Source organism: Lepisosteus platostomus, chromosome 3, assembly GCF_059453375.1.
Source record: "Lepisosteus platostomus isolate fLepPlt1 chromosome 3, fLepPlt1.hap1, whole genome shotgun sequence".
NCBI classification, from domain to species: domain Eukaryota; kingdom Metazoa; phylum Chordata; class Actinopteri; order Semionotiformes; family Lepisosteidae; genus Lepisosteus; species Lepisosteus platostomus.
In genome coordinates, this window is record NC_142613.1 from 42,655,757 (window position 1) to 42,799,935 (window position 144,179).

At 35.7% G+C, this 144,179-nt stretch overlaps 7 protein-coding genes across 22 annotated transcripts; 4 read left to right on the plus strand and 3 right to left on the minus strand.

Annotated features, from left to right (window-relative positions):
- Positions 1 to 2,005: 2,005 nt before the first annotated feature.
- sf3b6 (splicing factor 3b, subunit 6) lies at positions 2,006 to 7,407 on the minus strand. Its single transcript, XM_088625638.1, has 4 exons — positions 7,248 to 7,407; positions 6,672 to 6,790; positions 4,578 to 4,716; positions 2,006 to 2,682 (listed from the first exon to the last, which is right to left on the minus strand). Exons 1-4 carry the CDS (start codon positions 7,275 to 7,277, stop codon positions 2,593 to 2,595), a joined length of 378 nt encoding a protein of 125 aa, XP_088481764.1. The 5' UTR covers positions 7,278 to 7,407; the 3' UTR covers positions 2,006 to 2,592.
- A 4,680-nt stretch (positions 7,408 to 12,087) lies between these two features.
- On the plus strand, positions 12,088 to 31,144 carry tdrd6a (tudor domain containing 6a). The gene is made up of 8 exons (XM_088625656.1): positions 12,088 to 12,393; positions 16,226 to 22,517; positions 23,628 to 23,743; positions 24,290 to 24,379; positions 25,191 to 25,251; positions 25,646 to 25,735; positions 26,008 to 26,061; positions 29,567 to 31,144. The coding sequence occupies exons 2-8, from the start codon at positions 16,292 to 16,294 to the stop codon at positions 29,746 to 29,748; spliced, it is 6,819 nt and encodes a 2,272-aa protein (XP_088481782.1). The 5' UTR covers positions 12,088 to 12,393; positions 16,226 to 16,291; the 3' UTR covers positions 29,749 to 31,144.
- A 175-nt stretch (positions 31,145 to 31,319) lies between these two features.
- Positions 31,320 to 53,712, minus strand: pla2g7 (phospholipase A2, group VII (platelet-activating factor acetylhydrolase, plasma)). 2 transcript variants are annotated; one of them, XM_088625640.1, is made up of 11 exons: positions 53,562 to 53,712; positions 51,937 to 52,061; positions 47,993 to 48,143; positions 46,742 to 46,835; positions 46,068 to 46,136; positions 37,608 to 37,761; positions 36,367 to 36,480; positions 35,663 to 35,754; positions 35,098 to 35,268; positions 34,467 to 34,615; positions 31,320 to 34,300 (listed from the first exon to the last, which is right to left on the minus strand). In XM_088625640.1, exons 2-11 carry the CDS (start codon positions 52,030 to 52,032, stop codon positions 34,185 to 34,187), a joined length of 1,206 nt encoding a protein of 401 aa, XP_088481766.1. In that variant the 5' UTR covers positions 52,033 to 52,061; positions 53,562 to 53,712; the 3' UTR covers positions 31,320 to 34,184. The 2 variants fall into 2 exon arrangements, with proteins under 2 accessions (XP_088481766.1, XP_088481767.1); XM_088625641.1 differs by lacking the exon at positions 46,068 to 46,136.
- A 65-nt stretch (positions 53,713 to 53,777) lies between these two features.
- Positions 53,778 to 62,413, plus strand: ankrd66 (ankyrin repeat domain 66). 13 transcript variants are annotated; one of them, XM_088625647.1, is made up of 6 exons: positions 53,778 to 54,661; positions 55,053 to 55,139; positions 56,020 to 56,184; positions 57,075 to 57,303; positions 57,694 to 57,765; positions 58,474 to 62,413. In XM_088625647.1, exons 3-6 carry the CDS (start codon positions 56,046 to 56,048, stop codon positions 58,727 to 58,729), a joined length of 696 nt encoding a protein of 231 aa, XP_088481773.1. In that variant the 5' UTR covers positions 53,778 to 54,661; positions 55,053 to 55,139; positions 56,020 to 56,045; the 3' UTR covers positions 58,730 to 62,413. The 13 variants fall into 13 exon arrangements, with proteins under 13 accessions (XP_088481773.1, XP_088481776.1, XP_088481772.1 ...); XM_088625650.1 differs by having other exon boundaries at positions 53,778 to 54,100; positions 55,044 to 55,139; XM_088625646.1 differs by having other exon boundaries at positions 53,778 to 54,096; positions 55,044 to 55,139.
- Positions 62,414 to 65,547: 3,134 nt separating this feature from the next.
- On the plus strand, positions 65,548 to 77,941 carry mep1a.1 (meprin A, alpha (PABA peptide hydrolase), tandem duplicate 1). Its single transcript, XM_088625657.1, has 14 exons — positions 65,548 to 65,680; positions 65,771 to 65,795; positions 66,069 to 66,122; positions 66,529 to 66,569; positions 70,429 to 70,504; positions 71,180 to 71,297; positions 71,897 to 72,072; positions 72,650 to 72,871; positions 73,226 to 73,372; positions 73,527 to 73,742; positions 74,101 to 74,562; positions 74,824 to 74,997; positions 75,227 to 75,330; positions 75,992 to 77,941. Exons 1-13 carry the CDS (start codon positions 65,603 to 65,605, stop codon positions 75,295 to 75,297), a joined length of 1,860 nt encoding a protein of 619 aa, XP_088481783.1. The 5' UTR covers positions 65,548 to 65,602; the 3' UTR covers positions 75,298 to 75,330; positions 75,992 to 77,941.
- Positions 77,942 to 83,147: 5,206 nt separating this feature from the next.
- mep1a.2 (meprin A, alpha (PABA peptide hydrolase), tandem duplicate 2) lies at positions 83,148 to 93,044 on the plus strand. 2 transcript variants are annotated; one of them, XM_088625659.1, is made up of 14 exons: positions 83,148 to 83,277; positions 83,371 to 83,395; positions 83,638 to 83,691; positions 84,195 to 84,235; positions 84,327 to 84,402; positions 85,050 to 85,167; positions 85,812 to 85,987; positions 86,100 to 86,321; positions 86,437 to 86,583; positions 87,785 to 88,000; positions 88,478 to 88,927; positions 89,737 to 89,904; positions 91,323 to 91,524; positions 92,056 to 93,044. In XM_088625659.1, the coding sequence occupies exons 1-14, from the start codon at positions 83,191 to 83,193 to the stop codon at positions 92,207 to 92,209; spliced, it is 2,136 nt and encodes a 711-aa protein (XP_088481785.1). In that variant the 5' UTR covers positions 83,148 to 83,190; the 3' UTR covers positions 92,210 to 93,044. The 2 variants fall into 2 exon arrangements, with proteins under 2 accessions (XP_088481785.1, XP_088481786.1); XM_088625660.1 differs by having other exon boundaries at positions 83,190 to 83,277; positions 83,354 to 83,395.
- A 4,571-nt stretch (positions 93,045 to 97,615) lies between these two features.
- On the minus strand, positions 97,616 to 138,426 carry LOC148674905 (adhesion G protein-coupled receptor F3-like). Of its 2 annotated transcripts, XM_088625661.1 has the most exons (19): positions 138,244 to 138,426; positions 132,860 to 132,902; positions 128,260 to 128,320; positions 126,827 to 126,839; positions 125,650 to 125,790; positions 123,066 to 123,221; positions 121,658 to 121,761; positions 120,800 to 120,858; positions 120,564 to 120,688; positions 115,384 to 115,599; positions 113,630 to 113,875; positions 110,694 to 110,828; positions 109,470 to 109,657; positions 103,658 to 103,846; positions 100,686 to 102,029; positions 100,548 to 100,589; positions 100,244 to 100,279; positions 100,071 to 100,154; positions 97,616 to 99,136 (listed from the first exon to the last, which is right to left on the minus strand). In XM_088625661.1, exons 3-18 carry the CDS (start codon positions 128,311 to 128,313, stop codon positions 100,092 to 100,094), a joined length of 3,111 nt encoding a protein of 1,036 aa, XP_088481787.1. In that variant the 5' UTR covers positions 128,314 to 128,320; positions 132,860 to 132,902; positions 138,244 to 138,426; the 3' UTR covers positions 97,616 to 99,136; positions 100,071 to 100,091. The 2 variants fall into 2 exon arrangements, with proteins under 2 accessions (XP_088481787.1, XP_088481788.1); XM_088625662.1 differs by lacking the exon at positions 132,860 to 132,902.
- Positions 138,427 to 144,179: the final 5,753 nt, after the last annotated feature.

The window sequence follows — 144,179 nt, forward strand, 5'->3', positions numbered from 1 at the left end:
CTTTTGTTAGGAGATCTCTTAACTTGTGAATTTAGAATTTGTTTCCATATTGCTGTCTAAACAACTGTTAATAGATGAACAATTTATAATGAACAGAAACATTAAAACTGTGTACTAATGGAATTGGTATTTCATGTCCGAGGATTAATATGAGGCAAAAGTAAAGGTAGTTTGCTTTTAATTTCTTCATATTTTTGTGCAAACTGTACATTTAGCTATATTAAAACAAAGTTATGTAATGTGTTTCATCTACATCTGATGTAGGGTTGAGGACATCTTAAAGGAGGGAAGAACAGTGAGTAAATATTGTGGCACACAGTGGAATCAGCAGGCCTCTCCAATTCTGTTGAAGCCTTTAAAATAGTGAAAAATAGTGAAATCAGTTCCCATAAATGTATGAGCATGTTAAATTAACAAGAGATTTATTCCTGGGTAGGATTTTACCATTTATTTTTTAGAATGCAGGTTCTCACTATATGGCCTGTTTTGTCCATTAAAGATAGGGTTCTGAAACTCACTAAATTGCAAGTACCTCTGCATAGTGTACATTGTGTAATGCTATGTGTTGTATAGTTGTGTAATTTACCATAAATAGTTAATTGTCTAAGTTTTGGCTTGATTATTACTCTACTCTCAAACTGTGCTGGAAAATGAAACCCTTGATTTCTGGAGGTGAAAATGTTATTTTTTTACAATTTGCTTGCATAGCAAATTTGCACTTTAATTAACTTCACATTTGATGCAACCTGCAGTTTGGATATTTTCAGCTTTATGTACTACTCGGCAGCACTGATCTCCTTTTACCTGTCAATCCCTTTTTATTTAACTTCACCCCTACACACTACACTAACCTGTTTTACCCTACAATTCCAGACCCTTTGGGATACCCTCTTAGCATTTTAAATTTAGACCTGCCACCCTATCAACCTGCATTTTTTTACTTCGTTTATCATAGCGTGATCCAAAACAATAATTACTAGTCCTGAAGTATTTTAATTTACATTCATCTGGATCAGTATCTGGCTCATTAACAGTACCATTTCAAATGGAAGTACTAACATTCTATACTGTGAACTACATTCAAAAATCATCTTTATTGCAAGGTTACAATGCCTGCTTCCCCACTCCTTATTCTCCCTGTAAATATTTGTATATTCTATATAGAATAAATAGGGGAAATGGAGGCAAAAAGTTTGAAAACATACTTAAATTAGTCCATTCAAAAGTACATTTTCACGTTAATTTCTCATTGCTTGCATCTAGTATTTCATTAAACATGCTAATGGGAATTACAGAATACAGGCATTTCATCTTCAGGATACATTTTTATGTCTTTAAGGGAGTAATATTCAAAATATGGTCTTTACTATAGTCAGTGCATCATTCTCCACTGAAAACTGATGTATGGTGAGCGTACTGGCACACTTTGGCTGGCGTCACATCATCCAGGTGGGTGCTGCACAGTGTTAGTGGAAAAGGGAAGTCCCCATTCCCTGTAAAATACTTTGATTGGTCAACTATAAAAGCATAAGGATTATTATCTATAATGCAAATGACCACTTATATGTCAACACACTATCAAAATAAAAACTTACCGATGCATGTTTTTTTAAACAAGTTTACATGTTTTTAATACTGATTAAATGTGTTTTTGGCAAAAATTTAGCCGATCATGATTGTAGGACTCCAAAGATTTTAACTGCTACATGCAACATTTTACTGGGCACAGGTAATAAGGCAACTTGCTGAAACTCAAGACTGGTGAAAAACAAGAATTGCCGATTGTTTATCTACCCAATTTGTACATTTTATTACATGTCATCTTACATGTCACAGATATGAAATCCACAATCACACATGCCAAGAACAAAGAAGCGTATACAGACTCCTTTGAGTTGCCCACCTTTAAGCCATCAGTCTTGTAACAGGTCATAGATTACAAATGCCCACAGCCACTCCCCACTACTGGTTATCTTGCAAGAAGCTTTTGAAAATACCACTAGAAGGACAGAACATTTTATCAAAAAAATGGTGGGCAAAGTGGGGATACAAATGAGGACAGAGACAATTGTTGACCCTTTAATTTCTGGTTCCGTGAGGTGGATTGCTAGGAAATATTCAGGCCGTCCCTACAACAGAAGACTACTGACAGAAAACATTTTTAAAAAAAAGGAGATTTTTTTACCTCAAATGGTTATGTAAATGTGGCAATCATATATTCTTTAAAAAGTGAAAAGTTTCATTCATAAAACTTTCAAAATGTTAACAAAAAGGTACTGCTAAATTTCTACAACACTGCTATCATTAAACAAGGATGAGATTTGGGCATATAAAATACATTTACAGTCAAAAAGTAAGATAATTACCAATTGAATAAGGAGGTGGTATATCTATAACTGCTTAACAGAAGATATTAAAAATGTGTTCCCATTTTCCCCCATCAATGTTTACAAACCAAAAATATGCAAGACAGAAAAAATATTTCTAAACGTCCTAATAATCATGAATAAAAGACCTTCAAATATAATACAACAACTAAACTGAATTGAGAAAACAGCACTTCAAAGCAAGCAAAAGTCCAATTATGTCAAATTATTTTGGTGGATCTGTGTTGATGCCGTATTTTTCCTTGAGAAGTTTTAGTTGTTCCTCTTTTTTCTTTGTATCCATTTTCTGGAAAGCCTGAAAAAAAAAAGTTTGACAGATCATAAAAACAGCCAATATGTACAAATTGCCCATTTATGCAAATTTGTATATGAAACTAAACATAGATAACCTAAAAAACATCCGGAAATACTGCAACACTCAATAATTTTTCATATACATACAGTGCCTTGCGAAAGTATTCGGCCCCCTTGAACTTTTCAACCTTTTGCCACATTTCAGGCTTCAAACATAAAGATATAAATTTTTTATTTTATGTGAAGAATCACCAACAAGTGGGACACAATTGTGAAGTGGAACGAAATCTATTGGATTTTTGAAACTTTTTTAACTAATAAAAAAATGAAAAGTGGGGCGTGCAAAATTATTCGGCCCCTTTACTTTCAGTGCAGCAAACTCACTCCAGAAGTTCAGCGAGGATCTCTGAATGATCCAATGTTGTCCTAAATGACTGATGGTGATAAATAGAATCCACCTGTGTGTAATCAAGCCTCTGTATAAATGCACCTGCTCTGTGATAGTCTCAAGGTTCTGTTGAAAGCGCAGAGAGCATCATGAAGACCAAGGAACACACCAGGCAGGTCCGTAATACTGTTGTGGAGAAGTTTAAAGCCGGATTTGGATACAAAAAGATTTCCCAAGCTTCAAACATCCCAAGGAGCACTGTGCAAGCGATCATCTTGAAATGGAAGGAGTATCAGACCACTGCAAATCTACCAAGACCTGGCCGTCCCTCTAAACTTTCAGCTCAGACAAGGAGAAGACTGATCAGAGATGCAGCCAAGAGGCCCATGATCACTCTGGATGAACTGCAGAGAACTACAGCTGAGGTGGGAGAGTCTGTCCATAGGACAACAATCAGTCTTACACTGCACAAATCTGGCCTTTATGGAAGAGTGGCAAGAAGAAAGCCATTTCTCAAAGATATCCATAAAAAGTCTCGTCTAAAGTTTGCCACAAGCCACCTGGGAGACACCCCAAACATGTGGAAGAAGGTGCTCTGGTCAGATGAAACCAAAATCGAACTTTTTGGCCACAATGCAAAACGATATGTTTGGCGTAAAAGCAACACAGCTCATCACCCTCAACACACCATCCCCACTGTCAAACATGGTGGTGGCAGCATCATGGTTTGGGCCTGCTTTTCTTCAGCAGGGACAGGGAAGATGGTTAAAATTGAGGGGAAGATGGATGCAGCCAAATACAGGACCATTCTGGATGAAAACCTGTTGGAGTCTGCAAAAGACCTGAAACTGGGACGGAGATTTATCTTCCAACAAGACAATGATCCCAAACATACAGCAAAATCTACAAAGGAATGGTTCACAAATAAACGTATCCAGGTGTTTGAATGGCCAAGTCAAAGTCCAGACCTGAATCCAATCGAGAATCTGTGGAAAGAGCTGAAAACTGCTGTTCACAAACGCTCTCCATCCAACCTCACTGAGCTCGAGCTGTTTTGCAAGGAAGAATGGGCAAGAATTTCAGTCTCTCGATGTGCAAAACTGATAGAGACATACCCCAAGCGACTTGCAGCTGTAATCGCAGCAAAAGGTGGCTCTACAAAGTATTAACGCAAGGGGGCCGAATAATTTTGCACGCCCCACTTTTCATTTTTTTATTAGTTAAAAAAGTTTCAAAAATCCAATAGATTTCGTTCCACTTCACAATTCTGTCCCACTTGTTGGTGATTCTTCACATAAAATAAAAAATTTATATCTTTATGTTTGAAGCCTGAAATGTGGCAAAAGGTTGAAAAGTTCAAGGGGGCCGAATACTTTCGCAAGGCACTGTATATCATTTTTTGTGAACTATATCTCTTCCATCTGAAGATCTAAATCTTCAAATAAAATGGACTTATTTGCTTTTATACTAAAAACAATAATTGAAAAGCAATGTTTTAATATGCATACCCTGTTAGCATTGTAGTACAAGACAACAAGATATCTGTTGCAGACATTAAATCCAGATAAGTGATCACAGGCATTCTTGGCATCAAAGATGTCTTCATAGACAACATATGCTGTTCCTCTTGTCTCTGGTGTGTTCCCACTAGGAAAAAAATATGTCCGGTTAATGAAATGTAAATAAAGTTAATGCAAAAATAATATGAAAACATACAAAATATAAAAGCACCTGACTTAAAACTATAAAAGCCCTTGAAGAAATTGAAAGGTTAAGTTTGTATTTGTTATTATTATCATTTTGAAGTCTCTAGCACCAGCACAAGAATGACAATATCACAACAATTCTATTTGGCACTTAGAATTAAACAGGACAAATGTAAAAAAAAGTTTAACAGAAAAAACAATCACAAAATAGACTATTGTCACTGCTATATTTTGCATACTGCTATATTTTTAAGAATTTGACAAATCACAATTTCAGCCATTTTCAATAATCTTGTGCATGACCTTCACCTTGATTCTTCTGGTAGGTTGCAATCTCTGTGAATATTCTATTTTTGCAATTGTGAGAATACATACAGGCGTGTAGGTTTCTTCAGCTATTCAATTTATTGTATTATAAATTTAATCAAAAAATAAAAATACATATTTATACATTTTAAACTCTCTACATTCTTATAGGTTTTCAATTTGTATGCTTATATCTGAAATCTAACATGCTACAAACATTGAGCTTTCTCATGAGGGAAGTAATCTATGTATGCATAGTAAATCTAAGGGTCAGATAACCCCAAGATCCAAATTTCACTACAATTGGAAATGAAAGAAATATGCAGTAAAAGAGACTCTATACAAAAGTAACATTAGACCTTAACTTGATGGTGTGTGTTAACAGTGGGAGTGTTGCAAAACACACCAAGCAAAAGCCATTTATAACAATGATTTTGTTTGTAACAAAGGAAACAATGCTAGACTGAAACTAAGTTCATCCACAGCAAATGTAAATTGTGTTGGAGAAAGTGATCTATAGCAGCATTAGCCCAATTCTGCCATTGAACATGAACGGAAGTTCTACAGAATTTGGGAAAAATCACACCCAAGAAAAAATAATAAATTAATGGGAATAATTGTAATTGAGGTAGGAAGTGATATGACTGGTAAACACAAGCTGTAACACGTTTTGCTCTTTTGGAGTCCCCAGTCTTTACTCTTGTCCAATCTTTTCATTCCCAAAAATCATTTGTAATAAATTGAGTTTTCAAGCAATATACATTAGTAGCTGCAGCTCCACACATTACTAGGCAATATAACAGAACTTTAGGTAGTGATTAAGTAAAACAATAATAAAATAGGGGCAACCAAATCTGCTGCAAAGCTAGAAACCCTGACATCAATGCTCATATGGCACTCCATCCATCTTCCTAACATGAAGAAAATACAGGTAGTAGTCTAGAGGAGGGTTCCCAATCCTGGTCCTGGAGGTCCTGCTGGTTTTCATTCCAGCCAAGGGTAATAACCTCAAATTGAAAATGGAAGCTTTAATTGAACTAGCATGTTGCTTGATTGTAACGTGTGCAAACTTTTTATTTTGTACTTAAGACATTTGGGATTTTATATTACTTTTAAAACTCAAAGAGCAAAGAGGTGATCTCCGATATGATTAAGAGAGTAAACAATCAAACAGCTCAAACTCATACTATTATTAAGTCAATCAAGGGTTCAAATGTGTAACCTGTGCTTGGCTTGAGCAAAAAACGACTGATAAAGCAGTATAGCCCTCCAGGACCAGGAGTGGAAACCCATTGTCTAGATCACTTGTAAAAGTGCGAAAAGAGTAATAGGTGGTCTTGTTTTTAGCCTCTGCTCCCAAACCCAGATGCTAAAGTGTGATTCTTGTTGACATATCACTCTGCACTACCTCTACGTTATACAAATAAAATATCCATTAAACTTTTTTTGAATATTTTATTTTGTCCAAAGCCATAATTATAATGTGCATTAAGAATGGCAGTTACATGAATTGTGGTAGTTTTTAAAATGTATCCATTTACGCCCTCTTAAGTTAAAGGCCTATTAAAAAAAGCACCTTATAACACTTACACTCGGATTTGCCGTATTGGTCCATACTTTCCAAATATATCATACATTTCTTCCGCTGTGATTTTGTAAGGAAGATTACGAATATAGAGGATTCTGTTTACTTCTGGCGGCAATCGAATCTGACAAAAGGAAACATCAAAATAATTTTTAAATAATTCAAACTTGACACTTCATATAATCACTTTAAACTAGTTAAGAAATCCTAAAGAAGATATCCATTTATAAATTGACTAAAGAGCGTCAAAATACCATTTTATCAAAAGCACCTTTTGCTAATTAGTACATTATTGTTGTATATTAGAGAAAGAGGGAAATCAAACATTTGTATTACAAGTTTGATACAAGTTGAATGCATGTTTGGAAAAAATAGTCTTTTTGTACTTCCATCGAAGTACAAACCCCATTCTTTATAAATTATGTGATTGTGCTCTTATTTAAATAAACATTTACCGAACAAATAAGTTACTGAAACAACCAAGATTTTAGCAAAACGGGCCCAGTTAGCTCAGTAACACAAATAACTATAACTCAAATACACGATTGAAAAAGATTTAAAAAATAATTAAAACAACTTACATTAGCTCTTTTAGCTGCCTGCATAGCCATGATTGCGATTTATTTCCACAATCCTACTAACAAAAATAAAGACGCCACGAACAGTGGTTACAATCCTGATTCCTCGTTGCCTCACAGGAAGAGTGATCAAGAAAATGGACGCATAGTGATGACGTCTCTCCTATCGTAAATCTAAAGGGTAATGTTCACTAGGCAGACTCTTGTCGTCTTCTCCCTTTGGTGTATTCTTCGACGTTCAATAAAATCCGGTCTGCGTGAACTCCACCGGAAAAACAAACAAACAAACAAATAAACGTATTATTATTATTATTATTATTATTATTATTATTATTATTTACAACACTATAACAATTTTAAAAATCGAATGAATCAATAGAACAAGAAATCAGATTGGAAATTTCAACATTACATTGTATGCCACATAAAATAAGCATACTGTATATGAAGGAATTGCGAAAAACAGTTTTCATATTTTTATATTTTACACTATCCAAAAATTGCATACTAATGGCATTTATAAACTATTTGAAGCACACAGAAGTTTTAAGTACTCTGTGTAAATTGTGCTACTATTAATATAACATTTAACATTATACTGTATTAACAGTAGATGTATTAACATTATACTGTATTTACTCATAAGAGCAGGAACAATGCCCTTATAAGTTAAATTTATAAGGATAGTTCTGCTTTTTAATCAAGAAAAAACATAACAATACCAAAAGCCTGTTGTATAATGACTTGAAAAAAATAAGTTCAATAGCTTTAATACCAGACTCAGAAAAATACAGATGTTACAGTCCAAGTTAAACCTTCTTGGAAATTCCTTAGAATTATATCTTTTGTTAATAACTTTAACATAAATGTGTTTAGTTTTTAAAGGGGTGGGAAGAATTATGTATTCAGTTCTTGCTCTAACACGATTCTCGTTATCCATAATCAAAATGTACTTTTCTCCTGGTAAACGGGGAGATACTCTCAGCCAATGTCCTCTTTTTTAGGAAAGGATCATGATAACATGATACTTCAGTTCAGCATTAGCCTCTTCATAAACTATTATTTTAAAGCAATATACTGTATATACGACATATATACAGTGCTTACAATTATATAAGTTTTGCTTGTATAAAAATTGCCAATTAAAAAAACCTGTAGATGAAAAGCAGAGTCGATTGAGAATTCAAAGTCTCACTCAAACGAAACATCTCGCCCAAGCTGAAAAGTCTTTACATCCACACAGCTCCACAAGTCGATAAGCATTAGAGCAGCCAAAACAACCATAGAGCGTCATGACAAAGAAATTTGTATTTTGAAGTTTGTAAACTGTTTTAATCCTCCTTGCATCTTCTAGCGCCATCTAGCCAGGAGGTGTGGAACGTCTGTGAGTTGAGTTGCTCGTGTGTGAATTCCTTGAAATTGCAAAAATAATTTCCATGTATTAAAGTAGTAGATAATGTTATTTACAGAGACATAATCACCGGTGTTATTATAATTGTACGTACGTGTATTAATGTAGATAGGTAATCTATGAAAATATATTCTATTATATCCTGCTTTGTAGGTTCATGATTGTGTAAATTCCTCCAGTCCATTTTTACATTGCAGCCCTAGGAGGTATACTCTCCAGCATAGGGGAGCTGTTCCCGGACTTGGGAAGTTTGTGCTTTAAATGTCTCGGGAAAACTTTGTTGATCTATCTGCAGTTTTATCTGAGCTGCAGTATTTCTTCATTTTCTTTTTCAATAAGGAATCAGTATTGCAATTCTGGTTGTAGCTATTGTTTTAAAAGTCACAACGTTCACAATTCCACATTAATCGCTAGTGTAACGAATATGCCCCTGAGCTCGGTCGGCAAGTTGGAGTGTTGGAGTGACGCCGGAGTCTCGGGTTCCTGCCCAGGCATTGACGAACTGACAGGGCAGGAGCGGCAAAGGAGGAAACCCAAAGAACCGTTACAGTAGCCTGTATCAGACAGAAGGAAGATAGGATAAAACCATTTTCTAAGTTCTGACAAAGGGACACAAGAGGGTGAACTATTAGTTTTAAGATAAAAAAAGCTCATACCTCTATGGAGGAGGACAAAAGGAAAGGACAGCAGCTTTCCAAAATGTTCACTAGAGCAGTGCTAAGCTTTTGATGGCATTGTGAGCTATATGTGACTCCAAAAGGAACTTTGGCAACTGGGGAGACTCTGAGAGTTGGTGAGGGAGAAAGCTACCAATTCAGCAAGAAAAATTAAAACCAATTTCTGCTTACAACAGACAACATCAATACTTTATTGTACATGTAACAGTTCTTGGGGTTTCCTTCCTTGCCGCTCCTGCCCTGCCAGTTCGTCCCTCAGTGGGCATGAATCCGGGTCTCCAGTGTCACGCAACAGGGAACTTGCCAGCTGAGCTAAAGGAGAACTCCCCCAGCCAGGGCGGCTGAGATCCCTGTTATACGCAGGGGTATATTCGTTACATACAGCTTACGTATCAACGAACAGCAAAAGCACTGCCAGCAGAAACAAAGCAACTTAAATGTGTCTTGGATCATTTGTTGCAGATGCTATCTGACTGGACAGAACCAGAGATCTATGTCTAAAGAACCTATGTCACTCAGTCATCCCCAGTGAGCTTTTCAGCCTGGCCCTGGATATCCTTGGAGGATCCTGTATGGCTGTCACCAAGGAGGACAGCAGAGAATGAAGACTCTTTTGACTGTGCACAAACCATAAACCTAAATAACAGAAGTTACATGACCATTTTTCTGGGGTTGTGGCAATAAAGGACACCTGCAGCAACAGTACAAGCACCAGAAAAAAAAGCCTCAGAGAATCAGAGAAATTATAATAATGAAAACATATTTTAGACTGTTGACTCTATCACAGTGGAGACCATAAAACAGGGCCCTGATCAGCAGTGGGAACAATCTTTGTATCCCATAAGTCATTGAGGAACTGTGGGTTCTCATTGACACTGGTCATTTCCTCTATTGACACCTGCTCACAGCACTAAGGACACAATACCGAGTGTTGCAGCAAAAGCATAATGTGCCAGGGTCAGCTGAAAGTGTAAGTTTGAATGTTGGCCTCTTAAAAACCATGAGTTCTGGGAGCCTGCTTACTTTGCTTAGGAGAAGGCACTGTCCCTTCATTGGTTAGTGGGAGAAGGAAGGTCAACATGGAATGATGGACTGGTTGGAAAGATGATTTATTCCATTGAGTGTTAAGCCTAGTGCAAATCAGGGAGCAAACACAGAAAAGAAGCAATATATCCCGTTTTTAAAGAAATCAATGCCTTTTATGCCAAATGTTCATTGGAGGATGAACTATGTTACCTCAGTGATGTAATTTGTTCTGTCATTTTGTATGTCAATGTTATGTCATTTGGCATGTAAGGAAAGCATGGAATTAAGTATTTCACTCTACTTAGGTACATATGACAAAAAACTTGAAGTTGAACTTCAGACGCCATGTGGCAAAGACCAATTAACAGGCACATCCTTGTCCAGGCTTCAGGAGAGGAATGGGACAGAATCAGAAAAGACAGTATCTGCAACCTGGAGCAAACCTTGCCTTGTAGATGTACAGTATAGCTTATACCTGTATTTATTCCAACTGTGGCCTTACATATTACTGTCTTGTGTCTTTCATAGTAGAGTAGACCATCTATTGATAAACCTTTAACAAAAAATGTTCATCAGCATAATTTATTTACTTACATCATGTCTGTTCAAGGGTGTCACAGTGGCTAGCATTGCTGCCTTATAACACTGAAATCCTTGGTTTAATTCCAGACCTAGGGTGCCATTGGCATAGAGTTTGTATGTTCTCCCCATGTTCATGTGTTTTTCCTCTGGGTTCTCCAGTTTCATCACATAGTCGAAGGACATACTGGTCGGTTATTTGGCTTCTGGGAAAACTGGCCCTGGTGTGAGTGTGTGTGTCTCTGTTTGTGTCTGTATGTGCCTTGTGATGGACTGGTGTTCCCTCCAGTGTGTACCCTGGCCTTGTGCTTTTGCCTGTAGGTACACACTCCTGCTTCCACTTGACCCTGAATTGGAAAAAGTAGTTAGAAAATAGATTGATGGATAAATGATAATATTCTTTTGGTGCCAAAACAGTATCAAAGTAATCTAGAGATTAGTCCAAGAATGTAAAAAAGTACAATAAATTGGACAACGTTTTAATTCTCAATGCTTCATGTATTCAGAATTACAAAAACGTTGTAGTTTTGATTAAATGTTATTTAATTTACATGTTTCCCACAAATCGTGTATTTCTAATAATGGCAAAAGATACAAAACTTGATCATGGGTAACTGAGCTTCAGCAATAATGTTGTAAGTTTAAGATGACAAGGGCTACCATATCTGAACATTGAAAACAGAGGACAGTCGATTGAAGGGAGGTTGGCTGGTGATATTTGTACCACTGTATTGATCTCTTCAGAACGAAAACTGAACGGGGCTAGACAAGTCTACGACTGTAATAAATCAACAAACAGACGCTCCCTCGAACGTTCATCTCTCTTTATCCCCAATAACCATTTCGAATCGATAACCTCTGAGGCAAAAGAATAAGGAAAAATCCCGGACCGTTTAAGACTAAAAATGAGGATATGTTACGTATGGTAACAGTATATAAACATCATAATACGTGTTTTACATTTATAAAACGTTTAGGCAATAAACAAATCATGATATTTGTTCTTGCGTCCAAACGTACCAGTTTGTAAAACCCACCCTTTCCATTTTCACTGATGTAAGTTTTTTTGTACAGTCCTCTCCAATAACATTAGTATATCTTATATCACCAGTAGAGTTTCTAAAAACTAAAAAAAATCACAAAGAATCCCCCTCGCGCGCTACAATTAGATCAGTCCAAACTTGTAAAAATAACTGTTTCTAGGAGTTGTCTTTTATTGAGTAATGGCGGCTTTTTGACGTTCGAAGTGCTCGTGCACGGTGAATTTACTACTTTGAACTTTAAAACAATTACATAAAGAAAACAAGTAAACCGGCGTATTTTTACGTGGGTTTGTATTAGTGATTTCGAATGCATTTTCTAGGTCACGTGTTAGGGCTTGGATAGATAATAAGAGGAGACCACTTTAGATGTTGGCGGGCTGTGAGGTCAGTCCATTTGACAGTGCACGGAAACGGTGAGTATGTGTGGTTTATATTCACATTTTAACAACACAACTTAAAGTCCTAGCGACTGCACACTGATAGACAAAATCAGTTTAAGAAAAGGAGAAATATACTGAGGTAGGTGCAGTTTTGGCTACAAATCCAGACGTTGAATTTCTAATTTTAATCAGACGCTGTGGATTTTGTATGCCGAAAAGGTAATCCGCGTTGATGCATCTTTGATAATCAAAGCTCACTGCACCCTGACCGTTAGTTTGTGGAGTTTCCGTGGCTTTAACTTTTTAATGTGCACTTATCGCTGGCGTGAACCACTCCCAGCTAATCCTCTTTCGCTCTAGACCTCAACATCCGTAGGAAACAAGAACATTAATTTTAAAATATTGAATGTTTGAAGATACAACGAAGAAACGCCCGAATGAAACTGAAATATATTTGTGAAAACAGTGGTAAATGAGAATGAGACAAGGTATGAGGCATAAATTACAAGGACTAAAAGGAAATGCGTTGTGTGTAGAAATGTTGAGTGTATTTTACTGATTTACATATTAAAGGCCAAGATATTATCACATTAAAGTTTACATGATCCGCGTATTTACTCTTGCGATATCTGGGCCAATTGCAACGAACTGATCCAGCGTATTTACTGTAGATGAGCTGATTGTTAATACGCAGCTCCGTACACTAAATTAATCCCAATTACAACACATTGTCAGTTTCCCAGCTCCGTACTAAAAAAAAATCCTTAATTAAAATGAGCCATAAGTAGCAGCTGCTGTCCTCTACAAGATATTTAAATGCAGGGCCAAATTAGTACAATTGCTGTAGGCCAAGTAGTACCGTACTAAAGAGAACACTGGCTCGCATGGGTAAGCTACGAATGTAGGAATGGCAGCAGAAACTTAAGCTGTTTGTTTCTGAAATATGATATTACCGTGAGACGGACACAGTAATTTTGTGAAATTTATTATAATATTCAACTAAAATTGCCTTCAACTGCAATACATTTACATTTCATGTTTTCCTCATGAAGTAAGATGTCATCAGTATTAGATGTTCTAATGCACTTAGAGCCTGCAGTTCGCAACAGAGAGATCTGGGCGATATAGAGAGAAATGTTGTGCGAAAGAGGCAAGCTGCAATCTAGGCAAATGCATATACGTAAACTGAATGTGACTGATTAAGCGTGTTCTGTCGCATCTTGGACTCATTTGAGTATTTACTGTGAAGGAACTCCATACACGTGGTTCTTATAGGGCATCATGGGTATTGAGGAACAGATATACAGTGGTTTCAATATGTTGTTTTGTGGTAAACTGAAAGAATATATAAAAGAGAGATCCCTTGGATCTCAGCTGAGGCTTCATCACTTAATCTTTGGCAAAAGTTTGGGTCATTATCAAATCTGTGGAGACCCAGCTACTCCGAATGGTAAAGATCCACAGACCTAAACTGGAAGATACTCAGATTAAGGGCAACAAATATAGCACATGAAAGTGCCTGAGGTTTACTTTTACAGTGTTTATACACATAACTGTAGCCTAAGTCTAACATAAAAACACTACATGTGTTCTCTTAAGCATCTCAAGTGTCTCATTATGTTCTCTGTCATTTTTCAGTGGAGTCAAAGCCACTATGATATGTCACATGATCAGATTCAGTCCCAAAAGCAGCTGTGCTTGGTTCCTGGCACCTTAAAATTGGTAGGATAGGTTGAGTAGGTTGTGTGTCCTCATCTGGAGTATTTTAGTTTACATTTATTTTAGGTTAATTTTAATTAAAGCTGAAAGTTTATGATTTGTATATATATATGACAGAGTAATAAATGTTAATCACTGCCCATATAGTAGCTTGCTAGTACCAATTTTTTTTAAAATTGTCAGTTTCTTTTCTTTATGCTTTTATTTGGCTGACCCTTTTGTCCAAAGTGATTTATAATGAGGTGAAAAGTTACACCTCCTTAAGATTTTATGGTTAACATTTGATCTTTACCCAGTCCTCAAGAAGTGCAAATAGTAGATAAAACAAACCACATTGGAGTGTATACAAATTCTTCGTTATTTAGAACAAAAGGTCTGTGTGGAAAAACTGCATGCTTATTTCTACCATCTCAGTTAAGATTCTACACATCGTCAGGTTCATCAAAATGTGCAAATGGTTAGTTGATACTCAGGAAGTGATTCCACATATATATTAAATCTGAAAGTCTCAATTTGATCTTAAATACTCAGGTTTGTGGTAAAATCGTGTCCAGAACAAAAGAAATGTGACCCTTTGGAGAGTGGTAAGCAGCTACAGTTCTCCCCTGGGAAGGGTTTAAAGCAATTTCCAAACAATATGAAGTCCATCATACCATGGTAAGAAAGATAATCTACAAATGGACGTAATTCAAGACCATTGCCTGTCTACCCAGGAGTGGCTGTCCTACCACATTCTTTTCAAGATCTGACTGTTTAGTGCTCCTAGAAGTCTTAGAAAACTCCGAGTATTTGAGTCCATGATCAGGAAAAGATTGAATAAGAATGACTAATAAAAACTAGAAGGAAAACCTTCCTCTCTAAGAAGAACATTTCTACACCATTTAAGTTTTCAAAGCAGCACATTGGAACAAGACTTCTGGAACATTGTTCTCTGGACAAACAAGTCAAAAGTGGAGTTTAGTGAAAACCAAATGCTGCCTTTGACCAGAGGAACCTGGGGGGTGATGGTTTGTCTGCTTTCCTGTCACAGGACCAGGACACCTTTATCAGTGAATCTACCATGAGTTCCATACTATACCAGAATAGCCTAGAGGAAAATGTAAGGCTCTCTGTCCGACAGCTACAACTAAACCGAAAGTGGATCATGTGAAAGGGCCACACAGGAAATGTTTATTATGGGTTATTGCTGCTAAATGGGGTGCCACAATTTCTGTATGTTTCTGTATGTATATTTCTGTATTCAATTTCTTGAATGCTGGTGAGCACTTTTTCCACACAAAGATGGAGTGCTGTCTGTTTTTTAAAAAACATAATACATACATAACAAAGTACAATTTTTGTGTTTTGTCCAGTAAGTTTATTTTTTCTACTATTGGGACTAATTGAAGGTTAAATGTCTAAATATGTTACATCCACTTCAGATTTTATGGTTTATTTTTTCACCACAATGTACCTTGTACCCATTTATATACTTTTGTACTGAAGTAACTTGGGTAAATAACTTTGCTCAAGGGTACCACAGCAGTGTGTGACCTGGGATATGAATCTTTGGCTAATAACCTAATGATTGCTGATATGATAGCGTGGGATGCCTGCAGGCATTTTTGGGATTATCAAAACTCTAAGCAAGCAGCATATAAGGAGCATGTGTAGGTCAGTTTACAGGTTTGTGGTTAACAAGAGAAACCTGTTTTTACATAATAACAATGTCAAACTAGTGTGAGACCTTTCTTTGTAATATAGAAAACATGAACTGCTTGTACATGTGTTCTAATTCTGGACCTTTTATATCAAGATGTTGATTATTAATGATATAATGAAAGTACTTATTTTCTACTCGCTGTCTGTAGTGTGGTTTGTAAATCATCAGAAAATCTAAAACTATTAGAGTACTTTTTTATACATGAGTGAGTATTTTAAGCTTGCAGGTTTTTAGTTGAATGCTATAGTGATCCATTGGTAAATGTTCTAAACCTTCATCCTAAGTATTTTTTTAATTTTGAGGTTATTTAATTGCTGATTAAAGTGTAAACGCCAGCGAGTAATATTATACTTGAAGATGAAGCATATTTTGTGTGATGTGTTTTTGTTTAGAATTGCATGTGATGTTAACTTTTGACAAAATGTTTGTTTTTGTTTTTTACAGAGATGCAGAAGCACAAATATCTTCTGTAAAATCCTTTGGCTGTGTGGATTCTGCATTTTCTTCACAATGTATTCAATTCCTGGACTTCCAGCACCTGGCTCAAACATTACTGTTCATATTACAAGGGTCAATCTAAACCCACTTTGTGTTTTGGTGGAGCTATGGGGTAGCTTTGATCAAGAAAGTAAGTTAGAATATCAGCGAATGAGAGCAGACATTCAGTTTCCGAAGGAAAGGTTTAGTGGAGTAGAAGGAAATCCAGGAGATCTGTGTCTGGTACAAATACTTGAAACATGGTACAGAGCTAGAATAGTCACCAGACATGGGAAAGATTATGATGTGTTCCTTATTGATGAAGGAAAGACACTTGCTGTTAATTTTTATAATTTGGCCTGGGGTCAAAAAGACTTATTTCTCTTGCCACCTGAGGTGGAATTCTGTGTTCTTGCAAATATTTTACCTCTTTCACCAGAGAATAAATGGTCTCCAGTGGCTTTAGAGTTTCTTAGCTCTCTGCGTGGTAGAAGATTTGAAGGATATGTCCAAGATGTGCTGATACCCCATAGAACTTTCCTCCTTGACATCCCTAGTATATCCAAACAGATGTATGAAATGGGATTTGCCAAGAAGTTGTCCAGTGAAATGTTTAAATTCTTTGTTGAAAGATCATTGAAGTCGCTTACTGGGGCAGTCGCCATCCCAGAAAATAAGCTGTTTTCATCTGATAAAGGAAAAGACCAAACAGAGAGCACTGCTCCCCACAGAGCAGAGCTTATTCAAAGCACACAGGTTTACTTCTATCCACAAATCCAAGCAGAAACAGTGGAGACTGTTATCATTACAGAGTTAGTGCATCCTTCACGTTTGTTTTGCCAGTTGAGAGTTTTTTCTCAAGAGTTAAAGAGAATGACGGAGCAGATAACACAGCATTATGAAGGGAGGTCAGGTATAGAGAAGATCAAATCTGAAGCATTAGGCTCTGCTTGTGCTGCAAGAGGCAGCGATGGCAAATGGTATCGGTCAGTATTGCAGCAAGTCTTTCCGTGCAAGAATGTTGTGGAGGTGTTGCATGTAGATTATGGGATTAAAGAATGTGTTCCTATTGGTAGCCTTAGGTCATTAGCCCCCGAGTTCTTCAGAATGCCTGTTGTTACTTATGCGTGTTCAATGCTGGGCATAAGTGATCAAGGTGCTGGATGGTCAACTTCTCAGGTTAAATATCTGAAATCCTTACTTCTCAACCAGGTTGTCATTGCAAAATTTGAATATCAGAACTATTCAGAAGGTGTCTATTATGTGACCCTCTATGGAGATGAAAACATGAATATAAATAACTTGTTTGGAATGAGAGAGAAGTGTTTGTTAGAAGTGCAGAAATCACCTGGTGAATATGCCATTTGTAAAACAGTATCTCCAAAATCTCTAGCATCACTGGGAAAAAGAGGTCAAGGTGATTGTCTAGTCCCCAAAACTCTTGTAGAAGGAAGACAGGCAAAGTCAGCAGCAGGAAAATTGAAACTAAATGCTTCTTGTGAAGCAGTTGTAGAATTTGTAGTTGACCCCTCTGAATTCTGGATTCGTAAACATGAGTATAGTGTTGAATTTGACCAACTGATGAACAGCATTAGTAACCTTTATGACAATGCACCCGAAATGGAAGGGATTGTCAGAACTCCTACAGTTGGACTTTACTGTGTTGCCAAGTCAAAGGACAGTTCATTTTATAGGGCTGTTGTTAATGAAGTCCTTGGACAGCAGGTGAAGGTGTATTTTGTGGATTATGGAAACACAGAAATTGTGGATTGGCACAACCTTAAAGTTCTTCCTTCAAAATACCAGGAGCTACCTGCTTTAGCACTGAAGTGTTGCCTGTCTGGCATTTATCCTAAGGACGATAATTGGAGTCGAAATGCAATTATTTTCTTTACAAAAGCAGTTGCAGATAAGGTACTTGAAGTCTGTGTGTCAGCAAAACTCCCAGACAGATATGCTGTCCATTTAACATCTGCATTAGCTGATGGAGAGCAAAGTATAAATAAATTACTGTGCAGTGCTGGTTATGCTGAGTGTCGGGATTTTAAGAAACCTGTCTCCAAACAAGGAAGGGTGCCTCTTCCTGGACCCAAAGTGCAATGTTCAACAGAGAAGAATTCACATTTGGATGCAGCAAAAGACTATTCTTGTCCTTTGTCCAGCAGCATTCCTGCAGTAGGTTCTGAAACTAAGCCCGTCTTCAAAGAACACCTTTTTCCAATTGGAAGTTCTGTAGGGGTAAAAGTATCACATATTGAAAGTCCAAATGATTTTTGGTGCCAGATCTACAAAAACCTATCAAGTCTTAATTTAATGATGCGAGACATTCAGAGTCACTGTTCTACTTCTCCTGAACTTTACCAGCCATCTGAAACTGCCTGTATAGCTCGGTGCCCTGAAAATGGATTATGGTACAGAGCATTAGTAATCAAAAAACATTCTTCACTAGAAGTTGATGTTTTGTACATAGATTATGGCAAAATGGAGAGGGTTTTCATAAAAGACCTACGAGCTATAAATCCATTGTTTCTTCAGATGGAAGGTCAGGCTTTTCGATGCAGTTTATACAACTTGATTCAAGCTTTTGGCCATGATCCTTTGAACTGGAGTGATGCTGCAAAATCTGAGTTTCAGGACTTTGTAGATATTGCAGACTCTACTGGTTTGGATTTGAAATGTACCATTTATGCAGTTATGTATGATTCCAGCAAAGTGGTATTCAACGTGGTAGATCTTGAAACACCATTTCAGAGTGTTTGCAGCTTGCTAGTTCAGAAGGGTTTAGCCCAGCGTGCACCTCTGAAAAAAGCCCCCCAGCCACCATTCCATCTAGATACCTATTACTATTCTTCACACAATATTAAAATTGGAGGCGAAGAGGAAGTCTTTGTTACATATGTGAAAACTGTTGGCAATTTTTACTGTCATCTTGGAAAAAATTTTGACATAGTGGAGCAGCTGGCGGAAAAAGTAAACTATCTATGTCAACAGTTGGAGTGCACAGGTTGTCCCCAAACATTTGGTACAGTGTGCTTTGCAAAGTACAGTGATGGAAAATGGTACAGAGGACAGATTAAATCTTACATCCCAACAATACAGGTGTACTTTGTTGATTACGGTGATACACAAGAAGTAGACAAATCTGACCTACTTCCAATTCCTATTGAAGCTAGTGAACTTATGTCTGTCCCAGTCCAAGCTGTTGCATGTGGCCTTTCAGATATTGCAGCAGATGTACCAGATTATGTTAATGTCTGGTTTGAGAATGTTGTCATCGGCAATAGTTTCAGAGCTGTAGTAGTGTCAAAAGAGCCATGTGGAAAACTCATGGTTGACCTCTATGATGGAAAAATGCAACTGAATTCAAAGCTTAAAGAAACATTTCCTGGAGAGACTTCCACTAAAGAAAACATTTCTTTGGAAGCACATGGTACCAGTTTAAGAAAGAGAGCGGATTCATTCTCCAAGAATTCAAGAACCATCAAGACTAGGGATACCTGTGAAGTTAGATCAATGCAACAGATGAGCAGTGATAATAGTGGAAGTGCAAAAGTTATACGTTCTCAGTCCCGTGATGAGGGCATCCAGCAAGAGCAGCAAAATAAAGTGAAACAGTTCTGTAGTGTTGCAGTTCAGTGGGCACCTGAAATAAATGATGGAACATCTGAAAACAAATATAAGGACCAGATTTGTCCATTGACATTGGAGTGCAGTAATGCCCCTCCTGTGGAATCTGTGGAAAGTAAAGGTAAACATGGAAAGGACTCTCATGCACCTTTTGGTTCAAGAGAAAATGTTGTACAAAAGATTAAATCTTTGCCTCTACCTAAGTTTCAGGACCTTCCTTCAAAATGTATAAAACCTGGCCTGGTATGTGAAGTATATGTGTCACATTCCAATAGCCCTTCTAGCTTCTTTGTCCAGTTGACAAAAGAGGAAGAGGAAATATATTTGATTGTAGAAAAACTAAACCGAGATCTGCCAGCCATTTCATGTGTTGATATTGACAAACTGCAACCAGATGATTTAGTGTGCGCAGAATTTCCTGATGATAATTCTTGGTATCGTGCAGTTGTAAAAAATACATATGGAAATGGCACACTGGATGTAGAATTTATAGATTTTGGCAACACGGCAACCATTTCTTCTTCAAATATCCGTTGGCTTGATAAATCCTTCTTGAAAGTCCCTAGGCTCAGTGTTCACTGCTTGCTAAGTGGAGTGCAAAGTGCTATTTCCAAACCAGAGTGGCCACAGATCGCTTTGATGCACTTCAAAGAAGCTATTGGTGAAAGTGAAGGAGGTAAAAAATTAACTTGCAATTTCATAAAGCAGTCAGGATCACTTTGGGAAGTCTCTCTTCAGGACCAGAGTACCTTGTTAGCAGATTATTTAATAGAGCATGGTTCTGCAGTGAGTTGGGATAGTGGTGTTTTAAAGGATCCTGATAGCCAACCAAAGCCTTCAGGAGGGACCATTTCAGGAAAGTCTTTTCTTCCCAGAAAGCCAGCAGATGATCCCAGCACAGAAATATTGCCATCACGGTATAAAAGTTGTGACATTTCAGAGGGGCAGACATTAGAGGTCTTTGCATCTTCTCTGGTAAGCCCTGAATACTTCTGGTGTCAGTTTGCAGATTCAGATAGCCTTCAAATTATCGCTGAATTAGCTGATGAAACGGGAAACTCTGTGGACGCAAGTGCTAAATTTATAGAGGATCTCTTTCCTGGAAGCCCATGTCTGGCACTGTTTAAAGACGATGAGCATTGGTATCGTGCTGAAGTGAAATCGAAAACCCAAGATGTCCTCTCTATACGGTTTGTGGATTATGGAAATGAAGTTGAAGTAGACCATGATTCAGTGAGACCAGTACCTTCTGAGCTGCTGGAAATTCCTACACAAGCGTTTTTATGCTTGTTGGAAGGCTTTGATCATTCTTGTGGTTCTTGGGATATTGGTGCCATAGATAAATTCTATGAGCTTCTTGCAGATCAGCCTCTGGAAGTCACCATTTTGAATTGTGAAAAGCCTGAAATTGACAAACCTTCTTTATTTAATGTTAAAGTTCAGTGCAATGGGCAATTAATAACTGATGTGATGAGGAATTACTGGAAAGGCTTTGTTGCTGGTAGTGATGATGAAATGGTGGACTTGGAACAGGAGCTCCCACAATTGGAGTCAACTGAAATACTTCAACATGAAGATGTCATTGAACTCAAGTTAGCAGTCCAGAGAACTGTAACAGATTTTTTAAGTCTTCAGGGAGAGGTTGAAATGAATGCTGAGCAGAGTATAAGTCCTACTAATATTCCTGATGAATGCTATTTAAAATATAAAACACAAGTCATAACTGAATTGCAAGAAGTGGAAGAAATCACTGAAGGAGCCTTGCAACAACCAAACGTTCAGCTTAATTTTCAGTATGAACAAAATCTTGAAAGTGGTGAACAAAAATGTGTTGAACTTGCATGTCAAATTTCTGCATCGGGACACCAAGAGACTGTTTTTGATGAAGTGCTTGAATCCAGAACACCGACTTCAACAAATGGTGAACCTGAAAGAGGTCAATGTCTGCTTAAAGAAAGTAATGAAAAAAATGAAGTATTAACAAACATGGTGGAGGATGCAACTGATAACGCGTGTTTGAAAATGGAGCAGATGATGTACGATGTGGATGCAGATGCAGACCTTAAGCTTGTTGCCTCGTGTGACCCAACTGTAGAATTGTCTGAAAATGGAACCATCATTGTAAACAAACCTCTGCAAGATCTTCCATATAACTGTCCACTAGAAAACAATCCAGATAACCTTACGGAAGGCTTGGATCAACATAATGCAGGAGTACCATCTTCACAAGAAGAAAATGGACGGGAAAATGCAGCTAAATTAGGTCTTGGAGATTTTAAAGATTTGGCAATGGCTGCTTGTAGCATAGAACTTGTAGAAGATGTTAAAACATTCTATGCAAAAAATCAAAATCGCAAGCCCTTGGAAACCTTGAGCGCATCCTCCCTTACAGAATGCCCCAGTTATAAGATGGGTGAACCAGCTGATGAAAGCTTTGATGAGCTTTTGGATTCCCAAGAAGATCTTTGCTTTGATGAACAGGTAGAGGGCAGTGACATCTATGAGGAGGTTTTCAAACAATGTCTAACAGACCCCTTGTCTGCAAACCCTACTGATTTGAAAGAGGCAGAAGATTTCCCCACTGAGATGGAGGTCCACAGGGCGCAAAATGTGGAGCCAAAAACTGAACCAGGTTAGTCAAAAGGTTCCACTAAAAGCTTAATGTGAATCTGCTTTTGGAAAAACGCATAACTGCAGAAGGTTTATACATCATCCTTTAAGCCAATATAAAAATGTCTCATTATTAACAGGGGTTTATGTTGATCATTAAAGGGGACAAATACGGTCATTTAATTCCTTCAGAAGAGGGGCTGTTTATTAGCCAACCATCTTAGATTTTACTGGGGAAAAAAGAGGTGTTGGGTCCAGTGAATTATTATTTTCAAAGAAACAAGTAGAGGTTATTTCCATGTTGAACATTTAGAAAGCATTTCTGCTATGCAGCCTTCTTTACCAGAAATCAGCTCTCCATTTTCTCCTTGCAGCAGGTGTCTTTGCAAAATCTGTCAACGCTTAATAGCAGACATTTGTGGTAAATGATAGAAATGAGAGTACCTTGTGATGTAGTTGGAAAAATAAATACTCGGCTGCATCTCTGGTAGGGTCGAAAAGAAATCGGCAACCTGAGATTCAACTGAAGAAATCACTCAAAAAAATGAGCTTTCAAGAAAAGAAATACTAGGAATACCTAACTCCTCTGAAAACTTAACATATTAACACTATTTTGATTTTTTTTTTCTGACTTCATCTCAGCCTAACCCTTTATGTCGTGGTTAAGAATGATAAATGTGAAATTTATGGACTAAGTTATAAATTTTGCAAAACATGTTTTAAGTCTCCCCTATAGGAGTCTGCAAAAATCCAGCAAGATTTTTTGAGGGATTGAATTCTTATGTGTTTTAGTCATGATTTTTGTAATGGCGTCTGTGAGGAAAAAAGACTAGTGCTTTCCTACCTAGTGTCCTGCAGTGAGGTGTAGTCCTTCCAGTGCCACTTGATTGGAGCAGAACACAGTTATGATTTTACATTTGGGTATTTTGTTCATTTGTTAAGATGACATTTAAGACTACCAGAACTTAACTAAGTTGCATTTTCCATAAATTTGTTGTTTATGAAATGCAACATTGATTACACTTTTCAACTTAGTATATTGTTCTTAAAAGCAAAAGTGGTTGTGCAGAACAACTCTAAGCACTTTGTTTCCTGTACTTAATTTGAAGTGGTTTTAATCATTCATTTCTAGGTTTTACTCAACTGGAAGGAGAACTTTCTATTGGCTCAAACTGTGTTGTGTGGTCCTATGTGTATAACACTTGGTGCAAAGCAATAATTCTGAAGATCTATGTTGACAGGATAAAGGTATGTAACACCAAACACTAAATCTAATGAAGCACTTTAAAAGGTCTATGCATGTTTGAAGTAGATAAGTGTTTTGTTTCCTAATCTCATTTTACAGTGGGAAAATTTAGAAACTGGAATAATGACGTTTCTGGGAGTCATATTTGAAACAAGGAGGATGTTTTAGACTTTTGCTACTCTATGAAATGGTTATCTGATTTCTGCTTGCTACTAAATGCTGGCTCTTCCCTATTAAAAGTTTTTTGTCTTGCCACGTTAATTTTAATCTGCAACTTGACTTGGCGTTTCATGATATTTCAGAAAAGCATTTAAGCATTATTCAATTATAAATTCTATTTTTTATTAATGTCTAATTACTACATGATGTGGAAGAATGTACTAGAAATAAGATTTTTGGATTTAAGCAAAGATGTGGGATTAAAAGAAACCTATACAAATAAATGAGAGCTCTTCATTATCAGGCTTAAGAATTGAAATATTTAGCTGCTTTTTATTTTTAAGAGATTATATATTTTCTTAAATGTAAAACTATTGTTTATCATACAGGTGTTGCTTTTGGAATCTAATGCAGAAGCTATAGTGGACTTGCAAAATATCTGGAAAAACATTCCTGAAGGAATAGTTCATCATGCTGAGGTTGGTAGAAAGCTTATGATCTTTAATGTTAAAAGTTGTATTTGTTTTTACATGAGGTGTACTCAATTCCTGAGAGGTTATAAAAGAAATTAAGGGCGTTTAAAAGCTTTCCACTGACATGGGGAGAATGCAGTTGTTCATCTAGTTGTACTTAAATCCACATCCACAGGGGAACAGATCTAGTGGGATTATATGAAAAACTATTTGCAATAACTTCTCAAAAGGATCTCAACCTGGTTCTTGATGGACCTATAGGCGGCACTCTTCTGCAGATGAATTTCCATATCAGTTAGCATAACTTTGGTGTAAGAAATGCCATCTTTCAGATGAAACATTAAACCAAAGTTCTGCCTACTTGCTCATTAAAGATCTTGTAAATATTGTTGAATGAGTAGGAGTGCTAACCTGGATGTCCTAGCCTAATTCCAGTCTGGGCTTAGACAATGTGGTTTCCTAAATTTCTCTCAATTACTGAAGGGATGTCTCGCTGGAATGTAGTTGGGGCTGGTGGTGCATATTGGCTGCCAGGCATCACCCAGGCGGGTACTGTACTGTGGCATATGAAATGATTGCACTTCTATATGTGATGCATCTTATGATAGATGCTATTTAAATGCACACATATGTTGTTGGGGAAGGTGCATATGTAAAAGTTTATCCTGTGAAGCTGCAATGATTTGGGTCATATTTATTCCGTAAAGAGTATTTATTGAAAATGTGTAGGCCGCTTAGTCTAATTTATAATCTACCATTAACTTGTTTCTGCATGTGATCAAGTAGGGTGTTGCTTTTTTGTTTTTTAAATATACAGCCAGTAAAGGTTTCAAGTGCTGAAGTGGATCTCGTTTCTTCAGAATATGCTGCCAAACAAGGTAAGCTTGTGACGGGATGGACGGGATCAAACAACTACGGTGCTTGATTGCCGAGTTTTTTTTTCACTCCATTTCAGACCTTAATGTTTTAATTGAACCAGTTAAGTGTGCAAGCATAATCGGCTGTTTTAAAGGTTGTAAGCATGTGACAATTGAAAGGTGACCCTTTTTTACCCCCCTGACCTAGGATTTCCATTTAAGTAGATGGTTTTTCTCTTGTTGTAAAGGCTTATCAATTGTGTGAAAGTAGGACACAGAATCTAAACTCTTATTATTCTTCTATTTTTATTTATGAATAGAATTACATCTGAAGGTGAGCACATTACTGTTTGTGGGTCAGAAGGCTGAAGATTGTATGCATTCCTATAACTTGGCCATTTTCTTTGTATTTTAGATGTGTCTTTACAAGATGATGAAAAGATTGACAGTGGAATTGATGCTACTACAACAATACCTTCTTTCTGCATTGAAGAACAACAATTGGTAGCCTTTTAAACTTGCAAATGGCTAAATTAGTTTACGTCACAAATATTTAATCTGCTTTTATTAAATATTTTTAGCAATTATTTTCTTGAAATTTTCCTTTCCTTCAGGTTTTCTGACCGAAGAGTAAAGTTGTAATTATATAAGTACCTTATGTACGCCTTTCCTTACAAAGTACTTGTTACCTGAATATTGGAGTTATATTCTGTAGTCTTGAGCTATTATTATACTGAATGTTATGCTGGCAACAAGTGATGGACTAAAATGTTTCCATCCAGGCTGACTCTCAGGCAGTCACTGCCGGTGTTGAATCGGGGAAAGTGCCTGGTAAGTGCTTGTATAGATATTATGTTGTTGTCTTGTACCCTATGCGTGTCCTTTGCAACTTATGGTCAATGGAGTAAATTATTATTTTTGTGGGCTTTCCCCACAAAGATGGAGTGGTACCTCTCTCAGGCAGTATACAGTAAATACTTTTGAAGCTCATCTGAATTTAGAAAACTATAGTAATGCTTTAAACTTTTACTTTCTCTTGAACATGTGAGTGTGCAGCTCAGCTTTTATGTTTTGATTTTCAATTAAATTCTTTCATAATTTGAAGTATAATCATGTGAAATATCTCCGTATTGAGCACTGGAATTACTGATCCGTTATTATGAATAAAGAGTGCCGATACAAAATGTAGGTCCTTTGGTCATAATCCAACAGATGGTAGCTCTGCACCCTAGGCTTCGCCGCTAAGTACATACTGTACATCAAATATCTGAGCCCGTGGTTCCTGTTGTACTGAGCAGGATTACTACTGTAACAATGCATCACCAGTAGGACTTTTCCCTGTGGACATATTCAGAATCGTCAGAGGACACAAGTCGAAACCATGGGGAAGTAGATTTTAAACTGAAAAAATTAGGTGCCAGAGGTATGTGAGAATTGTTGCAAGCTATGTAGCCATTTTAAATCTGTTACTTTGGCATTCTTCGAGAAACAATTGAATGAGATCCTTGGATCAGTTAACTGCTGACAAAATAGACTATATTGGCTAAATGACCTTCTCACCTTTGTAACAGATCTTGGGTCTGTAACCTGGTGCAAAATGTGCATTGCAAATGTAAAGTAAAGCATATTAATTCCAGTGGTGGCTACACAGGTGGAGTCCTATGACTGATGTTAAAGATCCTGCAATCTGCATAATCAGTAATTAGCCACAACCTGTCCTATAATACAAATTATTTACAGAAGGGCATACATTTTTCTTTTTTTTTTTTTGCTTATTGGAAGATTACAGTGTAATCAGTAAGATAAACCTAAAGTGAGATAGTCCTGTTATTTAAGTTGGGAATTTTGTGACTTTCATTTAAAATGTTAAAAAATTAACTGTAAACTCATTCTCAGTTCTCATTATGTAATGAGAGGATGTTCTTCACTATTAGCTGCTTCCATAATTCCTGCTTTGGAAAAATCTTTGCTTGGGGATTCTAGCTGTCACCTTGTCAATTTGTTTGCCTGCTCAACAATGTGCTCCACCTACCAAAATAGGAGATTGAAATCTTTTTGTTTTTGGAGAACCATTTTACTTCATCATTGAGGTAAAATGTCATCTCTGAAAATGTAAATAGACATGGAGGGTGCCAGTCTGCTGCTGCTCCCTATGTAACAGTTAAAACGTTTGCTTGCACCAAGCCTTTGTTTGCATGAAAGGGGGAGCCAAACCTTGTCCCGGAAAGCTACAGTCTTGCAGCTTTAAAACCCAATTCCTAAACAATTGGAACAATCTCATTTTGGTCACTGAAATGGTTGATTGATCCCTAGGTGATTTAATCAATAAACTCCTCAAAGTTCATGTTCAAAATCATTACAAAAGGGTTTTAGTCATTTATTTAAAAAAGCCTAGCATGGGTCTCGACAATCTTAACAACTTTCAGCCCATCTCCAACTTACCCTTTCTCTCTAAAATTCTAGAACGTGCTGTCATACTTCAGTTACGTAACCACCTCATGACAAACAACCTTTTCGAATCCTTCCGTCAACTTCACAGCACAGAAACTGCCCTGGTCAAAGTCACCACTGCCCTCAAATGGTTTAAATCTTACCTCACTGATCTCTGTCACTTTGTTTCTCTCAATGGGTACAGGTCTGAAATTGGTCTTGTCAAGTCTGGTGTCCCCCAGGGCTCAATACTGGGCCCCTTGCTCTTCAGCATTTACGTGTTCCCACTTGGTCAGCTTTTAAGATCACATGGCCTCAGCTTTCATTTTTACGCTGACGATACTCAAATATACATCCATACCAAACCTGACACTGATGTGGCTGTCTCTACTCTATCTAATTGCATCTCTGACATAAAAATGTGGATGACTCAAAACTTCCTTCATCTTAACTGCGACAAGACTGAAGTCATGCTTATTGGTACCCCCCATCAACTTCGTAAAGCCAGTCCTGTAACCCTATCTGTAGATAGCTCTGTACTTGAGCTTCAATCTAAATTGAAAAACCTTGGGGTCATATTCGATTCTGGCTTAACATTTGACCCACATGTGCAGCATACTGTCAAAACATATTTTTTTCACCTTAGAAATATCGCAAGACTACGCCCTATGCTATCATTAACTGTGGCTGAAAAGCTAATCAACATATTTGTATTGTCTCGAATTGACTATTGCAATGCTCTACTCGCTGGGGTATCTAAATCTACCCCGAACAAACCGCAGTATGTCCAAAATTCAGCAGCCAGAATCCTGACCAGGTCTAGTGCAAGTGAGCACATTACTCCTGTCCTGGAGTCCTTGCACTGGCTTCCGGTCAAATTCCGCGTGGACTTTAAAATCCTCATGCTCACCTATAAGGCTCTATGTGGCTTGGCACCTCAATACCGGTCTGAACTATTATTGCCCTACCCCCCACCTCGCAACCTCCGCTCTTCAAATTCTGCCATCCTTACTGTCCCCCAAGCCCGTCTACATTGTATGGGTGACAGGGCCTTCTCCTGTTATGCCCCCCAAGCTCTGGAACTCTTTGCCCAAGGATATCAGAGAGTCACCTTCTCTAAACTCCTTCAAATCCAGACTCAAAACCTTCAGAAAAGCCTTTTCTTAACTGGTTCCATTCTTCACCCCTCTACTCTTCTTAGTACCACCTTCCACGGTCTCCTATATTGTTATTGTTGTAATTGTCTTATCTTGTGTATTCTTCTTATTTATTGTTATTGTCATCCTGTAAAGCGCTTTGAGAAGCCACATTAAAGGCGCTATATAAAATAGTTGATTATTATTATTCCTTAAGTATTATTATCCATGAAGCTAAAGGACACAGCTCTTAGGTAATCGGCTGTATACATTGTCATGTTTTGCTCTCATCATTTGGTTTCTCATTCTTCCTACAACTATGGGGCACCAACATTAGCTCTTTTGCTGAACCTGACAAACAGCACTGCTAGTGTTAGCAAGCGTCGGAAAACTACTACAATGTGGTATAAGTGCTCAGTGCTATTTTAATTGTATGTGCACGTGCATGCTGATGTTGGTCGTTGAGATTTTCTGTGGTTCCTATGAGATGATGACTTGTAGGTGGTACTTGGATGCTTTGGTTTGATCAGGGGTGGTACTTGGTCCAAAAACTGAGAACCACTGCTGTAATATTTCTACAATTTGAACCTTGAGGTAAGATTAGATTTTAAAGGGTAAACTTTAAAATGCTAGGAAAACATAAAACTCTTATTGGACCTTTTGTATTTTTGAACATCTGACATGGAATTATATTAAACATTGATCTAGTTTGCTTTAAAAATAGAGTATAAAATCTCACGTGACTTTTCTGATTGTTTTTCTCTCGGAAGATGTGGAGCTAGATAAAGTGACCGCTGTTGGGAAGCCTGACTTAGAAGTCAATGAAGAAACATCTGCAGATGAAATGACCACATTTGACACGAAAATGGAATTTCCTCTTAAAACGTCAGAGCAGATAGTGGAAGAGGGGGTGAACAACGAAGAAAAACATGAAGATTTGGATCCAAAGTAGATTTTCTTATAAATTAGCCTTTAAAACCTATCCTGAAACATCTATCACCTTCTTTTCTGTGGTTTTAGTTAGGTATAATGAACTGTAATGTTGAAAAGCACAAATCTGTATTTTGCCACTGGTCTCAGATTCTCTCTCTCTCTTCAATGAATGAAACTTGTCAATCTACAAATTTGGGGAACATGCTATATTTTAAAAGTTTTTCTTGGGGACCTCTATACAAACTGATTACAAAGTAAGTTTACACTGACAAAATAATTCAGCATTTTTTCCACCAAAGTTGAGATGCTTTGTCAGACACATTATTAATGTCAACTGTTAATGTTGGACTTGGCTTTCATTTTGAGTCAGCATATTCATGCATTTAGATTAGTGATTAAAGTGTAATATTCAATATCCTTAACGTACAACTTGTACATAAAAGGCTACAGTATCTTGTCTAGTAGTTGTTTCCTGAGCATAGAAGATGTAATACTCTGTACAGAATGAGAACAGAACTCATACAAAATAAGTCTGTTTTTTTGCAAAGCTTGATTTAATGTTTAAATTTGTCAGCTGTGTATTGCATAAGAGTTTTTCTTGGGTTATTTGTTAAAATATATGTAGCTTTTTTCCACAAATTTGTTAGAAAATAGTGTTAAAACAGAAAATACCACTGGTTTAAATTTTGATTTGGTTATGTATTTGTTGTAGAAGCAAAACATGATGTAGACGGGGATTGCGGGTAATGAAAACCGCGTTCGCAACTTTAAAGTCTATGGTATTTAAATTTACTTTAAACGAACATGCCTTGAAATGTTTTTGTAAATACCATTGGAGTGAGAACATCTGTCTGATTACACCCTACAATCGTTGTCATTTTTTAAAATAAATTCATAGAATAACTGAATATTTAGTATTTGGTTGCTCAGTAAGCATTCAATTGATATGAAAAAACATTTTCTCTGAAATGTTAAAACATTGCACATCTAAGTTGTCATAACATTTGTGAGAAATTTTGCATTCAAAATGCTCTTGGCTATTAGAAACTAACATTTAAGTGAAAGTATCAATCCCTTTTTGTATCATCTATTGCCTCTAAATTCTTATGTTATAATGGATACAAATGGTTTTCTTTGCTTTGAGTATAAAATTTAATTCTACAGTGCTCATGGAAAGTAGCCTTTTGTTCAAGAGTCTATAGCAGAAATTGCTTATTTGGATAGAACTGTCACTGCATGTAAGCACATTGAATGACTGTTGCTTTCTTCTGTGTGCTGTTTCATTTGTACCATGTACATGCATGGTTTCCAGTGTTAATTTTTTTGCTGACGTTGAAGCCAAAACTGAATTGTCATGCTCTTGACAAAAGTTTTCTTATTTATAGTCAAGCCAAATAAAAAGCAGAGATTGGAAAGTAGTTGTCAGTCTTTTATCATGTGATGTTAAATTGTTTTCCCGATTTGTAGGATCTTGCTTCACAAAAAGAGATGAATGGATTATCCGTTTGTCAATCTTTAGGATCTTGAATGTGTAGATCTGTAAATAAGTGTTAGTCTTAAGAAGATACCATAGAATAATAGTAAAAAATGGGGTAAAATCATTTTATTTTAGAAAACATGTACAGTAGTGTTATTATAGAACTAAAAATGGCACCAATGCATAGCTAATTTTTGTCAGATTTCCAAACTATCAAAACCTTGGTAAAAAGTACATAATGGTTTCTAAAAACTGTTTCTTTTGGGGGGGATAACATAATTTGTGTTTTGGAATTAACAGTGCAAGTCTTTAAATGCAGTCCTAAAGCATAATGTTAATATACTGGTAGGGAATTATGATGGGGATAACAATCATTTAGCATGACCGGATGTTAAATACATTTAATTAGAACTCTTCAAGGGCAAATTAAGATCTTGAAAATCAAAACTTCTTATAAGAAAAGTTTAAAAATGGCAGGTTGAGTATTTTTGAAACACTGCTTAAGACCAATTTTGCTGTGGTTTCACAGGCAATGGTTTCATGAAAACTGCTACAGTTTTTACTACACTTTTTTTTTAAAGAATAATACTCTAAAACGTGTTAATACAGGTATGTGAAGTCTGGGTAACTTAAAATATATGGCATGTTACTGACCTAGCAAATACATGTATATACTGTAACAAATGGTTCTTCTGTTATATCTGATGGAACAATACAACTAAAGAGATAAGATGCAATAAAATTTCTTATTTTGCCTACACCAGTCAGTAATGAACAATACTGATATTCAAGAACAATACATTGTAAGAATCAAACAATTGATGAGCTCTTCAATGCACATTGTAATGTGATGTTTTTTTCTTCATATCATCTTTGTGAAACTTTTCAAAATGTTTCCTGTGCTGCATAGTGTGAAGAACAATATGGTTGTGTACTTCAAAAGCTTGTTCTTAGTTTTATACCATATTTACATATATTGCATATTGTTTTGTTATAGCAATGAATATTCTAAGTACATTTATATTCACTGCAACATCCTCAGGTTTTGTGGACTTCAAACAGTGATGTAAGTTGGGCTGTAAGAATTCAAAGACATTTTGCTTTAACCAGTAATGCCCATATTGGGTCAAATTCCATGTAGGTGAAAAATGGCTTAATTCCATTAACTGGTGTGGATCTCAACACTATGGGCTTAATTCTGCCTGGCCTACTAATTTTGGATTGCATCCTTTGCTGTTAAGTTTGTCCAGACAAAAACTGAGGTCTGCTTTTTTTTCCCCAAGGTGTAATGCAGCTGAAGCATTAGGCAGGGGAAAGACAGCTCAGAAGATGCCTTCTCTAAGGCAACTGTTCCAGTGATTCATATCTGCTGGATAGAAATGGTCACAGTAGTTTGCCTGACTGAGGGGCAGTGACTCAGCAAGGGTCATGCTCATCTCTGAAACTTTCATAGCTGCAACATAATGTGGTCATTAGTGTGCTTCTTTTCAGCCTGGTACATGAGTGGTCCAATTATTATTATTTTTTAAGATTGTCACTGATCTTGAAATGATGTTCCTTTCAGGGAGCATGGTGGCAAAAACTACAACAGCACCTTTCTATTAACTTACCATAGAAAAAAAAACATATTTACTCATTTACAATGTGCCTATTGACCAGCCTTTTTGCTTTTTTAGTGTATGTCATAGTGCATAGAGCAGTATGGGCGTATAGTGTTTTTTACAACTGCCTGTCGACAGGGTAAATATCAATCACTACCAAAGCAGTCAGTTATTTTGAGAAATTCAGCGGAGTTAGCCATGTTCTGCTTCAGAAGGCATTTATGGTGTCAATTTAAACAGTGTGCTATCCTTGTATGCATGAAAATGGACTGTTTTGGCATAATGTATCACAAATCTATCTGAATTGATTAAGATGACCTCATAGGACTTGAAAGAAATCAAATTCGGGTAAAATAAGACTTGGAGAGTTCATTATACCAGTAATTGCTGTCTCCCACAGCCAAGTGTTCTCTTCTGACAGTACTACACTTTAATAGGTTGTCTTCTACTGGGAACTAGAGATTACAGATAAAATGCAAAACAGGAGTTTGAGGTAGATGGAGGATTTATGCTTTATAACCTTGCTCATCCTAAACCTTCTTAAAATTGCTTAACCTGACTACTATGCACATGTAGGTTAGATACAGTTCCAGATGGCAATGTAAAACTCATGGAACATAACTACAAACAGTTATTGCAGAACGTCTGCCTAAAACATTTCTTTCAAACTGGATTCCAAAAGGTTTGAACAGGGATCTTCAGTCATCAGAACTGGCTTGTTTCTTCATGCTTGACTAGCCCTCTGGTATGGGCAACCAGTGACTTTTTAAAATATAATCCCCTGCCTTCTGCCCAGATTGTGCAGGGTTCTTTGGCTGCTCTATAACTTGTGGTCAAAGCATCCATTACCAGAAAGCAACTTATCCTGGAAAGGTTTGCAGCAACCTAGAAGAACGTCTCTCATCCTGGCAAAGATGACTAGATGTTCATAGAAGCCTCTTGGAGAAAGAGGAGCAATTTGGAAACACGGGCAGCCCATCTTTGGAGGTGAGAGGAAACCCATGCAAACAATAAGGGCATGAAAACTCCACACAGAAGGCATGCCAACCTAAAATCAAGCCAAGAGCCCAAGAGCTGTAAAGCAGAAACACTAACCGCCATCTCTGTGACTTAAAGATCATCCTGAATATTTTTAATTGGAAACGTAATTCTAATTTTAGGGATCATTTTACATTATCAAGTCCAGTCCTGCGTATAAAGTTTACTGGCCATTACCTTTGAATGTATCAGTCCTGTCTAATGTAAGGCTTAATATTTAAAAAGGCACATTACCCTTTGGAGCTTGACAGCAACAGTAACTGGAACAAAGTTTCAGCGAAGTACAGTATATGGAAAGGGGCCCCCTGAGACCACATAAAAATGTAGAAATTCTTGAATTTAGTCATGTTCTTCCGTCTCCATAGACGGAGGCAGGTGGACATTAGTGCCGGCTATAAGATTGTCATCCTTTCCATCAATTAGCAGGTCCCACTGATTGAAATCCTTTTCCAGAACTGAAAAGAGAGTGTTTTATTTTTATTGACGTTTTTAGGATGGAAAATCAAGACGGTTGATTACAAATGCATGAAAATGGTGCTGGAAAAAGGAAATAAAGGGGGGAATAACTATTCAGTTTAAAAATCCAAAAATATAGTTTGGCTATTGTAATTTTATGCTTACCCAAATGTCTCTGAAGAAATGCTAGGGAGGTTTTATTGGAAAGATCCAGAGCTACCTCAGGATCAATTTCTCCCTTAAGTTTTAAAAGTTTCCCAATCCAATTACCAGTGAGAAAGGTAAAATCAGGAAAGCTCTGATGTACAGATCCCCTGGCAAGAAGAAATGAAATGATAAATGGAGGAAAGAATAAGTGCAATGCAAGAAACTGTAAATTTACAGTTAATTTACATTTTAGTTAGTATAGCAGTATGATGATCTGTCTGAGCCATAACTGGGTATTAAGTTAATATTTACCAGTGATTCTGTCTTACTGCTTACATTGTACAAAAAATCAAAACTTCTTCAAGGCTTTCATTTTCTATAAGCAGTTAGTGTTTTTCTTTTTAAAGCTCGTTTGAATAATTGTAGATATTGTAAAATATATAAATAGTAAAAGGAGCTTAAATAGCTTTATTTTTGCTTTTGCCTGTAATTTTGCTATTTGCCTCTTTCAACGTTTCTGACCTACAAAGTTAATTATTGAGCAGGAGATTCAAATACTTTATTATAATGTTGAAGTACTGTTTCAAAACATGCCATGTTTCTACTTTTTCTAAATCTTTCTCTAAAATCTTTCCTTTTTTTATCTGACCTGATGGTTATCATTTTCCGCTGTATGGTTGGAGAATCGAGTTTTTTCATCTTAATTATGTTCCCGGCCCACTGGAATTTCTCAGAATTGATGAACATTATGGGTTTGTTCACTCTGGCGTAAACCTCGTCATCCAAAGGAAACATCCACGCATCTAGAGCAACACCACATCTACAAAATTGACAGTATGAAATCAGCTTAATGTGACCATGTTTAATACTATGTTTACTAATACAATGTTGTTTAATACTATGAATAATGTGTGCTATTGTCACATGATGGAATGGGTAGTGGTATTTTTTTATATTTGATATATTACTTTTTTATATGCACAAATTAATATAAAGCAGAATTTTCTCTCAATTCAAATACTGAAAACTGGCAACTGAAGTCAGTTTGCCATAGTGTACCTATCCTTATTTAGGTAACATAAAGCAAACGCTCAAGCACTAAAAAAGTTCTTAAATTAGTACTTATACAAGTCTGAATGAAATTAAACAATCTCCAACCACCCTCTTTACTGGTATTGAAGCCACTGAAAAATATAATTACAAATAAAATATACTTGAATTTTGGCTCCTTGCAGAGAGATTCAATAACTGTTGCGCCTCCAAAGGAATGCCCCATCACTGCTGTTTTACACAAATCCATTGAACCCTGTGGAGAACAACACCAAAGCATTAACACAAAGTACATTTTTGTGTACATTTACACAAGTAAGAATTTGATGGCCATTACAACTATATATGAAGATAACAGTGTTCCCGATCTTGTCAAGTGAGAAGGGACGACCAAGGATCTGTGGAAATGCACCTGTGATTTTGCAAACAGAGTTTTGTGAAGAGTACTAACTGAAACTTAAAACTGTGAGCAGTTGAAGGTTTTGGAAACCACTAAGCAGCTTAGCTATCCAGCATGATAGAAAGGTACATTGGGAAGACGTTTAGGTATTTTTTTGCTGTTTTTGGTGCTGCTTTGTTTTTCTTGTAAATAATTTGCACTGTTATTTTAACCTTACGGCTGTATTTGTGTGTGTCTGTTATCCTGAGACCATCTATTTCTTAAGATCCTGTTATGGCACGCTCAGCGAGGTGTTAAAAGGGCCAAAAATGGTCTTTTCTCAATTGTAAGAAAATGAAAAGAAGTCAGACTATGTCAAAACATGAAAGTGGGTCCCAGTGAATGAAAACAAAATTACTTAAATGTTTTATGTAAAAGGTATGTTATATCACTGTTTTGAAGTTATAATCCCGGGGGTGTTTTTGTTACCTTTAACCTGGACCAATCAAATTGTAACTGCAGTGCATTGGTAACTGGTTCTCCTGCGTTGATGTTTGTGAGGAGATTCAAAGCCTTAATGCACTCATTAGCCCTTTGTTGCACCTGTAGAATAAATTATATCAAAATATACAGCAATAAAATACACTCATTTATCTAGTGTGCACATCATGCTGCTCTGGAAAAATGCATTTTTCTGGTTATCATTTCTAAGAAGAAAATTAATTAGAACTACAACTAATTAGAGTACAACTTGACAAAAAGTACAAATGTATACCTGATCTGTACTTTAAAATCTGAAATTATTCCAAGTGATCTACCGTACTCATTAGTGGCTTAAACTCATGTTTCTCATTGAAGAACAAAATCTAGTACAATTTTTATTTTATTTTTATTATCATTGGAAAAACTGGGGAAAGACCCCAGCCCTGAAGCCCAAGACAAGCCACCATGTTTCAAACTGATACTACCTCACTTTCAAGAATAAGATAAAATAAAACATCTGAATAAGTAAAGGTTTATTGACAATGTCAAACTCGAAGAAAGCCCTACAGCTATAACATTGTGTTTCTACTTTTCTGCATGGAATTAACCATTAACATTACAGTGTATCTTGATGCAGCTCCTCACTCCAACCACATACTGTAACAAACTGGCTTTTCTAAGATTCTTTGAGTCACCCTTTTTATCACAGTTCAAAATATATACTAATCTATACAAATTAATTCAGAGTAATATCTAACACTCTCAATTGTGTACACAAACCTTTTGTGAAAACAGTAACGAGGTATCTTGTCTATGTGATTGTTAGATCATTGCTGTAAATCCTAGAAATCTCATGTGACTCATATGAACATGAGTTGTACAAAACTGTGGACAAGCCAAGACTGCCACACAAAACTGGCCAAGTACTTCCATTATTGTGTGAGAGAGAAGTGGTTTCCCACTTCTGTCACCTGATATGTACAAAACTGACCATATCAGCAAGCTATATGCCAGCTGACACTGAGGCACAACTACGCTCAATAGCTTTATAAGTAAAAAGACTAAGAATGTGTTTAAACATGATAAGCATATCTGATGTAAGTTCTTGTTTTCAGACATAACATTGAGTGCCTTTTACATAAAGACATACTGTGCACTTACTGTTTTGACATACTGTTTTGATTAAATAGCTTTACAGGGAAGTTACTATTTTATTTTGATATTTTTTTACACGGAGTAGACATTACCTGTTTATTTCGGAGTGGAAATTCTGGTTCACCCTGTTTCAGAGTTCTATAATATATCCATTCCTCTTCAAGGTTATTTGGGGATATCACCAGCTGTTCCTGTTCTGTGTTTGATTTCTCTTTAAAATAAAATGTGGCTGAAGAAGATTCATCTCTGAATTGGAATAAAATAGTCTGAATTACTTTCACTACATTATCCCACACAAGGATCCCTTATAATGGAGAACAGAAATTCATACAAATCTGCCCAATTCTTGAACCTAGTTCATACTGTATATACATGAATTTCTCAGCATCATTTTCTTTGGTATTTGTTGATATGAATATAGTAAATTTAGAAAATAAATTTAAGGGCAAATTAGTAAGATCATAATAACAGCTAAAGATGTTGTTTTGAGAGATCATAAAAAGAAAAAAAACACCTTCAGCTGCAAAGTGGTTGCAACTGTGCAACTGGCTACTCCAAGCAACTTCTGCTCATTCTGAATGACTGGTAAGGACCTAGGCATAAGTTAAAACCCTCAGTTAATATGACTGATACTTATATGTGATTAACCTGCCTTCCGTATCTCCAGTAAGCAAAAAAAAGTGCAAGTTTAATTGGAAAGATGTTCAAAAAGACACAATATTACAATATTTAGAAAATGTTGATTTTTTATAAGTAAAATCTAGCAGACAAAACAAACTCCTGTACACGAAAAAAAACACAGCATAGATTGTCAGCTCAGATCTCAGTCAAAAGCAGACCCACTTACTCTACATGACCATAAGTGCCAAACTATAAACTCTAAAAACTGCTTCTGGCTCCCCCTAAAGGACAGAGCAATAATCCATTTCAGCCTAGGCACAGTCTGTAACCTCACAGAAGGTAGCGGATGACAGACAAAAGATAAGACAATGCAATTTGCTTAACAGTACATTAGAAGACAAATAAAATCTCAATAATAATTCAGTTGGAAGTACAATTAGCAACACCATTACACTAAATGGTTCATTACACTAAATGGTGCTGATGACCCAGAATATTGTTGAAATGGCTTACAAGTGACTATAACAGTGAACTTGAACTTGAACTTGAACTTTATTGCCATATGTAACCGGTACTGGTACAATGGAATTCTTACTTACAGAAAGTCTCTCGATTGTAAGACAAGTGTAAAAAAGAAAACAAAGTGCAAACAGTGCATCAAGACAATGTGCAAGTAAACATGTAGACAGTTTGAATGTAAACAATACAGATGTGTAAACAATGACTGGAGATGTGCAATAGATAAGAAATCATAAAGAGGTAGATGGTGATGGTGTAGGTGTGGTCCGAGGGGGATGGCTAAATGTGTTCGCCAGTCTCATTGCTTGATAGAAGCTATTGAAGAATCTAGTGGTAAGTGTCCGTATGCTCTTATATCTCTTTCCTGAGGGCAGTGAGGTGAAGAGCTCATGCCCGGGGTGGTGACTGTCCTCTGTGATGGCCAGAATTCTACCACGGCAGCGGTCCTCATAGAGCTGTTTAATCTCGGTGAGACCGCAGCCGATGATCTTCTGGGCCATATTGACCATTCTCTGCAGTGCCTTTCTTTCTCGCGAAGAGGTGTTGCCATACCACACGGTGATCCCGTTGGTGAGGATGCTCTCGATGGTGCAGCGGTAGAAGTTCACCAACACATGTATTGGCATCCCCCATCGCTTGAGGCACCTCAAGAAATAAAGGCGATGCTGAGCCTTCTTCATGATAGAGTCAGTGTTCACAGTCCAGGTTAGATCTTTAGAGATGTGAATTCCCAAAAACCTAAAGCTGGTTACTGTTTCCACTTCCGTTCCATCAATACTGAGTGGGCTGTGAGTGTATGGTTTGTGTCTCCGAAAGTCCACTATTAGCTCTTTCGTTTTCTTTATGTTCAAGTCCAGGTTATTGCTATGACACCACCTAAGCAGCTGTACAACTTCAAGTATTGGGGCAAGTATTGGGACAGTGAAGAGACATTCAGTATTTAAGTTAATACTTTTGCTGACCAGAAATTTTCTAGGTTTTAATACAACAACATTTTTGTTCTAGCATGGTTTAACATGTATGGACAAAAATATCCAGAAATAAAAGCTGACATTCTGTACTTTTGTCTTACATTTGTATTTTGATCTCAAATACAATTTTCAATAGTGCTCAGCACACAACAAATTTCAATTCACTGTCCCAATATTACAGTTTTTACTATAGATGAGTGAAAGAGTTTAGGGGTGATATTGGAGTCTATGTCTCTATTACATATGTTTATAAAAAAGTAATATATCTGGATGAATGTGTGTATTAATACACAAGTGTATGATTTTAACTTACGATATGACAATTAAAAAAAAAACAATTTCTGTGAAACTCTAGTTACTTGTGTTTGAATTGCTAGTAACCTTTATACAAACATCCAAGGCTTTCAACAAGAAAGCACATGGTTGTTTTTGTGGTCTGAGCAGGATGTAGGGATCATGCATATTTGCACATTTAGTTCATGCAGCAAAATCTTATCAGTGCTAACAAGAGGAAATTTGAAAAAATTACCTTTTAGCTAGTTGTCACATCTTTCTTAACAGTTTAACAACAGGCTGTCTTTTAATGTGTTATTCTGTCTGTAATCAACCTGTATTTGGCATGAACAATTTATTGTTTTTCTTTGAAGGAAATATTTGAAGTGAAAGTTCATACTAATAGACTGAGATGCATTTTTTGTTCAAATCTAGGATTCCTTGAAAACATCATAACTTGATCTACATATGCAACAGACATAATCATGGTGTCATTTTATTACTCTTTGAATGTCTTGGTAGATTGGTTATCATTGACGTTTGTCACATATTGATTAGTATTCAACTTTAATATTCATAATTTTGAAATATTTTTGGTGTGATGCTCTACAGACTCTAATCTTTAAGCACATAATTACAGATTAGGGCCCTTGATGTGTAAGTGTAAAGGCTATAACTAATAAGGGGAGGAGTCATAATTTAAGGTAATGCAACAAATAGAATGGGATTCTGAATATACAATACATTACCTAAAACCCAAGTGCGTATTTGAGCAAATGGGATACTACTGGCCAGCAGCCATATCACTCTGCAACTCACAACTGGCAACCCACTGAAGCTAAGCAGGTTTGAGCCTGGTCAGTACCTGGTTTAGAGACCTCCTGGGAAAAACTAAGGTTGCTGCTGGAAAAGGTGTTAGTGGGGCCAGCAGGGGATGCTCACCCTGCGGTCCATGTGAGTCCTAATGCCCCAGTATAGTGACGGGGACACTATACTGTAAACAGGCGCCGTCCTTCGGATGAGGTCCTGACTCTCTTTAATGACTTAATGACTCTCTGTGGTCATTAAAAATCCCTGGGTATTTCTCGAAAAGAGTAGGGGTGTAATCCCGGTGTCCTGGCCAAATTTCCCATTGGCCCTTACCAATCATGGCCACCTAATAATCCCCATCTATGAATTGGCTTCATAACTCTGCTCTCCTCCCCACTGATAGCTGATGTGGGGTGAGCGTTCTAGCAGAACACACACACTGGCGCTCCAGGTGGATGCTGCATATTGGTGGTGGTGGAGGGGATCCCCATTACCTGTGAAGCGCTTTGAGTGGAGTGTCCAGAAAAGTGCTATATAAGTGTAAGCAATTATTAATTATTATTATTACTGGCCTTTGTTTTTAGCTAATTGTATAATATTTCTTTGCTTTTACCCATGTCATCTTCTAACATAGGAACAAGTAATAGGTTTATTCCATGCTGAAAAAAAGAAGAAAGAGAACACAACGTTTCGGCCGTGGAGCCTTCTTCAGGTGTGCTCACACCTGAAGAAGGCTCCACGGCCGAAACGTTGTGTTCTCTTTCTTCTTTTTTTCAGCATGGAATAAACCTATTACTTGTTCCTTTGCAGCCTACGCATGCTGACGCAGCTACCCACCTGAACTACAATCTTCTAACATATGCTTTCTTCCTGTTACTGTTAAAGGGTGGGCAACTGTCAAAATATTTCTTAGATATCACAAGTTTAGCATGAATTCTAGGATATGAAAATGTGCAAGCAGGTCATGCTGAATGAAGAAAGGTCAATTAAATGTGTTCTAGAAAACCCCCAGTACACTGCCAAACCACCACTTCCTGTTATATAAGGTTGAGACAAAGTGCCTGATGTCTTCTAAAGCTGTATGTTCTGAGCTAAAAGATGACAACCTTGCAAAGTTAGATTCTAAGCTATTGGAATGTCTTTTATTTCATCTCAGACCTTTACTTAGATATATGTATGAAACATCTAAATACCCATGATTGTTTTAGTCTCACAAGCGCATCTGTACTTGAGACTAGTAAATGTCACTCTGACTGGATTCCGAAATCCTCACCTTGAAAAAATGGACAGTGTTTACTGTTTTTATATGTTAATGCAGCCCTATCTGAGAAATAGAAAATGTTCTTTGGGTGGAAGTTGCATCACGTCACACAGATGACTAATGAGCAAACTATGAAAGAGGTGCACTGTCACACCATCGTGTTGTCTATAGCCTGCAATTTGTGACACTGACATGTTCTTGAAAATTGCAATTATAGCACACAAATAGATGCACAGGTGCCCAATCACCGCTTCCCTGAAAACCTTGTGCAGCATCCCTAAGAACAAAGCATTAATTCTCAACTAGGACAACATATTCATCTCCTTTAATGGATTATTTACTTGTTATAAAATGATTACAATTTTGCAATAAAATCATGTGTTTGTGGAATAATATTCATCAATTCTTAGCAAACTCCAAAAATAATTGATCTACTGGGACATACAGAGAGCATTAAAATGATACCAAAAGTTTTATATGTTATATGAAATATGCACTAAGAGTCCCTAATGTGTTAAATGGGCTGAATGACCTCTCTTTCATATGTTTTCTTATGGCACCACTGCACCCTGCCTAGATGACCAAGCAAGAAGGAAAAACTGATCAGAAAGGCTACCAAGTGGCCAATGGCAACTTTGAGAAAAAGCTACAGGGTTTTATGACCACGACTGTTCAAAGTGTGCATGTGTGACAACAACATCCCAAGCAAACTACAAACCTGTACTGTACTGTACATCTTAAATCCCATTTGAAGTATGCAAAAAACACTGCAGAAATTCTGTACCCATATAACAAAATATTTTGCGGTCTGACAAAACTCAAATATAACCATTTGGACTAAATGCAAGGCAACTAACATCTAACAACATATTGCATCAGATGCAATATAGCTCATAACCAAAAGAACAACATCTGTTAGATGTAGGATTTGAGATGGTGTAGCCTTGTCCCCGCTTATCACTGAAGTGACAACCATAACAACTCTTCCATCAGCCATTCAGACTTCGTGACTAAGCATTTCCTAGCTTCTTTAATTTAATTTGACCTGCAGCTGGGTTTTCTTCTACTCTCCTGTTGTTTTGCTGCTTTGGAGAAACTGTAACCTGAAGTCTCTTAAGCACATCTAGATCATACCAACTCCAGGACTGGACACCCAGGCATTTGGTGACAACCCTATCTTAACAAGTTCACAAGAAGGGTTGTTAACAGCAATAACCATAAACCATTGCTCAGAGAACAAAGGTTGCAACATATAAACCATTAATCATTAACCTTAACCATGAATCAGACCCTTTCCTCTTCCACACCAATGAGTAACTAGAGAACACACCCACCACCATAAACAGTAAATTTTAACAATTATAACAGAATTATAACAATCTCCTGTAACCTGTATAACCGTAACTTAACCTTAACCCATAAATATAAACCATGTAACCCATACTGTTTATATACACATCAGAGTAACACCAAGGCATAGTATTACGCTCAAAATTAAAGACTAGAAAATCACCCAAGCAGCTCAGGCCTCTTTGAAAACCAGTAGGAAAGGGGCCTCTTCGATAAGCAGCATATCACAAACCTGTAACACAGACCTAGATATTATAAAATGGTATGGTTCATTCTCTTTAATGATCAATTGTTCAACAGATCTCCTCTCAGTCTGGTATATTGCAAGGGATACCCTCTTGAATAAAGGTTTCAAAAGGTACTACACAACTCTCTTTCTTGGCTCTGCTCTCTCAGTTGAACTTGGGCAATTTGACAACATCATCGACCACTTGTCTGTAACCACTGTTGTCCAAATCAGGACTTTAACTTTAGTTCAATATACCTGACTAAGATAGAGTGAGTCTGTACATAAATAGAAATCAGCCCAACCTTCTCTCTGCAACAAAAGAAATCTTGTGTCTCATAAGCCAATTGTATAGTTTACTCGATCAAAGAAATTAAGATGGTTGGACCCTTTTTATCAACTGTCTGAATGTTAGAGTATATTCGGTAATAGCTATAGCCCAGAACAAACCCAGAGCCTCGACATTCTCCCCACCTGTCTCACTTGCAGCCAGACCTGAGTCAGATCCCGAGCACAGGCTAGTTTTAAAAACAAACTTCAGTGCAATGCTAACTCTCCTGAGGAGCTGAGCTCTGTACCAAGCTAAAGAACACAGAACCAACTGGCTGAAGGAGATAAGACACCTGAGACAAATGCAGACCAGCTCCATCTTCAGCAGTAAGTAAGTTTAAACTCTACAACTCATGCCTAGGCAGTGAGTCTTTGAGTATAAACTTCGATATTTACACTAATGTTACTAATTATATGAGACTAATTTAAAAGAAGGGGTTTACAATTAAAAAAATGTTATAGTTGATGCTTTTAACCTTGATGTTATTACTTCTGATCTTTTTTTAATCACTAAATGAATGGAATGAATGATCGATCATTTGTATCATGACAGAGAAATTCACACATATATTCTTGTTTTTGCTTTTTTGCAATGCATGTTTTGGTGTTGTATTAATAAATTGTATATTCAAAATCCAGGATAGCAAGTAATCGCGTTTAACTGATTCTTAACAGCCATAAAAGCACTCTCGCAATTTCCTGTTCCAATTTCTATTTTTTTCTGTAAAATAAACACTTTCACTGTTACGCTGTTGTCTCTCACATAACAACTATAATCTCTAGTAACAGCAATATATAATCCTTCCCAGCACATCCTTTTTGTGCAGGGATGCTAAATATATGTAGCCCTTACCAGCATCCTTGACATGGAAGGTTCTGAATATAGTTGCAAGGCACTGTACAGTACATACATGCAAGCCAGTTTACATAAGCAGAGATTCTTAAGGCTTTATAGGCTAAACACATAAGTTCTATATATAAACCTTGCAGAGAGACCCCAGGCTTATACAAATGCACTGGGAGGTTTATTAGCATGTGTAGTCATTACTTGTTTGGTTATAGCCACAGCCAGTTGCAACAACTCCATAGCTGAAGGTGCCATGCTCTCTATATAAAGTAACAAAATATTAAATGTCTAATTAATAACTAATAAATCTCTTTATTACTACCTTATTAATTTAATTTGGTTGAATTTTTTAAGTTCTACATTAACTAGTACAAAAAAGTCTTGTTGACACTAAATAACTGACATTTTGGTTTCATGTAATAGAAGGGAATTATTCAATAAATGTATTATTTATTCTATTTATTATTTATTATTTACACACTTCCTTAATTAATTAACCCCCATCATATAATTAGTTATATACACCCATCATATAACTAGTTATATACGCCCATCATATAACTAGTTATAGTTATAGCTCAGAAGCTGAAGGAGGTTCCACTCTGTGTTTCTGAGACAATGACAAATTTTGGAATTGGTCTAACATCCTACTGCCAAATTCAAAAAAATATATTTTTTATTTATATAAGTATTTTTAAATGAAATGTTAATATTAATGAACTAATAAAACTTTGAAATTCAAATTCAAATCTTCAATTTTCTTATCATCAACTCTGTCAGACGTCCTGCATTATCTACAGGGTTGTTGTAGATACAATTGTTAATTTTTTCCCCCCCATCATAAACGCTGTCAAATCATACTAAAGTCATGTTAAATGACATTATGTACATTCAAATGGTGACAAAGCACGTGCAGAGCTAAACAGTGTAGCTAGTGTAGTACAGCAATTACTCTACAGAGTGAGGTTATTCAGCATCACACATGACACACCACACTAGGGCCTTTATGTTATCCATATGGTCCTAGCAGTCCATTCTGCTAAAATGTGATGACCTAGTTTGTACTATTGTCTGCAGACCTCCAGCACACTTATTTTGAGACAAATAACACCACAGTCATCTGTATTTATGGAGTATCCTGTGCCATTGTTCAATTGAGTCAATGACCCAGAAACATTTAGCATGTTTCTTTAACAACGGCTACTGTTGAATCGGCATAATTCTCTTCCCAGGCACTACCCTTAGTCTCTATTACCCAAAGTCTTAATTTTCTTTTGAGAATGTGGAACCAAGGAATATTTCCATTGCTGAATTGTGATGAAAAGACTTTCTTGAAAGGTTTACCTGTGCTCCACAGCGGCAACGATAAAACCCCGGGAGGCAATTTCTATGCAAATAGCTGAATAAAGAGTCCTAAAAAGAAAAAAAAAAGGCTCTCCCTTTAATTTACAAGTTTTATTGAGCATTTACAAATACGTTTGCAATGACAAAATGCCTACTTTCAATACTGGCAATCAGTTAAACTACAGCTCAATTCATCCAATTGACAGATGCAGTCAATATATACAGCATACAGAGATCTGCATGAAACATTTCAAATGCAGAAAGTCTTTGTACTGTAAGTAAGAAGAATCTAAGGAAGCAGAATATACCACACCTTTTTGGTTCTAACTTACACCCTGAGAACTGTAATCATTTCCTATATTAACTAATTGTTTATAGCATGGTGTGCTTCATCTTTTTCTTAGATTTATGGTTTAATTAAAAACCATTTATATCTTCATTCTCGTAAAATGTATAAGACAATCATTTCTGTATTTTGTACTGATATATGACGAAAAAGCAAGCAAGGCATTTCCTCCTATAAGTACTGTATAGAAACATAACACATTATTCATATCATCAGATAAGTATTAGTTTAGTGAAAATGAAAAAAAAAATTGAATCAATAGTCGCAGAAAAAAAAGACTCTTCAACAACTGCAGTTCAACCACTATTGAACAAATAAGTGAAAATACCTGAAAGCTCCCAGTCCATGAGAGAAGATAATTAGTGGGTATTTGTCTGCAGGTTTAAAAGGTGCATTCCATGCAGTGGGAATTGTAAAAGATCCTGATGGGGAAAAATAAAAGCACTGTATTAATAGAATGAAACATGGTGTCTGATTATCACTATTAGTATAATTGTTATTTACAGTAGCGCAATTATAGTATAGTAATTAAGCTAGTAAAATCTATAAATAAGTAAAAAGAGCAAATACAGAATATTCTCATTTTTGTAAAAGGTTATACACACATGGACTTCACATTCTTTTTAAGTTACAAAATATTCATGTAATGTGTACGGGGACACATTAGACTAACAGAGTAGTTTTCATAACCAAGCTGACAAAGGCACAAAAATGGTCTAGAGAGTTGAAACATCTTTTAATTTTCCCCAGTTGCTATTTCTCAATTTTAATGATGCATATCTCTAAGGGAAAATACCAGAGATAACATCACAGTGAACTGGAGTGTATTGCACTGTATTGTGTGGTGTAGACTTTATATTGAACACTGTAGTAAAAGTAATAAAGCCTTCAAAACCTTTTTTCTTCCAAAATAAATCTTATAATATTAATTATATAAACTATTTTGACATGGATTTCACTTTTAATATTTTCAAGGTTTAAATTACTGTGTTAAATTGGATTGTATTTAATTAATGCATATATGACATGAGAAACAGAGACTACAGTGTTAACTTAAGTTACTCATTCTGCAACAGAGCACAACAATAATGGATCCAAACTGTATCCTTTTTTATTCCCTCTCTCTCCAGTATGTTAAGTCCCCTGTTTGTTAAAAATACAACAATAACAATGCCTTTAATCTGACCAGCTGAGTCAACACCCTATCTCTTCTTCTGGGTTAATTCCATCTCTTTAATTCATTGACCCCAATAAATCGAAACTTCAACCCACCTAACAAGTGCAAATTACAGACCCAACACTGGATACTGGCAGCCTTTTGCTTCTAAACATTAAGGCATCCATTACTAGGTTTGGAATTTACAATCTGCAGATGATCAGAAGCACTAATTTAAGTTCACGAATCGGTTATACAGCAAGTGCAGAAAAACTACATAGTATGAGCAGATGAACTTTCTTCTCATTTCATTTCATTTGTTTTGGTTTTTCTGGTTTGTATGGTATATGAATTGAGGTTAGTGTCACAAGCAACATAAAAACCTGAGACTTTTTTTCAAATAAAATGTGTATATTTGCTTGCCATAAAGATAGTTAAAAATCCTTTCAGACAGGCATCTGTTTAACTTCAGGAAGTCAGCAAGCCCATTAAAGTATTCTTTATTGGGGATCCAGCGTGGCATTTCATAGCTTGTCGGTGTTTCACAAGGGTAGTATAGCCGAAAGAAAGCTCCCTGTTAAAAATGGAAAAGCACATTTACAATTGCCAACAACAAATTTATGGTACAGTACTGTATGACATAAAATGTTTATTGAAGTTATGTAGCTTGCCAACGCTGATGAAATCACAGCAAAAAATATCATCACTTTACAGGTAAATTTCAATTTTGAGAATATTATTTAAAAAAAATAGTTACAGTTCCTTGAACAAATATTTAATACTTGAAACAGTTTTATTCATTTAAATGTACAGTATCTCATTAAACCCATGTCTGGTTCTGGTGGTGATCAGAATTCAATTTGTACTTCTCATTCGGCACTTGAGAAATATTTTGCAGTAATTAATAAACGTCTGTAAGTATTCTTAGAAGTGGTGGCATTTAAAAAGGTTTCCAATTATTATGATTTGCTTCATGAAATAAACAACTTCATAGCCTAATGTAAATGTGTGAGATAAGATCACACTATAAATGTAAACTGAATAAATTAGAGTGAATTAGAGTAGCATTTTTTTCACATTATCAAAACAACTGAATTTTTAGTCTCTAAAAAGGAATGTATACTCTATATTGTATGATATATTAAACAGATATCTAAGTGGAATTGTGGTAAAATAGGTAGCTTTTCTGCCTCACAGTGCTGGGGCTCAGGGGTTCAATTCCTTGGGGTGCTATCTGGTTCTCCCTGTGCTTGTGACTGGAGTCCTCTCTTGCCCTGCGCATGTTGTTGGCTGAGATAGGCACCACTTCCCCCACAGCCATGAACTGGATAAAGCAGTTGGATGGATGAAATTACTTTAACTCCTAAACAATGTTCTGACTCATAACTCGTGCATTTGTTGTAGCCTTCTATTTTTTTTAAAAAAACTTCAAATACATGCTTCTGGAAAAGTGACCCTGGTGTGAGTGTGTGCATGTCTGTGTCTTGTCTGTGTCTTGTCTGTGTCTGCGAGGCCTGTGATGGGACTGGCGTCCCGTTCAGGGTGTATCCCGCCTTACGCCCATTGCTTGTCAGGATAGGCTCCAACCCCCCTGACCCAGAACTGGAAGAATCAGTTTTAAAATGTTTGGATGGATTTAAGTATGCAAGTTTCTTAAACATAATCCCTCGTAAGATACTGAAACGTGTAATCACTTTACAGCAGCCAGTTTCATGAGACTCGTTAGTCTCCAATATTGCTTAAGGTTTTTCTCTCAATAAAATGTTTAAGAAAACCCAGAGCAGAAGTATGAAATAGGTAAATAAATATAACATAACCACTGCTTAGTTCCTGTTTAGCACTTGTGGTGAAAAATAAAACATCCATACCATATGAAATGGGTGGTATACTAGCTGAATTAATAGCCATACTAAGTACATCCAGCAATGTATTTCATGTGGTTTGATCTAAGCAATTAGGAAAATAGTAGAGTACTATCTGGCAGGATCGGATGAGAACGTACAACTGCTAACTGCAATCAGTTACAAAGTTATGAAAAGACTTCATCCTGATATATTAAGCTGATTAGTTTGACAAACAATACTTAACATCCATCTGTGTGGTTCACAGATAGCCAGAATGCAAAATTTATTTTGAGTCATCTTTTAAACAGAAACTACTCGAATAACTCAACAGTTTGAAACATTGTGTATAGTAATGCTTTGTGGTCAATTCTTAAGTGTTTATCCAAAAGCTATAAGTAGAACCAAATATTTCATATTTAAAGAAAAAAAAAAGATTCTACTATGTAATAACTATCAAAATACTGCAAATATTGTAAAAAGACAAATAAAAATTGTCTTTGGTAATAACTAAGGCCTTGGGAAAATCAGTTAATTTAGAAACACTAATGAATTTAAACTTAAGGGACAATTATTTTGAACAATGAGGATAAATTCTGACCAGCAAAAAACTAGTGCATTTAGCTTAAACATAAAAGATATTGTACTGTAGGTTTTAAAAGCACAAAATGGTTGTACCAATGTTTTTTTAATTAAAATATGTTCAAATGTGTTCTGCAAATGTGTTTTGATTGCCAGATAAAAAAAAAGCATCCTCCCCTCCAATTTCCACCGATCCTTGTTTTTTTCTGTGACATGTTAAAAAATGGCTAGAATGTGGTGGGTGAGGGGGCGTCGGGGGACTTTTCCATTTTCCCTCATGCGTGGTTTTTGGGTTAGTTGAGCATTGAGAAGTAGAAAACAAAGATAAAATTGGTTATTCCAAATTCGGTGGGTGCCATATATGACAAAAAATAATGAGCAATTCTAAACTAAATGTTCCATCCACTTTCTAACCGCTTCTTGCAATGCAGGGTTATGGAGGAGCCACAGCCTATCTCAGCAAGGAACGAGCACAAGGCAGGATCCAGCCCGGATGGGACCTGAGTCCATAGCAGCAGGGCAGACACACAGACACAAATACATGCACACATCCACAGCTTGGGCCAGTTTTTCCAGAAGCCAATTCATATCAAAATATATTTTTGGATTGCGGGAGGAAATCAAACCACCAAGAGGAAACCCACAGGGAGAACACACAAACTCCAAGGAGATAGCACCCAGGGGTCTGGAATTGAAGCCAAGTACAGCACCCAGCACTGCCAGGCAGTCATGCTAACCACTGCACCACCATCCAGTCCTAAACAGAGTCTTTAATAATAAAAATAAGTACAAAACTCAGAACACTTTTGAAAGTGTCCAAGCAAGTACTTACCCACTTGAACATTAATTTAACTTAATACTAAAGGATATGTATAATTATCACTACTACTTTTCATAGTGGTTTTTAATCAGCGGATGTGACTGCTAAAAGGCTGCGTATCGACAACAGAGAGAAAGAAATGTCAATCTGGCAGCCATTTTTGTAACTTTTTCTAAGTTCTGAAACTTGTCTAAGTTAATACATCATTTTCACATACAGTATGTTCATACTTTTGGTAATATTACACATATAAAATTTTGAGTTAATTGGTAAAAAAAGTTCTACAGCAAAATACATTTTCAGATTTTTTACATAGCCTTGCAGGCATAATATAACTTACTAACATAAAAGGTGAAACTTTGCAAAGCTATGGTAATTGATGAAGTAAGCCAATTTGAGTGAATTAGTGCATTGAAAAGATTGTGCATTTTGTACTATTTTAAATAGCTCTGTGTTTTTAAATACAAAATCATGCCACCATTTCAGTGTATGCAGGACAAGAAGTGGTGTCATTGATGTAATAGCATTGTCTATTCCAAATACATATCCAGTATTAAGTTCTCAGGTTAAATGAATGTTTTCTCTGCTTTTTGTCTTGACATGTCCTTCATCCATGTGTACAAAAAGCGGTGTGCTTTTTCTAAGAAAAATACCGTATCAAATCTTCCCAAAAATAATTAATGACAATGGTTACAACTGCCATAACTTTTTTACAAAATCTCCAGTGAAACAGAACCTCCAAATTCTTTATGTATTATGCAAGCTTACTTTTTAAAATAAAGATCAAATTCTATCATCAGGTTTTATTACAATTTTGGGCATCTATTGGGAACTATGAAGTAAAACTGATTAATAGTAACTATCTACTAATCTAGCCTACCTTAAAAAGTGCATTACTAAATTATTTATAAAAATATATAAATGCCCTGAAAATATTAGAGAAGATTGTTTCATTTTACTTTTTACATGTTGAAAAAAAGGTTTTACTGTACTTTTCCTATGTGTACTGTAAATATTCCTAAATTCTTGGAACTTGCTGGTGCAGGAAATTGCATTTACTTTTCCATTCCAGGCTTTGTTCTGTTGTACATGTGAACTAGACAAGAAAAATCCTGTGAACCTACCTGCGCTGTGTGGTCCATCATAAGATCTGTACACCCTACATGATTCGGTCCTTTTCCAGGTGGAATTCTCAAGGAAGTACTCCAGATACTACCCATGTCCCCACTGCACAACTGATATTACAAACCTATCAAACAAAGACGCCATCCATCAGTAGGTGTCTCAGAATGTTTTGCTTAGTGATTAAATCCTTTCACGATCACAATGTTTGAACTTTGCCAAATGCGAACAAGATGCCTCTCAGTCAACAACTGTACATGAAACTACTTGAGACATACTAGGAAAAATACATTGGGAGTTACATTGGTACAGCAAATAGTATAATATATTCTGCAGACAATAGTTATCATAAAACTTTCAGACCTCACCAATCTCTTTTTTTAGCAACCCTTTCTAATTCCATGATTTTTCTGACATTAGTGCTCATACTGAATGTTGTAGACACACAAACATGGAGACTGCAAACAAAAATCATGAATCCCTAATGGGGCTCGGAATGATTTTCATAACCTGTCATTTATTTGGGGTATTTACTGTAATATTTTATGACACATTTTTGTTCTGCTCCTATATCTGCTATTCTCAAAGCAGATGTTTAACTTTTTATAGTAATAACACTTGAAAAGCTATCATTTTCTTGTTTCTACAGTTTTTTACAGTAAAATTAACTGTCTTAAATCATTTTTCAAATGCAAAGCTCTTTTTTTTTTAAATAAAGACAACATGTAAACTTCAGCCTTGAAATTTCCTGAGACCACTTTCTCTGGTCATAAGAGAATGGCAAATTATACAGAAATACACCTACACAGAACACAAGTTCATTTTTGCTAGATGCAGAGTGGCGGTGGAGAAGATATGAAAACACAGGATGAAACAACTCCTCCAGGGTACAATGAGATGCAAGATCAGTGTGAACACAGCTCTGTATTCTAAAGCTCTTCCATGATGTTACAGTGCCATCCATTAAGCACCTTCAAATTACCACAGAAGTTTTATTTGGCAATATTCAAACTTTGGCTATGTGGGAACTGCTGTTGTACCCTTAAGCGAGGCACTGTACCTCACTCAGATTGCACTAGTTAAATGCCCTGCTGCATAGTTACTCTTATTAACATTTAGAACAATAAGGTAAAGGTTTATCATCTTCCATTCACTTATTCATTTTACACTAATCTCTAAGAAAATGAAACGACAATACACGGTTGCACTGATCATGTCAATGTACTAATGTGACATTATTTTACCTATGTCGCCAAAGGTAATAATAGTTATCAACATGTCTCATCACTTATAAGCCAAGAAACATGATTAATCATTTAATATTTACCACAGTGTTAAGGTTCATTGTTATATAACAAGAGTAGTTTCATCTGCAAAAGACTGATTTTACTGCTACCTTTTTCTTAAATAAGAAAACATCCTGCTGGACTGGAATCGATAACGAGAAGCTTGCCAACTGAGCTACAAATAAAAGCCTCCAGTAACAGCATTTAACATTTGATTTACATTTCCCATACGTTCAATGTGACTAAACACCTAGTTAGTAGACTTCACTAAAAACACATCGATTCTGACAAAGCATAGCAACTTATTCACAAAATCATGTTAAAGGTGTCAACTCGCATACCTGTATTCTTCCTTAAAAAAGGGGAACTTTTCCGTAATAAAGTCAGGTAAAAATTAATTCCACCTTCCAGGGAGAACTCCAGTCATTTCCACACAACAACAACTCGCCTGTCTCTCACCAACTGGCCTGAGTGCTCCCACTAGTCAGGCCTGCCACTGCCAGAGGGAGGGGCCTGACACCGCTTCCTTGTTCTTGGCAAATCGGAGAAGACGGCAAACAGTGCAGAGATGCGGGCTGCATATCTTGTTTCTAAAATGTAACTTGCGAAATGTCTGGGTGGCCTGTATTGTGGTTGTGCAAGGGATATGTGTTGAACCGAAAAATTGTGGACTAACAGGTCTGCTTGCGGAAGGCAAAACTAACTTCTGAGGATTTTATAATAAATCGAGTTAAATATAACAAGATTTTCTTTTCCTGTAATATGAAAACGACGTCGTCGTCACGTCGTTTACGTGCCAGTTTAGAAACTACAGGATTCAGTATAGCCCAGCTAGGGATGTGCCATTGAACCACGTCAATACAATGAACTAGTACAGTAAGTAACCGCTGCACGTCCTCTTGTACCTCTTGGAGATCCTGGAATTATGCACTTTATGCATCTTGATGTTTTGTTTTCAAATATTTAATAATGTAAACGACAGTTTGCATAGATAAACTGAACTATGTTCTGGAAATTTAAACGCGCTATACCAATGACAATATTTAAACACCTCATAAACGTTTATTTCGGCCTTTAAACCTTTTATTTTAAAGATCTTGTGTCCTCTGTGTACAGTACTCTGCTGCTTTTTGACACTTGGTGGCTCCAGGACTCGCGAACGGGATTTTCTCGTTACCATGAGTGCAGCCCAAACAAATCACTGGACTGGGATATTTTTTATTTTCGATTGCCTCGCCCTTTTTTTCTTATATCGGTCTGTGCTTCTGAAATCTGGTGCTGGAGACAGCGGCTAAATTATTATTTTGTAAATTTAAGCAGCAAAATGTTACCATTTAAACTTGTCATCTGATTTATTTTGCAAGAAATAAATCATCTGCACCATAACACTCAAGTAATCGGTACAAGCTGATAATCCAAGAGGAGTCTGAACTGTGTTGGTGTGAGCAATGTAATTTATGATTTAATTTGTAATTTAGTGAATATACATTTTTATTCATTAATTCGGTTTTACGTTTTTGTGGCACTAGTAGTACTTTGTAGAAATTAACATTTAGGCCACCTGTTTGCAAGCTTGTTGGTTAGTTGGGGATTGCTACAGTATATCCAATCAGTACTTCTCTTAAACCTTTCGCGGTATTTACCTCATGTCGTAGATATCTTGTAGATGTACGCAAAACATACAGGTGAAATGAAAACGCTGGATCAAAGAAAAGTAATATCCATTAAGTGCCAAGAAGGATACGGTCTTTTATATATATATATGCATGGAAGGAGGATGTACTTTAAATTCCCAATATACTCTTCTTGATATTTGTATGGAGGGTGTATAGAAATTCAACTGGAAGCACAGTTCGAGCTGGAATAACGTATTGAAGTAGAACATACGACAGATTTCATTTCTCAATGTCTGTAGGTGAGTGCTTTTTTTTTTACCAAAGGGTAATTCTGTCGACATGGGGCATTCACAGTGACAGTGTGAACGGCTTCTTAATGTTTGACTCGCCAAGAAAGTTTGGTTATATAGTATCATTTCACGATCTGCAGTACGTCACAATGTATTTACAATATGATAAATCTTAAAAACAAAGGGCAAATAATACTGACAGTTATGTTCTACTGGGTCAGTTGCACAAAAGCATTTATTAAAGATGTTACAGCATCAATCAATAAGAATACTAAATGATTGCAGTTACAGGCAGAGGTAAAATAATATTATTTTAATTTACAGGCATGTTATCATTACTTTGATAATGAAAGATCAAACATTTATTTCTCTTATTTCACTAATTTTCTTTTACTTTGTAAATCATTTACTGTCATTTTACTAACTATCCTGCTAGAATTATGGAAAATTACTAACTGCAACTTAAGTGTGAGCTGGCTACATGCCTGGAACATGAAGGGCAGAGCCAGCTTCGGGCAACCTGACCAGAACTGAGAGTGCCAGATATCTGCTTAAGACATGATTTACAAAATCTAGAAGTACATTCTGCCTGCTTAAACAATAAACAAAGGAACCCAAGAATATTCTTACAGTTGATCACGTACAGTACCAAGGCTAGCAGCCTTGGCTTTACACCATATATGGCTTGGAATTGTACTGGAACTGTTCTGGGTGGGTTTTCTGTTTGTGATTTTGTATAAAAACTATCCTTTTGTATCAGTGAATTGAGTCAGTGCTTCATCGGCTTTGGCTCCCATGTGCACACGTAATAAAGGTAATATCTGCTTCATACACACCCTGATCGTGTCTCCTTTGTTGGACACAACAATAATGACACTTTTGTTTTCAAAAAGACGGCTTTGTGGATTTATGATGCGAAATGACTGAGCTTCACCAGGCTGCTGCAGCTGGGGATTATGACCTAGTGGAGGATATTCTTAAAAGGAATATATGTAATCCTAACCATAAAGACATTGACTGGGATGGTAGGACTCCTCTGCACTGGGCAGCAGCCAAAGGTAAGCATTTCCATCTTTCTTGACGTGTTGCTTTCTTCTTTGTTATTACACAGTTTGATTTGATTGCATCGACCAGGCTTTGGAATAAAATGAATCATGATAAATGTTCTTTGAAAATGAATGAATGAAAAGGAATAATTGTAGCCTACAGTGAAAGTACAAATTAAAGTACAGTGAAAACATGCTGGGCCATGTGCATTTGTTTTTAAATGTTCAGTACCTTATATGACAAACATAAATAAAGAAACAAAAAAACCAACAGCCTGTTTTAGGCTATGATAAAGAATACTGAAAGCCTATGCTTAGCATGCTTAGCAAATGAAACATTAACTGCATATTTTGTAACAGGAGACTATGGAACAAAATCCCCTCTAGAGGGCATAAATTAACCATAGATTAAGAGCTCTCCTACCCTGATTCTGCACAGTTTAAATCAAGTTAGTTTTATGCATTGTCCTTAACCCCCTGTTATTTAAAGATTAAGAACTAAGTTTAAATTATTGGTCTATTAATGCAAGTATTCTGTTTAATGAGGGGGGACTCTGGTCCTTAAGGGTTGAAGGATACTATCATTATATAAATAATAATACATTTCACTCTGTTTTTAAATTGAACATGCCATTTGTTTTGTTGATTATGGTTAAGGTTTCCAAGTCTTTAGATGGTTACCTTTATAATCTGCTAGGATGGGGCTCTCCAGTGAATCTCCAGTAGATCATCTGAATCTATGTAATGAGATCTCTAGAGATGAAGTCATCTTCTTTTTCTTGCATTGCTGTGAACAAAAACAACAGCACTTACAAGTTTATAGCAAGTTTTCTACAATTCCCAACAGTAATTTGCCTTGCATTGTGTGTAGTAGTTTTGAATGATGTGGTGTTTTCCTTCAGGGCAGGCTGAAACTGTAAAGATATTGATAGAAAATGGGGCTCGTCCCTGCCTCAGGACTGACTCTGGATGGACTCCAGCACATTTTGCAGCTGAATCAGGAAGACTAGGGGTTCTCCGAATGCTGCACTCTCTGCATGCCCCAATAGATAAGGAGGACGTCTCTGGTGACAAGCCTATAAGGCTGGCAGCAATTTATGGACATAAAGACTGTGTTAAGTTCTTAGAAATGTAAGCAGCATTTTCTTTGCATATACTGTACATACTATATCAGCAACATGACCCACGTTGCCTGTATATATAATAGGGAAGATCTAATCAAAAGGTGACTTGTTTTTAATTCTGTTTCATCTTATCACTTTACAATGAGTGGCTAATATCATGTGCACAATGCTTACAGTATGTAAAAATACAACTGATTGATGAAAATACTTAGGCTTATTTTTTAAATGAAAATAACTTATCTACTTTTCCAAACACCGTATTATGATGTTCTTTATTCACAATTTTAATGTCAGATTTATTATCAACTTTAAAGTATATAAAGTATCTGTGGCATTAGAATGTTTGCTAGTATCATCATTACTATCTATCTGTGAAAGTGGTCTTATTCCTTTGTAGCTGTGGTCATGATTTTGAAAGCAGCTATATCACCCTGCAACTCACAACTGGCAACCCACTGAAGCTAAGCAGGTGTGAGCCTGGTCAGTACCTGGATGAGAGACCTCCTGGGAAAAAAATACAGTTGCTGGTGGAAGAGGTGTTAGTGGGTCCAGTAGGGGGCTCTCACCCTGTGGTTTGTGTGGGTCCTAATATCCCAGTATAGTGACGGGGACACTATACTGTAAAAAGTCACTGCCCTTCAGATGACATGTAAAATCCAGGTTTTGACTCTCTATGGTCATTGAAAATCCCAGGGTGTTTCTAGAAAGGAGTAGGTGTGTTACCCTGGCATCCTGGCCAAATTTCCGATTGACCTTTACTGGACATGACCTCCTAATAATCCCCATCTATGAATTGGCTTCATCACTCAATTCTCCTCCCCACTGATAGCTGCTCTGAGCTGGTGAGCGTTCTGGCGCACTATTGCTGCCATCGCATCATCAAGGTGGATGCTACACATTGGTGGTGGTGGAGGAGAGTCCTCATTACCTGCAAAGCACTTTGAGTGGAGTGTCCAGAAAAGTGCCATATAAGTGTAAGGAATTATTATTAATATTTAAAGAACTTGGGTGGTGAATGTGTTGCTGTTTTTTTTCAATCAGATATTTGGCTTCTCTGAATGCATCAAAAATTCAAAGACGATGACATTATCATTTAATGAACAAAGTCCACTTTCCTGATAACTCTGGTTTTATTTGTATATGAGTGTCTTTTGACAGGTTTTTGTTTGTTTTACAGTGCAGAGGTTGAATCCAGGGACTTTCGGCAAATGGCAGAGTTAAGGGGCACACCTTTGAATGACACGGATGAAGAATGGGAGGAAAAGAAGAAAGAAATGGAAGAAAACACATTTGTCCAAGGCCAAATCTTAAAAAAGACTGAAGGTATCAAATTAGCCTACGAAACAGATCCAAAATTTAGTTTACCAATAAAGAAAATTCTTACTGCAAGTCTCAGAATGCATTCTTCAAGAACACAGAAAACTAAGAGGTAATTTATAGAGTACATACTTTTTTAATTATATTAAAATAGATAGACCTGCACTTCAGCTGTGGATTATACCTGTCTGACATAGAATTATGACATTAACACATTGTTCTTATTATTAATGAATGACCATTTAAGAGAATGTCTTTCTTTTTTTAGTCTGAATTATAATTCCAACAATTATGGAATAATGCTGAATGTTGTTCTTAATGGATGTTTAACTATGTGCTTATACAGTGTGGCAGCTCTTTTTTAGAAAGCAAAAGATTAACCAAAAATAAGAAAAATACAATATTTGTGGTTAATGTTAAAGGATTTTTTATAGTTTGTTTTTTTCAATCAGATACTTGCAAATTACAACTGTGCAGTAAGAAAGATATTAAAGACAATTCTGAGGAAATACATTGATGTAAATAAGGAAACAAACATAATGGATCTTCATGCTTTAAATTAAACTGACATTTTTTCTCCCTTTTCTGTATTTCTTAATTTAATTATACATTTCAATTGTATGCAGTGATTGTAATTGACATGAAATGTGAAACATACTGGGCTGGTTTTTAACAGAGAGCCACACTTAATGTGATGTTGTATGTTAATTTAATGTATTCAAAATATAAAGGATCAACAAACATATTTCAAATTAGTCAGATTTACATTACAGTTAAAAAAATAGAAATATATTTACCCCTTATTCACTAGGGAGGCACAACTTTGAAAAGCTAGAGGAATCGGAGTGAAAACAGTTGTTAAAATTCTTCATTTCATGTTTGCTGTTGAAAAGTAGATAATAACCACTGTTCTTTAATGAAAAGGGATTTAAACACAAGGAAATATTTAGAAACCTGTAATTGAATTGCTGTGATATTAACACTTTCAATATCAGGATCCTGCTCATTATTTTGTGACTTCTATATACAGTACTAAACCTGGGGATATATTACGTATATATACAGATTATACTTAGCAAAAGAACTTGAGAACAATAATACCAACTGTGAGCTCTACTGTTTGTGGTTTCCTTAGAAATATTGGTAGACATCATAGCAGCATAGTTCCATCATAGTTCCCATTGAAATTCATGAGTCTAAACATTATATCTAATTTATGAAATTGATTATATTGTTTTGTATAAAATTAATTATATAATTGTTTTTTTCTGATATTTATAACTTAGTTCTGAGTGTCTTTGTTTTATTGATAATCATTATATTTGGATACATTTTATGAATAGAAAATTGGTCAAAATCTGTTCTTATGCACAAATATCTGTTGTTATTCAGAATTAATTTACCACACTCAATAAATTCATCTTGGGGTTAATCTTGAAAAAGAGTGGTTTTGGAAAACTAGGTCACATTTGTTTGTATATTTAGGTAACAAAGATACAAAATTGACCATAGTCATGTTAGAGCTTTGTAAAAACTTCTGAATTATTTCTTAATTCAGATTTGATCATGCAACTGTATTTATTACTGTATATTTTATCAATGCTACTTTGGCCATGAATTTGTATTTGTCTTAAGGGAACTTTCATTTTAGAATGGGTAAAAAGATGTGAAACATAAGTTCTCTGGTTAACATGCAGATCACGCATTCCTCTAAAGCATCAGTGGTTCAAACTCCACCTTAATCAAGATGTTAGTCCATGCAAGGGGTTCTTCAGGCAATGTACATTTACCATTTGTGCTCCTGCAAGGCAGTTTTTTGCACAACTTAGTGTACCACCTTCATTTGGAATGTATTTACAAACATTTGAATAAACGGTTAAAGGAAGCACCCCTGTATGAGTCTGTAATTCAGTTCAAGAGTGTAGCAATGGTCCCATTTTTGTGTTTCAGATTAAAATGGCAAAGGTGCCATGTTATATCCATTTAAAAATGTACTGCCTAAAATCTGTGTAGATTTTAAACCCTATTAATGGAAAAGAAAATGTGTATATAAAGTTTTATATGGATAGACATGCTAAAAAATAAATGTTTTATTTAGTAAATGACAGTGTTAAGTACTTGCTTAAATACTGTATAATCGATGTACAAATGCTCTCAGTGTACCACAGTGCTTTTTTTATGGAATCCAGATTAGGTTGAAATCATCTTTAAAACATCTGTAAAAGTTCAAAGTTCTTGAAACCAGTTTTGAAGAATTGCATTGAGTTAACTACCCTATCTTGATTAAAAACTGCTGTGAAACATCTACAAAGGAACATAGAGCAAAAACTAAGATAAAAGATTAGATCTGAAAAGTTCCATTAGGTCCTATGTTGCAGACTTGAAAACAGGCCAGAAACTCTCTCACAGAGTAAAAGTAAAATAAAAGTAACCACAGAGGGCTTCTGCTATGAAAAGTTCTGTACTGACCAAGATGATTATGTAGACATCAGGTTGACATCATGGCATTATGTGTTTTCATTTTATTTATTGGTTTCTGTAAGCTGCATAATGTTTTTTACAACCAAATCAAATGGTAAAGTACCTACATTTCAATAAATTAGATTTTTCAATATCTTTTAATATTTTAAGATCTGGGGATGTAATAAGCAAGCGAGGTGTTATATGAAATGAGGAAAGTCAAAAAAATGATTATTACTTGTTTTCATGGTTGTTATTATTACTGTATATTCTTGTTTGTTACTTAAAGCTTTTAGCCATGGCTACGCACAAAAATGAAAATAAGAAAATATAATGAACTGTACTATTACAGATGTGCAGGCTGAAATCATAGAAGGACAATACATGTAATGTATTAATTAAGATGATAATAACAATAATCTTATTATTTCTAATAATAATATTTTGCAAGTATCGGAAAGGAACAGTGTTTTGTAAAGTACAATATCTCTCAACGTCTTTTACAAGGCAGGATATCACTTTTATATCCCCAGAAGGACTGAAATAATTACCAAGGTACACATATTAGGAGCTAGTGGTATCAAACACTATAATGTTTGCATTTACATTCTACTCAAGGCCTCATCAATTTCCCTAGGGGATTAATAAAGTATTATCTATCTATCTATTCAGAAAGACTAAGACAATGGGTGTCATCTGAAGTGTTTACCTAGCTACAGTTAAGCTAAGAGGCGGGTTAACACAGATGATCAGAGGGGTTCCTGCTGGTTTACTCTGGTTAATTAACTTTATGGTAAATCATAAGAATCATAAGCCACAGAAGACAGCAAAAAAAGAAGATGAGATAGAGAAGACACAAGAATAAAAAAGGAATATCACCCATCACACTCCTCTTCCTCAAAGCTCGTGCCATTCAAAAGGACCTTGTTCTGATTAGTGCTGGAGACTAGATTCTAGTTTTGTAATCTCAGCATTTAAAGAGTCTGTTACCCTCATTCATTTTAGGAAACTATGATTTCCTTTATTGTGGAATCCTCAGGCTAAAAATATTCTCTCCTAGTTGGTGATACATTTTTAGAATAGGGGGATTGATTCCCAGCCTTTTTGTAGCACCCATGTTGTCATAAGGGAGATTTAGTCATATTCTTTTTAAAATAGAAGCAGAGTTGTTCTCTTTTTGGCTTGTTAAGGCAGTGCCTAGTGCTTTTAGATTACAGGTGTAAAATCCGGGCTTTCTAACTCTTTAGGCCTCTGGTACATTGGCATTTTTATATATTATTGTATAACATTGTGTGTTGTATAAATTGTGTTGTTTATTGTGAATAAATATTTGTCCTGTTTGTCTATTTATTTCATCAATTAAATAACTTATTTTCACCATAACTGTGCTGGAGAATACAGAAAATCCCTGTGCAATTTCTCACATGCCTCAGATTTTCCTGTCACTCAGATATTTATTTAGTGGTCACTCTCTCTATTTTGGAACATAATAATAACATGGTGAGGAATCCAGAATAAATGCTTTTAACAACTTATCTCCTAAAGATCAAGCTGCATATTCTTTGCCAGTCAGCAGGACACGTAAAACAAGTGCTGTCCGTTTATGATTATATATAACATCAATGCGGAACTTGTAACATCCTGTTTTGTGAATCCTGAGTTCTGGCAAAGTGCCTTAAGGAGGTCTTTTCTGTTAGACCATCATAATAACGGAAAATATTGAGTCGATAGTTAAGCAAGTCATATGATGTATGTGCTAATACTTTGTTACACTGTATAAAAAGACTAACTTTATAACTATTCGGTGAGACTGGCTGTGGGAAGCTACTCTCCCGCTTGCAAGCTTAATAAATGACTCTTCTTTCACCAACATCAGGACTCTGTCATTTTATGTGACACTACAATGGTAATCTGTGTGATACCATGAATTGATTTGGAAAATGCTTTGAATATTTGTTATTACTACAGTAACTTACTGTAGTAACTCCTCTGTCACGGAAGCCGGAGGCTAGGAGCGGAGATATACCGTCATGACGAGAAGACCCTATGCGAAGCGGCAGGAACAGAGCAAACACAGGACTTTGCGCTGGGCTCAAGGTATCTGAACCCAATGCCGATCGAGGAAGATAGGGAGACGCAATGAGACACATTGGAAGAACAAGTTAAGCACAGGGAAACTAGGAACAGGACAGAGAAGGAGCACCCTCTAGATGTAGAGGGCGTGACATCCTCGCACTGTCCTTCACTATACTTTAATTTTATCACAGTATACCGTGTTAAAAAGTGTACTGTGGTATATCAAGTTTCTCTCACTTTGTTGGACTGGTGTGTCTTTCAGTACATAAGCATCTGTGGAATTATTAACTGCTCCAGTGTTGATTGGGATTGGATCCATCTTCAAAGAACTCTGGAGGACAGAGGACCAGATTTTAACTGGAAAGTACAGAGGTAATGTGAAAGACTGCAGGAAGCTTTCAGTTATTAGGGCTGGAAAGGTGTTAAGCTAACATTTGCAGTTCTTAGAGTTTAAAAACCAATAGGTAGTTTAACCAGCTACAAGACTGGTAAATGCTGATGACCAGAGGACATCTTCTAGTTTACTCTAGTTAATTAATTTCTTGGAAACGTAAAAGGTCATCATCAGTCCAGAAAGACAAGATATGAAGGACAGAATGAAGGGAAATTCTGAGTTCCTAATTTGTGGAATGTGGTTGTATTGTTTTATTTAGGAGGTAATGCATATCTCTCTTGTTGGACTGTTTGGGCATTATATAGGATTTCAGATTATAGAGTCTATGTTTTTCTGGGACAGTAGAACGTAGTATAATGACCAGTGTCTCCCTTGATGGATTTTTCCCATTGTTCTTTAAGGTTCCCTTCCTTTGATCAAAGGTTTGTCATGCACAGATGCTCGTTAAGTACCACTCAGTTCAGAAGTATTGCAAGACAGGTCTAACTGGGCCTCAGACTGAGAGGAGTGCTCTAGAACACAGTGTGAATACACAGTGCATTGTTACCCTCTGCATTGAGCCCTGAGCTGTTAGCTCTGCCCACAATCAAGACATCACAAGGCCCTTTCCAAACACTCCCACCAATAACGGGTCCTGAGCTCTAGCTAGATAAGGGATTCATAGCCCCTGTCAGTGGTCTGACAAAAAAGATACAGACAGAAGAAACAGAAGGAAACACTGTCACATCACAGCACCTAGGTGAGGACTCCAGGAACTCTACAGAGAGCAGTGAGAACCGAGTGATGAAGCCAATTCATAGATGGGGATTACTATGAGGCCATGATGGGTAATGGCCAATGGGAAATTTGGCCAGGGTGCTGGGGTAACACCCTAGAGTAGTAACACCCCTACCCTTTTTGAGAAATGCCCTGGGATTTGTAATGACCACAGAGAATCAGGACTTTAGTTTTATGTCTCATCAAAAGGATGGCACCTTTTTTCATTACAGTGTCTCCGTCACTATACTGGGGCTTTAGAACCCACACAGACAGCAGGGTGAGCACCCCCTACTGGCCCCACTAACAGGTCTTCCAGCAGCAACCTTAGTTTTCCCAGGAAAGCTAATAAAGGTACTGGCCAGGCTCACACCTTCTTGGCTTCAGTGGGTTGCCAGTTGTGAGTTGCAAAGTGATACAGCTGCTGACTAGTTACTTAATTGATAGAATCGTTTAATGAAGTGAAAGCACTGGCTCAAGTTCTGAACAGGACTCTAGAACAGTGCTTTCAGTTCATAAAATTATTTATGAAGTGGCTCTAAAGCCAATCCTGTAACCCTATCTGTAGATGGTTCTATACTTGAGCTTCAGTCTAAATTGAAAAACCTAGGTTAACATTCGACCCACATGTGTAGTATATTGTCAAAACATCTTTTTTTCACCTCAGAAATATCGCTAGACTACGCCCTATGTTATCACTAATTATGGCTGAAAAGCTGATCAACATATTTGTGTTTTCCTGAATTGACTACTGTAATGCTCTACTCGCTGGTTTATTTAAATCTACTGTACATTGAACGAACTGCAGTACTGTATGTCCAAAATGCAGCAGCCAGAATCCTGACCAGGTCTAGTGCAAGTGATCACATTACGCTTATCCTGGAGTCCTTGCCTTGACTTCCTGTCAAAGTCTGTGTGGACTTTAAAATCCTCATACTCACCTATAAGGCTCTGCATGGCTTGGCACCTCAGTACTTGTCTGAACTATTATCGCCCTACTCCCCACCTCGAAACCTTCGCTTTTCTAATTCTGATCTCCATAGTGTATAGTGCTAATGATTGTTTTGGAGCAGGGGAGTGTTAAGCAGTTTATGGTTATTGAACTTTGGTATGACCCAAACAGCAGTAAAACCAGGAGACCTGTACATTTAGACCTTAACCTTACAAACAGGGTGCTATCAGTAAATGGCAATGCAATCATTTTTTTTTATTTCAGTTCATCAATATCCCATTTAGTTCAAAGTACTCTTTTCTGAAAAGGTATTTAAGCATCCCCAATTGTTATTAATACCAGTCAGCCTTAATGACTCCCCACTACAAAATGAAATTTCTCAGATTCATCAGCTTTGTGGGACTGTTCACCTTCTCTTTTGCTTTCACAGTAAGGTCATTTAAATTGTGTACACTGTACTGAATTTTAATAGCTGCCACAATATTTTCATTTTAATAACCTTTTTTCATTTATTTTCAGATTAGACGAACATCTAGAGAAAAATGTATGTTAATGCTTTTATATTTTTATTCTGTGCAATATCTTTGAATATAAGTGTGAAAAATATTATATAATAATGCTGTCATGCTGTATATTGTCTGACAGAAATGCTATTTAAAATCTTATGGTAAATGTTATGGATGTGTTCACAGGCTGTTTTGTGTACAGTGTATATGTAATGTTGAAACTTTTTTTGTAAAGGTTTTTGTGATTGTAGTTTTTTTATTATTATCAGTAATATGCAGGGTTTAAATAAAAACACATCTTTTCCCCCCAGCATTTGCAATTGATGAGGAACAGAAACGATATGACATTCCTTTCCTTAATCGGGGTAAGTCTTTTTACATTGTTTATTATTACATTTTTACCCACGTCAATTGTTTATCAAGTATCAAAAGATAAAATTAAAGAGATTTTAGAAATCCATGATTATGTATATATAGTAGTATAGCACACAGCAGATTTGTTTAGTTTAACTGAATTATTTAATTATATGTTTAAGATAAATGTTCAAGTAGGTAGCTGCATCAGCATCTGTAGGCTGCAAAGAAACAAGTTAAGGTTTATTCCATGCTGAAAAGAGAAGAAAAGAAACACAAAGTTTTGGCTGTGGAGTCTTTAGGCTAAAACAAATTATTATAGTCACTATTAAATAAACCTGTGTGAATAAAATGTCTTCAAAAGCCAGTATAAAATGAAAAAAAAACTTTGTGATGATTTAAAAATATTTTTAACAGCATCTAAAACGGCACTTGTTGAAGGAGACATGGCATTACCTGTAAGTATTATAAAACCATTCTAAAACTATATTTGTTAAAATAAATTACAATTATTTTAAACAAGATTTATGAAACTAGAAGTACTACAGTAAACCAGACTTCTATACGGTTCTATAGCACCCAACTAAACCAAGTTTCATGCCTAAAAGCTAGAACAAGCCTGAGGAGGGGGTGTGCACATTATTAATTCTACTGGTGCCCTCAGGCCCTTTTTCCACTGCTTGTTCTGAAGTAGGTTGGGTTGATTTGTCTAAAACCTTTAGGATTTTAAGTACTTGTATTAAATCACAATCTATGTCCTCTTCAATACTGAAGATATTCTGCTCCTTAACTTATTTTTATAATCCATCCCTTTATAATAGAAATTAAACTTTTTTTTTAACTGTGATCAGCAGCATGACAATGATATTTTTTAGAATGTGGTAACCAATAATGTACACAATCTTCACATTGTGCATAAGTCATTTTTTTCACACAAAAGTCAGTACATGAAATCTATAAGCTGTTATTAGCTGACACTGTAGTTTGTAATAACACATTCAGAGTAAGTGACTCTACGATAGGTTTCACACTTCTTGATCTTCATAATAGGACACCAGAACTGTCTCATAAGAGTCATCTACAATTATGGACTACTCTTATAAATAATAAACATGTATCTTTGTTCAAGAGTAGTACCAAAAAGATATGTAACCCTGAATTACAAATTATGCATATGTTATCTGTAAATATTGTTATAAAAAATGGGATGTTAAAATGATAAAATTAGGAGTTATCATAACCAAAATTAAGTTCAGACACCAGCTGGCTTTACAGGAAAATATAAATTCTAATTTTACTCTCTGAACTAAGCATATTACAGGCTATAAACAGATTTTTACAGTTCTGTGAGTATCAAGGTCCTGTTTTATTATAGACTGCAAAACCTGAGAATTCTCCCTATAATTGAGATGTAAACAAGGCAAGGAGGGAACCTGTGTTATAATAAACAAGGATTCTAATCCAGACTAAACCATTCTAAATAAAGCTAAGCAGATAGTATCCTTTTTCAATATTTAAACCATTCAACGACTAAACCATGAGAGATGTCTTTTAGCCTGAGGATAAACAACTAGGAAATCAGCCTTTCTGCAAATACACAGTATAAGAAAAAAATGTCCCATGTATTTTTGACCATGTTTAATTGCATCAAGGACAAAGAACAACCATGTAAACACTTAGACAATACCTACCATATCAAACCTAGAGAATAAGGTAATTTTGCTGGGAACAACAAATGATTAGTTAACCCCAAACCATAACAATATACAAGACATGGAAATATGCATTTAAAAATATAGTCACATTTAATTTCAGAAGCATACTGAATATCACTAGATCTATGATATGAAAATGAATTTGTAGTGTCAGTGGCTTTACTAAAAGGCGATACAATTTTAAAATAATGAATAATGAGTATCTGTGCTGTGATTACAAGTGTAATCGTTACATTTTATTTTAAGCATCTGCAGCAATTACCATGCATGGGCATTTGAGATCTATAATAAAAAACTTATTATCAAGCTCCAAAAGTCTTTTGGTTTAGTGCAGCCATGCTTTTATCTAGAAAATATTCACACACATAAATCATTTTCCTTATTAGGTGTTTTAATATTTAACAGTGAAGAAACCTAAGATTGTTCCCACAGGCATTAAGATTAGATTAAGAATAGCCAAAGCTCCCAAGGTCATGCATTAATACATGGATGCATCCATTTTTTAATGTAATGAGCTAAACCTCCATATTTGGTTTTTAATTATTAATTTTGAAAATCCTGCAATAACAGTTCCAAAATACTGATTAGATAACTTTTAATAATCAGACACATTATTGAATTATTGATGCAAGCATTTAAAAATTAATTGTAAAAGAATTTTGCAATGATGGACCTCTGCATAGAATCATTGACAGGATTAAAGTGCCCCATAAATAAATTCATAAAACTGGTGAATAAGCCACCCCTTGGCTGGATGTCAAAGGTTAGGTTTATTAGGTTGTACAATACATACAGTAACTCACTAGCCTTCTTCATCTCTGCAATTACTTTGAACTGTAATATATAGAACCTTGATTTTGCATACCTCTATCTCTAGTTTGCTCTATCTGACTAATTTTGCTTACTAGTAAAATTAATAGACTAGGAATAGAAACCCATTTGTTTAAAAGGCCATGATACATCAGTAGTATTGTTTCAGTTGTGAGTGTTGAAACTGTACTGTATCTTAAATAACTGAATTCAATACTTTCTAGGATATATGTGTTCAACTAATTTTGAAGAGCTATCTTGGAGCAGTAGTTTTACAAACTATGTTTATTTGTTTATAAATTAGTGAATTACCGTGTTTTAGATATTTGCAAAAATACAAAACAGTGGAACCAAGAAATAGCTTATTCATTTTTTAGTTCAGTATTATTAAAAAGCCCCACAGGTTTGTGAAAGAAGAGCCCTCAAAATATGCAGAATTGTCTACATTTCCCCAAGACCTCACAAAGAGTACATAGACCCAGTGAAAATTGATGGCACAGTGGTCTGTGCCCATGATTTGGTCAATGTATGTCACCAGGCATGAAGAATGTATTCTTTAATTCCATGTATTCCTATTTTTCGGTCCAATTTGTGTCTCCAATCCTGGTCAGGTATGCAGCACGATAGAGGCCAATTATTGTAGAGTGGTAGTTGAGGAGCCACTTGGAAGATTTTTACCAGCTTGCAAGTTATTCGGTGCCAATAGATATGTGGAGAAGTGAGGTCAGCAAGGACAAGGAGACAGGAGTAGGAGCAAACAGTGATTTATTCATTTTTTAATTTATTTTAGTGACTAGCACCAAACAGGTGCATAGCACATCTGTGCTGACTATAGCATGGCAGAGGGTGAGATACATAGTGTTTTAGTATGCGTTCTGCTATGGTAGTTAGCAAATTTTAAAAGTGGTCATGAGCTCATGGTCAGGAAAATGGAATGATGAAGGTTAACAGCACAACAAAACATTGCTTGTCAACATGAACTTGAACATGAACATGACCTAGATCATTTGTATAGAACTGACTCCAGCACACAGTGCTACAGTAATCTAATGTCCTGTCTTCCACATTTCTGTCTTCCACATTTGTATTTGTAAACATTTTAAGGTTAGATTCTGAGTTGCCTATTACAGTCCACAGTTGCTTTCACAGCCTAAATAGGAAAGACCTATTTAAATACACCTGTGTGCCACAATGTGTCATAGGCAGTTACGAGAGCCAATAGTACAAAAATGACTTCAAGTTCTTCTGTAAGCCATTTTCTACATAAGTGGTGAGTGGCTTGTATGGTTACAAGCTGGAACATTAGATGTTCAGAGACCTTTATGTTCGGTATCTTGGCATATAGTTGTTAATTCAAGGTCTGTACTTGACTTTGGTATGGCAATGACTTTTGCCAGTTGCTATCTCAGGGTAGCTCAGTACCGACATGCAAATTTGAAGTATGTTTTTCATTCCAACACAGACCTTAATGATTTGATATAACTATTAATTGGGAAAGTGGTCTACAGGTTTTTAACGAAGTTGCAAAATTCGGAGTGTAAGTCCTACTGCCAGAAAGTAATGGGGCTACCCAGCATAACAGTTGGAAGTCCATTATCAAATTCAGCACATGCTTACGTCTGTAGCAGTACATCTCTTTATGTTACTTCTTTTTCTGCTGTTCTTGAAATGGTTTTAGAATGTCTTATTTTAATTGTAAATGATAACCATATCTTACAGCTCGTAATAAAAAAAGTTTATTTTATTGTGTAAGTGTAATAATTAATAATATGTAATGTATTTATTTTTACAGCGTGGTCGCAATGCTCTCATAAACCCTGCCTACAGATGGAAATTTCCCATTCCTTATATTCTGACTGATAGTCTGGGTAAATATTAATTTGTAATTATGAAAGCTAAATTTAAAAAGAGTATGTTATTGTAGTAAATGTTACATACAGTGCATCTCAGTCCAAGTTCATAGAAACTGTAGAAATTTTTAACTTCTCGCACAAAAATGAGGCCAACTTTCTATATGCATTTTAGACTGTAATAAAATGTATCGGAAAATATTTTGTAACGTAATACTGTTTCCCCCTTGTTTATCTATTCACCCATTGTCAGAAATCAATTTATTTCTGATAAGGGATTATGGTAACCTATCCTGGAAACACAGGGCACAAGGTGGGACCACATCTTGGATGATCATCTTGGATCTTGGATGATCTAACCAGTCCATCAAAAAGCACACACAAACACACAAGCACAGTGTGTTGTACACACAAGCACAGACAGTTTAGAGACACCAAGACATTTTTGGAATGCTGGAGGAAAGTGGCACACCCTTGTCCTTGTCCACACAAAATTAGATGGTAGTGAGTATCACTTTGAGTATCACAAAGTATCAGCTGAACATCTGTATTCAGCCGGATATGTTTTTATAGCATACACGTTCCTTTTTCACATACTCACTAGTTTTTTTCTAATGTAAATTGTTTTAAAGTAAAAAGTGAAATATATGTAATTGAATGCATTACTTATAAATACCTATTTTTATCTTTCAGACTTAAATGCTAAAGGGGTAATTTTTCAGGCTTTTGAAATGTACCGACTTAAGTCTTGTGTGGACTTTAAACCTTATGAAGGAGAAAAAAGCTTCATAAAGTTTGAAAAATTAGATGGGTATGTAAAATCTACTCTTTGGATCACAGAAATGCTTAAAATGTGAAAGGTTTTAGTAATAAGAGGAAAATTGTCTGAATATGTAGTGTACCTTTGATTAAAGTCACTTCTAGAGGCATCAGTCCCTATGGAGTTTGATGAGGGTAATAGGATATTTGTCAGAATAATAAAAGCAAAATAAGTAATGTATATACTGTATGCATTCACATTTTGACTGCACTATGAAGTAATGAAATTGTTACACATTCTGTACAAATACAATAAGATCATATAGAACTTGTGCAACCAATGACTGTGGATTCAGCACTCCAAACTTAATACTTGCTCTATTCTGCCACACATGCTAACTGTTGTGGATACATGAGGTGGTCATATGAAGCTGATGTAGCTCCATTTGGCACAGGCCCAGAGGAGAAAGAACCGCAGTGCTTGCAGCAGATCCAGAGTAAAGTACTTCTTGTCAAACACACTTAAACTCAGATTTTAGAAATGATTCCATCCTCAGTCCAGCTAGAACTGTCTTATATAGGAGTGGAAAAATTCTGAAGTGAGCTGTACAACAGGTATGTAGAATTCACTGGCCTAATGTTTTGATGTAGGTGTTGGTCTCAGGTTGGGGATTTACAGACAGGACAGCAGTTGTCACTTGGTGAAGGATGCGACTACAAAGCGACCATTGAACATGAGCTACTGCATGCCTTGGGGTTTTACCATGAGCAATCACGCACTGACCGTGATGATTACATCAATATCTGGTGGAATGAAGTACTTCCAGGTGAGCTTCTAATACAGTTCATTTTAATCGTTTTAATCGTATTTAAATTCTGGGTCATGGATTCTTTAAATTCAATACAATGCACTCTACCACTTATTTGTGACATAGTAAATTTTATTAGCCCATGTCTGATAATACCAAATTATAATCTCTTAAAAATGCAGTTTAAAATGCTTAAAAACTTTAGCCTATTGTTATGGAATTTATGCTAATAACGATTTAGGATACACACTGTAATACGATGCAAAATAGCACATGTATTGCAGAAGTACTTTACATTTTAAGTATACAAGAAAACAAAAACCTTCTCCATTATTTCCTTGACTTGTGCTGTTTTATACTACGTGTGTCAGAACTCATTTTAAGAATGAAAAAACAAGTATCAATATTCAGCTTTTATGTATGATGTGCATATGTTCATATACTTCTGTATCAAACGTAAGTGAACGCATCAGCACAAATTACATAGATAACACACACTTTCTATCTTTGAATGAAAGAGCCTATGTACAGCCTTTATGTTTATAACTTCTTAATATGCTTTTAATTATAATTTTATTGAATTATTATTTCACAGGCATGGAACATAATTTTGTTAAATATGACGACAGCTTCATAACAGACCTCAATACACCCTATGATTATGAGTCTATCATGCATTATGGAGCTTACTCCTTCAACAAGAATCCAGGAGTTCCAAGCATTACTGCCAAGATTCCAGAATTAACCAGCGTCATTGGACAATATTTGGACTTCAGCAAGCTTGACTTACTCAGGTTGAATCGCATGTATAACTGCTGTGAGTACTCATTCATATATAAATACATACTGTAAACATGTGTTTTGATTTGGCAGAGGAATTATATAAGGAATTAAAAAAAGATCATTCCAATACTAATGATATAAATACATTTTATAATACATTTTGACATAAGCAAAGTTGCAGAATTTGTTGGACTTGTGATACATTTAGATGAATAGAGTGAACAAATTAGAACTAATTTCGCACAGAACTGTGATGACAAGTTGGAACTGTGTTCTCAGGCGTATTTAGTCCACATTTCTCTTAATTTATGTATTATTTAAAGTTTATAAATTTATATAAAATTAAAATTTTGACTTAGAACATATTTTGTAACATTTTTTTTCTTAGCATCATCTCTCACTCTCTTGGACCAGTGTGCATTTGAATACATTAACATCTGTGGAATGATCCAGAATCCCAATGATGACGATGATTGGGTCCATACCAAGAGTACACCACAGGCCGAAGATCACACTCTCCTTGGCCAGTGCAAAGGTAAAAACAGAAGTTTGTAAGTATGAGAACTTTTTGGAACATTTGGAACTCTGAATCTGGAAGGTTTGGAGAATCTGCATTTATTATAAAATAATTTGTAATTATTATATGGAAAAAAGGAGCACTGTTGATTTTTTTCCTTACAATTCTGTAGACTCTGGATTTTTCATGTATTTTAACACTCAAATTGGGCAGACAGATGAGTCTGCCTTTCTGGAGTCAAGGACACTATATCCCAAGAGAAAACTGCAGTGTCTCCAATTTTTCTACAAAATGACTGGAAGTCCAAAGGACAAGCTGGTTGTGTGGGTGAGAATGGACGACAAGGCAGGAAATGTCCAGAAACTAGTGGAAGTACAAACATTCTCAGGTCAGTGCAATACAAACAGCAAAGTTTCTGAAAATCAAAATAAACTGTTTACATTGTTGACATACAGCATGTATGCATTGTTGGAGATATTTTAATGATTTAAGATATGAAATACATTTATGATTTGACATCCGAATTTAAAAAGACATTTTCTTTAGTGCGATGTTACAGTACAATGTATTTTTGGCCCTGAATAGTGGTATTTTAAACAGAGTTTGTAGTTTTGGGTTTATGTAGCAGTTTTACTTGCATATCTTGAAACCATTTCAATAAATGAACTGTAATTAGACAAATGGTAGTGGAAACATTAAACCTGTTAATAAATATTAACCAATAACTGTATTCAAACTCATTCCAGGGGATGGAGACCATTCTTGGAAAATCGCCCATGTGCCCCTAAAAGCCGACATGAAATTCCGCTATGCATTTCAAGGCATCAGAGGAGACCCAACTCAGTCCACTGGTGGAATTTTTATTGATGATATCAACTTAATAGAGACTCGCTGTCCTAGTGGGGTGTGGCAGATAAAAAACTTCACCAGTCTTCTTAAAACATCTGCTGTTGGTAATTACATCCAAAGCCCTCGTTTTTACAGCCCTGAGGGATACGGATATGGGATACAGCTTATACCTAACTCCTATGCAGATGGATATATAGGTGCTTTCTTCCATTTGACCAGTGGGGAATATGATGCTGCCTTGGAGTGGCCAGCAGGAAACAGACAAGTCACAATCACTGTGGTTGACCAGGACCCTGATATCCGATTTAGGCTGTCATCTGCCAGGAGCTTCACCACCAGTGGAAAGCAGCTCATACCAGGTGAGCAAGGATTATAAAAGAAAGCTGAGACAGAATCTAGGGAATAAGACAATATTTGGGAACAATTATTGTTATACCAGAGAATTATTGATCAACCGATGTAATAAATAAAAAATAATCTGAGATTTTATTGACCGTTTTGACAGACACAGATTGACCGAATGATCCGAGTTAATCCATCGTTAACCTTTGGTTCTATGAAAAATAAAAATATTTTTTTAATGAAAATACCAAGAATATTAAGGAGTCCTTTGATTTTAGGTTCGAATAACTTGCTGTTTTGGGATAATCCTTCAAAAACGGGTACATATGACCCTACCTGTGACTGCTACCGAAGCTGGACCTGGGGATGGAATGGCATTTTTCCTCACAGTGACCTCTATCGCCGAAACTACATGAAAAATGATGATTTGATTCTTTTAATAGACTTTGAAGGTATGCACTCTAAAAATGACATTATTACCTACAGAGGAACTTTAAAACTTAGGCCTGTGTTCTATTAATTTAAAAGCAATATAGTTTGCATTGCAGTACAGCATACAGAGAGTCTAGCTAATATGTTATTAACTACAGATTAAGTTATGTGCAGGTATATCATTAAATGTATTATTTTAAGGAAGTAAAAACACTATTTGTGAATTTCCTTTCTTTTTTTTCCTAAAAGATCTGACACCACTAATTAAAAGTGAAGTACCAGTGAAACCAAGGAGTGAATCAAGTATAGTGGAAGAATAAGGCATAGATTCTCCTGAATGGAGAAGACATCAGGTAATAATTCTATACTGAACAATAATATTTCAATAATGAACAATTCTGGTATGATTGACACATTACCCAAGAAGACTGAAATATATTGTACAGTGCCTTGCTAAATATTCATACCCTTACACAAGTTTCATATTATTTTGCTTAAAGTATGCAATCATGACACTTTAAAGTAAATAAAAATGATATTTTAGAAATAACGATAGGAAGGTCAGAATTGTTTATTTATGGCAAACCTAAATTAAGTTATTTGCATAAAACAATCCTACCAGCCACACAATTAGTTGAATGGTTGAATAATGATTCACATGATTTTTGAATAATTACATCTGTCTTTGTAAGTTCCTTCAGTCAGGTAGAGATATCAAGCATAAGTTTAACCATGTACAGTAGGCTAATGAGCATTAAAGACAAACATTCAGAGCATTCAGATTCTGAAGATATGATTAAGTTTAAAAATGAGCATGCACCATTTTGAAATTTCACAAAGTGGGTCACCACAGGAAGGGTCTGAATACTTTTTAAAGGCAGATAATGTACATAAATAACTGTATAATTTTAATTAAGATTAATAATTTTAAATTTGAAAAACTGCTGCTCAATATTTTGTCTCTTACCAATGTACTAATGTTTTTAAATATATATATATTTCTTTCTATAACAGGATTCCAGGACTGTGGTATCTTTGAGGAGAAACTTTATAAAAGTCGTCATATTTTCGAAATATTGTTTTATTATTTAGTAATCACATCTTTCTGAATCATTTAATTAATTAATGATCATAATTGTATCCAAGGTATGATGAACACCAGCACAAGTCACCACAATCCCAAAACTATCAGCAATTCACATAAATTTTCTTATCATCCCAGTAACTCTACATATTTTTATCTTTAAATATTCACTAGAATATTCAACTTGATGAACCCCTGTTCTTAATATACACTTTGTTTCATTTACTATGCAACATAAGGCACAAGAGTATTCAATTTTATTAAATTTGTTGCCCAATTGCAATGTTTACCAAAAATTCCTTCAATTTAACACTTTGCTCTTACTCTTCCCAAAGCACAGATTTCACCAAGAACTTTTTCCAATAGCTGACCTTATTAGCTGATCCTGTTTGGTCAGGGATGCCTCTCTGTAAACAAACCTTGCATCCCTGACACAATAGCAGTGGTCTGTGGTCCTTTTGCTCTCATCTCTGGTACTGGCCATCTATCTGCTGATGGTAATGCACAGGCAGTACTCAGGAGTCAACCTATGCCATCCAGGCTGCTCTTTATCTTAGACAATACCTTGCCAAACAATTCCACTATCACCTCCAGCCAGCTGACCAAGCCTGTTTATTTGCAGTGCACTGCCAGTGGCGGTATATCTCCATTGAGCCAGGCAAATTAATTGTTACTCAGTCTACCTGTCTAGAACCTGACACCCCTCTGTACAGCCTAAGCTGTATTGTCTTAAGCATATCTAGCCAACCAAATCCCACAGACATGTAAACCAGCCTAATCTGATACTAATGAGAACTCCTCTAACTGTCTCTATCACACTCACTCCTTCAAGGCTGAAGCCTAGAAGCAGACTGGAAATCTTTTCCTCCCAGCCATTTTTATAAGGTTCTTAATTAGCTCAGAGGAGCATCTAACTCCACTCAGTGCCATTCCTGTCAGCTGTATTTCCTAATTACTAATTACTCATTCAGACCTTCAGTGCCTCGTTCTGCAGATTAGTTCCCAATTAACAGGCAGTATTCAAATATTATTCACTCACTACTTCACGTTGGGCTTAGAAAATAAACACTTCCTTTTCACAAAATTCAGGTAATATTTGGTTATTTGAAACAAATCACATTTGAGATTTCAACAATGAAACAGAGTATGCTGCCTGAGGAAAAATGTAGTGAGAAATACCTTACCATATTAATGAAATTCTTTGCTGGTTTTCATGATTTGTGTTATACGCATAAATCCATTTGTCGAAATTAATATAGCATTTTTTATGTTTGTAATTTCTGCATAAAGACAGTATGCATAAAAGAATAAGTGACAGCAATCCCTTAGCCTTGTTTGTTGAATTTTTTAATATTGTTGTTCTGGTAATGAACTTCAGACTGGTTTCACCTGAGAAAGATGTGTCTGCACTCACAATGGAAGCATCTTAAAATTTAGAGTAGTGCTTAAGATCTCCCATCCATCCATTTTCTAACCACTTCATCTAATTCAGGGAAGTTTAAGCCTATCCTGGCAAGCAAAGGTTGCAAGGCAGGATACACTCCTGATGGGTACCAGTCCACACAGACCTGTACACACTTACTCCAAGGCGAATTTTCACAGAAGCTGATTAACTACCAGTATGTGTTTGGGTTGCAGGAGGAAACCAGAGTACCTGAGAATGGGCATCATGTAGATAGCACCACAGTACTGGAACTGACCCCAGGGCCCCAACACTGCTAGCAAATGTGCCATTCCCAGTATCGCATTGTATTAAACACTGTAATGCATAATAATAAACATGCACAAATCTTCATACCTACCACACAGCCATTCTTCAAAACACTTTCTGCAACAATACAACACAATAATAAACTGCCGTCAGCTATTTTTAAACCTTATTTGTAGCAAATCTCTTGTTGTGTACTCTTCAACGCTCAATTTATGATAAATGTGTTGATCATAGCAAAACACTTTGCTATCCTACATTATAAGAAAACAGCAACAGAAAAATAAAAGAACCATTTTGAACCATGTATTTAGTTTAGCAACACAAATGTTGATGGGGGTATATAAAACAGATGCAGAGCACTCCAATGGTTTGCAGTGTAACAAGGAGATAATTTCTTCGATACACAAAATAATTTGTATTTTGTGTATCGAGAAAGAATCGGAGTAAGAAAATACTCAGCTATAAATGATAATAGAGAATTTAGCTCAATGTGTTAGAATTCTTTGCTGATTTCCAGATGAGAGTTAGGTTGCTAGGAGGAAGTAATTATAGTAATAAAACCCTGGTCCTAAGCACTGCTGCACAGATTTCATAACTGGATGAGACAAGGTTGCAAGGCAAATTGCACTACTGTATCTTTCCTTTAGAAGTGCACTCCATGTGCACACATACTGTATAGCTGCTTGTGTAAAATTGCATTACTAATTGTTTCCAACACCGTGCTTCCTAATACCATACTAAATACAGTATAAATATAAATAACAATGACAAAACCAGCAGACTGGATGTAGAAAGTTGGTACTAGAAAATTGAATTTATTGCTGACTGATACTGGAATGTTAAAGTTATGACACTGGGTTTATATTTACTATCATAAAATATATTTCACACATTTAACAAGCTGTGTACTATCTTATCAATCTGAAAACCACTACAAAGTACAACAAACTACAGCAAATATATCAGTAAAATATAATCAGATGGTAAGAAATGTTTTAATTTTATAAGCCTCTTTGTGGTAAGTAACCCTATAGAAGTTAAACCTCACCTTAAGATGTATCAATTAAGCACTGAGACTTACATGATTTTATTAATCGTAAAAGGACAAACGAAATTAAACGGGCAACTATGACATCTCTTGAAAAGACTCTAAATAGCAGGAAGACATGGAGGTACAAAACTACATTCTAATCAGCTGACACCCATTATAACAGCTATACCACAAACTGTCAAATGCCTGACCTTAGTGTGGTAAAACATATTGAAGTGTCATACATATATCTTTTATATACAATATAAATATATGTATATTCTACGAACAATAAATAATGTAATCTTATTTCAAATTTTCATAATGATAATTTATTTGGCATATTATATCAGTATACAATATAGGAAAAATTCAGAGCTCTTTATTCTTCCAAGCTTGAAGATAAAGTGCTGATAAAAATATTGTGTATAGAATTATCCCAGTATACTGTAATTAAGGGAATTGCAACTACCTACCTAAATTAAATTTAAGCTTGTTTATTTTTTTCTTAAATACCCAAATGGTTTACATTTGCCAATTAAATATTTTTGAGATGTAATGGTGTACAAGGGTGAAAAAAATCACTGTAAATTACATAATTCAGTGAAGTAAAGTGAATCCCCAATTTACTCAACACAAATCTATTGGGGGTAATTAGTATCAGGTGGTTAAATATCTTGGTAATAAGTAAAAAGAATATATATATATAATGGGCCTATATAAAATAATGATCCTATATAATGGGCAGAGACTTGTTAGTTTGGTCTTACAGATTAGTGGAAACATGTCTTGCCATGATCAAAAGAGATTTCAGAGGATCTCAGAAAAAGATTAGTTTACCGATCAGTCTGGAGAAAGATTAATATTTAAAAAAATATTTATGAACATTTGGGGCTCCATGCATTCACTGTCAGAAAGATACAAATGATAAATATCAAAGACTGGGTATTTACCTTGGACAGGTCACTATGAACCCCATAGTAACATGTAACATCTGCAGGCTTCTCTTACTTTGACTAATGTCAATATTCATTGCCCAACCATCAGGAAAATACTTAAAAGGAATGGATTTCATGGAAGGATAGCCAGAAAGGAACCACTGCTCTCTTAAAAGAAAATTTCTGCCCCTCTCAAGTTCGTCAAAGAGCACATGGACAAACCTGAAGACCACTGTGTAATAGTGAGGGGTGTGCGTGGAATTCCTGAGCACCGGCAGAGTGCTTCTTTTCCTTAGCCAGGGAGCGAGCGGTGTGCCAGTGTGTAGTCATATTGTAAGGCGAGTCTTCTTCGCTATATACGACGAGTCTTTCCACTAAAGTGTCACAACTGGAAGAATGTTCATTTGGACAGTGGGTTCCAAAATTGAACTTCATAGTCAAAATAAGATTTTTTTTTAGGTGAAAACTAAATACAACCTTCCGGCAGAAGTATGTCATTATTGCCATGAAGCTTGGTGGAAGGAGTATCATGGCTTGGTGTGTTGTGTTGCTGCCTCAGGACCTACATGGTTTGCCGTTATTGATGGAATCATTAATTCATCATTATGTCTTCAAATTCTGGAGAAGAATATCTGGCCATCCATATGTCAGCCGTGGATCATGCAGAAAGGCAATAATCTTAAACATATTTTCTATTCACAATAGAACAGTTGAAGAAGAAATTTTTAAATTTAGATTGGGCAAGTGAAATTCCTGATAGAATGTGGTTGAAACAGGTACATTGTACAGCAGTCAGATCCCTCTTCTTTTGAAGTTTCTATGCCATCTATTATAGCTTACAAAGTTACACCTAATATAACCCACACATATACAGTATATGTCTACAAGATACATGTGATCACATACTTATTGCTTACAACTCAAGTTCACATCAACCATAAACTATTTTTCTCTACTGTTTTGAAAAGAAGAAAAAAAGCAAGCTATAACAGGAAGTTTTGTTTTTATCTAGCAAACAAGCAAAGTAATATACAATTCTTACAATAATATCTGGATTAAGAGACCCCACTATTCAGAATTTTAAATTTAAATAAAATAATATGTGGAGGAAATATGTATGTAATACAGTACATGTATTTTATATAAATATAGGACATCTCAGGCTTGCATGAATTTTTCATGTGAAATGAAAGCCAAGTTAAGCCATGCCATGTCATACCATATCAATAACATAAATATCTTGATAATTATTATAAAGCAATCTGAACAGAACAGGCAACAGCGATAACATTAGTTCATAAGGTCACCAGACCTTAGTGCTTATAATAGGTCTTTTCATACAAATGGAAGAAGTCAACAACATGCATCAGAGAGAAAATGTACTGCAAGTTCTTTATTTAACAGTATAAGAACAGAAGAAGCATATCTGTTTTAGGTATTAGAAAAGCTCAAGATAAATTAAACTCCAGGGCCCAACAGTAATTTCTTAACTGTAGTGAAGGAAATGAGATGTTATTTCGGAAGCCATAGACACAACTATTTTACCAGTCTCTCAGGACAGTGTTAGTGCCCAAGGACTGGAGAATTGCTAAATTTGTGCCCATTGAGAGTGACAAAACCGAGACAGGTAATTATAGACTAATAATTCTATTTCATTTAAGGTTATAGGAACAATGATTAGAACTGAACTAGAGAACCACCTAATATATACTGATGGAAAAAAGAAACGCAACATTTGCTGGAATGAGAGTACTATAGTTAAAGCTTATGTACTTTCACAAAAAGTTGTCAATTTGTTTTAATCCCTCTGACCAGCAGTACAGCTTGTGCAGTGAGACATTCCAACTTGCCAATCACACGAAAGCTCGTTAGGTGCACTTTTTCCCAACGAGGTCAGGTCACCTTTAAAAAGGCCTTAATTCAAAGCTTAGGTCACTGCAAGAAAAAGGCCACACAGTCAGTTTTCTGTGCATTCCATAATGCCTTGAATGTTACCAGAAGCAAGGAAGAAGGCCATTGGCATGCTGCAGGCATGTCATGTGCCAGTGTTGCCAGACACTATGGAGTAAGCTGCTCCACTGTGACAAGACTGCAATGAAGGTTTCAGCAGACTGGCAGGACAGATGACCATCCAAGATCTAGTCGCCCTCGAGTGACCACACCAGAGCAGGACCGACACATCAGACAGGTCCATCTGAGAGATCGCTTCAGATCTGCCACCTGTACTGCTGCAGAAACTGCCAGCAGACACAATGCCCGAATCAGTGACAGGTCAGTAAGACTCCACGCTGCAGGCCCACTGCTAACACCTCCTAGACGTCACACCTGACTGGCAAATTAGAGGCTGTGATGGCCTCGTCAGCAGTGACATCAGGTTCTCTTCATGGATGAGTCACTTTTCAGCCTGCGTCACGCAGACGGGAGGGCCAGAGTGGAGGTCTTGCATAACCAACTTGAGTTCTTAAACAAGCAACAACAATGAGTACATAAAAGACATATGATCTAGTGTATTTAGATTTTCAGAAGGCTTTTGATTAGGCTCCTCATCAAAGATTAATTCTCTCATTTTACACAGTAAGTATTCAGAAAAAAATTGCATTACCACTGTTGATTGCCACTGTTTTTAATGAATGATCTAGATGCTGGTATGCACTTGTCAAGTTTGCAGATAAAACCAAATTAGGGGAATTAGAATACACTGTAGAAACAGCAAACTTTTAAAAAGATTCAGATAAAATTTAAGACTGGACAAACTCCTGGAACATGATGTAATCAAGTGCAGGGTTTTGCCTGCAGGTAGTACAAACAGAAACTATAAATACAAGATTGGAAACAATGAACTAGAAAAGTCTACTTAAGAAAAAGACACATGAGGTTTGACACATTGTTTATACCTACCTGACAAAACATGGAACCAATAACAAGTTAAACAAATTGTTAGGTTATCAGAAGTGTCAAATTTAAATATAGGGACGAGGGTGATACAGTATGTATAACAGACTAGTTAGTATACTGCATAAAGCAGTAGTTATAATTTAGAATAATTTAGTATAATTTAGAAAAATGTGTACAGTTTTTCATGATCATGATAATGTTCTATTTTGACAGGCTAAAACTACAGAATATTTTTAAATCTTGAACACAGATGGCTAGGAGGGGATGTAATACAAGTATTTAAAATCCTCAAATGCACTGACTTTGTGTTATTTTCTTATTTGCAATACAATGTGTCGATATAGATTAATAGGATGTTGTGTTCTTGAGGTCTCTTTTGTATAAGTATGCATTTTCAGTAGTACCTATTGTATGCTACACTCTGTACTTCTGAGCATGTAGATACTGTATGTATAAGATGATCTTTGAAACCTATTCATTATTGTTTGCTGACATTTGGTGCAAAGTCCTATATTGTGAGTTTTATGGGAGATGTTTATAGTGTGAAAGAATCTCATGCATCAGCTCTTTCAACAAAACATGGGCTCCTGGAAGTTTCTACTCAAGATCATATCCTTTATATTATTTTGTCCTGCATTAAAAGTAGGTGTATTCAATTGCATATTTTTATAGTTGTTTTATGTTTTAATTAAGTTTTGGATTCCTGAAAAATAAATAGAACTCTTTCTTTTTTAGGTTCGTGCAGCTCCATCAGTTTATGGTATGAAGTTTTTTAGAATATTTTATGTACATGTGTAAATGTACAAATACATTTTAATGGATATGCTATTATTTTTACTCAAATAGTTTACCTGTTATTTCTGTATATTTCAGATTATATATATTTCCATATAAAATGTTTAATGAAATGTAAATGTAATACAGTATTGTGTTTATAGTAGAGATGGTAACAAAATATGAAATTTAAACATACTGATTTTCTCTATTGTTTTTTTTTAACAGTTAATAATGTAGATGCGGGAGAATTACGTGAGGATATCCTTGACATTAATCTTGGTAACACACTAATTTCTTCAAACATTTTCAAACCTGCTCCCAATAACACTGTTATTATTATTATTATTGTTATTTGCCTGAGATGTGTTATAAATTGCTTCTCATCTACCAGGTAACAATCAAGAATTTAAAACACAAGGTTTTGATTTTCATAAATATATATTAAAGGAGTGATCAGCTAATGCTAAAACAAAAATAAATGAATTTGATTTGAATATCTAAGATGTTTTAATTATTTACCAGTTTAGGCAAGAAACAATTTGTGTTTCACAGAAAATAAGCAACTGAATTGTTTTGAATTTGATGAAAGCCAAACATTGTTTTTCTGAATTAAATGATATTAACAATGCAGAGTATTTAATACATGCATTTTACAGTAAACAGTAAAGGCAAAAGTGAAAAACATCCTTTAAATAACGTTTAATTACAATGGCACATATCTTTTATATACTGTATAATATACTATTAATTAAGGAGAATAATAATACAGTTCTTTTCTTTAGCTTCTCAGAGACATTTGTTTGAAGGCGATATTGCAATTGATGTAAGTAGACAGTCTGTACATGAATATCTATTACAAAGAAAAACAATGACAAAACATCAACTGTAATTGGTTATTATAATATTATTTACAGCCTGGAAGAAATGCACTCAGAAATGAAACCACTAGATGGAAGTTTCCAATTCCCTACATTCTGACTGATTCTTTAGGTAAACAAGATATTTTTTTACATTTTTTGCATTAAAAAAAAATCCAAAACCCAGTCAGTATTATTGGCCAGTGTTTGTAAAGAAAGGAATGATCAGATATACACAGTTTATAATTAAGCTCATCCTGAAAAGTGAGTTATCCTGGTCAGTTTACAACCTTCCAACTTATTCCTTGCCTTATTTTTGGCAATGTTTTTAGGAATCAAAAGGCAATTTTAACTGAAATACACACATGCACAGAACAGAAGATTATCATTCAATCTCATCTCATTGTCTTCTCCTGAACATTTATTCATAAATTCACAAAAAATAGGCAGCTCTTTGTGATTTAATCCATCTTATTAAAATAGTTCAGGTGGGTAGCTGCATTAGCATGTGTAGGCTGCAAAAGAACAATAGGTTTATTCCATGCTGAAAAGAGAAGAAAGATAAGACAACTTTTCGTCTGTGGAGACTTCTTCGGGTTTAGGAAAGATAGACAATCTATCCTAAACCCAGTTTATATTCAACATGGAATAAACCTTTTACTTGTTCCTTTCGCAACTTATTAAAATTGCATCTGTATGAGATGAATAAACATCTTTACAAGAGCCGTGTATGCATTGCATAGTTACCAATTGTAATTTAACCTGTATTTTATTTTCCAGATTTAAATGCAAAAGGTGTCATTCTCCAAGCTTTTGAAATGTATCGCTTGAAATCTTGTGTGGACTTCAAGCCTTATGAAGGAGAGCAAACATTCCTGTCCTTTCAAAAGCTAGATGGGTGAGCTTTACCAGGAACCTAATAGCATCATTGCCTCTCACTAGGTTTTGCAATGAATGGTCATTTTCAAATCTAAATGTACAAGTTTGTTTATATGATATAGGTATATTAGGTGCACAAACCAATGTGAAAAGCTGATAACAAACTGAGCTAAGATATACTTTAAATTATAAAGAATTAGAAGGTAGACAATGAGGTGATTATTTTGTCCTTGTTTCTTTAGTCTGCAACAGTACAATTCCCAATACACTACATATTAAAATTGCTTCATTGCATTTTGTCACTGTTCATAAAGCAGAATATTATAGATAGTTTTTACTCAGTTATAGAAGAAACATTTACATTTTGTCCTCTTGTTTTCTGTGGCTCAGATTGTCCAAATTTAGCAAAAATTTCAGGATGCTTGTGGTTACTGCATGAAATAGTTACTAAAGCTACAATAAAAATAAAGTTAGTTTCTAAAAGTCAATCATTAAGTTTCCTGAAAACTATTACTCAAAAATATGAATATACTGCATTCAATTAAATTAAACAATTGATTAATTATGTCATGTTCCCTCCCATGTTTTAAATATATTGTTAATGAAATATTTATTTCTCAGATAACAGTTACTAAAGGTTGTTGGTAAATATTATGCCCACAGATGTTGGTCCTATGTTGGAGATTTCCATGAAGGTCAAAATGTGTCCATTGGTGAAAGGTGTGACACAAAGGCAATTGTTGAGCATGAAGTACTTCATGCTCTGGGTTTTTATCATGAACAATCCAGGACAGACCGTGATGATTATGTAAAAATTTGGTGGGATGAAATTATTCCTGGTAAGACCTTAATTCTTATGCAAACATGGTTATTTAGTATGATGTCACCAGACTTGTAAGTATTAGTAGCTTATAGTGGATAATATTCTACAATACACTTTATTTTTTACAGGAAGAGAACACAACTTTGTCAAATACGATGATGAATTCATTACTGACTTGAACACGCCATATGATTATGAATCCATAATGCATTACAGACCTCTTTCCTTCAACAAAAATGAAAGTGTGCCAACCATTACAACTGTAATACCAGCCTTTAATGACATCATCGGGCAACGTCTGGATTTCAGTACTCTTGATTTGGTTAGACTGAACCGAATGTACAACTGTAGTAAGTAGTCACTGTTAAGAACATTTTACTCTGGTAAAATTACCAAAACTAGCACTCCAGTCCCATATTTTCTAATCTGTGTTGCTGTGTGCTCTTGTTTTTTAACACGTTTCAGCTTCTTCCATTACACTTCTTGACCAGTGCTCCTTTGAGTTAAACAATATCTGTGGCATGATACAAAATGAGGAGGACAGCGCAAACTGGGGTCATACTCTGAGTGTTCCAGAAATAGAGGATCACACTCTACTCGGGCGGTGCAGAGGTAGGACGTGTGCTGTTCTATATTTTTGCAATCAACAGAAATTGATCCCTAGAGAAAAGATTGCAAGAAAGTATACATTTTACCATGTATGCCCATCCTTTTTTTCTCTTGCCCCTTCTGTGGTTGCTTCTGAGTACGTTAACCTGCTCCCATTTTGTTTAATTTTTTTCCCAGAAATGTCTCTTCTTCCCTTCCCCTATCTGCCTCTTTTCTCTTTCTGCAGCAGCCCTTCTGCTATGCTCCGAAGTAGGCTGCAGGTTACTCAGGTCTGCGATCCACTTTCAGAACCCTTACCACCCCAAATGATTATGAGCCAACTTCCCTCCATTTCCCGCGGGCTTCAAAGATTAAATGCTGTCTGTCCCCTGTCTCCATTTCGCTTTCCTGCAGTCCAAAGATAAACAGCTCACCATAGTCACCAAGATACAGCATATGCCCTTCTTTTTCAGCTCCTCCTGATGTCATCCCTCCTTGGATAGGCGGTGCAGAGTCTCTTTCTCCTCTCATTTCCTCTTTTGCCACAGTTCACATAGGTCCCCCTGGCCACCCAGTCAGCTCTGTGGGCTCAATCACACCATATGAATTTAAGTCTAGGCTTCTCATTTAGCCGTCACAGAATCCAGCACCTGTTCTTTGGCTTCAGTCTACAGGATTTTTCTTACCCTCTGTATACCTTCCAACTGGGTGTGGTGAGCCTCTGAATGTCTCCGACAAACTGTTCTACCCACAGTCCCAGTTGTCCAGGAAGTTGAAACTCAGGTCTTCTTCCCGAGCCCATTGGATTCCTGTTTCCCTTCAGTGGCTCCTCTCCCAGCTCCAGCTAGGCTGCACCTATTTCATCTTCTCTGGTCCAAAAACCACACCATAAGGGATTCTGGCAAAAATATGTTTATATATGGAAAAATGGGTATAGAGTTATATGCTTTGTTATAGGGAAAATTATTATTAGTAAAACTGAGAGATGAGTGTACTGTTTATACAACATTTGGGATATCATGGAAAAAGCTGGGGAAGTCACCTGAAAAGAAGAACAAACAAAAAATGGAGCTCATTGCAGACATGGCTACAATGGACTAACGAGACCAGACCAAAGAACATGTCCTGTACATACCAGTTGTCCTTGTTTCTTTATGTTGCTACTGAAGTTGATAGGAGAATCATATTAATTTTTACTTTTGTATGCATATACAAATGTGTTTAGATGCTGGATATTTTATGCACTTTGATGCATCTAATGGACAAGTGGGCAGAAGTGCGCTCCTGGAATCTCGTATTCTATACCCAAAGAGAAACCAACAATGCCTCGAATTCTTCTACAAGATAAAAGGAGACCCAAAGGATTTGCTGGTGATCTGGATTAAAATGGATGATGGCTCTGGGAATGTCCGGAAACTTGTGAAAGTAAAAACTATCAAAGGTACTCTAATCTAATTACATTTGATATTCTGAATATATTATTAACCAGATACATAATTTTGCTTTTTTTGAGGAAATTCTTTTGAAAGGATAATTTCATGCAGAAATGTTACTTCATCTGTAGGCATCTACTGGGGGCACTGGGTAGGTAGGCCTTGACGGTTGATGCAGGGACTACTGGGGTCATAGGTAGAAAATGTTGGTAAAGAAAGGTAGAAAAAAAAGATGAATGCTTGGGTTTAGTTGAAAGTTGTGTGCTAAATTCAGTAAATTCTGCAGGTGTCTTCTATTATTTAAGAATTTAATTTGCACTCATTATGCTACAGTACATTTTGTTGTATATGCTTCAGTCACAGTCACACCACTAAATAAAGTTTATCTACTGTACTTCAGTAACTAAAAATTAAAAAAGCAAGTAAAAAGAAACAAATAATTTGTTGTTCAATCCAAATAACAGATATGTATGGTCATATTTTAGGTGATGGAGAGGACTCCTGGAAAATTGCTCATGTGAATCTAAATGTCAGAAGCAAATTTCGTTACATCTTCCAGGGTATTGTGGGATCCCAAAACACAACTGGTGGTATTTTTGTTGATGATGTCACTCTGACAGAAACTAAATGCCCTGGTGCTGTCTGGCAAATTCAGAACTTCACCAGTCTTCTTCAGACTCCTGGAACAGCGTATGTAAAGGAAAGTCCAATCTTTTACAGCCCTGAAGGCTACAGGTTTGGAATAACATTACATTCTCATGGCCCAATGAATTCAACATATGTCAACTACACAAGGGTTTACTTTCACCTGTTCAGCGGTGAGAATGATGAAGCTCTGGAGTGGCCAGCACAGAACAGGCAAGTCACAATCATTGCCATGGATCAAGACCCTGATGTAAGACTCAGAATGTCAGTTAGCAGGAGCTTCACTACCAGTAAGTTAAAATCTTTTCAAAGCTCAGCAGTAGTATGGGAATTATCAATACAAAGCTACCTCTGGATGGGAGTATTCTGGCTAGAACAAAGTGATTAGATCATTGCAGGTTAACCCCCAGGCAATATTGGTGTCTGCACGTGTGCACTGTGTAATAGTGTGTTGATTTGATCCATTGGGAGTAAGGTACCTTGATCATTGATGGCATTTATTACCTTTTCAGACTTTAAACTAGTACCCTTAAACTATGCCTTGAGTAACAAATCAAGGAATTTGACAAAATAAATCGGTTACATATCAATCCAGCATTATATACTTAGCTACGGTAGCTTGCCTTTTGTGATTGGTTCCAAGCTAGTCCTGAGGTCTACGCATTGGGAAAAATTGAAGAAATTTAAGGTTTAATCTAACCTCCTTACTGTTAAAAATACTGAATTAAAACACAGGGTTTCAAATTGAGCCAATCATTGAAAGGGTGACATCGGGATGATTCAGTTATCCCTTGAATACCAGTCTTAGTCTAACGATTTCCTGTCAAATGGTGATTCATACTAAGCTAATTCCTTGTACACAAATCAAAATGAAGAAATACTAAAGATTATGGCAAGACTGCATGTTCATTTATATATTACTATATTACTAGTAATTCAGCATATATAAGTTATACATTTTCAGCTTATTAAATAGTATGGTTTTGGATTAATAAAACTTGTAAACAGTCTAAAATTTCTCAAGTATTGTACATTGCATAGCATTTTTTAGTTTTATTTGATTACATTATCTACATAAACTCATAATGGTATTTTGCAGATACAGAATCAGTGTGGAACAAGCCATCCATAAATGGAGAATGGGATCCAGTATGTAACTGTTTCAAAGGACATGAATTTGGATGGAACACCTTTGTTTCACATCAACAGTTATTCAGAAGGAGTTTCCTGAAAAACAATGACCTAATTTTACTTATAGATTTTGAAGGTATTTCTGACATTATGCTTTAAACATTTTTCTTACTAACATTATACATTACATCTGTATACAGTATGCATCCTCATCCATTACTTAAAAATTTTCTACAGTATATCTATATAACCAGAAATGTTAGATTCTCTAAGAAATAATGTACAAAATGTAAATCTTTTAAGACATACTGTACATAGAATTTACCACTTCCATGATGTTTAAATGTACTGTGTGAATGAGGCTTTATTGGTTTATTTCTAGAAAGGGTCTTGACACTCTGAAGTCTTTACTTGAAGTTTAGAGTACAGCATGGGACTACACACTGGTTGGGATACAGTAGTCTTCTCACAGGGAGCACCAAAGCACACATGGACAGCTAATACAGAAAAATTATCCTAGCCTGTACATTTTTAATGGAAGGAGAAAGGCTATGTGAAAACGGGGAAAATAAACAAATTCCAGAAGATACCTCAGTCCAAAATCAAACTGAACTGAGAAATTGTAAGACAACAGTGCTAACAAACATTCTACCTCCACCAGGTTCTATTAAACTAATATAAATACTTAATTAATGTTACAAAAGGTTTAAAAACTCATTATACCAAATTCTTAGTTTAAGAACAAACTATATAGAATAGTGCAAAGGAACAAGTAATAGGTTTATTCCATGCTGAAAAAAAGAAGAAAGAGAACACAACGTTTCGGCCGTGGAGCCTTCTTCAGGTGTGAGAGAGACAGGGCAGTAGGCAAAGGTAAAGTAGCGTGCGAACAAAGGTTAGGAGGGAGGAGGAGTGAGAGGCGGGAGCAGGGGACAGAAAGAGAGGCCAATCAAGAGGTGTGAAGTCAGAATGGGTGCAGAGAGGTGTGAAATGAAACTTCCAATGAATGGAGAAAATTTAAAAGAAGAGCAGTCTGTCGTTAAGGGAAGGGAGAATGTGTGATCCTAGCTGCAGAATAATTTTAGTTTCGGTGGTCTTTCTGATGTATGAGTTCGGAAAACAGCATGCCTGGAGCTGAGGAATGACAATGTTTTATAATAAATATTCTCTCAGAGAAGTTTTCTGAGGTGTCCTGGAACAAAGTGACACTCTACACTCTCCCCCCCAAGTCTAACACTGTGTAAAATTAACACAGTCAATGTGGATCTGTTTACATACAGTTAGTTCAGCCTTTAATAATAGATATTTAATAGCAGTGCTTTATAATAATTACATTATTATTCCGAACTATATACACATAGGTCATATTATATTAATAGATCTTATAACATTAAAGAAGTAAAGGCTATTTCATTTTGATTTCTTGTTTAAATTGGGAAACCTTTGTTCTAAAAATGAATAGAGTCAGTCAGTATAAGCTAAAACTCATCCTCTTGGAAGACGTGAAACTATTCATGGATTGTGAATGTATTTATTTGCATTATGTGTTTTAAGATTTGACTCACTTGGTGAAGACAGGAGTACCTGTTAAGCCGAGGAATCCCAGTGGCAATCGCAACCCCATGGAAGATGCTCTAAACTCTGTCAACATCCCAAAACCACGACAAGTACGATCTGCACCCACTGAACTCTGCCACCCTAACTTCTGCCTCAATGGCGGTGTGTGCATGACAAGAAATGGAAAACCCACCTGCAGGTCAGGAGATTAATCTTCTTTTCTTTTCTCTCTGCACAGAAGAGCAGCTGTGTGTAGAATTTATTTCCAAAAACATTCCATCCGTTTTCTAGTCGCTTCTTCCAATATATGGTCAAGGGAGAGGATACACCCTGGATGGGATGCTAGTTCTTCGCAGGGTACACACAGACACAAACATGCACACTCTCACACCAGGTCCAGTTTTTACAGAAGCCATCCATATCTTTGGACTATGAAAGGAAACTGGAGCACCTGGAGAAAACTCACACAAACATGTGAAGAACATACAAACTCCACGCAGATAGCACCCCAGGAATTTAATCCAGGACCCCAGCACTGTGAGGCAGCAACTAACCACTGCCCCACTGTGCCACCTATTGGCAAAAATATTTACAATAATTTCAACTTTCTTTTTAAATTTGATGGGAACTTTATGTTTATCTCTAACAGACAGATTAGAGACACCTTCAGTAAACAGATTAAGTCAGGAGTGAAATGTATTCTTTGAAAACAATGTGTTTGTTCTGGTAGGTGTGCTTTGGGCCAGATGTCTGTCTTCTTCGGTGAGAGGTGCGAGAAGCAGCAGGTCAATGGGCATGCTGTGGGAGTGATGATTGGAGGAGCAACAGGCACACTTGCCTTGACGATAACTATCATTGCAATCATCCTTAAAAGACGTTATTAAACATGAATTGTCTTCCTTATATATATATCCATACAGTATATCACGCATGAAACATAGCCATTAATTGAGTTATAACACCATTGGAATTAACTTTTAAAATATTTGTAAATTCTGTTTAAAAAATAATTGAAACCCAAGATTTAAATTCCAATACTAAATTGTTCCACCATTATTTCTTTTTATAGGAACATTCATCTCAGATTGTATTATCATCTTGTCTTTTGCTTTGAATGTAAATTTCTAAGATTATTAATGATTAATGCAAATGTTACATTGACTTTATAGACAGGATGTTCCAACTTGGGGATGGTCGATTAGCACCTTTTTATTAACTTTTAATTAAATGTATGTTTGCTCGATATTCAGGAACTGGTCCCATAGAAAGTGACTGCTGTAATGTTGTTGCTAAGGTTTTATTAAAGCTACATTTCCTTGCATATGACTCATGAGTATATGGGTCAAATTTATAACATTAGGATTAGGATTATGCATAACCATAATTAGGACTACAGACAAATAAATTAATATATTATTTATATTACAGTATTATATTATGCACAGTAAGTGTAATGGAAGAAGTACAGTAGCTCTCATGGAAGATTTTAACTTTCCTTTCACATTTTGTTAAAAAAACAATATTGTAGCTAGAATTGCTTCAGTGACTTTTCCCCTTCTCCCCAGGGTCACTTTTTCCCATATTTTCACCATATAAGGGTTAAGAGGCAATGCTTACCTTTTCTCCTTCATGTTCTTAAGGAAAGCACATGTCTCCCTCTCTATGCTTGTCTCCCATTGTAAAATAAAAGGGCAATAAAGCTTCCCTTTGAGCCTGCAAGAGGTCTCCTCGACTTTTTACTCTCCACACTGCCTTACGAGACTCTCTTTGCCACAATAGGGATTTCTTTTTTACTTGCTTTCTTTTAAAGACAGTTTCCTTTCTCATTTTGTCAGAAGACCAACCAAAAGAAATGCTTGTATTAAGTTAGGATTTTCAAACAATCAAAGCAGAGAGGGAATGATAGAAGTGAAAGAAACATGAGGCAATTGCAATCTTAAAAGTAGAGATTTGAAAATTGTAAACAAGATGTAGGGTTCAAGCACAGGAAAGAAGAAAGAATCAAATCCTCAGTGATTTTGATGATCACTGTCTCAGTTCCTGTTTGTTTCATAGAAAATGATAATAAAAGAAATAGAAGAAGAAAGAAAATGAGACAAATTGTGGGAGCAAGAGAGTGAGTTGGTTGAGTGGGAAGTGAGTAAGTTCACTTAATTTACTGTATTGTCTGTTAATTAGAAACTTTATTACAGCACAGAAGTGCTGCATTTCTAATAATAATAAAAGAAGATGTAAAAAATAAAGAAATTTTACCCTACTAAAAACAGAAAAACAACTTCCAGTACAGAGCAAGCTATACTATCATAACAGTGATCTAATTTATATGATTGCATTATAGGCGGCAAACAATGCTTTGTTGAAAGATTACACTATTAATTTTTATTAACAATACTTGCTACCAAAAAATAGTGTACAACAAAAATATTATCATGGAAATGCTAGAAATGTTTTCCAAGCTGCAGATTTAAATAGGACAGATTTGTTCACATTAGAACAATGTGAAACAGATTTAATTTGTTGCCAAAGGTTAAATGGCAAGAGCAAACAGTAGAGGAAACAATGGACATCCTTGTCCTGGGTCCTTTTTTAACTTTATTTTTTCAGAAAGAGTATTATTTCTAAATATTCATTGGAGATTTGAAGATGATATTAACCAAATTAATAGTTTTCTCATGTAAAATAAAAATATTCCATCAAACTAAATACTTAATATCATTTGAAATGATCAAGCACTTTTTGGGCATCTGCTGCCATAACTACAACATCAGTATTATTTTTTTAGCATATGGATGACACTTAAGCACGTTTGAATATTTCAGTTCAGTTCAGTTTATTGTCATATGCACAAGTGCAATTAAATGCTTATTTGTATGAATGCGCCAATACAAAGACATTAAGGAAACACCAAAAACATAAACACAGAAAAGCGGCAGCAACAAAAACAAGATAAATAACATGTATCTTAGAAAAAAAACATCAATGTGAACCAGTGGTAGGGATAGTGTTCAGTAATCTGATGGCTTGTGGGAAGAAACTGTCTCTGAATCTGGAAGTACGTGCCTTTATGCTCCTATAATACTTACCTGAGGGAAGGGAGTAGAAAAATGAGAAACCAGGATGACTGGTATCCTTAGCGATAATTCCAGCCTTCCGGAGACAATGAGTTGTAAAAATGTCCACAAAAGAGTGGGGATCTGTAGTCCAATGAGGGACTGGGCTGACCTGATCACCCCGTGTAATGCCTTCCAGTCAGACAACGAGCTGCTGCCATACCACACTGTAATGACATGTGAGTTGTCAGGGTCACCACCCATCCATGCACTCGCCGCCACATTCAAACTTGCACTGTTCACTGCAATTAATCAATTATCCAACCTCTTTTCCAATTTCTCCCTACCTAAACTTTTCTGCTGCACCTTTTATGCTCACTATAGAGTTTCACTCACTAGAGCTACTCCTTTCGCCTGTTTGTCTAGCAACGTTGTGGATTACGGACACTGCCTTATCACCGACACCGACCACGGACATGCTTCACGATTTGGATTTGGAAATCTCTCCTGACTCATGGTTTACTGATTTAGTCTCCCCATCGACTATGCACCTGCCTCATGGATTAGATTTAGTTTTCAGACTCTGCTCTCTGGATTACGGGTCTCTGCCATCCTACTTGACCATGGTATTGCCTTACGATTTGGACTTCAGTAACGGAATTCGTACTCTCTTTCTCAACTTTTCACTCCAGCCCCACACAGGGTCTGAATAAGCTCTTCTGGATTCTGACATGAGTACACCATCAATAGCGCACCTGTAAAAGCTTCCTGACTAGTCTGGAAGGAACTATTGTGTTAAATGCAGAGCTGTAATCAATGAATAGCATTTTGATTTTTGTGTCTTTATCATCCAAATGAGGCAGGGCAGTGTGAAGAGCCAGGGAAATAGCGTTGTCAGTGGACTTGTTACGCTGGTATGCAAACTCCAGGGAGGTCTAAGCACTCAGGTACCATTGTGTTAATGTGCCTCATGACCAGCCTTTCAAAGCATTTCATTATGGTGGATGTGAGTGCTACTGGTCTGTAATCATTAAAACAGGTTGCAGTATTTTTCTTTGGTATTGGAATAATGGTAGCTTTCTTAAAACACACGGGAATGGAAGATTGTAAAAGTAAAAGATTAAAAATATCTGTCAAAACCGCGGCCAACTGGTCTGCACAGGACTTAAGAACCTGTCCTTAAGAACGTTGTTTGGGCCAGTCGCCTTCCATGTGTTCACCCATCTGAAAGTTGCCCTGACTTCAGCCTCCGTGACAGACACGGCTGTATCTTCACCAGCCGGGAGCACCGGCACCAGTGGTTCCGTGATTCCCTTCTCAAAACAAGGGTAATAGGTGTTCAGCTCATCCAGGAGAGAAAAATCACGGGGGATATAACACTGCTTATTTTAGCTTTATGGTTTGTTATTGTCTGAATACCCCACCACATTTTGAACACATCGGCAGAGGCAGCTTGTATTTCTATCTTGTTAGGGTATTGCCTTTTAGCGTCCCTGATAGCTCTCCGCAGGTACTTCGCTTTCTTATAAAGGTCAAGATTGCCAGATTTAAAGGCCTTCGATCGTGCCCACAGTTATTTCGGATATCGATATTAAACCATGGTTTCTGGTTAGGGAAAAGCAAACTGTCTTTGTGGGCACACAGTTATCTTAGTTTTTGGGTCTGTGTTTTTTATGAAACCATTTTGATTACAATGAATAAAATCATCTGGAAGTACTTCTGTAGTTCCATTATATGGATCTTTAATCTGATGGTGACTCACCTGATCTGCCTGGTTTAAAAATGACAGATGATACAGTTCAGTAAATTGAGTTTGATCATTTAGATTTTGTTTTCAGTGTTACCTTTCTCTATTTTGCCTCCAGCCCATGGTCAGGGAACTCAGGGGAGCTTCTGTTGAATCTGTGTAAGCTCCAGAGCCAGAGTGAGCCGGAAAGCTCTGGAATAAATCCCACTTCTTAATTTGTTTTTAAATGCACTGCAAATGAGTGACAAACCCAGCTGGAAATAGACTGAAGCATGTGGCATTTATATTTGTTTAAAAAACCCTTTTGGCTTTTTTTGGTGAAGTACCAAAGAAAATGTATTTAACAGTACTAGCTCATTCACTTCTCACCCATTTTTCTTTTAATGCTCAACAAACTAACTTGATTTAACTTGATGCTCTATTCTATTTAAGACCCCCCCCCCATCTTCAGCATCAGATGCCTTATCATTTGCATAAAAAGTAATGAAATTCCCTCACAAAAAGTAGTATAAAATCCAATTGGAAATCCATTTAACCCTGGGATCTTCGTATTTGCAAAGCTTTTACATGTATCCTTTTTTCCCCTTCTGTGATTTCAACTTTGAGAGTTTGTTTTTGTTCAAATGAAATCTGTCACAGGAACTGAGTTGGGGGTTACTAGTATAAAACTTTTTAGTCACTTTTGGGGTGTTCTATAAATGTATATGTTTTTCTGTTCCTGCCTGATTTATCAAATGTATAATCTCCTCCTTTTATTAGTATACTTGTAAGCCTGGCCCACAGCTCCATAAACGAGAAGGGACCCTATGTTGGTTCCAAAAAAAAGATCCAAAACAGTGAATGAGGGAAATCCAAGGCCAGGGTCTAAAGGCGAGCGGGAGTCTAAAGCCAGAAGGAGAAGTCAAGAATCCTGGTCCAGGAACACAATCCAATAATCAAAGTCGAGAAACAGGCTGATGTCCAAAAACCAGGTTAGGAGTCCAGGAGGAAAATAAAAGATCAAGGGCTGAGAACACCAAACTGAAGAAAACCAATCCAGGAATCTACAAGCAGACAAAAGACTTAGGAACAATGATAAAGCAAACAAAGAGCAGGGAAGAAAATGGAAGAAGGAGAAAAGGCAAGAATCAGGGAAGAATGTACTAAAGGCTCAATCTAGAGCTCAGAGTATAGGCAACAATACTTAGCACTGCATGAACCATGAGGAGGGTTTAAGTAGGCTATAGGAGGGGAGGCGTGGTGACCTAGAGACACTAGGCAAGCAGGGATTGGCTGCTGACGTCTGCTTGATCTGCGTCTCTGCTGCGCAGTTAGAGCAGGCACTAGAGGTTGGGGTGTCCCCTGGTAGCTTGATGGAGGAACTGTAACAAAACTGCTTTGTATGCAAATCCAATAACGTTTGCAATTCATCCAGAAATGCCATGCTTGACACTGTTGGCATGTTCAAGAAAATTAATGTATATTTTTTGTATATATGACACTGACATTAACTAAGAGATCAAGTCAAATGACTTTATTTCAAATTATTATTTATAAAAATGTATCAGTAAAATATGTAACATACAGTATAACATTTTGCAAGATTAGTTGATGAATCAAAATCTAAACAATGAGCTAGAAATAACAAGAAGCATTATTAGGTTTAGAGCAGTACAAATAAATACATAAATGTTATGAATTAAATTGAAACAAATTGCATATAGATTTATTTTAAGTGGAAAGCAAGACTTATTTGTCACTGTGTGTACTTAAGGCTTGTTTTTTTTTGCTGAAATTAAGAATATATTCAAATTTCTAAGAAAAAAAGAACAACTTTTCAGTCTGTTTATAATATAATAACTATTATCTTATTGTTGTTAAAGATAAAAATGTAAATATATTTTTCTTTCATTCCTTGCTGTATCAGAATAAAATATATATTATACAGTAGGTCCATACATTATAGAAGATGCATCCTTTTTTGTCTCTTTTAACAGTACATGGATTTCAATTTAGTACAATATAACAGTAGAAGCAGCACAGTAAAAATGCCTGATCTATATTTTCCTCTTTGTTTAAACTAAAAGAAAAAATAATAATTTGAACTCCAAGTTTGATGCAAATGTGACACCCATTGCTTTAATGGAGGATGCAATCTGTTCAATTAACTGGTTCAATTGGTTTACTCTTTCTTTTTTTAGTGTACTTTGATACAAATTACATGATAAATTTGACTAATTAACTTGCTTATTAATATAAATATGACTCTTCTCCATTGCAAAGATAATGGCTAAACAGTTATAATTTAAATGCCATTTCTTCTGAAATTGTTTTGAAAACATTTGCATCTTTTTAACGCAAGTATACATTAAACAGATGTTAGTTACCAATTAAAGAAAACAATGTTCTCATTACATCAAATTCCTAGGCAACTTAAATTTTAACAAGGCTATTCAAATTTAAGCCTCTACAAATTAAACAATATGTGGATGAAACAGATTGAGCACATCTTATTTACTGTACATCTCATACTGGAGGTGGACTTAACCAAGATAATTATGAGAAACTCAAGTAGGAACCTGCATCAGAATGCATAGGCTACAAAAAGAAAAGATTTATTCCAGAGAGAGGATAGCCTTTTCAGGTTGTGATTTACAGTGTAAATCTCTTCTGAAAATCTTTGGTTGAGTATTAATATACCCTGTACTTTGAAGTTTATCTAACTTTTAAAGTATTTTTGTTCCATTCCTCTGTTGAATTTCTTTCATACTTTCCTTGCTTTGTTGAAAAGGTTGGAAACCTCAAACAAGCAGATAATGACTTTTCAGCAACTCCAGATGCTTTAATATAATAACACATTGAAAACATGTTCTGAAAACTTACAAAGACTTTTTGGAAATAGCATGTTTTCTGCACAGTTAAAAAAATTGAGATGAGGGATTCTTAATTAATGCAATTAATACAATATTTACATATGTATACATAAGAAGGTATTCCATTGGTTTGTATTGTTGCTCTTCATTCCAATTTGAAGTCTACAAAAAGAGTGAATACAACAGTGAATTGTAGCCAGTGATAATACACCATGAACAATAATGACTGCGAAAATCAATGTCCTTGGTTAGCATAGTCATAATATTATTTAAGGTCATAATATTAAAAGTACTGGTGATTAACAATTTAATTCTATATGTTTTGTTATACAGTAGACCACTGCTGATCCAGTGAGCCACAATTACACCTGCTATAAGACACCTGTCATTAATTGCAATTTTAATAAAAATACTTAGCTTGAATGACCTAAGCTATGTAGTTAAAATAAAAAAGGTACAGCGAGTGAAATGTTAAAGTAATTATAATATTTTCATACTAATAAACACATTTAGAAATTGAAATTAAATTATGTACTATTTAGTTATTCAAATCAATTAAATTCTTAACTTGAAGAGACTTTGAATATGCTTTCTAAATATAGGCGGTTCCCCATGGGCCAAAACTTCGAGTTGGATAGTGGAATGATGAATAAAAATATTCTTTTGTCTACAAGAATAAGAATTTGTAAGATTTGCTCTTCACAATATTTTTTTATCAACCAAAATAATCCATGGACCTTCTATATTGCTGGATTTGGTATCTTGAAAAACACCATAAATGCTGGGAATGTTTACAGATGCAGCCATTCAAAGTGCGCGGTACAGACACATACCGGAGGTAATTGGCTATGGCGTCGCGCACTGTGACGCACGATGACGCTCGGTACCGCGGTACGTGATTGGTTACTCAATTCCTAAGTGCAAAAAATGTCTAGCAGGTTAATTTGTAACAGGGACTGCTTTTAATTTAAGTACTTTACTAGTAGAATAAAGAGTTATGTATGTATAAACAGTATATAAAGCATATTTATAATAAAGCAAAAGTTATCCAAGTATAAATCAAGTGTAAAAATTATAAATAAATACTAACACCCACCTCTTGCTGAGAGCTGAAACATCATTTCTTTACAAAAGAGGATTGAGCTTTTGAAGAGCTTTCAGTTTTGGATGGCTGAGCATACTAAAAGTATAAAGAAAGAACTCTTTATTCATAAATTCATGTCTTCATTTTAAACGTTGTCTTATTTAAAAAGTTCACAATCAACTCACCACAGAATTGACGTATTTCAAAAGGGCTTCTCGCACCTACAGTCAAACAAAAATAGATAATAAGTAAAAAAAAGAATTATCATGAATATCAAGACAAATCAAAATCACTTTTGCATTGTTTACAATTGTACATGTCTATCAGTTCTGATGCTAATGTTTCTAAATACTCCTGAATAAAACACATTTTAAGGGTCGAAAACATTTAAAACCTTTAAAACATTTAAAACCTACAGAACATGTCACTTTTCACCATGTCAGAGATAAAGTGTGCTGGTATTATGAGGGCAATGCTCAACAGACTTACCTTTTTTTCCGTAAGACATCCAGTAATCAAAATAAACAGACCCTATAAATATATGATACAAAGGAAAAAAATAAGGCATTCTATTTTTACTTTAGCCACATAAGGTAACAAAATAAAATAATTAAGTCATATTCTTACCTGGAAAGAGTTCAATATAATAAAAGCGTAATGAATTAGTTTAACATATAGTCCATCATTTAAATCCAGTGTAAAAATTAAAAATCCAAGAATCCACGTTACTCCAAAAACAGGTGTCAAAAAGATCACTGCCTTAAGAATACTCTTGAGAGTCTCTTTTTCATCCATTTTAGTGCCTTCTGAAACTGAAGGTCTCAATAACTTGGTAATGACCACAGCCATGGCAAAGAAATTAATTATAACAATGGTTAAAACAGGAAACACAAAAGAAAATATGGACCCATGAAGAGCTTGACTGTAAATTAACCAGCAAGTTTCTGGATTGTGGTACGCTGATCCAAAGTAAACGTATGTGGCGGCTACAATGATTGAAGGACAAATGTAGCCAACAATAAATGAAAAAGACAAGTAGACTTTCTTTCTCATCTGGTGGAAGATGAAAACAAGTTGGTGGAGAAGCATAGTGCTTAAACACAGCATCCAAAAAAACATGGCTAAATAACAGAAATGTTTTACAATCGTAAGGCCTAAACACAATGTTGGGCTAAGCTTCTCAGGAAAGGAAGAACCCAGAAAGCTGCAGTCTGCAATTAGCAGATTTAAAGAAATGTTAACAAGGGCTGTATGACGAAAATGAGAAATGTTTGATTTAACCACAGTGTTCCACACTAGGAATTCTATTACAATACAGAGGAGCAGAGAACATATGGAAACTCCCATACCAACGTACGTTAATTCATCCCCGAAAGGCAGTGATATAGGGAATTTTGACATCAGCACGGAGAAGGAAGTCAAATGGTTACAATCACAGGTGGAAAAATTTGTAGAATCTTTTTTGATCCACTGACAGCCTGCTTCCGACCATTTATTAGTACTGAAGTCCCAAAAAACACATTTGATCTCGTAATTTAGAGCTCTTTCTTTGGACATGCTGAATATCATTCTGATGTTACCGTTGTTGTTTGTTGAATTTATAAGCGTGATTGATTGAACAGAACTGACTACATCAGTATCTGAGATGTTGTTTGGCAGAAGTTTACCGATTGTCTTAAAAACCATTGTTTTCAGAACTCCATCTTCGATACCATTCATGCTTACCATGTTATTGAAAAGGCTTAAATTTTTAATGCAATTAGGGTTTTCTTTGACAACACATCCTTTAAACTCAATATTTGAAGAATTAATGTTCAATGAGGTATTCTGCAGTTTTGTATTCTCTATGAGCTTTTCAACAGAGTTGAGGTATACAGCAGATACCAATTCAGGTTCATACACTTTCTCTGTCTGGTTCCAGGAATTTGTTAGATTTTCGTTCAACAGATTGCTTGCCGAAGTTAGCATGTTCTGAAACAGAAAATAGAACTTAGTTTTGGGAATATCTCACTTTGTTATACCTTCATTAGCCTGTCTTACAAACTGTCCTCTTTCATTTGCAATTGTAAGACCATTAATACTGAGGGGCAATTAAAATGCAACATCTTATTCAAGAAAACTATTCCGTATAACCTCAGATCACATGTGGTGCCAATCTACTGTAAATTAACAATCCATTAAAAAGTGAAGACAACAAGGGGGGAAGAAGAAGACAGAAGATCACAAGAAAGACATCCAAGGTGAGAGCACCTCGTCCCAGACCACCCAAAAAGACCAGATTGGAGCTAAGTATTTGAACTTTGTTATTAGGAAACTCCCTTGGTAAAAGACGGCCTGTCCTGGTTTGTGGGTGCATTTTTGAATAGGGAGACAGATTCCCTAATTCTGCAGGTTGTATTATACTTAGTTTAGAAGGCAGTCTATCTCTTCTTTTGGCCTCTGCAGGCATTATGCCTATTATTAGGCATAAAAAACTTGGTAGCAATCTGGGTTTTTTTCTGGGTGGTTAGAAAAGGCCTCTGGGATGCCTTATTTTTTATTGTAAATTTGTAAATAGTGACACTTGTGTTGCACGTTTATGTTGAGTGTAGTTTAGTGTGTGCCACTGTCATTGTTAATAAATATAAATATTTGTTTAACACTTTATGCCTGTAGAAACCAAGAGATTCGAGCCTGAAGTGTCCGTTCGTTAAGCCAAGCTTTATTTTATGCATTCAAGGAACCACAATAAGGACCACAGTAGTTATAGTATGTATAGTAGCTCAAAGGGGATATGACTCTACACTTTTGTCTATACTTTTCTCTACACCCTCCCCCTCCTGTCTTTGAAGTAGCTTTTTCAAGAAACTCCAGGACTCAGAAAGCACTTAAAACATTCCTTTCTTATCAGGAGTTTAGTATAAACATTCCCCATCAGGGAGTTTAGTACAGAAGATGGGAGTTCAGTACAGGGAGGGAGAAACATGTGTGCTAAAGCAAGGGTGAAGGTTAGAGTTTAGCATGTGAATTCAGCAGGAGTTCACAGCTCCTACCATTATATGGGTAAAGAGTAACATGCAGATTCTGCTAGCAGACTCCGTCATGCCTTAATCATTACTCCTTCCTCCAAAGCTGTGCCACAGAACAAAGAGTTCATGTGCCTCTACTCTAACAACCACTTTGGTATATTCTTGGCGAAATCCTTAACTGTTTAATTTACTTGCTGATTTATCCTCTGAGTCAGCTTTTGATTTTCTCAATTTTCATAACTCCCCATTTGTAACAATAGTGTTAATGCAAAAGGTATTTCAAGAAGAGTCAGAGACAGAATTAAGCTACTATTCTACACCTGAGGAAGGTTCCATAGCCAAAACATTGTGTCTCTTTTCTTTTCCTTTCAGCATAGAATAAACATTTACCTGTTCCAAATTGAAATATGTGAAATTTTGACTATAATGTGCTATGTGATATGTGTGGCACAAAGGATTAAAGTACACAACTAGGAGAAAAATGACTGTTAAAACATTACATTTTTAATATATTTGAATGCTATTTAAGCACTACTGTTCTTATTCTTCCAATTTAATTTTAGATCATTAAGTGAAATAGAAAATGCTTACAAATAAAAGGTGCTCCTCAAATGTAGAATTTGTGTTGTTAGAAACCTTGTAGATAGTATTAAGAATATCCACTGAAGTTTTTAGGTCTGCATATGAGTCAATAGATGTTGTGTTCGCAGTAGTATTTTTTAGGCGATCAAACAGTGTTTCCGCAATTTGTGCAATTGCTCCCTGTCCCTTTAGGAGATTCTGCAAGCAAAACAGAAATACATTATGCACAGATTTCCCGTTTACAATTATGCATTAATAATTAAAAGAAAAATAATTAATTGTAGTGCCATCTTTTTTTTGTCCAGTTTGCATTTTACATGAAATGCTCACATTTATTTTTTCATTTTCCATTTTGAATATAACTTTACTATTGTTTTATGTTGGAAGTGCACACAATATGAAATTTGTAGTTTTGATCTGAGTGCTATTTTTATTTGATTTCAGATTCATTGCAGTCTTATTGAATCACTATTATGGTTCTTTAAAACTATTATAGATTTAGATTGATAGGAAAAGATTAACCTGAGCTGTTTGAAGTACAGTACATTCAGTTCTCGACCGATAATTGTTTGGATTGTTATATAGTAATATAATAAACCTCAATATTTGTGAGTTCAATATTCATGACTTTACCCTATTCATTTAAAATTTTTAGTGACCACTTTTTGCACATTCACAGTCATAATTCACTTGTTTACGGGGTGTGCAATAGAAGAGAAAACGCAAGCACCTACTTCCGAAGCATTTTCATTTCATGGATCAAGTGTATCTCACTCAACCTGGGTAATGCTTTAGTTATTCAGCTTCCTTCATAAATGTATTAGGTATGCATTATGTGCAGACTGGTTATTAGAGTAATGTTTATACGTGACTCATTTAATGCTACAAAATAAAAATAAAAAATTAAATGTTAAATAACAAAAAAAAAGCTCTTTGGTCCCCTAAGTTATCACAATCTCAGTTCTTGCATGGATAATGAAAAAGGATAAGAAAATAAATTGTAAGGGGGAGATTTAGACAAATCATAAGACAAATCATAAATCAACCTAGGTCTCAACATCAGCAAAACTAAAGAGCTGAACGTTGACTTCAGGAGACAAGGAAAAGTCCACTCTCCCATCTACTTTGAAGGGACTGCGGTGGACTGGAGGGCTTGTGTACTTTTGCACAGTTTTTAACAAATATGGGTACTGTCATACTGGTACCACACTCGTTGTTTACATTGTTATTGTTATTGTATTTACTGTCTATTGTCTTGTCTGCTGTTCTGTATATACTGCACCTGAGAGACTAATGAAAAACACTTTTCATTTTGCTATGCACCTGTGTAAGTATAACAACAAATAAAATTGAATTGAATAGCAGGAGTGAGTTGGCTGAGTGGGAGAGGAGTGAATACACAATTTATTTTCTTGACTGTTATTAAGTTGCTGTAATAAATTGTTTTACCATACAGCAGTGCTGCATTGATAATAGTAATAAAAACAATGTTAAAAGTAAACAAAAGCACTCTGTGAAGAATAAGAAAAAATAACTCTAACACAGCATAAGCTATAATCAGTGATGTACTGTTGTTTGTTTGCACTTTAATTTGAATTACAAGGGAATACAATGCTTTTAAAACATTTCTACTACTCACTTTCATTAAAAGTAACAGAATGTCTGAAATAGCTAACATTTATAACTAAAAATATTGCCTTGGAAATATTCAGTTATGCAAGCAGCAGAACCATGTCCTGTTTTTAACATAAGGTATGCCGTATTCACAAATTCACCATTTGCAGAAACCCAAAGGAACATAACCATCATTAATTCTAAACTCTGGATGAGATATTGAAATTACCTGATTTGTACTTAGGGTTTTTCATAGTGATGAAATGCACATTTTCAAATGGAATAAATTTCTTTCAAATACCCTTTAATTCCTAAAAGCAATCAGACTTAATACACCTCATCTGTTTAAGTTTTTTTTTTTTGTTGTTGTATGGGATTCCTAGTGTTTCTTATGACGTCTCCCATATTCACATAAAACAGAACAGTTAATCAATAAAAATATTTTACCTACTTGTAAGATCCCACTTTAATGGTTGTGTAGCATGGTGAAACTGCGCAATACAATTCACCATTTTGCAGGAATTAGGTAACCAACACTGATGTAAATATAACCTTCTCAACCTGACCAACACTGATGTAAATATAACCTTCTCAACCTGACCAACACTGGTGTAAATATAACCTTCTCACATGCTTTATGGGCTTTGTTCAGTAGCAGTGGCAACTGCCTCATTCCAGTCACTGTTTGGCCAGTCTCGCTCTGTCTGTGAACCACATTTGGAACCTTCTACTAATCATAAACAATCTCACCTAATTTCTCAATGTGTGTATGACTACAAGTATCTATCCCAAAACTCGAGTAGACAACCCTTGTCTATACTCCAAGTCTTTCAACAGGGCAACCACCTTCCAGGCAGTTGTAACCAATTTCTTAATATAAGGGTTTTCCCCATTTCTAGAGAGTCACAATGTGATTCTCTGACAGCCTACCCCAGTTTTAATACTCCAGCTCCAGCAGCTTTGTTTCACGTCTCCATAAGAGAGTGACTAAGGGAGTGTGCACCCCAACCTATTTTCCATCCATCAGTTTCCTAACCACTTCTTGCAATTCTGGGGTGCTGTAAGTAAGTCTCTATCCCAGCAAGCACTGCGCACAAGGCAGGGTACACCATGCACAGTATGCCAGTAGATTGCAAGGCAGATTTTCCCAAAAGTTAATAAACCTACTGTATCAATACAGTATGTCTTTGGATTGCGGGAAGAAACTGAATTACCCAGAGAAATCCCATACAAACACTGGGAGCACATACAAACCAGAACTGATCCTGGGGCCCCAACACTGGCAGTAATTCTAATCACTGCACCACAATGCTGCCTTCCAACCTGTTTTTTCAAAGAAAAAATTATCTTCACTTCTAGAGTGTAGAAGAAAATCCAGCTGCAGGTCAACTAAAAATGCCACACATGTAATTTGCATAGCTGGGAAATCATACATTTTGGACTGTGCGTGACAGCTGGTGGTACAGTAGGTTGCCTAGAAGCTCTGTCTTAAGATGAGTGTTGCAGATAATAAATACCAGTGGTGTCACTGTGATTGGTTTAAGTATGTTACTGAAGATCTATAGCTGTTGCCTTTGGATTTATGGTTACATTCTTAAACATTGTCCCACACAACTTCAAGGTAGTTGTCACTGTATCAGTAGGTTTAAATTGACACTACAGAGAAAAGCAATAGATTCAGTTTTTTTAGGAATACGTTTAGTGTCTTCCCCCCGCTTGTGGAAGTCAATCACCATTTGCCTGCAGTCTTTGAAGTGCTTTCTGACCTTAACCATGATGACACTTAGTATTACTGTTTTCTCAATATAATTTCAGAAGCTTCTATTGCATTTCAAAAGAGCAGAATGTTACTGTTGATTAGTTTTTGTGAATTATATTTAAATGGATATGATTTTACTCTGTGTAATGTTATTTTGTTTAGAATATGACATTACTAGAATTTTTAAGTTAGAGTACTCAGTTTGTAGTTCATTCTGTTTACAACAATTTTGTGTTTGTTACATAACATTTTGTGTTTTGATCTTGGATAATTAGGGATTGATTGTACAAATCATGATAATTAGAGGTCATTGAACGCACCTACTCATTCTGTTGCAAATGATTTGAACTCAGTGCTGGAGAACTAAAGAAATATTAGTGAAAACCTCATCCTCATATGTCATAAGGTCATCCTTATGTCAACCTTGTCTATTTCAGTCAAACAAATATGTATCTAATTGCTGGTAGGGTCTTTCTGTCACTAAATGAGGACTGTTGTTGTCAACTGTGGTTGTTGTCATGATCTGTAGGTGAAGCACAATTTGCATGTTGTATTCATGTATGCAATATATGCATTCATGCTCATAACCTCTCCTTCCTTCTCTCTCATGGCCCTTCTTTTCCATTTTTCCGCTGCCAAATGACATTCATATATCATGTTCGGAATATCTTTGGGAAGCTTTGCTGGAATTATTAACTTGTATATCATGTGAAGATGAAGTCATCAAACAACAGTTAGATCACTTCTGTTTATCCAGTAACCATGGACGGGTAGAGAACAGGAATATTTATAATAAAGACTACCCTTTCAGAATGAAGGTTTTCAAAGTCAGGTACAGTATGACATTGTCAGTTCCACACAGGCTTTAATTTCTTTATTTCATGTTCTAGGCAATCAGTTTTGTCAACATCAAAAGACAATGTGTCTGCTGAGTACAGTACATTTACTTTACATAATTTGCTGTCCTTATGAAATGACATATAACCAAAACTACTCATGAGTTCTATTCGTATTTCAACACGTTCAATGATAAACATCATGATTCCTTCCCTCTTGGGAACAGCAATTTTAATACACTAAAGTTCCTTTAGGTCTCTGCAAATGGCAGTTTTGCAAATGCAGAACGTATGGTAATACCTTATGGGGAAAATAAGCTATTGTTTCATGGCTAACAAAACAAGCATTTCTGTAGTAATATTTTTGTCATAACTGTTAACTATTTCAGAAATAGTGTTACTATGTACAGTATTGTTAGTAAGTATGTTTTAAAGGAAATAAATACTGTAAATTCAAAACCAAGCATTGTTTTTGCCCCCTATAATTCAAGTTATTGCATATAAAAACAAATAACGTAGTAATTTATTTGAGTAATTATTGATACTTTTAATAAATTCAAATTGTAGATCACTGTTATGATATTATAACTTACCCTTTACTAGAGTTAGTTTTTTCATTCTTAGTAAAGCCCATTGTGTTTATTTTTTCAATATTCTTTGTATTATTATATATGCGACACAACTGTACTGAATCAAGTTTATTAGAGCACAGTAGAACTGGGACTGTGATATTTAGGGATTATAATGAGGGAACACAGTTTTTTTTGTTATTTAACATTTAACACTCACATACAGGCATTACTCTCAAGTTGTTACATCCCAGAACTGGGTGTTGGTAGCATGGTTTGAAATAACTAGGATAAAAACGTAAAGATCATATGAGTCCATTTGTCCATACTGTATGTCCATGAGTCCTAGGGGTCTTATGGCAGTAAGAAAACATGTGTGGTCTGATCACTTCGAAAACCAAAGTGCAGGTGTTGTGTAGGTGTTCTCTGATGCTCCTTGAGTTTGTTTGTGTGGATACATTTTCCCAGTAAATTATAAAAGCACTTTCTATGTAATTCATGTCAGCTTTCAATACATTTCAAATTACTCCAGTACCCTCTGGCAACACAATATGCCCGATTGTCATGTGCTTATAATACAGTATCTCCTTTTGTGAACCAATTTGTATTTTTCCTGTAACAGAACAGAACAAAGTGGTACTCTGCAAATTGTAGGCATTCACCTTGGAAAACAGTAAATTGATGCTCGATATTGCAAAGATTGTATCGATGTTGTCTGCACGTATAGAACCTGATTTCAAAAGAACTTATTTTACTGGTTGAGATTTTGTACATGAATATCCAGATTTTGCTAAGTAATCACAAATAATTTAGATTTATATATTTATATCTTGAATTAAAAGAGAGTGTAGAATGCTGTAAAAAGGAATTCTTGATGAGGTCATCAAATAACAAATGAAACAGTAGTAAACCTTTGTGGGTTTTTTTAACGATTTGCACACTTTACATTAAGACATCAGACTCGTTTGTTTTCATTTTTCCTGTTGCACACATACCTTTGTAATTATACATCTTTATAGTTTGAAGTATTTAAAGAAACATACCAATGCAATCTGAAGCATGTTGGACAATGCTGGATTAACACAGTTTTTCACTTCCTCATTCCAAATGTTGGGAGCTGTACATTTTCTTTGTCTGTTTCCTTTTTTGTCTCCAGTACATTGTAGTGTTGATATAAAGTTAGCCTTAGTCTTTGGCCAATCCTCATCTGCTGAGCAATTATGTGTGCCATCTATTATAATAAGGGAACACAGTTTTTTTGTTATTTAACATTTAACACTCACATACAGGCATTACTTTCATAACAAGTTGTTACATTTGAATGAAACTGAAATTGAATGAAAAAGATGACTGTATAATTGACAATTTTGCTTTTCCTATTATGCATAAAAGCTTCACAATAGATTCAAAGGTAGCAGCTAGAAATGTAATAAAACTTAAAAAGACTTTAAATATGTGAATTAGGTTTCACATGGCGTACCAGACTCCAAGCAAATCTATTATACAATGATACGTATAGAATACTGATGTTATTTACATTCTAAACTGTGAGAGGTTTGTTGATTGAATAGCATTGCTTCTTAGGATAACCAAATATTTAACTTTGAAAGTTATGTTATTTCATAAAAACACTAGGTGTTCATTGAATAATATTTGTGTTCAGTTACAATTGCCTAAATGAGTGATTAAGAATAAGTAATCACTGAAGAAATTCCATCTAATTATCATGTAATATATTTATATTGTCATTATGTGATTATGTTTCATTAAGTTTCTGTTATTGTCATTTTTTTTCCCTTCTGTATTGAGTTTACTAGTACATTTATGGGACCACCTTGCTAATGCCATCAGCAAAACCTGACCAGCCACCCTCCAGCAGTCTCAGAAAACCAACTCTAAAAGCATAGCTTGTGTTGCAACATAATGCAACTACCTGGTGTTTAACCACAAAGTCTCTGATATGGAATTAAAAGTACACCCAGTGAAAGTATAGTAAGACTGGTGCCACAAAAAGAAAGCACACACATTCTGAAAATTAGGCAACAATAGGACAACCCAAGGTGGTGTCAATAAACTGAGCCTCTCCAAAAGCCAACACCAAAAATAATCTTTCTGGAGTTAACCTTGGATCTGATTCTGGTTCTTACCAAAAGACAATGCAATTCGAAGCACTTTCTTTTTCATGTAACATGAATCCACCAATATTAATATAGAGATGTTAATTTTAAAAGAGAATATGTAGGAGAGATACAAACAGTAAAACTTACCATACATCACAGGGATTATTATAGTTACGTTTTTGCTCTGAAACAGATTGTTTTGAAATGAACATGTAACATTGTTATCTAACTTGGTAACCATTTGGCAAACATCATTAATTTCTGTTTCATAGGTGATTATATCTGAAAAAAAATAATGAAAGTGATTATGGTATTTGTAAGAAAACTAGTCCATAACACAATTTTGACAAAATGTTTCAAATTGTCTTTTTGTGGTGTTGATATTTTGTCTTACTAGTGTTGTAATATACAGTATGCTATATTGAAGCATTTTGATATGACAAAGAAAACAAAATTACTATATTAAAACCTTGATAAAACACCAGTTATGTATCTAAATATATCATAATCATAATTTTCATATTGTAAAGTGTGAGCATTTTCTGATTTATTTTCTTCCCTAAAATTCAATAAAGGTACAGACTCCTGTGCCCATATCATAGGATGTATCCATCAGAAAGTAAAATCCAGTTTTTGATTCTTGCTGTACAAATTCATCAATAAAATTTTATTTATAAGACCTTTTTTTTCTGAAGGGTACATATTGACAATACACACAATTAGTGGCAACTTTTCTCGTATTTTTTATTTTTTGGTATTCACAAATAAACCTTTCCCATTGCTTTACAAAGAGGAGTATTTTAAATGTACAATAGCCTTCCTGATTATCCATAGCTAACCACTGAAGTGAAAGAAATGCGAGTGTATACATTATTTTTCAATATTTATCAATTAAAATGTGATTAAATTAATGAAAATTATTATGTGTTATATCAATAAATGTAAAATATTGCATATATTTTCACATATACAATGTTCATATTTATTCATTATCTGTAAACCTGGAGAAAATAAATCTTTTAATGTTTTTAGCCAACTGGCAGTTGAAAAATCCCTTCTGGAAGTAATCGCATCATTCAGGTCGGCGCTACACATTAATGGTATTGGAAGTGTATTTTGTTTATTTTGTATTTATTATTAAATAGGACATATTATTATTATTATTATTATTATTATTATTATTATTATTATTATTATTATTATTATTATTATTATTATTATTATTATCCTGTCATTCCTGCACAACTGACTGCAATCCAAGACTGAGGCAACAACTACCAATCTATTTTGAATACACTTGGGATGCATCTGTACAATCTGTAGATAAAATCTGCAGTCCACTCCTGTTAGCTGTTTCTTGTAGAAATAGTGAAATACAATATATTTTAGAGCCAGCTAACTACACTGAAATGCTTTTAACGAAGGGTTGTGAGAGTTATAGATCAAACTAACCTGGTAAGACCAATACCCTGCTTTCTTTCAAAAAAACATCTGCATGAGATCATTGGATCAATTAAGTACTACCTTCCAGCAGCCATATCACCTTGCAGCTCACAATTGGTAACCCTAAGGAGGTGTGAGCCTGGTCAGAACCTGGATGAGAGACCACCAGGGGAAAACTAAGGTTTCTGCTAGAAGAGGTGTTAGTGGGGCCAGCAGGAGGTGTTCACCCTGCGGTCTGTGTGGGTCCTAATGTCCCAGTAAAGTGATGGTTCACTATACTGTCGCAACTCTCCATAGAAAGCGAAGGGCATGACAAGGCACAGAAAGGCATCATGGCTATCCACTGCAACCAAGGAAGTCTCCAGTCGTGACAACTACTTGTACCACTGGACCCAGGCTTCTGAGGTCAAGAAAGTGGGACTGCCCCAGTATGGCTTTCCCACTTCAAAAAGCTCTCCCGCAAAGGTTTCTTCATGCAGCTCATCTTCCAAACAGATGAGCTGCACAAAGTTCAACTATCATCACCAGACACGACGGACAGCCATCACCAAAAGGGCTAGATGGGCTGAATGGCCTCCTTTCATTTATAACCACTCCAGTGTTTTTATATAGTTTAAAGCTTTTCACATTCTTAAATAAAATGCACAATAATCTTTTGACAAGTATTTTTTGTACTGATGGTTTGTAGAACAAATGGATCCATTATCCATTATTAAGTACCCCTCAAAAAACCACATGACTGTTTAGTTCTGTCCAAAATTTCTCTTATGTTACAATAAGAATCACAATAAAAATAAACAGAGCATTCCTGTTATGGGAACAGAAAATGTGGGATGTGTAAGCATCAGTTTGTATGACGAGGCTCAAAAATACATATCCTTTATATCTGGAAGAAACAGAGGAGAAGGGTTTGCTGATAAAAGACTGATGAAGCAGTAACATAATAAAACTGGCTGCACTCGTGGGAGGTCAGCAGAACAACGTGCTGCACGTGGGATTCAAACTTACGATATGTCTGAGAATATGTTTTCTTTTATTTTGTTTACTTTTTATTTATTATTAATTCTTTTGATTTTTTTTCTGGTTGCTTGAGGTTTCCAGATGTATGATTATGGGATACAAGGGAGTTTACTGTATGTTATTTTTTACACATTATACTAAAAATATATTTTATATTGTTTATACAATACACATTAGACTAAATATAATACATTAGACTAAACAATATATCCTTTCATCATATAAACAATATATCCTTGCACTCCTTGTTATTTTAATTAATTTTATTAGATATAATCAACATAACGACACAAAATAATATATATATTTTTATTATCATTAACAGAATTGAACAATGGAGTATGATGTATGAAGTCACAGTACTGCAGCTTTGCATTCCTGTGTATACAGATATTTGTGTGGGACCCTGAGTATTATGCTGTTAGATTAAACAATGTTAAACAACCTGCAAAAATACATCTATAATAAGAAAGAGTAGTTTAGTAAATAATTTGTATTAAAATAAAACCCCATCCATCTTACATGTTATATCACATCATACACATAAATAACAACCCATACAGTGTAAAAACATGTACTCGTATACAAATGCACCAAAAGATAACAGAGAACATTCTTACCTTCAGATGTTTTTTGATTATTTTTAAGAATAACACCGTGGAGGTCATAAAATAAAACTGTGTAATTCTCTGAGCTATTTTGGATATTGCATCTCACTTTAATAGATACCCGGCCTGTTGATAGAGAGCAATCTGGATTCTGTGGTTCTACTTCTGTTTGAATTGCAGCTGGCAATAGTGCTACATCAAGGTTTGCACTGGCTGTGTTGATAATATTTCCTTTTGTAAAGTTGCAGAAGTAGGTTCCTTGTTTAAATTATTCAAAAAGAGGGAAAAAAAGCATTCTCAATGACATAATAAAGGCAAATCAGAAAATGAAAACTTTATTTTCTAAAAACTTTCAAATTGTAAAAACTGAAAAATTAAAAAATAATCTATTACACACAGTAGAAAACACCATAATTATTTTTGAAATTTCTGCCTCTGGGATTTTTTGTCTTTTTAAGGACAGATTTTTTTCCCCATGCATGTACTGTACAGTACATCAGTAAAGCTGAATCCTTTATCTCATACACTAACAAGCAGAATATGTCTATAAACCTAGAGATGCAATCCAGGAGAAATACAAAGATCTGATTTCATATGAGAAGCAGTGTGGAATACAGGTCCTACTATTTAATACCTTCCAATTCACTATCACTTTTACACTATTTAAAATATGGATCTTCTCTATGAAAATTTCAGGGGCTGAAGGTTGGACAAGTCCTTACCACTTGTAAAAGGCACATAAATAGTGATTCAATGCTGGTGGAAAAAGGACAGAGAGACATAATATGTGACAAAACATTCCTAAATAGGAATGCAAGATACAGTAATTATATGTTGGTGACAGATACTGCACAATATACTGTAGCTGTCAACAATTTCTGAATTATCCTATCTTCCTCTCCGCACAGGTCTGCAACTCAATATGGAGCTGCATACTAAATTTGACACGTCATTGCAATTGCCCCTATTCTTTTTTGGTTTGAGTATTAAAATCTGAATCCTGTCAAGTGTTTTTATTTTTTATTTGGTGTAAAATGAATAACCAACCTAAAGAAGCAGAAACATTTGAATTGTTTTTCATTTAGAATTTTTAAAAATGACTAAACTGCTTCTCAAGAAAATGTGTACCTTCTAGACTGAACCATATTTGATGATATAACTAACATTTAAATTAATGTTTCTCTAAAATTACACAACCAAAGTCAAACATAAGGTAATTAAAATAAATTAAATTTAAATTTAAATCCTTGATCAATCTCCTTTATGCCTAATTTTAAATTAGCAATGTCATAAAGAGTGAATTGAAAAGAAAATGTGATTCAGAATCAGAATCACCTTTATTTGCCAAGTACATTTCATGTACAAGGAATTTACTCTGGTGTAGTTGGTGTGGCACAACCATTCTATAAATAACAATAACAAACAAGACTTATAGACATCATTATAGACATTGCAATTTCCCTCATGGGATCAATAAAGTATCTATCTATTAAGACTGTACATAATATTATCATGTGTGTTTGCATAGGCAGCTACTTGTATTTTGCTATACAGCATTAATAAACTTTTATTTATAGTGATTTGTTTGATTTATTATTTATCCAAGAACGATTCTATATTAGAAACTATGTTAGCACTAATTTGATATATTAAATGTACTATATATGCTTTGTTCTTACTAGAGATTGTTGTTACTGTTACCTGTTAAAATAAGTTAAAATGCAACCTGATTTGGGAAAACATAAATTTGTCCAACTTGTACATACCTTTCCAAAATTCTGTTACATTACTTAGGCTAAGGGACAGACAGTTTTCTCCAAATGTTATTTTGCTTTCAGTCCCATCTACAACATCAATTAGGTCCTTGTTTTCTTTTTTCAAGGACCAAGATGCCTGATTCGTATTCTCACTAATTGCACAGTTCAGATTTTGTTGTGACATATACTTTACACGACTTTGTGGTGCATTAATAGTCACAATTCCTGTCAAATAAGAACAAAGAGAAATCGTTAAATGCATTTTAATGTATAATACATTATATACTTCACATTACAAGTTCTCAACCCTAGCCCTGGAGGCCCATAACTGAGCTACTTTTTGTTTTGGCCAGCTTAATTCAAACTAACAGATTTCTTCATTGGGAATTTTGATTTTTTCTTTCTTACACAAAAATTACTTTTTTTAGATTTTAAAATCTTCATCAGATGCAATATATTCCAGATTTCCTATGATTATGTCGAATAAGTGTTTGATTATTTATGAAAGCTCAGTTGGAATAAAAATCTGTTTGCCTACAGGACAAGGTTTGGAAATGAGTGATATCATCAGTACAATTAAACAATATAACTGTTAGCAACTAGCACTGCAAACTGTTCTTTGGATATACAGTATGTTGCTATTACTAATATTTAATCAAGAAAAAAAGAAAAGTGTCTGCTTTTTAGCAGTGGACAAATGCAAACTGAATATTATCCTTTGGCTCTGGAGTTTCCCTGGATGGAGTATTACAACACTCCCTCTGACCGGAGTTTTGGGAATCCCATTGGGTTAAGTCCTGTTTGCCCCCGACTACACATTTTCACATCAAAAAAGCTACAGCTGATTTCATCCAAGAACAGCAAGCGAACATAGATGATCAAGATGAAAAACTGAAACTCAGCAATTGTTCCATGGGTTTGTTACTTGGAGCTTCGCCTCCCAAAGTTTACTTGTCTGTTTCCCCAGTGAAAAGTCTCCCCAAACTCTTTGATCCTGACTCCTTGACAGGTCCCTTGTCCAGTCCAACCGTGTTATTGGATCTTTACTGTTACCAGCAGAAGAGTCTGTGAGAGAAACAGAACCCCCCACTTCTGTGTCTCCTGATGCTCCACTTAACAGTTTGATTGTCCTTACTTATGTCAAGACTAAGGTGCTGTGTTTGAGACAGGAGTTTCAGATGATTGGACCATCTGAACATGAGTACTGTAGTTCAGAAATCTAAAAGTCAAACTGTGAGAATCACACATAAAAGGTTACAAGTTTTAACCATGTAAAATACAGAGCAGTTTGTCAAGATCTCAAAAGAAGAAGCAATCAAAATTACTGAAGGTTGATTTGAATCTCAGATTTGAATCAACCAGTCAGATCCCTGGTAAACAAGAATTTGGAATGTCTTTGTTGATGGCTAATAAATAGCAAGCAACAAATCAGAGATTACAAACTTGAGGAAAAAGACAAAAAATCAGAAGAAACGATACCTTCAAGCAATGGATGATGAAAAGGAAGGACTAGAAGAATGAAGAAATATACAAAGGAATAGATTGAAAAGTATCAGAAGGGCAGAAAAAGCGAGGAAGGAAAGGAAAGAATAAGAGAGAAAATGGAATGCTTTCTTGAAAAATCCATTGAACTTTTCAAAATCCCTCCTTCCAGGCGTGAAGACAAGTTTAAAGGCAAGTAAAGAGGAAGTAGAGAAGTACGTAGCAGAGGCGCATAATGAATGTCAAAGAGAATAAGACCTAGGGCAGGGCCCCCATATAGAGAAATCAGACCCACCCATGTTTGAGATGAATATAAGTGAACCTACATTAAAGGAAGTTAAAGACATAGTCAGAAAAACAAGGAGCAAATTGGCACCTGGACCAAATGGAGTGCTGTACAAAGTTTACAAGAGCTGTCCAAAACTTTTGTATGGACTATGGAAGCTGCTAAAGGTGATTTGGAGGCAAGGAAAGATCCCTCTATGTTGGTTGGAAGCAGAAGGTTGTTTTGGGCCAAAGGAAAAAGAGTTGTGTGAAATAAATCAGTTAAAAACAATATCTCTTTTAAAAGTAGAGGGGAAGATATTATTTGGAATTCTGCCTCATAGGCTGATTATATACCTGACAAGAAACAACTACATAGACACTTCAGTGCAGAAAGGTGGTGTTCCAGGGTCTCAAGGGTGCATCGAGCACACAAGTGTAATAAGCAACTGATCAGGGAGGCAAAAGCAACAACAAGGCAGTTGCGTGGTTTGATTTTGCCAATGCTTATGGTTCATTGCCTCACAAACTGATTGAAGAAGCATTATTTCATTCCAGGAAATATACAGAACATAATCAAAAGGTACCTGAGCAATATAAAGATGAGTTTCTCTGTAGGAAATTCCATAACTTGAGAATGGAATTGTGACTGGCTGTACAATTTCAGTTACCTTATTTTTGATGGCCATGAACCTAATCATTGGAAGTGCACAAGAGTCCAGAGGGCCCAAGATGAACTCAAGCATCACAGTACCATCAATCAGAGCATTCATCGATGACCTAACAGTAACAACCACTAAACGAGTGCAAGCCAAATGGGTTTTAAGAGCCCTGAATACAGCTGTGAAGTGGGCAAGGATGAAGTTCAAGCCCCAGAAATCAAGATCATTAGTAATCAAGAGAGGAAAGATCATTGACAGGTTTGTGCTTAGTGTGCAAGGATTTGCTCTCCATAACAGCAGAAAGAATTAAGTGCCTAGGGAAATGGTTTAATGCAACCCTAAAGGATACAAATAATACAAGGGAGGTAGAGAAACAGACACTAGAGGGATTGAGGTTGATCGACAGAACTGGTTTACCGGGCAAGTTTAAGGTTTGACTTTATCAACGTGGATTATTGTCAAGGCTTCATGATGCTCCATGAAATTGCAACCATCACAGTTGAATTTTTGGAGAAAGTAAACAGCTTTCTCCACCACTGGCTAGGGGTTCCACCCAGCTTTACTAGCCAAGGTTTCTACAGCAGATCCTCAAAGTTACAGCTTCCTTTCGTCCTTGGTCGAGGAGTTCAATGCCACAAAAGTCAGGCTTGCAGTAGCTTTACATGACTTGAAAGATGAAAAACTAGAAAAGCAAGAATACAGTACAGACTAGATCTGGCAGTGGTATCTGCAGAAAGCCAAAAAAATATTGGACAGACAACTGCTGGTCGTCAAGGTCTGGGCTATGCAAGTAAGTATAAAAAGAAAATGGAGGAGAGCAGCTTGATTCAAGAAGAACTAAAAAGAAGGAAGAAGAGGCTTGCAGTTTGAAAGCTATACAGTTGGGAAAACAGAGAGCTTGGACTAGATGGGAAACAACAAATAGAGAGCTAGCATGGAGTGACATTTGGAAACTTGAGCCTTTGCGGATTTGGTTTCAATTACATTCAGTCTACAATGTCTTGCCCACTTCAAGTACTCTCCATAGATGGAGGCTAACTGAAAGCCCCAGCTGCACACTGTGTGAAAGAACAGGCAACCTTGAACATGTGTTATCAGCTTGCAGTGTGGCATTAGGGTAAGGCAGGTATCAATGGCGTCACGATAAGGTACTCAGGGCACTAGCCATGAACCTGGATGAATTTAGAAAAGGTATAAAACCTCAATTAGCACAATCTAACATTAGCTGGAGAAAAGAGCACAATACTAGCTGGAGCTAGACCTGAGGGCATCCTTCAAAGACACTTCAGCAGAGATTAGTCAATGGAGGTCGACTTAGACAAGTGACTTGTGTTTCCAGACATAGTTCAGACAAACTTGCGACCTGATGTAGTCATGTCGGCCTCCCAGAGAAAGGTTATAATCCTCATTGAACTGACAGTTCCTTGGGAAGAAATGTGCCAAGAAGCTTTTGAGAGAAAAATAGCAAGGTATTATGATTTTGTGGACAACATCAGAAGCAAAAGCTGGAAAGCCTGGTTATTTCCATTTGAGGTAGGATGCTGCAGTTTCCCAGCCCAGTCACTTTGGAGGATGTTAGGAGAGCTGGGGATCAGCAGCAAAGACAGAAAGTCAGCGGTCCAACAGATGATAGAGGTGGCAGAAAAAGCCTCATGCGGCTCTAGTACATGGGATGAACCAGTATGGTTGCCACAAGCAAGTAGTGACTGATCATCACTGGGTTAGGGGATGAAAATTCTTGTGACAGATAGACCTTTCACTTTCACTCCACAGAAATGCTGAATAAGTTTGAAAGCCTCATTCACACTGCACCTCACATCAAAGAAACCTTGAAGATGATGCCTACTTTCCTGCAATCCAGAATATAAGCGATAAGAACACACCAAGCTTCTTGATTTTTTTCAATTCTTAAGGGAATAATTTGCCTTTGCCTTGTGTTTGGTTTCTATGCTAGATAGAGATTATTGTTGTTCCATATTACTTAATTATGGAACTCCATGCCTATTTCAAATTAAAATTAGTTTTATTACATTTATCTGTTCTCTATATCCTGGTAATGTTCACCTTTCTATTATTTCTCCTTTTCAACAGTTTCAATTAAGAACGAATAAGCTCCTAGGTTTTTTTTTTATGAAGGACCATTAGCATTTATTGTATATATATTACTAGGAACTTCAGATCTAATACAATTGATCTAATGAAGAGCAACTGGAAAGATTTTGTGAATATAACCAATGTTGTTACTCTTTTTAAACTATAGTAAAACAAAATTCATTATCTTAAAATTATCCTCCAAAACATTGCAGCTGAACTGACTCTCTCTTCTTTCAATATTAGAAGAAATATTCATCAGTGCCTCACCTTTGGCTGGACTCAAGTCAGACACTTCTCATAGACTGGTTTAAAAAGTGAAGTTCAATTGATCACTAACTTAGGTTGGTCAATAAATCAAGCACCAAAAGAAATATTTCTCTCTCTCCCTCTGAGCCCCAGGACATTGCTAGTGCAGCTCCAGCCAGCTGAAGAAGATTGCCATCTATGTCAAAGCCAGCCAAGCTAGAAGCTTCAGCAGAAAATTGAACTACCTACCCAATTGATTTTTGAGTATTCATTTGATAGTTGAATGATAATTACAAGTGTTAAACTATTAAGAATAAGAGGTATAAGAATAATACAACCATTGAGTAAATATCAATCACAAGAATATGTGTTAAAATATAAGAATAAAAGTTTAATCGAGCTTGTTTTTTCAATTTTAAAAAAAAGTTTTAGAGTGCTTACCTGTTGTTTGAAGGATAAAAGTGGCATTTAGAGTGTTTTGCAGATTTTCTGTCTTGTTTGCAAGCTGCTCTGTTGTAAGAGGTGCATTAAAATACACTTCAAAATCAACAATGATGCTTCCTTGTCTTTTGTTCATTTTTTATGTTAAATAGAGAAAAAGAGAAAATGAAAAACATGTGACTCAAAGTAATGAAATTAATAAAACAATGGCATTGTCATGATTTTAAAATGTTTACCTGAAACCAATTATTTTCAAAGTGTCAAAGCCACTCAGTGTGCTGTAAGCTTCTTTCAGCTGAAATATAAAATATGTACATAGAGATTCTTTCAAGCATTATTATAAGTACTGGTATCAATATAATCAGATGGACATACTGTAGTTGTCACACTTTCTTTAAAGGAACAATTAATAGGTTTATTCCATGCTGAAAAGAGAAGAAAGAAAATACAAAGTTTCGGCTGTGGAGCCTTTTTCGGGTTTAGGAAAGATAGGCAATCTATCTTTCTTACACCCGAAGAAGGCTCCACAGCTGAAAATTTGTATTTTCTTTCTTCTCTTTTCAGCATGGAATAAACCTATTAATTGTTCCTTTGCAATCTACGCATGCTGATGCAGCTACCCACCTGAAACACTTTCTTTAATTACTGTTAAGATAGAGGAGGTCTATGTGTTACAATATCTAGAAGCAAATCTCCAGGGTGAAAAGTATTATACAGAATATTATGTATATGTACATGTAGATAATTTTGTGTGATGTACAAAATTATTTATAGTACTGAGAAAATGTTTAAAGCCTCCTGAGGTTGGTCTGTATATTCATACATTTTAGACCTAAAACATTAAAAGTTAGTTCTTTATAAAAGTCTCAATTAAAAGTTAGAGATAACTTGATAAAAAAAACACAAAGGCAGCAGATATATTTGGATTGTTTAATAGTTTTAATTGTTTACTGTTGGATCATTTTGTATAACCAAGGTTCTGGGATGGGTTGCTGTGAGCCCTACCAGTGGCTTTCTGATAAGGTGTGAATGGATCTGTGCATAAAGTAAGTAAACATGCAATAAATATGATAGTTATAAAGTTGCATACTTACCGATGCAGAAATGCTTGCAGACATATTAATATAGATGTAAGAAGTTTTAATTTGTAGGTCACTAATATAGGTTTTATTTAATGTCATCTGCCCACTTACAATGACTGAAACAGTAAAAATAAAAAAACAGTGGATTATTTATATAAAGTATTTAATCTTTTAAGAAAAAAAAGTCTGTTTATTACGTAAGCTTATTAACGCCACAGCAAAAAAAAAATGAGGGAATTGCATTTAAATGAGAAAGGTATTGCGCTTACACAAGATAGTATTACATTTAAATGAGAAACCTTGTGCGCTTATAAGAGATAATTTTGTGCTATAATGCGATAGTTACTTTGTGAACAATATTGCCTGCTATATTAATATCTTTGATTATATATGCAATAATATTGTTCTATGAAAAATAGCATTGACTTTAACATTAGAAGAATACCACCACACTCCTCTTGTAAAATAAATTAATGTGCAAAAGAATTAATGCTAAAGGAACATCCTGTGATTGAATTTTCTAGGGTTAAATGCATGTTGTTTTCACCACACAATTATTGCATAAATTAAATAAGTTTCTTGCTTAAACGTAATACTATATAGTTTAATTTTTTTTTCCCGTGGTGCTAATAAGCTGCCATAGTTTTTTACAAGAATGTTCACTTTTTCACTTTTTTAAACTCTTAGCTCAAGAAAGAAACACAATTTTTAAAATATTATACAACATTGCATCAATGATCTGCTTCCCCTTGTAACTGATGAATGAAAATAATTCCTTTAAACGTAACTGGGGAAATATCCTTCAAAAAACAAAGAAGATGAAAAAAGAATGTTTCTTTTCTCTTGGTTAAACAGTAAGATCTTACACTGTACAAGAATTGTATGTTAAATTTTAGCTGTCCTGACAAATTGACTTATCTTGTAAGCCCATTATTCTGTGGTGCAATTAGTATTAGCAACACAAAGCTAAGCTTAACTGTAAATCATAAAACTTATTAGTGTATAACATTGTGGCCCCATTGTAGTTCTGGAGTACCAGTGTCTCAGCATGTTTTTAAGCCAACTCAGCTCTTAATGAACCAGTTAAATATTGGTTTGATTTAGCAACTTCCAAATCTCCAGGTATAGATACATTAACAAAATTTTGAAAACCTGCAGATGAACTGGCCTGTCATGTCCACAGTATACTACTGTGCCATGTATAAACAACTTAATTTTTAAATTAATATTTGTGTTAGATTTTATGCATTGATTACTTGAATCAGGTTAAACAAGCAACATGAAATGTAATAGCCAATTACTGCTTATGTATTTCATTATACATTGTGTGATTAACTGTCATTTTTCATACATCTCCTTTAAACGGTATCTAACAACTAATAGAAATTATTCCTTTCACAGAAAGAATAACTCTACATACCCCTCTTCATAGGCACACACATTGGCGTTGAGTTTTGTGCTGCCACAATGCAGTAGTCATTGTTGCAACACTCAGGGTTAGTATCACATACAGAACCACTCCAAATGAAATTGTTATTACAGCTACAGTTTGCTGTTTCTCCATTGATGTCACATTCTGCAAAGAATTGTATTTTATAATGTTAAATGACTTAATAATCATAAGCAAGATATATATCTTTCAAGGATTAAATAAGTTAATCTTGTTAATCTTCTAATAGGCAACATGACAATAGTTTTGTGAACCTCTTAGTATATTATGTCCCAATAATAGATAAAGTTAACAAAACAGATGACAGAAAACATCATGCTTCTTCAAAGTATATATATATCTTTAAATGATGCAACATTCCATATCCATGTATGACAAAGTATATGAACCTTTAGATTCAATAACTGGCAGCACACCCTTGAGCAACTTTCTTGACTGATACATAATATTTCCTGCAACCATTAATCAGTCTCTCGCATCAGTTTAGAGGTTTTTTGGTCCATACCCATACCTCCTTACAGAGCTCAACTCTGACATTTGAGGGCAGCCTTGTGGCCTGCCAGCTATTTTCAGATCCTGCCACAACATTATGATGATTTGTAGGTCTGGACTTTTTTACTAGGTCATTGTAAAATGTAGACTTTCTTCTTCTGTGACCATTTTGTGTATCTGTTTGTATCTGCTTGTTTAGGATTACTGTCTTGCTGCAAGACCCACTTTCAATTCAGCTTCATGTTATGTACGATGACCTGACTTTCTGTCTACAATCTTCTGATACTATCCAGAATTCAAGGTTGTGTCAATGATGACAAACCATTCAGGTACTGAGGCACCAAAGCAATGCCAAACTGTCACAATCCTACCACTATATTTGACCATGCAGTGATCCTCACATAACTGCATATTCACTTCAGGGTCATGGTTAGGATGAAACACTTTTCTTTGAAAGCAGTGTTTGGTTTTCTTGAGGCCAAAGAATCAAAGACCTTTGACTCATCTTTCCAGAGAGCATCGTTCCCAAAACCTTATGGATCACCTATGTGCTCCTTGGTGAACATCAGAATGGATGCAATGTACATAGTGGAGAGCAGTGGTTTTGTTCTTGCTATCCTCCATTCCTGTTAATTCATTTACTGATACTGATGTTACCCTGGGGTTCTTGTTAACTTCCTTAATGATTTTTCAGCTTTTCCTTTGGGAGATTTTGGTAGGATGACCGATCCTGTATAGAGTGACTTTGGTCTTTCCATAAAATCTGTTTGGCAATAGATTGGTGGAGCTTCTTACAATGGTTTTGTAATATTTTCTGGACAGAAGAGTATCAATAACCAATTTTTTCAGAGATTTCCTTAGATTTTGACAAGACTTGATTCCACATTTTGTGATGGTGATGAAGACCAGACTTCAGACAGAATATTTCTGTAGTGACATCTTTACATATGTCATGACCTTCTAAGCCCAGCCCTAAAGATCCACCTAATTATTTAATCATTTGATTCCAATTATTCCCTTACCTGTGCTAATAAACCTTTTTTACATTCTCTGTGCCTTAATTACTTACTCATTGTTTAATTAAAAAAATGTTTCAAGAGACATGGAATTGGTTACCATAAACCTATTGGATGTTTGGATTTAAAAAGACTAATTTATGTACAGTATGCTTTTCAATTCCTTGTAAAATCTTTGTTTTTTCTTTGGTGGAGGAAGAAACAGTACAAATATAAATTTATTTACTGAAGCAGTTATAGTATTTCTGGTCTCCAGTATAATTTAAGCAGTGCAAGATAGATTTTGAATTAGAAACCAAACAGCCTGTTTGTTGATATTTATTAAATCGATGTATTAGTGTTAAAGAAATTACATTTTAAATCGGCAGGGTTTTAAATCAAATAGATGTATTGCTGGACTTAATAAATCTTAGACTTTTACAGGGTAAAATAACTGAATCTGAGTCTTTATCACAGAAGATTATGAGGTAGCCTGTTTTGAAGTTAAAAATTCTTGAAGTCTTTCACAAAGACAACTCAATGAATTTCTTCAGTATCAACAGTGTAACACACACCAGGGGCTACAAGAAGACAGTGAGACAGTCAGAAGCCATAGGAAAGTGTATTCTGCAAAGCAAAACCGGGAACAGGATAATGTTTTGTGGGAGTTTGGAACAATCTACCAATTGTCAAAGTCTAAATGTAATCCTTGGATCGATTACTAGCAATCAAACAACCTATATGGAGTCAATACTCTTGTAATCTTGTTTGTAACCTTTCTTATGCTTATGCAGTACAATAGTTCTTTTGAAAAATTTAATCAAATTAAACACCAAAAAGAACAAATCATTTAATACATTTACATCCCATCATAGTATATAATATATATGTGGAGCCTTCTTCAGACACCCGAAGGCTCCACAGCCAAAACTTGTGTTTTCTTTCTTCTCTTTTCAGAATGGAATAAACCTATTACTTGTTTCATTATATATATATACTGTATATATTACTGAAGTAATTTACAACATTTACAATTTATAAAAATGTGATGTATGTGTTTATTTTACCTGTTGTAACATTAAGAGAAATTATAGAGATATCCATTAAGTTGATTGGAAAACCATCCGAAAGTGATGCTAAGAAAGCCGTGATATTTGAGGCTGCTTCTCCTTCCATGATGAGCTCTGCATAATATGCTAATGATGAACCTAGAAAAGAAGAATGGATTTGCTACCAACAGTAAAATAAAAATGAAATAACCTTTAAGAGTACATTGTCTCTTTCTTCAGTCTCATTGCACTTTTAAGGGATTCAGAAGGAGGGTTCCAAGGTTATGAAATGGAATGTGGATTCCCTCTAGTGCAGCTGCATTTTTCTGCAAGTTACTACTGTAGATCCGATGGGGAATTGCTTAAGAACTGTTGGCATTTAGATAATCCAGGGTGATGAAGGGTGATTGGATTACAGGTGTTGCTATTGTTATATTTTGAACTAATAGGTGACTTCACTTGTTAAAGAATGAAAAAAGAAGGCTACCACCCAGATTTCCATTATTGTTGGCTTTCCTGCTGAATAAGCAAAACAATTATTTTAATACTCTACAGCCAAGGTCTCAATTTCTCATTTCCTAGAAATGTTTTATATAATCTAAAAACATACATTTTAAGACATAAAAAGCATAAACATCCATGCCTTGCAAATGATGTGAATATTTTAATCAATACTTGAATGTTCAAACTGAACACTCTTACAAGGTGCTTTACCAAGTATGAATCGGGCAGGGGGGTGAAAACACTCAGAATCAATTGATGAAATTTTATATCTTTCATCCATAAAATATTCATTTTGAGCATTCAAGTTTTAATTAAGTATATCACTTTATAAATATGTATGTATTTGCATTTGAACAAAATGGGACATCGTTGAACTGGGCACACATAGATACACATACAGCAGAAACAAGATTTACAGAAGACAAATAACTTGTCATCATTTCATTGGACTGAAAGAACTAGAGCACACCGTGAAAATCTACACAGACACAGGGAGAACATACAAACCCTCCACAGATAGCACTCCAGGAACTGAACACAGTGCCCCCTGTTCTCACCAGCACCAGCATGCTGCCGTTATTAAAACATATTGCGTTTAAACACATTGAAATAAAATTCAGGCTCTGAAAAAAGAGTGCAGGTAAAGATGTTTGTGCCTGAATGCATCAAAAATACAGTAAAATGATCTTACTTTGTGCAGAAACCTGTTCAAAAAACAAAAAGGGGAAAAATCAGAACAATAAATTGTCTTTCTATGAGAATATAGGAGAATGAATATTAATTGATTAACAATTTTTCCACAATGCCAAAGAGCAGGTTTTGTTGTTTTACAGAAAAATGTTTCATGTCCATAAGCATTTTGCTCCCCCCCCACCACCACCACCTACTGTTATGATACAAAAAATGTTATAAGTCCCACAAACATGTGAAGTACAGTGTATTAGTCTCTACTGCTTATTCTACCACATTTTCAAATTGTTTAATTTGAAGTTTTAGGTTACTGTTCATGGAATATATATCATAAATTATCTTATCAAATCTTTCATTTTCTCAGTTGAAATAAATAACAGGCAGACCAAATGCTCAAACAATGCTATATTGTAGTGTAGCTGTAAGTAAAATGGAATTTGTGATGGTTTTAATGAGGAAATAATTGAATACAGATGCTACATTATACAAGAATCACAAAACCATTGGGTCATTTTCACCCAATTTAAAACACCTTTCTCCTGGCAAACTCTTCAATATCTTCCTTCAAAATGACAGGATGCTATAAAACTTTGTTCTTCATTGCTAAAGATGTCAATGCATTTAGTTTACCTTCCTTTGCTGTTGGTCAGAGGCAATTTTTTCACATTTTAATTAAGAAAATGATGGTTCTCCAGAAGAGCTACAGAGTGATACAGTGACAGATTTTGTGGACATTCAAAGGCAAGTGTCTATATTATGTCCATCAAGCCTAGCTTGTACTGTACATGGTCTTTGCTGGTGTTTCTGCTTTTTGCAAATTGAGTTATTTTAAATGTTTTGCAACTACAGGAACACTGCAAATATTGAAGGAATTACATTGATTACAGAATCCATTTTATAATCTAATTCTTTGAGGGCTTTTGGTTCAATCACAGATGGCATAACGCACAATGGCATAAACAAATGCTTCTTAATTAATTTAGTGAATGGCACAGACTTCTTCAATTTTTCTGTTTTAGTTTTTGAGCTTCACTGTTCCCAAAAAATCCATTGATTAGTAGTAGCGTAAAATAAACAAACTGCATTTTTCCTTTGAAGCTAGCAGGATCAACTAATGAAATGAAACTTGGGCAACAATCTTGTCATGCCTCACCAAGAGTAAACAAATCAATACATAAATCTCTTTGTATGCAGTTCAAATGACATTGGAGATCAAATCTAGTTTTATTTTAAATAAGATAAAGGAATATAATTTCTTCTAAATATAAAAACGATATTCTAAAATATATTTAGAAAATTAAAAAATAGTTATGAACACAACTGACAACCTCTACTAAATGTTTGTCACTCCATTCCTTTTTTTTGTGTTAAGTAGGTCTGAACTTTGCCATTCTCTTCACAAAATGTGAGCAAGATGTAAATGTAGATTCTCACCTGAAAATAACAGAATCCCAGGTGGCAAAGCATAATCACCACACAAACCTTCATTTTGTCACTGAAAGATAAAGAGCATTAACACACTTATATCAAGTCATTGTTACAACCACGGCATCACGCACAGCTCCTTTAAGAAGGCATAGACTCCGCTCAAGCATATAACCACTCAGCTTCCATATTCTTCCAATACTGAGCCTAAAAAATCATGGATCCCACGGAGTTGGATTCTATGTGTACCATTTTGGCTTTCATGCAATTACAAGCCTCTTTACAACAGATATCGGGACAACTAGTCAACCTGTCTACTGCCTCAGCTCCACAGGACCCACCCGGTCCTCCCACGGCTACACATCCTACTACCGATGCTACTCGATCCTCACCACTAATAACACTGGAGAGATATGATGGAAACCCAGCAAGATATTGTGGATTTCTGGCACAATTTCCCAGCTCAATCTAGAAAATATCACAACTTCTCAGGGGAAAATAACGTCTATCATCTCCTTGTTGACCGGACAGGCTCTGGACTGGGCTACATCTTTAATTAAACACGGAGCTTCTGAGATGAGTGATTTAGATCAATTTTAGAGAAAACTAAAGGCAGTTTTCGACCTGCCTAACCCAAAGCAATTAGCTGCTACCTATCTTTCTACTCTCCACTAGGGGAAAAGATCAGCTCAGGATTATTCCATCGAATTTCATATTCTGGCAGCCAAAACCTCATGGAATCAGGAGGAACTTATTTTCTTATATCGTCGGGGACTATCCAGTGAACTAAAAGATAACTTGGCTCTGGTACCCCTGAGCAGAAAGACCCTCGACGAGGTAGTAACTCAAGTAATTCAACTTGATCTCAGACTCTGAGAGCAACAACCAGAGAGATCTCAGACCCGGAATTTAATGCCCCCTCAATCCGCATCTGTGAATTGAGTCAAAAAGAAGGACTCCACAAAGACTGCATACTAGACCAGGGGTGAGTTTTCCGTCTCATTTTTCTAATGCCTTCACCAGACCTTTTTTTCCCAGCAACACTATCCTGGGGTAATTGCCTTTTGTCAATCATTGCTTTTATAGATTCTGTAGTGGCAGGGAACTTCACAGAATCAGCCCTTGCCAAATCTTAGAATATTCCTTTACTGTCAGTAGACCCACCCCTCCGTGTTCAGAATCTATGGTTCTATCATTTGGCAGACCACACAGATCTCGATTCAAATCGGCGCCACTCATCATGAGCTAATTCAGTTCTATCTTCTAGAGACACTCCCCTTCTGCTGGGATACCCTTGGTTACGCCAACACAACCTTCACATCTCTTGGGCTCAAAACGGACTGATAGGCTGGGGATCGCAAGGCCACTTTCGCTGTTGTCAACTACCAGTGAAAATAGCCCTCACCAAACTATCTCAGTCTGAACTCTCCAGAATTCTCCCCCAATGCAGAGATCTGCCTGAGGCTTTTAATTAACAGAAAGCTCTAACTCTCCCTCCCCACCCAGTCCCTATGACTGTGCTATTGAGCTTCTGCCTGGCATCTTTCCTCCCAAAGGAAAGATCTATTCCCCCCCAACACGGAATCTGATGCTCTGGAGAAGTATATCCAGGAATAGTATAAAGCAGGAGTTATTCATCCATCAAAATCTCCAGCCTGTGCTAGTTTCTTTTTTGTGGAAAAGAAGAATGGAGGGGTAAGACTGTGCATCAAATATTGTGGTCTTATTGAAATTACAATTAAAAATGGGTACCCTTTGCCTCTAATTTACTACAGACCTGGAGTCTGTTCATGGAGCCACCATTTTTTCTAAACTCGATTTACAGAGGCATGTAATCTTATCCGCATACAAGAGGAGGATAATTGGAAAACAGCGTTCATAACAACCCATGGACATTACGAATACCTGGTCATGCCGTTCGGTCTAGTTAATGCTTCGGCTGTGTTTCAAACATTCATAAACGATGTATTCCATTATATTATACAAAGATTTGTTCTTGTCTATTTAGACGATATCCTGATTTATTCCAACAACCTGCAGGATCATATAACTTTCGTCAGGGAGGTCCTGTCCCGCTTCATTGAGAACAAATTATACGTCAAATAAGAGAAATGTATATTCCATGCCTCATCGATTCAGTTCCTAGGATACGTTTTATCTCCTCAAGGGATCGAAATAGATTCCAGCAAGGTAGCCGCCATAAAGGATTGGCCGACTCTGAAGAACCTTAAACAGGTCCAGCACTTCCTGGGTTTTGCTAATTTCTACCGAAGATTCATTCGAAATTTCAGTTCAGTGGTTGCACCAATTACGGCACTCACTCGTAAGGGTCCAGAGCAAGGGAAATGGACTCCCCAAACGGAGACAAACTTTTCTTGATTAAAACATCTATTCACTACAGCCCCTCTGTTACATCATCCAGACCTTACTTTACCCTTCGTTGTGGAGGTTGATGCCTCAGCCTATGGGGTGGGAGCAGCTCTCTCTCAATGCCATGGGAATAAGGCAATTCTCCACTGTTGTGGCCTTTTTTCCAAAAAGCTATCACCAGCAGAGGTCAATTATGTGTCACGGACGTCCAAAGGGACTAACCGTGGGGAGCAGGAGAGCGGAAAAAGACCCATATGCGTAGCGGCGAGACGGGAAAAAGGCCCAGGCTCATTAGTGCAAAGAGTTCAGGAATGCCGTATAGAAACCTATGCCCTCAGGGAGCGGACGTGGGGCGCCCTGGTGCTAGGCGGGTCTCAGGACATCCGAACGTCAATGCTAAGCGAGGACAGAGTGCGAGACCCCGAAATTTATAGCCCAAGGGAAAGAGAGGGACCAGAAGGACAGAAGACCGGAAACTAGGGACAGGACAGAGAAGGAGCGCCCTCTGGCTGCAGAGGGCGTGACATTATGACCTTGGAAACCGGGAACTCCTAGCTATTAAAGTAGCACTCGATGAATGGCGCTCAACATCCTTCTATTCTATACACCGATCATAAAAACTTTACAGCTGGCAAAACATCTCAATCCTCGATAAGCTAGATGGGTGCTTTTTTTCTTGGTTTTTGCTTTTTCATTACATACATACCGGGTTCCAAGAATGCCAAAGCCAACGCCCTTTCTCACCTCTATGATCCCCCAGAAACTGAACCAGATCCAGAACTCATCATCCCACCCAATAAATTCATTGCAACTATGAGATGGGACATCGAGGAGGAGGTTAGGCATGCCTTGGTTAATCACTCGATTCCTCCACAGTGCCCTCCCAACAAACATTTGGTTGTTAACACAGTAAGATCCTTAGTCCTCTGATGGTGTTATGATTCCCGGTTTGCCAGGCATCCTGGAACCAATGTACTCTCAAATTCCTTTCTAGAGATTTTTGTTGGCCCACCATGAAAGAAGACACTACAGAATATGTTAAGGCGTGTCCTGTGTGTGCCCTGATCAAGTCCACCAATCAGAAGATAGGACGCCTTTTACATCCACTACCTATACCTGAACGACCATGGTCTCACATCTCTGTAGATTTTATCATGGACCTTCCTAAAAGTCACCTAAAGTTACCTAAAAGTCAAGGTAACACTAACATACTCGTCATAGTATGTCAAGCGCAAGGCAGGGTACACCCTGGACAGGGTGCCAGTCCATCGCAGGGCAAGTGCAAGCCAATCATACATGGGGACAATTTGGAGGCCACGATAAAGGCCGAGGGGGGGAATTTGGCCTGGACACCGGGATAACTCCCTATTCTTATCAAGAAATGCCCGGGGATCTTTGATGACCACTGAGAATCAGGACCTCAGTTTAACATCTCATCTGAAAGATGGTGCAACTTCAGTATAGTGTCCCCGCCCCTACACTGGGGCATTAGGACCCACAGAGACCACAGGTTGGGCGCCCCCCACTGGTCCCACTAACACCACTTCCAGCAGCAAACATAGCTTCCTAGGAGGTCTCCATCCAGGTACTGACTAGGCTCAACCCTGCTTAGCTTCAGCGGGTAGCAAGTTGAGAGCTGCAGGGTGATATAGCTGCTGGCTCACACTTATATCTTTAATTTATAATATTTCCAAGCTTTGCAAAAAATATTTTTATTGCCCTGCTCTATACAGTATCTCAATACATATCGATTTCAAAATAAACCATAGTTAAAAGTAATAGGTTTATTCCATGCTGAATGCATCTATCCTTACTGTACATAAAAGCAATCTATCTTTCTTACACCCGAAGAAGGCTCCACAGCTAAAAAGTAGGAGAGAATGTACAGGAGAAGAAGCATCAGTTCACCAGTCTTTTACTACTGCAAAATAGGCTGCTACACATATTAAGACAGGACTTGGGGCCTTGAGCCATATAGTTATATAACAATCCTTCAGGCTGAAGACAACCTTTGGTTATGCTGCACAAGTCATGCTATTACCACTTGAACTGCTGAGTTACTATTATACAGTAGTCTCAGGGCTGAACACTCAAGCCACTTGACTGTATTACAAGACATGCAAGCATGGAAGGGGCCAAAACGTAATCCTTTTCTCCCAACACAGTTTATTATTGAAATGACACCCCTCATGCTTCCAAAATATAAAAATGCATTGCATTAAGAAAAATGGTTACTTACTGTAGATAAAATGTGATTCTGCCAAGAGGTAACACAGCTCACCCTGTAATTCAAATGAAGAAAAACTGTGAGAACAGTAAAAAAACAAATAGAATATAATAATTCCAGAAGATTAAATGGTAATACTGAAATTATTGAAATTCCAAAGAAGAATTACAAGCAATCACAGCGCCTGCACAAGTTTTAAGCATTTTTCAATCAAATAATTAGTTTTCATTAGTTCTGAGTAATGAAACTAATATTGAATCAGCAGTACATAAATAACAATACAATTTTTTAATAACTGATATCTATCCACTGAGTTTTTCAGTTTAAGCATTTTCTAAAAACCTGTAGTAACTCTACGTATAGTACTCTGCACAAATGCAGAAGCTCACAGTATCTAGTGTTTTTAATGATAATGGAGGTCAGTGATGTAGAGAGTGTTACATAACAACAATGAGAAATTGCAATTTTCAGACCTCCACAGCAATTTTGCTCCCAATTTCTTCTATGTAATTCAAATAAAACACATTTATATATACTATAGCATATTCATTATAAAAATAGCAAGTTTTATAATGAATAAATAAAGTCAGGCAAGTCTTGCAGTGGAGCAAACAAGCTTCTTCTGTTCAAATATGTTACAAAACACAAAATGGAAAACAAAGTGTGGTGCCATGAGTTAGTGTATTAAATGTGAATCTGTGAGGACAAGTCTAGAGAAGGAGTGGAGTGAAGAATGGCTGAACTGCTGTGAAAATAAAAAAAACATTCAACTTACTTTTTTCAACATACTTTTAGTGACTATCACTAAACTGATTTAACATCGTCTAAAATTAAGGAAGATAGTATAACTCTTTTTTTATTTTCAACACAAAGAATAATTTTGTGACTTACTGCTACAATTAATAATTGTCCAAGTAAATGCACAAAACCCCTACACACAGAAAGTAACACAATATTTGTTTCAGGTAATAATCTGTGTAAGTAAGAGACCAGTGTAATTCTGGAGGGTGAACCTACAGCTCACGTTTTTGTCAATTCTCCTCACCACTTTTGGTGAAAAGAATATGTATTACAGCCCCACTCCTTCTCATTATGTGGTCTGAAACTATTCCTTTAAGAAACACTATGTTTATGTGAAAAAGTGCTATTGTAAATTATAATGTTATTGGTAGTTTAGAGATAGAAACTGAGGATCAAATTTAAACTATAACATAATATGTATGAAGCTCAATGTTTACCATTTGCTGTATATCAGTAATTCACTACTGGTACTGGAGGTCCACAGTTTTTATTGGTGGATGTATAACCGGCATAGAATGAACAATAATAATAATAATAATAATATCTTACACTTATATAGCACTTTACAGGTAATGGGGACTCCCCTCCACCAATGTGCAGCATCCACCTGGATGATGCAATGGCAGCCATAGTGCGCCAGAACACTCACCACACATCAGCTATCAGTGGGGAGGAGAGCAGAGTAATGAAGCCAATTTATAGAGGGGGATTGTTAGGAGGCCATGATTGATAAGGGGCAATGGGAGTGTCCCTGTCACTATACTAGGGCATTAGGACCCACATGAGCCACAGGGTGAGCGCCCCCTGCTGGCCCCACTAACACCTCTTCCAGCAGCAACCTAAGTTTTTCCAAGGAGGTCTCTCATCAAGGTACTGACCAGGCTCACACCTGCTTAGCTTCAGTGGGTTGTCAGTTGTGAGTTGCAGGTTGATATGGCTGCTGGCAAACAAGTTGCGAAATAAGCAGGAAAAAGATCTAATATAAACAAATTAAATAAGCAATTGATTCAAATAAAGGCTACATGAATCCAGGATGGAATGAGAACCAGAAGGTATGACTGCCACTAAGTGAATATCAATTTTATATATCCATAATATTTTATATATCCATGTGTTTTATTTCTTATGCAATCAATAATCGTTTGTTTCTTTTTAAAATTAAACCATCAATTGTATCTTGTTATATATTCCTTATTGGACATACAGTACAGAAACATATTCTTTACATCTGTAATATGTTAATACTGTACAATTCAATAAATTCCAACATTTATTTTCAAAACCTTTTCACTAGTGTCAATTTAAGACAATCAGGTGTCAAAGATACAATATTGATTAGATAAACTTTTGAATATGTGATGAAACTATGAAGAAAATGAAAGCACAAAATCTTCTTAACAAAGTCTTCACCAGTGGAATATTCCACCAATGCCGTTGAGAAGTTCCATGTTAGAAGGTAATAAGGAACAGTTTACCACAGAAATAATACAGGAGTATAGGAATATGGAACATATAAATAATAGCATTTTATATTATTAGAAATAATTGGAATTTATATTATGATAAAACTATTTTAATTTTAAGTAGTGCAGGTGGGTAGCTGCGTCAACATGCATAGTCTGCAAAGGAACAAGTAATAGGTTTATTCCATGCTGAAAATAGAAGAGAGAAAACACAACGTTTCAGCTGTGAAGCCTTGCCACCTGAAGAAGGCTTCACAGACGAAACATAGTGTTTTCTCTGTTGTTGTTGTTTCAGCATTTTCATTTTAATACCAGTGGTGAAGCCCAGTTTATTTTCTTCTCTCTCTTCTCAAAAAAGATCATGATTTTATTTGAGAAATTGTATCTATACTGATGTATCCTCATGCCATTGAAGTCTTTTACAATAATAATATATTTCTGAATAAATAAAACACATACAGTATGAGTGGCACAGTGGTCAACATTGCTGCCTCCCACTGCTGGGGCCCTGTGTACAATTCTGGATCTGGGGTGCTATCTGCATGTAGTTTGTATGTTTTCTCAGGGTGCTCCGGTTATGTCCCACAATCCAAAGACATATAGATAGTTTAAATAGCTTCTAAGAAAATGAATATTACCCAGTATTACCCAATATAACCCTGCACAATTCCTACAGATCAACATGATATTGCCAAAGTCACATTTTGAGAGGCAAGCCATATTTTGTTTCTGGTAGAAGCATCTGACAAGATAGTAAATAAATGATGTTACACCTGTTATATAAAATAATAATATAAAAAATAACTGGTAGTAAGGTCAGTGTGCAGGATTTTGTTTGTAAGTTTTTACCAGACTTCTACTGATTTTTCAAAGCATTTAACTTTAGTTATTCTTAAGTTATAGTAAAGAAAATAATGTAAAAAAACAAATACCAAAAATTTTGGGAAAATATTACCAGCACATGAAAACTGTCTAATAAATGGCAACTGTTCAAATGTTATGGATTTTGTAATAATTTTCAAAAGACAAAACAGGCAAAATGTAAGAAGCAATGACAATGTTTCCATCTGATTAGCAATATGAAGAAATCTAGCAGGAATATTACACATTTTTATGTAACAACTTTAAATTGAAAAATGAGTTGGGGGTGATGAGATGGCTGAAACAAACCACACAGAAGAAAGTAATTTTGCATTGATCATTAAATGCTTAAGATTTATAATCCAAATTAAGTGAAGAAACAAAACATTCCCACAGACAGAAACAATCAAATCAGAAGCAGTAATCTGCTGAATAACTTTATTATATGCCAGCAGCCATATCACCCTGCAACTCACAACTGGGAACCCACTGAAGCTAAGCAGGTGTGAGCCTGGTCAGTACCTGGATGGGAGACCTCCTGGGAAAAACTAAGGTTGCTGCTGGAAGAGGTGTTAGTGGAGCCAGCAGGGGGTGCTCACCCTGCGGTCTATGTGGGTCCTAATGCCCCAGTATAGTGACGGGGACACTATACTGTAAACAGGTGCCGTCCTTCGGATGAGACGTAAAACCGAGGTCCTGACTCTCTGTGGTCATTAAAAATCCCAGGGAGTTTCTCGAAAAGAGTAGGGGTGTAACCCTGGCGTCCTGGCCAAATTTCCCATTGGCCCTTACCAATCATGGCCTCCTAATAATCCCCCTCTATGAATTGGCTACATTACTCTGCTCTCCTCCCTACTGATAGCTGATGTGTGGTGAGCGTTCTGGCGCACTATGGCTGCCGTCGCATCATCCAGGTGGATGCTGCACATTGGTGGTGGTGGAGGGGAGTCCCCATTACCTGTAAAGTGCTTTGAGTGGAGTGTCCAGATATAATATAATAATATAATTCCATTATATAATAATATAATTATTACTATTACATATTACGTGGTCTCTCAAAAGAGTAAAATTAGTAAAAGAGGTGAGTCTATAAATATGCAGCCCAGGGAAACTAGGTCCCCCTTTTCACTAAGAAATCACATTTTTAGCAGCACTATGCTAAACTCATTTCTTGGTAAAACCCCCTATTACAATTTCTAAGAAAATATCATATTACCTCATAAACAATTTTTTATTTCCAACTTTAAAGTACATTCAGATTGTCAACCAAATTTCTCAAATTTTATTAGATTTTTTGAAAAAACTTAAGTATTCCACAGCAATGACAACATATATGCAGAACTTGATTGCTTAATATATGTGCTAGTATATTTTATTTCATATACGTATACAGTCTATCCACAAGTACAGATTTTTGTGCATACCATTTTCAGATGATGATTTTCTGATTCAGAATTATCTAAAAGAGATGCATCCCATCAGAATACAGTAGTGTTAAAATGTATAAATAACTTTCTGTTATACCATTTTATCAAATAACACTGGGTAAAATAATATACCATTGCATTTTATATTGAAATGAATCATTTAGGAGAGAAAACAGCATAGATTCCTTTCAAAAGATTCATTTTCATTACAGTATGTGCCCCCTAACATGAGTTATACGAAATATGTTTCATATAGTCACGTTTCATATAAATTAATATTTTAAGAAGTTCATGAAAATAGGTTATTTAGCTTTTAATTCTTAGCTACTGTACATTAGGCACAGTTCCATTAACAGATTTATACAGTTCCAGTGCAAATTTTAGTTCATCTGATTTTTTAATTAGGGAAACAGCTAATTTGCTTACTGTTGTTTTAGATTGTGTGTAAAAATCATATTAAAGCTCTACAATAAGCTTTGCTAACAGCTAGCAATCTTATTATATGAAGAGTAATAAGACAATCTGTATTGTTTACATTCAAACTGTCTACATGTTTACTTGCACATTGTCTATTGTTTGTTTGTACATTGTCTTGATGCACTGTTTGCACTTTGTCTTGTTTTTTACACTTGTTTTACAATCGAGAGACTTTCTGTAAGTACAGTAAGTACCGGTTACATATGGCAATAAAGTTCAAGTTCAAGTTCAAGTGATGTGTAGTCTTGTGTAAACAGTTATATACAGTTTGATTTGCAGGAGATCTCACTCATAAAAAGTAAGTAAAATACAGTAAATTAGAATATTAGACATTAGAAATTTAAAGATGAAATTAGCAGGTACTGACCTTTATTCCAAATGAAAATTAATGTGGTTCCTCAAAATAAGGTCTCAGCAAGTGAAGACAGGAAATTAATCCATTCTTCCAAAGCTGTATTGACTGTAGGAGCTTTTCTAAAATTCTGTAAGAGAGGATGGAAAGCAGGAAGACTCTTTGGGGGGAAAAGTGGATATGTAAGTTGAAAGTGCTTCAACAAATACCAGAGGCAAATAGACTCTCTGACAAATACAATAGACTTGCTCTAAAATTTGCATTGCGAGTATCACCTCTGACCATCTGGTAAAGTACTGTAAATACTGGAATCCATCACTATACCTTTTACTTTCCATTCTTATTTGAATAGCAAATGTATTTCTATTCAGTATTTCACATAAGATCTTAATGTTCTGCACCAAATCATCCTCATACAAAATTGTAAGAAACTTTATAATTTCTATTAGGTTTCTGGAAAAAAAAAGTTATTCTTCTGTGAGTAAAGAGTATTGCATGGTGCATGGTTTATACAGAAGATTGTCAATGTCTCTTATTAGTGTCCATTATATTGGTTATGAACCAAGAAAAAAAAACAACTATGGCTACCTCAACCAAAACACTCCCAGAATGTGTGATTGTCATCATAGACTGCTAAAATATTCCCATAAAGTATCTCATTGCAGAAAGTAAGCAGTTTTGCATCAATCAAAATAATCATTTTGTGATCTTTAAAATGATTTTAGATTTATAATGTCTTTAATGTACGGCTACCAAGTATTTGTCTCAGTATAGTTTTACTGCATACAAAAGCACACTGTACATATTCAAATGGGGAGTACACATCGCACGAAAAAGGAGTAAAGGAGGCCCTTCTTTACACAAAGACCTGTCGGAAACTGGATAATTTGCAAAGTCATGGCATTCAATTGAATACCATCATGTTTTTTTAAACATTTCTGAATGAGATTCTCTTTTCCTTCACCTACTATAAAAACAATTGATCAATGGTCAGACCTGGTCAAATTTCCTTTTCTGCTACTGTAAAATAAATGTTTGTTTGAGCATTTATCTTGGAAATAATGTAGTAAAAGTGAGACACTATGGATATTTGGCTAAGTAGCTAAATATGATAGCCTTATTTAAGCAACTGCTTTTTGAATTATAATAATATGTTTCAGTCTCTGGGTTTTGTTTTCCATTTTTAATATTTGGATAAACCTGGGAATTACATATCCCTTCAACAAACTATAAATTAAATTTATGCCAAAGATTCTGTTTAAATGGTATTCATTTTTTACAATCACACTTTTAGTAACTTACTCATTTATGTACTGAAATTGACTATGTGCTATCTTAATATATCAATTTTCCCTATAGAAAACCTGTTTGTGGGCTTTAAGCACTCCATGACATTCACAACCCTTAAGTGCTTAGTTGAGGCTTCAGAATTCTTTTGGAATAATTTGTGGCTAACCATGTATTTGTATTAACCAGGTACACATAGTGGAAATGGGGTAAACAAACTACAACAGGTGGTTTAGTTATAACATTTAATTCATGTTTCATTGATTAAAAAAAAAAATCTTCCAGTTATTTTTTTCTCAGAACAGCTTTTTGTTATGGCTTCAGCTGGTCTTAGTTAACCCATTTTTATCCAATATTCCTTACACACCCCTTCCTTCACTATTTATTAGGGTCTTTTCTGCCTCCTGAGCTCACCTCATCCTTTCCTCCTTACTACCTGTTTTTCCTCGTTTGGACTCCCTAAACATCAACTCTTTGGTTTTGGTTTTTGGATTACTTGCTCTTTCCTCGCCCTTATCGGATTTGTTTGCCTCTCTTCTTGTGTACTACCAGGACTTGACTATGACTGGAATAATTGACCACTCTACCTCGTCAACTGCAATGGATACCTCAGCTACTGGACCTCACCTGGAGACCCACACAAGGTTCATAAATTACATACTGTAGCTTCTCATACTATTAATATCTTAATTCTATGGGTCACCACATCTAGACCCAAATCTGTTGTTTGATGTGCTCCATTGCTCCCCTTTAGGAAATGCACAAAAAGTAAAAAAATGTTTTGGTTTTCTGTTCTGTGTGATTTGATAAGTCATACTTTGGCTACTGATGTTCTGTCCAGGATCTGTGTCAAGTGTCAGGACTGTGGATTTGCATGGCCTTATGGATTTTGGTCTATAAATGTTGGCACAAGGAGGTATAGTACTTCAGAAATAAGAGCCCTGTGTCTCATAGTAGGAGTTTTGTGACCCAGTCCTCTCTAGAAGAACCCCCTAACATCATGCTCTGCTTTTCTACAACAAAGAACATTGTAGAAGATTTCCACATAATCAAATCACCCTTGCTCAGGTGCTCTGGTAAGACTTGGATTCTTTAGTGTTGACCTGCTGTATATTATTTACATCAATACACTGTATATTCATGTATACTTATTTTCAAGTGCTGTGTTTGCTAAAATAGTTCTTTCTTCTCTTTAATTCATATTGTGTATCAAACCACAGAGAAACTACTTGTCTTGACAGGTTTAGACTAAAAAACTTATAATTTTGCAGAGACATCTCAAGAAGGTGGGCCATATTAATAAAAGAGAGACATTTTTCTGTTTGAGGTTTTCTGGTAATTGCCATTCTACAGAGGAAAATACCTGAAGCCATACCTAATATTTATTCTTTATAATGCTGTTATATTATATGCTTCTATGTAAATGGCAGATGTAGTTAACAAGAAGATTATGTCATAGGAAAAATGCAAATTGGTATCAGAAGCAGGAATGTCTAAGTCGACTTCTGAACAAGACCTTCCCTGTTTGGTGCAACTGGAATTGTTGTTATTATGTAAATGAAGCATAGTACATCCAGATATGAAATGCAAAATATACATGTATTTTGGCTTACAAGATATATAGCATTACCTTTTGCTCTATGCAAGAGAGCAGGGATTTCACATTGTGTGCATGAGATAAGTGTTCTAGGTCTCAAGATCCAAGCAATTTCCTGAAGGAGAATCTATTACCCAATATTAGACAAATCCTATGACGTGATATAGCAAAAGATAATTTGGAACAAATTTGGCATACACTTGCATGGTGGAGGGAACAAAACACTGCATGGGGAAAGGACAGAAATAATCCACCCTCTGCCGACTGAGTAAAATTAGTCAAGGAGCTGCAGCAAGGGTGTTAATTTGGGGGAGGGAGGGACGCAAAGTGAGGAATGTTAGGATAGGAGAGCAATACTATCAGTATTGATTTGTATTCTGATACATTTAACACTTTGTCTTTAATTCCAGTGAGCACCCCAACACCATAAGGCAGCAATAGAAACCACTGTGCTACCATGCCACCCTATTCTAATCCATTTTCTGTAGTAAATAAACATAGAGGAAAATGAATTTCATTACACTGTCTCTAGATGATTTCTAGAAAACATTTTTTATTTATCACAACCATCCACTTTATTAAGAATTTCAGATGCATTTAATTGAGTCAATATAAACAAATACTAGAAAGCATGAATAATTCATAACAATGTCAAACAACAATCTACTTTTACATGATTCTTTAACGTTGTTATATGTTTATTCTTTCATACAATTTTCATTGTTATTATTCTTATTACTTGTTTCATGGGATTAGTAATAATAGCTAAAAATTATTGTGGCATTTCTTTTTCAGATTTAGCTCAATTTTAAATCTCATAGAGTGAAAACAGAATTTCAAACATTTTTACAAGTCAATTTAAATTGCAAGGACAGTATACAGTAAGTCTATAAGGGCATATCTGTAGAAAATAATACAGCTGGAAACAATAAATTAAACATTGTTTTCTGTGTACATATAAATATTCTGTTGATTACCATCTCCACCCTGTCTGGGGTATTCATGTACTACAAAAACTGTAATCTTTGTATTATCCACCCTGTTGTTAGGGTGTGGTTATTTTCAGTGTAGCTCCTCACTTACTTTATTCAGGGCCCATAATTCCAAGGCAAATAAGCTTTATGAACCTACAGACATCTTCCTATCTGTACAGTTACATAAACCATAAAACTGCACATGTAAACACAACTGTGAAAGTAAAAGATGAAAATAGATTTGAATCTAGTGTAACAGGAAAAACAATATATTATGTATATATTAGCCAAGTTTTTGCAATACAGAAGTAGTGTCAAAGATGTTTAAAAACAGTAATCCCAAAAATAATAACTTTTTTTTGCTTAGTCTTTGAAAGATATTTGTTTTATTATGTTTACTTGATCCCTGCTGATCAGATACTGTGATTTGACTAACAAATGAACAAACATGAAAGAATAGATGCTTTTGCATTTATTTTAGTTCAACAGACTTTTATTTGAATGTAGCTAATTTAAACAACACATACACTTTTGTAATTGTGGCAAGAAAACTTGTTTAACTCATCGAAGCATGCATTAACAAGACTAAAAGTTTGAGTTTCAATATTTTCAATATTATACTTACAGTTTGTACTATGAAATGCACAAAATATTATTTTTATATAATGACCAAATTTATATTTCAGGACAAATATGAAGTTATCTGTGTAAGTTTCAAATCAAGGCCTTTTTGAAATAATATTTTACAAACCTACAATAGAAAGATGTAAATAAATATTCCAATGGAGACCAATTTTTTTTTTTTTCATTATTGCAACAGCTAAAAAATAATTTCAAATGATATAATGCAACATTATCTCAGTATAATTCAGAAATACATTTAGGGATCTTTTAGACCAGGGCTCACCAATCCGTGTTCTGGAAGGATGGTGTGCTTACATGATTTCAGTCCAAAATAACCTGAATCAGATCATTATTTGCTCAATTAGACAAGCTCTTTGTGCTGCTGGTGCTTAAAAGTCACCAGGAAAACCTGCATACGTATTTGCCTTCCAGGGCCAACTTTTGAAAACGTGTTTTAGATGTTGAAACATCTACATTTGTTTTTCTTCAACTGGAATCTGGCTAAGACCAGGTTTAGATGTGGGGTTTGGGTATATGGATATAATGTTTGATTGAAACTTACTTAACTAAGATATTGTATTGATCAGATACAGTATATCAGATATTCAAGCAATCATAATAATAATAATAATAATAATAATAATAATAATGTTAATAATAATGTTTCTTTATTAGCCCTATACAATTTCTTACATTAGGAATTCTTCTTTTCGCATACCCCAGCTTATTCTCCAAGGAGACACAGACACACAGACAGGGAGAGAAGCTTGGTGTCAGAGCACAGGGTCTGCCATTGTACGGCACCCCTATGCAAAGATCTGTGGGAAATATTATATTGTGGTATTTAAATAGTCATTACAAAATATTCTTTTATGTGTAAAAATGGGAAAAACAAAAAAAGAAACCATGGCATTTAAAAAATATATAAAAAATGTTTATTTACTACAGGTACATTGCTTTTAACAGTGTCAAGAAAGCTTGCACTGAGTGCCCCTGAATAAGTTTTTTTACACTTAAGTAGAAACAAATGGCAGTTTCTACGAAAGCAAAGTTAGATGTTAACATATTTCTGCTCTTTTAGAGAGATGAACAGGGAGGGATGTACAGTATTCAATATTAAGAAAGTACTTCTGCTTCTTTGAAAACAGAAGGGATTTATAAAAAGTATTGTGGATGAAATTAGCCACACGATGGTAAATCTTTGTGCCAAGATTTCTAATTCTGAGCTTTCTAATGACTAAAGTTGTGAAGGTAGTGATTTTTTACCTGTAATTTTTACCTGACTTGCATTTAGAGTTTGGCAGTTTCAAACACTGCCTGAGGACAGGAACTATGCATATATACAAAGACATATTGTCCTTGTTTACAGACTATGTCTTGGGAAAGTTTTGACATGCATTGTGGACTTGAAGACCTGTCTTGAAGCAACTGACAGCTTTTATCTGAGGTCAAAAGCACCCCAGACTAAA

Bases quoted from the DNA above. Each gene is read 5' to 3' on its own strand.
- mep1a.1 (XM_088625657.1), top strand. From the start codon at position 65,603: ATGACTCCCCACTACAAAATGAAATTTCTCAGATTCATCAGCTTTGTG. The intron at 70,505-71,179 runs GTAAATATTAAT...TTTATCTTTCAG, and splicing joins TATTCTGACTGATAGTCTGG to ACTTAAATGCTAAAGGGGTA. The intron at 73,373-73,526 runs GTAAAAACAGAA...ACAATTCTGTAG, and splicing joins TCTCCTTGGCCAGTGCAAAG to ACTCTGGATTTTTCATGTAT.
- pla2g7 (XM_088625640.1), bottom strand. From the start codon at position 52,032: ATGGGTAGTATCTGGAGTACTTCCTTGAGAATTCCACCTGGAAAAGGA. The intron at 35,269-35,662 runs GTATATTTTATT...TCAATTTTGTAG, and splicing joins TGCAAGGAGCCAAAATTCAA to ATGTGGTGTTGCTCTAGATG. The intron at 34,616-35,097 runs GTCAGATAAAAA...TCTTCTTGCCAG, and splicing joins CGGAAAATGATAACCATCAG to GGGATCTGTACATCAGAGCT.
- LOC148674905 (XM_088625662.1), bottom strand. From the start codon at position 128,313: ATGAAGGTTTGTGTGGTGATTATGCTTTGCCACCTGGGATTCTGTTAT. The intron at 113,876-115,383 runs GTATGTACAAGT...AATTTAAACAAG, and splicing joins TGTAACAGAATTTTGGAAAG to GAACCTACTTCTGCAACTTT. The intron at 100,155-100,243 runs GTGAGTTGATTG...TTATACTTTTAG, and splicing joins TGAAATACGTCAATTCTGTG to TATGCTCAGCCATCCAAAAC.
- sf3b6 (XM_088625638.1), bottom strand. From the start codon at position 7,277: ATGGCTATGCAGGCAGCTAAAAGAGCTAAT. The intron at 6,791-7,247 runs GTAAGTTGTTTT...TCCTTTTGTCAG, and splicing joins AGGCAGCTAAAAGAGCTAAT to ATTCGATTGCCGCCAGAAGT. The intron at 2,683-4,577 runs GTATGCATATTA...TTTTTTTTTCAG, and splicing joins TGTACTACAATGCTAACAGG to GCTTTCCAGAAAATGGATAC.
- tdrd6a (XM_088625656.1), top strand. From the start codon at position 16,292: ATGTATTCAATTCCTGGACTTCCAGCACCTGGCTCAAACATTACTGTT. The intron at 22,518-23,627 runs GTTAGTCAAAAG...ATTCATTTCTAG, and splicing joins GGAGCCAAAAACTGAACCAG to GTTTTACTCAACTGGAAGGA. The intron at 25,252-25,645 runs GTAAGCTTGTGA...TTTGTATTTTAG, and splicing joins AGAATATGCTGCCAAACAAG to ATGTGTCTTTACAAGATGAT.
- mep1a.2 (XM_088625659.1), top strand. From the start codon at position 83,191: ATGCATCAGCTCTTTCAACAAAACATGGGCTCCTGGAAGTTTCTACTC. The intron at 85,988-86,099 runs GTAAGACCTTAA...TATTTTTTACAG, and splicing joins GTGGGATGAAATTATTCCTG to GAAGAGAACACAACTTTGTC. The intron at 91,525-92,055 runs GTCAGGAGATTA...TTGTTCTGGTAG, and splicing joins AATGGAAAACCCACCTGCAG to GTGTGCTTTGGGCCAGATGT.
- ankrd66 (XM_088625642.1), top strand. From the start codon at position 56,046: ATGACTGAGCTTCACCAGGCTGCTGCAGCTGGGGATTATGACCTAGTG. The intron at 56,185-57,074 runs GTAAGCATTTCC...GTTTTCCTTCAG, and splicing joins GCACTGGGCAGCAGCCAAAG to GGCAGGCTGAAACTGTAAAG. The intron at 57,766-58,473 runs GTGTGAGCCTGG...TTTGTTTTACAG, and splicing joins AACCCACTGAAGCTAAGCAG to TGCAGAGGTTGAATCCAGGG.